General features: G+C 36.9%; 6 protein-coding genes and 6 long non-coding RNA genes across 13 annotated transcripts; 11 read left to right on the forward strand and 1 right to left on the reverse strand.

The window, feature by feature from the left end:
• Nucleotides 1-1,878: 1,878 nt before the first annotated feature.
• On the forward strand, nt 1,879-4,364 carry odam (odontogenic, ameloblast associated). Of its 2 annotated transcripts, none has more exons than XM_012849846.3 (10): nt 1,879-1,965; nt 2,067-2,132; nt 2,223-2,258; nt 2,352-2,399; nt 2,497-2,742; nt 2,821-2,877; nt 2,972-3,091; nt 3,897-3,929; nt 4,018-4,101; nt 4,198-4,364. In XM_012849846.3, exons 2-10 carry the CDS (start codon nt 2,073-2,075, stop codon nt 4,231-4,233), a joined length of 720 nt encoding a protein of 239 aa, XP_012705300.3. In that variant the 5' UTR covers nt 1,879-1,965; nt 2,067-2,072; the 3' UTR covers nt 4,234-4,364. The 2 variants fall into 2 exon arrangements, with proteins under 2 accessions (XP_012705300.3, XP_012705301.3); XM_012849847.3 differs by having other exon boundaries at nt 3,900-3,929.
• Nucleotides 4,365-25,377: 21,013 nt separating this feature from the next.
• On the forward strand, nt 25,378-26,346 carry LOC118563143. Its single transcript, XR_004931042.1, has 5 exons — nt 25,378-25,468; nt 25,597-25,670; nt 25,820-25,876; nt 25,991-26,093; nt 26,252-26,346. It is a non-coding gene; the product is annotated as an uncharacterized LOC118563143 (long non-coding RNA).
• Nucleotides 26,347-28,937: 2,591 nt separating this feature from the next.
• On the reverse strand, nt 28,938-29,856 carry LOC118563144. Its single transcript, XR_004931043.1, has 5 exons — nt 29,766-29,856; nt 29,564-29,637; nt 29,358-29,414; nt 29,141-29,243; nt 28,938-29,011 (listed from the first exon to the last, which is right to left on the reverse strand). It is a non-coding gene; the product is annotated as an uncharacterized LOC118563144 (long non-coding RNA).
• A 1,405-nt stretch (nt 29,857-31,261) lies between these two features.
• On the forward strand, nt 31,262-32,204 carry LOC118563145. Its single transcript, XR_004931044.1, has 5 exons — nt 31,262-31,352; nt 31,481-31,554; nt 31,704-31,760; nt 31,875-31,977; nt 32,107-32,204. It is a non-coding gene; the product is annotated as an uncharacterized LOC118563145 (long non-coding RNA).
• Nucleotides 32,205-39,090: 6,886 nt separating this feature from the next.
• Nucleotides 39,091-39,810, forward strand: LOC118563146. Its single transcript, XR_004931045.1, has 4 exons — nt 39,091-39,167; nt 39,317-39,373; nt 39,488-39,590; nt 39,720-39,810. It is a non-coding gene; the product is annotated as an uncharacterized LOC118563146 (long non-coding RNA).
• A 5,907-nt stretch (nt 39,811-45,717) lies between these two features.
• LOC118563147 lies at nt 45,718-46,636 on the forward strand. Its single transcript, XR_004931046.1, has 5 exons — nt 45,718-45,808; nt 45,920-45,993; nt 46,143-46,199; nt 46,314-46,416; nt 46,546-46,636. It is a non-coding gene; the product is annotated as an uncharacterized LOC118563147 (long non-coding RNA).
• Nucleotides 46,637-50,973: 4,337 nt separating this feature from the next.
• Nucleotides 50,974-51,989, forward strand: LOC118563148. The gene is made up of 5 exons (XR_004931047.1): nt 50,974-51,149; nt 51,278-51,351; nt 51,502-51,558; nt 51,673-51,775; nt 51,920-51,989. It is a non-coding gene; the product is annotated as an uncharacterized LOC118563148 (long non-coding RNA).
• Nucleotides 51,990-67,813: 15,824 nt separating this feature from the next.
• On the forward strand, nt 67,814-70,126 carry LOC105936773 (nuclear receptor coactivator 6). The gene is made up of 7 exons (XM_012877748.3): nt 67,814-67,969; nt 68,085-68,423; nt 68,526-68,582; nt 69,065-69,214; nt 69,309-69,344; nt 69,453-69,491; nt 69,634-70,126. Exons 1-7 carry the CDS (start codon nt 67,916-67,918, stop codon nt 69,940-69,942), a joined length of 984 nt encoding a protein of 327 aa, XP_012733202.2. The 5' UTR covers nt 67,814-67,915; the 3' UTR covers nt 69,943-70,126.
• A 1,991-nt stretch (nt 70,127-72,117) lies between these two features.
• scpp7 (secretory calcium-binding phosphoprotein 7) lies at nt 72,118-74,216 on the forward strand. Its single transcript, XM_012877750.3, has 9 exons — nt 72,118-72,216; nt 72,321-72,385; nt 72,667-72,711; nt 72,844-72,891; nt 72,987-73,028; nt 73,207-73,263; nt 73,345-73,488; nt 73,742-73,825; nt 73,962-74,216. The coding sequence occupies exons 2-8, from the start codon at nt 72,332-72,334 to the stop codon at nt 73,778-73,780; spliced, it is 429 nt and encodes a 142-aa protein (XP_012733204.2). The 5' UTR covers nt 72,118-72,216; nt 72,321-72,331; the 3' UTR covers nt 73,781-73,825; nt 73,962-74,216.
• A 1,099-nt stretch (nt 74,217-75,315) lies between these two features.
• Nucleotides 75,316-77,234, forward strand: scpp5 (secretory calcium-binding phosphoprotein 5). Its single transcript, XM_036137030.1, has 11 exons — nt 75,316-75,446; nt 75,534-75,594; nt 75,693-75,746; nt 75,888-75,950; nt 76,044-76,094; nt 76,173-76,241; nt 76,346-76,375; nt 76,458-76,505; nt 76,615-76,665; nt 76,747-76,830; nt 76,919-77,234. Exons 2-11 carry the CDS (start codon nt 75,541-75,543, stop codon nt 76,937-76,939), a joined length of 525 nt encoding a protein of 174 aa, XP_035992923.1. The 5' UTR covers nt 75,316-75,446; nt 75,534-75,540; the 3' UTR covers nt 76,940-77,234.
• Nucleotides 77,235-82,205: 4,971 nt separating this feature from the next.
• enam (enamelin) lies at nt 82,206-84,572 on the forward strand. Its single transcript, XM_021324169.2, has 8 exons — nt 82,206-82,316; nt 82,462-82,526; nt 82,644-82,670; nt 82,842-82,904; nt 83,017-83,055; nt 83,254-83,277; nt 83,391-83,456; nt 83,812-84,572. Exons 2-8 carry the CDS (start codon nt 82,473-82,475, stop codon nt 84,181-84,183), a joined length of 645 nt encoding a protein of 214 aa, XP_021179844.2. The 5' UTR covers nt 82,206-82,316; nt 82,462-82,472; the 3' UTR covers nt 84,184-84,572.
• A 3,429-nt stretch (nt 84,573-88,001) lies between these two features.
• On the forward strand, nt 88,002-94,277 carry cnga1a (cyclic nucleotide gated channel subunit alpha 1a). Its single transcript, XM_021324162.2, has 9 exons — nt 88,002-88,346; nt 89,851-89,961; nt 90,107-90,163; nt 90,260-90,334; nt 90,423-90,578; nt 90,670-90,774; nt 90,973-91,079; nt 91,853-92,463; nt 92,559-94,277. Exons 2-9 carry the CDS (start codon nt 89,870-89,872, stop codon nt 93,513-93,515), a joined length of 2,160 nt encoding a protein of 719 aa, XP_021179837.2. The 5' UTR covers nt 88,002-88,346; nt 89,851-89,869; the 3' UTR covers nt 93,516-94,277.
• The last annotated feature ends 14,730 nt before the right edge of the window (nt 94,278-109,007 follow it).

Consider the following 109,007-nt stretch of genomic DNA (forward strand, 5'->3'; position numbering starts at 1 on the left):
TTAAGGACTGCGCGAGTGATAGAGTGATGTTTGGATCACAGGACATGATAGTATTATAAATGGAACAGAACCCTTGGCCACCCCATGGCTATAAATGCATCAAGTTATGTGACCTTTATTTCTTTAAAATTGATGCAACTCAGATACTCACTCGGCAGATGATGCTACACATCATATTTTTGTTTATCAACACCTCTGAATTTACAACAGATGGTACAAGAAAGATGGATCTCCTTAAAAAGGCCCTATAAACACTATGTTATGTACCCCCGGCACTTTGTATTCTGATTGTGTGTTGATTAATGTTCTTGATGACCTGTGAACAGACCGTTGCTCTGTATTTCTTTTAACTTTCAATTAACGTTTTGCAGAAAAAAAGATAGCAGTTTCTGAAACAGCCTTAACAAGATGGTTAGGTAAACTATTGTCTACACTTCCTGAATGAATATTATGGAAACATTATGCAAACTTTAGCTAGATATGTCATCAAAATGTATAGAATTGCAGAACCTGTCTTTAAATGTTGCATTCCACTCTGTAAATACGGGGAATGAACACAGACTAAATAGAACGCAGCCCTGCTATGGCCATTGCAGCTTCTGTAGCTTCAGCCTACTCAACAGGTAGAACACGCAACACTGTAATCTTTTTTTTTTTTTTATGTATGGGGTTGTCGGCACAAGTCAATGACATAGAATGGCTGCATCCATAGCATCCACTGTAGCAATGGTAGAAAATGTAACACACACGTTTTTCTGAGAACACATTGAAATTTTCAGTGAAACTATCAAATGAAATATTATCTACCTTTCCTGTATAAAGATTTTGAAAATATTATGAATACCTCTCACTAGTAATGCCATCAAAATGCATATAAATGCATTTGCTTTCCACATAAAGTACGGGGAACTGCAGCTATTTCTTTTTTTTTTTTTCGCTGGGAGAAACTTGATAGTCACGTGACCTGGCTGCAAGCCAATGTAAATAAACTAGGCCAAATAAAATGTAGGAATGAAACGTATTGAGGAGCCAAATTGTGACAATACTACGTTTCCCACCGTGGACCAACATGGCCAACACGTTTTGCAGTGAGACTGGGTTGCCTCAGAACAGAGATAAAAAGGGGGAATGAGGGGGAAAATTAACAGTGAATACAGACCAAAGCATTGCCGTTACACTTTATATAGACCTCAACTGAATGATTTCAATTTGAAAAGGAGGAAATGAAAAGCATGCCATATCCCCTTTAAATGCCAAGATAGAAACTCCTTGTGACGCTACAAAAAGGAAGCAGATAGAGTGGATGGATGGATGGATGGATGGATAGAGTAGGTGCAGGCATGTTGAAGGATAGAAACCAAATCTGAAGACAGGGACCACTGCACCAGCGCCAACCTTGATTCTTTAGACACCAAGATCCGTCTACATGACAAGAAATACGCCTGACAAATGTTTGATCGTGAGCTCTCTGCTCCATTGTTTTTCTTCTTTTTCTCATTACGTACGCAAATTTGTGTGGCTCCTTGTGCGCTTAACTACATGCTACAAGTGTTAACACGTGCACCTAATCTTAAATAGAGTCTTGAGTAACTTTGGCATCTCTGTCGAAGCCGTGGAAAAGGTGTCAACGAGGTGGAAAAAAAAAACGAGACAGTGTGGAGATTCTCTCATCTCTGCAGGTGGGGAAGTGCACACATTTAGAGATTATGAATCTCTGGAGAGTTACGAACAACTCCACGCAGGGCTTGTCATGGTGCGCAGAGACATGACATACACCTAATGACAGACTTAGCAGTCCTGTGTTGTAAGAGTCTGAGTCTGTTGTCATGAGAAATGTCTGTCATTCTGACCACATATTGTCTGGATGAGCTGCTGGCGGACTGTTACAACTCGCTGGCAGAGAATTTAAAAGGCATCTGGACGCGACCGAGGAGACAGACGCTGAGAGAAGAAAGAAGAGCAACGGTAAGCTGAGTTCCTTCGCGCTCAGATTTTAAAGAAGTTCGAGAAGACTGCAGGTATTGTATGAACCTTTAACCAAACGCGCATGTCTCGGCTCACTGCAGGACACGATGAAGCTGCAAAGTACTCTTCTGGTAATCTGCCTACTCAGGTCAAGCCTTGCACTACCAGTGAGTTGTAGTCAGATCCAGCATCGTTATGCATTAACAAAGTATGTTATTTTTAATGGTTGATTCAATTCTGTGAATATTTTCCTGAAGGTACAGATTGGGCTTATCGCAAGCAACAGCAATGAGGTAAATCACATACAAAGATTTTCTTTCTGCATTTCTTGCTATGCAATAAAAAAATAAATGAATCAAACAAATTTAACCGTTTTTGTTATTAAGATCTTGAGACTGAATGGATTGACTCTCGCAGCTCTTGGACAAACACAGGTGCACAAAAAAAAAACGGCTACGGTGGAAAAAGATTTGTGCTTTTTCTGCGTCTGAAACACTGAATTGACTCCTGTGTGCCTTTCGTCTTCTCCAGGGCTCCATACTGCCCCAGTATGTGCTGCAGCAGCAGACGCCCGACGTCTTGTTCACCCCACAGCTGTTGAATTTGAACCCTCAGCTGGCGGGTCCTTTCGGTCCCCAGGGCCCACAACTGTTGCTTCCCAACCAGGGCAACCAGCTAACACCCATGCTTGTGGCTAATGGCCAGCAAGAGCAGCTTGGACCGGCGCAAGACCCGAACAACCCCAACGTCCCTCAGCAGGCCCAGAACCCTGTCCAGGTACCCGCCCAGACAATCACAGGATCCTGCAAATGGATTTGTTTCACCCCTGCAACTTCTGCAATATTTCTCTTGCAGATGTATCCGCAGTTTCAGTATCCCTCGTTCGGATTCCCTCAGCTTCACAGACAACAGGTTTTTATTTAAATACTCCGACCCAATTGTATGCATTGTATTGTTTAGAATTTCATTATTAATAAAAGTTTTTTTTTTTTTTTTTTTTTTAAAGGGCTACCCTTACTTTGTACCACGGTATGGCTATGCCCAGCAGAGGAACCCGGCGGTTCTGCCCAACAACGGACAGCAGAACCTGGAAAGAACCACACAGAGACCACAACTCCCCCTGCAGGTATTTATTTTAGTTTCAAAAAAATACTTTTCAATGTTCATCGGTTCAAACGCAGGTTTTTGATCATTACTAAGTGCATTTATTTATGAAGCACCTTTCACAGTTAAATAATCAAAAAGTGCTTTACAGCAAGGAACAAAGAACGAGGTATGCAACCCCAGAAACACAGCCTGAGAATTTTCTTGGGAGAGAATGATTCAGTCTTCAGTGCAGGTGAAACCACACCAATGGACCGGCGAAATCAGTTTAAAAAGTAAAAAAAAACAAAAATCGGTTTACTGTGTGGAATCTTTTAAATTAAAGGTTTGAACAACAAACTGATGACTCAACGCCAAGGCTTAATGATAATAACATAGCTGAGCGAGTTGAGCCAGAACAGCGTGGATGTGATGTGTTGCAATGATGTCTTGCAGCCAAAGCAACCAGACAGTTGATCTGTTTGCATAGTAGGGCACTGCTGACTCTGTTGACCTCTCGCTGATGATTCTTGCGATGCAGGACTTATGTCCCAGTGCTTTCTTTTGCTTAGTTATGAGGTAATAGTCGTTTTCAGCAATATTTTCAGCAGCTTAGGCTTGAAACTGAATTTTTTTTAAATGTTCTGAATTTATATTATTAAAACGTTGCTGTATCTTTTCTTGATTGGCTCAAGTCTGTGAGGATGTCTGTGCTTTTTAAACAAACTGAAAGAGCAGAGTCAAAAGTTTTAAATATCTATCTATCTATCTATCTATCTATCTATCTATCTATCTATCTATCTATCGATCAATCCTCTGATCTAACCGTAACACACTTTCTATTTCAGCAGGGCTCTAAGCCACAGCTACAGACAGAAAAGGTGGGATATTACTTTTGTTTTTGTTCCCAATTTAAACATTAAATCTTGAACTATTTCGTTTAGTAACTTTCTCTGTGCATTTTGCCAGACATGGCAAGCAGGGACTCAGAGAGAGTCCACCACGGTTCCCCCTGATCCCCGTGGTGATGCAACTGGTCCCGGGACTGATGAGGTAGTCCTTCCATACATGTAAACGATGTGTTTGGCATCCATTGAGAATTTCTCGCCATGCTTAAGTTAACTTTTGTTTTCCTTTTCTTAACCCCAGGGTAATGGCAGCTTTCCCTTCCTGTTTGAGCCGTAGATGTTACATGGAACGAAGTAACATCATTGCTGTGGTGAAAAAAAACGCCTGAGGAAGTGTTTGCTACAACCTTACTGGAACTTATTTTTTGCTTTGACTACATTTTCAATAAATAATTTTGTCAAATGAAATAGTTTTCAATTGAGAGTGAGTTTTCTTGTCCCATGCAAGCTTGATTTTGCATCTCTCTTAAATCTGAAATTTAAAACATTTCCAATCATACTGCCAACCCAGTCCTGGGTCAAATAAAGACACACATTATTGGTTGATTTACAACAAATGAAAAAATACTTGGGTTACAGATTTCAGCCAGCACACTGGATTAAGGTTTTAACCTAAATTACAGGATAAATTAACTGATGTTAAATAACAACACCATTAGTGAGTTAATGAATTAAATAGAGGGCTGCAATTATTTGTTATTATTTTTAGTTAAATCCTTTATTAAAAAGGATTAAATGTCCCCACAAGTTTGGCCAACTTTGGCCTTAAAGGCTGCTGATATGCATGTTTTTAGACGTTATCCTGGCTAAGCACACCTGAACCAATGAATGGGTCATTACTACGCTTGTGCAGAACTTGGTGCAATACTGAGGGTTTTCAGCCATCACTTCGAATGTGACATTTTACCAATAACCATGGCAATAAAGTATTCCTTACTCCACCCATCATCCCTTACCCTAAACCTCGGGTTGTAGACTAGACCAGGGGTTCCAAAAGTGGGGGTCGCAAGACACCACATGTGGGTTGTGAGATAAGATGTTATAGAATATCCTAGTTTTAATATAGTAAACGTATACCTTCAATGGTGGAAAATTAAATGTATTTATCAATATGTAATACCACACATTTCTTTGTTTAAGAGCATGCAACAGTATTTCAGCATGAAGCACGTATTTATTTAGATATTTAATAATATGCTATACCACGTCTGTCTTTGTTAAATAGCATGAAATAAAGTATGTCAGTATGAAATCACCTATTTGATATGCCATATGGCTGTCTGTTAAATACCATAAATTTATGAAATACATTGTTTCAACAAAATATTTCAGCATGAAAACATATTTGTTTTGTGTAACAGCGTCCTGTATCATAACCACATCTCTGCGGTTTGTAACAAACCAAACCATGTGAAAATCGGGTAAAAATTCTGGGAGTTATAAGGTAGGAAGGTAAGGTAGGTTTATTTGTATAGCACTTTTCAGTAACAAGACATTCAAAGTGCTATACATAAACCAAACTGGGTGAAAATCAGGTAAAAATTCAGGGAGATATGTTTTTTTTAGCTGGGCAAACAGCTTCCTTGGTGCAAATAATTGCACTGGGGGACCCATCCAAGATGGCGGCTGCAGTAAAACGGCAGTGCCAGTCCATGGAGTGTCTACCTATAAACTGCCTATGTCTAGAACTGAGGATCTGAAACTGCTGTCTCTGGGTCTGCAGACACATAACCCAGGTTTATCATCACTTATTTTACTTTTATACTTTAGAGTCCAAATTTGCAACTTCACTTAAAAAAAACAAGCCTAAAAAATGTGACTCACACATTTTAAAAGAGATTTTAGAAAAAAAAAAGAAAAAGCCCAAAGTCGCTTATAATAAGCAGACTTGGGAACAGTAAAGAAGAGATGTTAGGTAAACTGATAGGATTTCCCCTTTGTCCAATCAACTCCTTGTAACTGGGTAAAGCAGGAGTAAAATGACTGACAAAAAACTTGCAAAGGACACTGAGAGATGTAGTTAGTTCAGAAAATGTGTTTGTTTTGCAGTGGATATCAGTTTTTCAAAAGATAATGAACAAGGTAAGCAAGTTTTTACATTATGATTTCCAAACACAAGCAATTACTTTGGTCTTCTTTTGCTGCTGGGGTGGGGGGGGTGGGGGGGTAAATAATGGGTAGATTGTGGTAAAAAGTGGGAAACATATCTTGGAGCCATGGAGTCCGACTGAAAAAGGAAAAGAAAAACATCATTGACAATAATAAGAATTTCAACAAAAAGCTAAGAATTGTTATCTCTCATTTTGCACAAACTGTAAACCTGGTAACGAGTCAGATTACACCTTGTCTGTAACACTACACTAGAGACGGCTACTCAAAGTTGGTTGCAAAAATAAAAGACCTCAGCCTCGACTTTGACTTTTGTCCCAAAGACTTCAAACTGGACTTGGACTTGAGTCTCAGACCAAAGCATCGGCTGGATCTCAATCTCACACTGAAGACAGTTCAAGACACTTTTCTGAGGGGTCGCTGAAGTATGAGGCAAAACTAATAAATGAAAGATTGTCTACATTCCCTGAACGAAGATTGTGAAAATATTATGCCAATTTCTCTCTATAAACACCATCAAAAGGCCTACAAATGCAAATACGTTCTTTCAAATGTTGAGGGGCTTTTGTTTCTGTTTTTTTTGGATGGGGAATGTTGAAACAGGTCAGTGATGTAGAACGCAGAAACGGCTGAAAATTTTACATTCTTCCGTTTCTCTAAGGACACTGAAATCTTTGGTGAAACTAATAAATGAACGATTGTTTACATTCCCTGCATGGAAATTACAAAAATATGCATACTTCTCTCTTGAAATGTTGTCAAAACATCTTCCTCAGCCTGCGCCTAGTGACCCCCACCTTAACGAAGATCAGCAACAACGAGGCTGCAGGTCCAGACATAGTATCAGGTCCGAGGCTAAAATCATGTGCTGACGGCTTCTTGATCCCCAAACCAAATTTTTATTAGTGAACCAGCTTTTATCCAGTCCTCCTGATAATGGCATCAAAATGTAGATAGAGAATTTATTTGGTATAAACCAAATAAACTCTGTTGTCACACAAAAAGTTTGGAAAACTACATTCAAAATGGTGTGCTTGTCTTACAGACACATGCCAAAAGACGACTGCTTGAGTCTAGAGAATCCCATGTAGTTCGATGTGAATCAGCTATCAGGTCTTCTCTTTAGGAAAATGGTCTAGCTGTGCGCTTGAACTTGGAGTCTACAAACTAGATAAAAAAGAAGTTCAGGATTTCTAATATTTAAATCTCCGCAAATATAATCCGTTTTGTTTTTACCACAGAGGCTAAGGGCTACTCCAGGCACTTATGCCGATGAAGTGCCTGTTTTTTGTTGTTGCTCACAATAACTTACCTCATCAAGTAGATTAAATTGAAAAAAAAAGCATATGCCCAAATGGAGCACGACAAAGAAATAGTTGTGAAAGCTAATCCATCACTGAGGAGTGGTATGATTGAGTCATTCATTGCCAAACTGGAGATGTTTGCAAACTGCACTCGTGAAGAAATCATCAGGTTGTCAATGTTTGGTCACTTATTAGAGGCAGAAACCACAGCTGGGAAGGACTGCACGGACATTTTGCTCTAATTAAAAGCCCTTCTGTGAAATGATATGCTAATGAGCAAATTCTGAGTGCCTGGATTTGTTTATTTATAGTTTATTTATAGTTTATTTTCCTTTTCCAAACATGTATATCGTCCTTTGACAATTAAACCTAGTACATAGATGCAGTAAGGCAGATGGATTTAGTATTAGAAATCAGAGGACTCAGTGGTTGGGAAACAGCCAACACCCAACAAAGTTTGGATTTATGCATACCTCCTGCTGTTTTTGACAAATGCGGAGCGGTTCATAAGTCTCAAGTCTTTTAACCCAAGCTAGAGTTTAGTCTAACAACTGAAATAAAAAAAATATTTTATTAACACTTTAGGTTTAATCTTTTTACATCTTATTTGGCAGGCAAAAACAGTACCAAATTTAGCTTTTTGCTATTTTGACAAAAAATAATTTCAAATGTAATATTTACCCTATTAGAAATATGAATAGGCACTAATGCTGTAAGACAAATAATAGAAAAGTTTAAAATCCGTTTGTCATGAAGCTCAGAGACAGGAAGACCCATAATTCAACCAGACAAAGAGGTTTCAGATAAAGCAGGATTTAATTATTAGTTATCGGCAAAACAGTGGTCAAAATCATAATCCAAAAATGATACAAAAATGGCAGTCCAAAAACTCATACCAGGAGAAGGCAAACTTAAATGATCCAGAGGTAGATATAACAGGCAAAAGGAAAAATGTGGAACTTAAACTCACCAGAGGCTTGACATGGAAAGACACTATAGACATGACAAGAACTGACGATGAACTGGCAGGGAAGTGGCAGAGGAGGGAGGCTTAAAAAGGCAGGAGAACAAAGGAGAGAGAGTGAGCCAATTAACCAGAAACAGGTGGATGTAATCAGAAGGGGGAAAGAGGCTGCAGGAGGAACCAAGCTGACAGAAAACACGTGGAAAGGAACAGACACTAAACCAACCCTAGAACATAAATAACCACGAAGAACGAACCTAAGATAGAAGATAAACTAAGACTACACAGAGCACCGAAGGGAGATCAGAACTAAATACAAAGACCGGGTAAATTAAAACAGTACAGAAGCTGAAGAATCTAAAACCAGACAGAACAGAAACAAAACCTGAGGTGGAAGACAAGACTAGCAGATCAAATGATAAACATAAACCAAAACAAAACCCAAATCATGACACCGTTATTCTTGAATTCCTGAATGAATCAAAAAGCTTTTTTTGTCTTTGTATTGACTCAAATCAAACTTAACTCTGTTATCATGTTGTCATTTACTTCTTTTTGATTGCACGAAATATTATCTAGGCGTTCTTCTTTTCACTCTCAGCTGGAAAATCTTGAATAATACTGACAAACCATTTTCTAAAGCCACATCTGAATCCTTTGTTTCCACTTCTAAATAGTCAAGGTTTCTAATAATCAAGCACATCCTTCCACTGTAATACCTGCACAAGAAACTATTTATTACATGAGATAAAAACCTTTACCAAGACTCAAGTCTCAAAATATAAGTCCAAGTCAAGTCTCAAGCCTTTGGGACAAAAGTCAAGGTCTGAAGTCTTTTATTTTGATGAGGTGCAACCTTGAGTTGCCATCTCTGATGTAGTGTTACTGGCAAAGTGTGGAAACAGCACTTTGTTCATCTTTTTTTTTTCTTTTGTCTTTTTTATTTGTGTACCAGAAAAAATATATTGCACCCGTCTTGCTGTTCTGTTGCTAAGTAAAACGTAATAAGCAAAAAAACATGCCATGACATTGTAGTGTGAACACATTTCAGCTTGGTTGACAAGTGGTTTTCAGAGAATTGTGGTCAGACTCATTATCAGGTGGGCAGTTTGGCCAAAAAAAGTTAATTTCTATCTATCTATCTATCTATCTATCTATCTATCTATCTATCTATCTATCTATCTATCTATCTATCTATCTATCTATCTATCTATCTATCTATCTATCTATCTATCTATCTATCTATCTATCTATCTATCTATCTATCTATCTATCTATCTATCTATCTATCTGTCTGTCTGTCTGTCTATCTATCTACAGCACCTATATATTTTTATACAGCACCTTTCTAGTCATTCTGCCCACTTATAGCGCTTTACACTATTGCAACATTAACCTAGTTGCACACACCTTTATGTATATCAGTTGGGGATAAATGCCTTGCCTAGGGGAAGATTGACAAATAACAGGGGGAAGCTGGAATCAAACCCACCAACGTCCGACTGCACGATGAATACTCTAACCGCTTAGCCACAGTCACCAAACGGAATGGCACTACAACATCTTTCCACAACAACAGAGAGCCTGAATTAACTATTATACTCCAATTTTGCACTGTTTGTTGTGATTTCAACTTTTAACTTTTTGTTCTCTCTGTCTTTTTTCTCTTCATAGTAGGTACACCTGGTCTGGCGTTCTGTTAGCTGTGACGTCATCCACGGGGGCAGATCATCTACCATTACCCTCTAACATGGAAAGGATTCCTGGATCAATGTGTGCTTCTGTGCTTTTTTATGTCTCTGCTCTGTCTTCTCTAACCCCCAGTGGGTCGAGGCAGATGACCGTTCACACTGAGCCTGGTTCTGCTGGAGGTTTCTTCCTGTAAAAGTTGAATTTTTCTCTCCACTGTTGCTGCATCTATGCTTGCTATGAGGGATTGCTGCAAAGCCAGCAACAATGCAGACGACTGTCCACTGTGGCTCTACGCTTCTTCAGGAGGAGTGAATGCTGCTTGTCAAGACTTGCAATCTGCTGGGTCTCCTTAGATAGGAAACTTTTTGACCAATCTGTCTGGATGATTTGACTGAATTTGACTTTGTAAAGTGCCTTGAGATGACGTGTGTTGTGAATTGTCACTAAATAAATAAAACTTATCTTAATTCAAATGTAATTGAATTAAGATAAGTTTAGCTTACTGTGACCTTCACTAATAAAAACCATGGCAGCTGAATGAAAATGTAAGATGAAAGTGGGCCATGGGTTTATATACAACTCTGGCTTTCCTTTCACGGTCACAAACAGGCAAATTAGACGTAAACTGTTCATAATTTAAATTTTAGCATCTAACTGAATTCCCAATGGAAATGTATCCAGAGAAGGTAAAGACAGAAAAGAAACATTACATTTGCATTGCTAAAGTTTATTTTGCAGATACTATACAACAGCAAGTTCAATCATGTTTTACAAAACACCAAACAGATTTTTGTAAAAAGATTTTCAATATTTAAAATTGAAAAAGAAAACACAATTGTTTCTCAGCAACACATGACAAAACGGCTGATGGTCAAGGCTCCATTTTATGTAGCAGCAGCTGCTGTTGTAGCTGCAGTTGTGGTCGTTGTAGTTGTTGTTGTTTGGGCAGCGAGAAGCTGGAGGATGAGGGCCAGCAGGTTACTGAGGTTAGTTGTTGAGACCTTTAAGAAAATTAAAGATATGATTATAAATTATTCAGAACATACATGAAATATATAATGATTGTTGTTTATCTGGGGTTCAATTACAGAGAAGAGAAATGAGTCTCACCTCATTGGAGCCTGAATCAGAGTCAGAGCGGACAAATCTCTGGTGCTCCATCTGTGGGGAACAAACAAGTTCCCAAGTAATTAATTAGTTTACTTTGACATAATTTTTTATTTTAAACCAAATTACCTCCTGCTATTCCAACATCACTGATTTTAACTTTTTTCTATCTGCTAATACACATACATTTCTGCAGTGTAGTTCACCAAAACTTTTCAGTGGCCTTTTCCCCCCTGAATCTTTTATTTTTAATTTTTTTTAAATACAGTTTAGCCCAAATTTTTTTTTTTTCACTATTGTTCCTATGATTGTTTTCATTTAACCAAGAAGTTTGTTTCTGATAGAAAATTACACAGAAACCTCCCAAGAGAAAATGAGAAATCTTTTGAAAATAAATTATGTTTTTGTTGACATTAAAAAAAGGCAAACATTTATACACTTTGTAATGGAAAACTATTAAATTGCATTAAATAAAACTACTTTTGTAATTGCCAGCTTTATTCCACTGGTATTTTGTTACATGATGGGCTTCAAGTCTATGAGGTTGGAAAGCATCTTGACCATCACTCTACTCCTTTACTCCCTCCACAGATTCTCTATCAGATTGAAGTTTTTTCTACGGCCATCGCAAAAAAAAAAAGGTATTTCCATTGGTATAATATAAAAATGGTCATAAGGGTTAATAATTTGGGTTCAGCTTTATACGTAATAGGTGCTTGCCATTAGAATCGTCACACTTTTTAATTTACAACAGATTTTCCAAAGCAGTGAAAAGCACATCAAACAAAAAATCATGACATAAAACATGAAATATCAGAGTTATACAGTCTTCATTGCAGAGTAAATATACATCTTTTGTTTCATTTTCTTTTAATTTTTTTTTTTCGAATTCTTCGTACCATCCCCAAAAAAGTGCTCATAATATTGTTAGACTTACTGGTTTGGCCACAATGAGGCTCAGGAGGCATCCAAGAATAAGTGCTACCTTCAGCATGGTTGCGTTGGTCTCAGCTGCAGGAACATGAATACAGTCTTTGTCAAGTAAACACATTGGTTCAAGTAAATATTAAAAAAGTAATAGAGCATTAATGTATACAATCACCGTAGAGTCTTTTCTGCTGCGATTGACTGTCTCACAGTTGGAGAAGAAGATTGCTGTGATGAGCTGAATTTCTGGGTCTTCTTGTATACAGTATTTGGATCAGAGCTGTTGGGAAACTGTGCCTATTCAAAGGATTATATTTGGTTGCAATGTCTAATCCGAGTTTAGATACAGAAACCACACCTTGACAGCTCTTAGGTGTAACACTAGTTGCATGTTATTCTATAAAATCCGTAATAAAAGCCATCAAATCACAGATTGAGTCATTCATGATCCCTCAGTATTCAGACAACTCTGTAAACTAAATTCAGGCCTTTTGATTACAAATTAGGAGATTTTTAATACAAGCAACACCCAGATGAGTTTGCATTCATGTGTGTTCACTCGTGTCTTGCGCAGTTTGCAGACAATAACTCTTCACTGACTGGTTTTAGAGCTATAATACAGTATGATCAAAAGAGCCTTGTGTTTGTGCTAAGAACCAGTAGAGCACTTGGGCAACAATGTCTGAAGTAATATGTTTTCCTGAGCCTCTATCCAATTCACTAACACGTCTTCTGAAATATTTAATCTGACCTGTTCTAATATCTCATTTAGTTGGAAATGTACAGTGTCTTAAATGTGATACTATGTATTTTGTCTTGTCTTAAATTATTTTTTTTTCATTGCAGCCTTGTAAGTAGCCTTGTTAGTATAAATAACATGCTTACAAGTTTCAGGAGGACCCACCCGGCAGATGAAGGAGGTTGAGCTGTTTTTAATGTTAGATTGAGATCCAGTCGATGCCGTTTCAGAGCAGACCTCTGGATGTACTCTGTGGGTGCTTTTGGCAGTTGCCACTTTATGATTGATTAAATTAATATAAAATAAAATAATATTCTCTTAACTTGAAGTTATCGGCACCTCTGTTGTTAATACTTCGTGGTCCCTCTAAGAAGATATTTAGCTCACTTCTATATTATATTTTTATTTAAAATCTCCCAGTGATTCAAAGACATCATAATGCCACACATTGTAACAGGTTCCTGGGGTTTTTGGAAGAGAGCCAGGCCCACAGCATCACAGATCCTTCACCGCCCTAAACAGTGTGTATGGGGTGGTCATTGTTTGGTTGGATGTCAAACCCACAAGGAGTGTCTGCAGCTCAAAAGTTTCACCTGCATCTGATCTGACCCAAACACAGTTTTTTTTTTAATGTTAGTGGAACTGTACTTTTAGAACCCTCAATAGGTGGTTTTGTTAATTCCACAAATATTGACATTATTTGAGGAAGAAGTTGAAGGATGAATGCATGGAGTTTATAGTTGACACCAATTCATATGCATCTGTAATGATTAATCCTGGTGCACCCGATATTCAGCCAGACACAGAGTTACATTTTTTAAAAGGTTTATTGTGAGGATGAGTCGTAGCAGGTGAGGCAGGCAAAAAGAACCAGACCTGACAGATGAATCATGTCTGAAGGTGCTGGCAGGCAGGGATGAGCAGGGAACCAGAAGATGCAGGTAGTGACAGACCAGAACAGGCGATGTGGACCGGGGGAACCACCAGAACGGGCAGAGCAAGCGGCTCAGACTCAATGAGAAACAGGCAGAACTGCAACATGTAGACACAGGCAACGCCCAGCAGATAAGGGAAGAAAAGAACAGGTAGAGTCAAAACACATCACACAAGAAAAATTGAGACGTTCTGGCAGTGAGTGGATGATTGAGGCAGGTATATGTAGGCAAGTATATTTTGCAACTGTTTTTTTATCTGTCTTTATTTCTTTTTTTTATTTTTTTATTTTTTTTTGCTTTTATTTATTTATTTTTGCAAGGTCTCCCTAAAAAGAGATTATTAATCTCAATGGTGACTTTCCTTGTTAAATAAATGTTTAACAATTATTAAAAAATCTCTCCACTTTGAATCATATACTCTCATGTAACTAATTTGTGGAACAAGTCCAAGTCAAGTTTGAAGTCTTTGGGACAAAGGCCAAAGTTGAGTCTGAGGTCTTTTATTTTTGGGAACCTTTAGGTGCAACTTTGAGAAGCCGTCTCTAGTGTAGTGTTACAGACAAGGCGTAGTCTGACTCGTTACCAGGTTTACAGTTTGGGCAAAATGAGAGACAACAATTGTGAGATTTTTGTTGAAATTCTCATTGTTGTCAATCAGTGTATTTTTCTTTTTCAGTATGACTCCATGGCTCCAAGACATCTTTCCAGCAGAAGACAGGAGAAGCTCATATTAAGAGTAGTTTAGCTTCCTGTGACCTTCAACAATAAAAACCATGACAGCTGAATCAAAATGTGAGGTGAAAGTGGGCCATGGGTTTATATACACCCCTTTCTCCCATTCACAGTCACAAACAGGTATATTTGAACCAATTTGTTTGAAATGTTATCATCTAAATGGGTTTTTAATTAAAATGTATCCAGAGGATGTAAGGAGAGAACAAAAGCGGCTTGTTTGCATTGCTAAAGTTTATTAAGCAGATACTACGCATGACAGCAAGATTCATTGTGATTAGGAAAAACAAAATAGATTTTTGTAAATTCTCAGCAACACATGACAAAACGGCTGATGGTCAAGGCTCCATTTTATGTAGCAGCAGCTGCTGTTGTAGCTGCAGTTGTGGTCGTTGTAGTTGTTGTTGTTTGGGCAGCGATAAGCTGGAGGAGGAGGGCCAGCAGGTTACTGAGGTTAGTTGTTGAGACCTTTAAGAAAGTCAAAGATATAGTTAAGAATTGATCAGAATTATACAGGAAATATATATTTACTGTGGTTTATATGGTTCTCAATCACAGAGAACAGAAATGATTCTCACCTCATTGGAGCCTGAATTAGAGTTAGAGCTAGAGCGAACAAATCGCTGGTGCTCCATCTGTGGAGAACAAACGAGTTCCCAAGTAATTATTTAGTTCCCTTTTATTTCAGGATCACTAATTGAAACTTTTTTTGAAATTCCTAATACACCTACAGTCCTCCAGTGTAGTTCAACAAAACACTTGCACAAGTTTTTCAGTGGCCTTTTTTTAAACACAATCTTATTGTCAGCAAATATAGTTCACCCCAAATAATTGTTTTTGCTATCATTACTGTTGCTATTATTGTTCTTTGTTTCGAAAACAAAGAAAAGTTGTTTTTTAAGGAAAATTACACAGCAATCTCCGTAAGGAAAACGTAAATGTAAAAAATGGAAACAGAAAAATGGCATGTAAGAAATTATTTATACCCTTCTTTATGGAAAAATATTCACTATCATTACAGAAAACTCTTTTTGTAAAAGAAGTTGGACGTAAGGTTAAAAGATTTAAGGCTTATTTTTGTAACACTAGCTTGGAAAATCTGATGTTAATTTAAAAATGTATGTAAATTTAAGCACGTGCAACACAGGAAATATCTGAGTTATACAGTCTTCACTGCAAAGTAAACACATGCAAAATTATTATTTAATATTCAAATTTGTCATACCATCCCTACGTTTTTCACACTATCGTTAAACATAATTTCTTATATAATCGTTCGACTTACTGGTTTGGCCACAATGAGGCTCAGGAGGCATCCAAGAATAAGTGCTACCTTCAGCATGGTTGCGTTGGTCTCAGCTGCAGGAACATGAATACAGTCTTTGTCAAGTAAACACATTGGTTCAAGTAAATATTAAAAAAGTAATAGAGCATAAATGTATATAATCACCGTAGAGTCTTTTCTGCTGCGATTGACTGTCTCACAGTTGGAGAAGAAGATTGTTGTGATGAGCTGAATTTCTGGGTCCTCTTATATACAGTATTTGGATCAGAGCTGTTGGGAAACTGTGCTTATTCAAAGATTACATTTGGTTGCAATGTCTAATCTGAGTTTAGATGCAGAAACCACACCTTGACAGCTCTTAGGTGTAACACTGTGGTCGGATGTTATTCAGCCAAAAATCTGTTATCAATGCCATTATATCACATATTGAGTCATTCATGATCCCTCAGTATTCAGACAACTCTGTAAGCTAAATTCAGGGCTTTTGATTACAAATTAGGAGACGTTTAAGACAGGCAACACCCAGATGAGTTTGCATTCATGTGTGTTCACTTGTGTCTTGCGCAGTTTGCAGACAATAACTCTTCACTGACTGGTTTTAGAGCTATAATACAGTGTGATCAAAAGAACCTTGTGTTTGTGCTGAGAACCAGTAGAGCACTTGGGCAACAATGTCTGAAGTAATATGTTTTTCTAAGCCTCTATCCAATTCACTAACACGTCTTCTGAAATATTTAATCTGACCTGTTCTAATATCTCATTTAGTTGTAAATGTACAGCGTCTTAAACGTGATGCTATGTATTTTTTTAATGTATTTTTATATATTTACATATATTCTTACATTTTGTATTTTGTTTTGTATTTAATTTTCCTCATTACAACCTTGTAAGCCTTAGTAGAAGTAACATGCTTCCATATTTCAGGAGGACCCACCCTGCAGATGAAGGATTGAGATCCATGTTCAGAGCAGCCCTTCTTGGGATACACTGAGGTTACATGTGGCAGTTGTCACTTTATGATTGGTTAAATTGATATGAAATAATGGATCATTATCTTAATTTGTTGTTATTGGTACTTGTGTTGTCAATACTTTGTACGGCCCCTTGAAGGAGATCTTCAGCTCAGTTCTACACTTAAAAAAAAAAAAATCTAAAGTGAGATTTTTTTTAAATCTCCTAGTGATTCAAGGACTTCATAATGCCATGCATTATGACAGGTTTCTGATGCTTTTGGAAGAAAACTAGGCCCACAGCATCACGGATCCTTCACCACGCTAAACAGTGTATGGGGTGGTCATTGTTTGGTCAAATGTCAAACCCACCTGGAGTGTCTGCAGCTCAAAAGCTTCACCTGCATCTCATCCGCCACTGTACGTTTAGCACCCCAAAAAGTGAGAAACAGTGACATTACAGGAAGAAAAAGTTAAAGGATAAATACATTAGAGAAGTTTGTCCTATAGCCTTCATACGTTGTTGAAGTCACATGTTTAGAGTGCAGCAGTGATTCAGTGGGATTCTGTTTACATTCTAAACTTAATTTGTGTGTCACCCGTGTTCCTGACCCCACTGGTTCATAGGTCTGCTAAGACCTTTGATTTAAAACAGGAAAATTATATTAGTTATTTTGTGAAAATACAGATTGACAAATCCTAAAGGAAAAACCATTATTTTTTCATTCTAAAGTTTGTTTCTCTCACCTGCACCTAGTACTTTAATTGATACACTGTGTTATTCAATAAATGTATATCCACTGAATGTTTTATTGCTGTAAAACAAGAGCAAAATAAATAAATTACATTCAACATAAACGTCTTGACTTTGAATATCAAATTCCTATGTAAACCTTGGCCAAGGAACCCAAAGCACAGTAAAAAAGACATAAGACATAAGTAAAAAAAAAAACATTATCGCATCTAAAATGGCTGAAAACATAAAGATGAATAAAACTATGACAGTTAAATAAAAATGGGACAACTGCCTTGGTATAAATTACTGTGCGGAAAGAGTAACATGCTGAGAGACTCGGGTATCAGGCAAGTGCTGCTTTTTTCCTAAAATATGCAGACAGACATTAAATGATTCATCTGATTGCGTACTGGACTTGGACTGAAATGTGCAACTTTAACAGCACAGGAAAGCATGAATATATTGGGAAATTTAGTTTAGAACTGGATTTGTTCTGGCAGTCAGGTGCTTGGGTATTCTATTACTTTTTCCACAATCACAGTAAGATGGCGGCTCAGATGGCTTCAGCGTGCTGAACTCACTGACTCTTTTTGTTGATCGTTTTTGTTTTTCTTATCACCACTCCAAGCCCAAATCCCCTATAGAAAAGCTGATTGAACTGAGGTTAAACTCCAACGCTTACAGATCGTACCAACCGCCAAAACCAGACTTTATTCCGCTGCAACGGACAACAGAAGCCCCTCGGCTCTTGCCTCTGAGGCCTACATGCTGAAGAGAGTGCAAAGATAAAACACGGCATGGCAGTCACAGCGCTCACCGCAGCTTGTTGATGGCTAATCGGCACAGACAAGCTCTGCCCCGTCTCCTCCTGGCCAACTTAAGGTCACTTACATACAAACTGGACAAGATCCGGCTGAGGATCACCACACGTTAGATTGAGATATGTTTAGGGATCTATACGGAGACGTGACTGGATGAAAATTCTCAGAATAACATGTTACTTTGAATATTGTTGGGCAAGTGCTCTGCTAATCCCCAGAAATAAAGCATGATGCTCTTTTGTGTCTCTAGAACCAGATAATGTCTGGAAACAAGTGCAAGACAATAAAAACACGAGTGGACACGCATCAATGTACACTCCTCTGGGTGTTGTCTGCTGATTTGGAAACAAAAGGCCTTGTTTTAGCTCACGGATTTGTCTCAAAATCATGAATGAATCATGAATGAATACACCTGCTGCAACAATGTAACGGCTTTAATATGGATTTTATTAAACAAAGTTGGATTATATTGTGTCTAAGAGCTGTATGGGTGCAGTTTCAGTATAAAATCCCAGATTAGACAATGTAACCAAATGTAATCTTTGAATAAGCACAGTTTCCCAACAGCTCTGATCCAAATACTGTATATAAGAAGACTCCAAAATTCAGCTCATCACAACAATCTCCTTGTCCATCTTTGAGACAGTCAACCGAAGCAGAAAAGACTCAACGGTGATTATATACATTTATGCTCTATTACTTTTTCAACCAAATGTTTTCTTTTGTGTTTTACTTTGAACAGAATTGTTTACTTGACAAAGACTGTATTCATGTTCCTGCAGCTGAGACCAACGCAACCATGCTGAAGGTAGCACTTATTCTTGGATGCCTCCTGAGCCTCATTGTGGCCAAACCAGTAAGTCTAGCAATTATATAAAAAATGTTTAAAGTAGAAATGGTATAAAAAACAGAAATAGAAACATAATTCCTGTTTTGTGTCATGATTTTAGTTTCATATCTTTTTGCTGATGCTTTTCACTAATTGTCACCAAAATCTAAATACTTAAAACTGAGTTTTTTTTTCCAAGCACCTAATATAAAGCTATGCCCTAAATTATGTAAACCTCTGACAAATCTGATCTACAATAATGTTTACATTTTACCAATGGAAGTAACCTTTATATTTTGGAGTGATAATAGACTGAACTTCAATCTGATAGAAAATTTGTGGAGGGAGCTAAAGATAAAAATACCAGTATAAAGAAGTAAAAAGCTGGGCAGCAATTATAAGAAGAGTTGCGTTTAATGCAACTGAAAAATGTTTTATTAAGAACTGTATAACTATGTTTTTACATTCCATTTTTTGTTAAAATTTAAGCAAAGACAAAATTTCTGAAACAATATCTTTGGTTAAATGAAAATAAATCTATTTTGGCTGAACTGTATTTACTGACAATAAGTTTGTGTTTAAAAAAAGCCCACTGAAAAGCTTCTGCAAGTGTTTTGTTGAACTACACTGCAGGAATGTATGTTTATTAAAATGTACAAAAAATTGATCATGAAATTGCAGGAGGTAATTTGGTCTACAATAAAAATGACATCAAAGTAAACTAATTAATTACTTGGGAACTTGTTTGTTCCCCACAGATGGAGCACCAGAGATTTGTCCGCTCTGACTCTGATTCAGGCTCCAATGAGGTGAGACTCATTTCTCTTCTCTGTAATTGAACCCCAGAAACATTATATATTTCCTATATAATTCTGAATAATTTATAATCATATCTATTTCCTGTATAATTCTGATAAATTCTTAACTATATCTTTGATTTTCTTAAAGGTCTCAACAACTAACCTCAGTAACCTGCTGGCCCTCATCCTCCAGCTTATCGCTGCCCAAACAACAACAACTACAACGACCACAACTGCAGCTACAACAGCAGCTGCTGCTACATAAAATGGAGCCTTGAACATCAGCCGTTTTGTCATGTGTTGCTGAGAAACAATTGTGTTTTCCTTTTCAATCTTAAATATTGAATTTTTTTTACGAAAATCTATTTTGTTTTTCGTAAACCATGACCAAACATGCTGTCGTGTAATATCTGCATAATAAACTTTAGCAATGGAAATATGATGTGTCTTTTCTCTTCTTACGTCCTCTGGATACATTTCCATTGGGAAGTCAATCAGATGATACAATTTCAAACACAGTATCATGAACAGTTTATGTCTAATTTGCCTGTTTGTGACTCAAATGAAGGCAAGAGGTGGATATAAACCCACAGGGCATATTTAGCTGTCATGGTTTTTATTAGTGAAGGTCACAGGAAGGTAAAATAGTCTTAATGCGTGTTTCTCAAGCATGTTAAGTTGCCATTGAGTCAGACTGAAAAAACAACAACACCCTGATTGTCTATTTGACAACATTAAGAAGTTCAACATCTGAAAAAATGTCCAGAAGAGCTGCTTCTCATTGTGACATCTGATAACAAGTCAGACCACAAGAAAGCTACTTGTAAGCCAAGCTGCAGTATGTTTTTTCTGTTAATTAGGTTTCATTGTTATTAATAGGCAAAACAGCAAAGTAGGTGCAATAATGCTTTTACCAGTATTAGAAAAACCAACAGTATGAAAGGAATCTGGTTCCAACACTGCCAATAACACAACACATATTATCAGTACTTAAACTATTCATTTAAAACAGGAGAAGGTACGCATAAACACAAACAGCGCTGGATCTTAAGATAAGATAAGATAACATAAGATAAGTTATACTTTATTGATCTCACAGTGGAGAAATTCACTTGTCACATCGGCTCAATAATTAAGAGAAGGTGCCCAAAGGAAGAAAAGGTGCATTAGGTATATACAGTGCGTTCACATATATACAGCGGATTGAGAGAGAAAAAAATGAAATAAAGCAGAGATTTAAAATGCCTTATGTACATGTAGGTGACTTATATACATATGGATTTGTGCATTAAAGTGGTACCAGGTAAAGAACAACAGTGAGGCTGTTTAAGTCTATTATTTAGCAGGATTATTGCACAGGTTATTGCACAGGGTATTAAATAGTAATTGCACAGTAGTTAATGCACAAGTTATTGTAGTTATAGTGCAGCATTGTAAAGTCTGATGGCAGCAGGGATGAATGACCTGTGGTAGCGCTCCTTTTCACAGACAGGGTGTCTAAGTCTGTCACTAAAGGAGCTGCTCCTTTAGTGACAGACAGATGTTTGTCCACTCCAGCGTCCTCCAGCTTCTCCCTCAGCAGCATGGGTCTGATGGTGTTGAAAGCGCTGGAGAAGTCAAAAAGCATGACTCTCACAGCGCTCCCGGTGGTCTCCAGGTGGGTGAGCGCCCGCTGCAGCAGGTAGATAGATCTTGCCTGTGTCCTAACCACTAAGCCCTGACTTCCAATGCAAAAGGCATCTGTTTTCATTCATCTGTGTACTAGGTTTTATGGTCATACAACACAGATAATGCAAATGTTTTAAACAGGAACAAAACAAATCCAGGCGTTTAAAATTTGCTCAAGCAAACATAAGTCAGTTAATTCACATACAAGCTTTAAATGAGAGCAAAACTGTCCGTGTAATCCAGTCCAGGTGTGGTTTCTGCCTCTAATCAGATGACTTACAGACGATTTCTTCACGTGTGCAATTTCCAAACATCTTCAGTCTGTTCGTCAGGGCAATGGCGACCAGAGTACCACAGGGATAGCAGAAACAAGTAGCGCATGTGTTTGATGAAAAATCTATGTACAGTAGATCCAAGCGGTTCATCTTGAAAAATAAAATCTTGTGATTTTCAAAAACAAAAGTGTTGTTGCAGGTCAGTGTCCTTTAATGAATAATGTTATATCGCTGTCATTTGAAAACTGTGTTTAACGGATGAACGTTAATTCTCCTAATTAGAATTATATCAGCCCAGCTATAAAGCACGTCAAACAATGTAACAAAGTAAAAACGGGTAAGCTGATGCCTGAAAAGAGCAACCCATATTAATATACATCCTCATGCAACATCATGAATCAGTAAATATATACTGATGTTAAACGTAGCTTAATGTACATGTAAAAATGAATGAAGTACAATGTCTGTCATGAAGCTAATTTACAAAACAAGTTTACCAACCATGCATAGTCAAAAAAGAAAAATAGAGGATGATGCCTCAGGTGACTGATCGTGTTAAACGGCAGGAGTGGTCACAGGAATTATTTGAAAAAAATATGTTTCTTTAATTTAACTCAAAAATGTATATTTACAAAAATGAAAAGCTCAACATTTAATACAGAACTCATAAATAAACGTGAAAGAAACAAAACTCCAGCAACGAAATTCCACTTAACAAACCAACTCCCTGCACTAGCAAAACATAACTGATCTAACAAAGAGATGAGAAACAAGGGTTCATAATGACCTTTAAAACAATATAGGAGTAACTAAACACAATAAAACATATTATTAGAAAAACTATACAGTACAATTCAGACTGTTGAAAGAATAAACTACAAGAACAAAAAATCAAAAATGATAAACTTGGTATACAAAGAATGGCTGAAAAAGTAAATGCATGAGTGATACGACAGTTAGTTCATGGAGAATTAAAGCTGTATTCTCACAGAACAATCAGTCATCACCCAAAAAGGGGAGAACGTTGATTACGTGTCCATAGGTGGAAACCGACAGGTATAAACGTGGCAACAAATCAAGGTGAAGAATGAAAATACTGTTTAATAAGGTCCAGTTACTCTAATGTTCAACCTCAATCAACTAAAGCATTAATTGGCTATAATTAACATATGCAATTAATGATGGGATGGTGAGTAAATGAAATAACTGATATGCTCATTCATCCTTTTGTCATATAAACATATATAACTAAACCAAATGTGTGTGCATTCAAGTAAAACAACTGCACTTAAACCAATCAGCAAAGTTGCTACAGAAAACGATCCGTGCATTTTGTTACTTCAAGGCTGGACTTCAGTTATCCTCTACTTCCTGGAAGCCCAGAAGAACGGTAAAAAAGCCTTCCACTTATTCAAAATGGCTTAGCCAAATAGTGACAGTTCTATTGAAAATTAGTTTTCAACTTTCCCGCCATTGTCTACTTGTTAAAGACAGAACAGAATCTGATTTCCTTTTTTTATATAAAGCCCTCAATGATCAAGATCCATCCTATATTATGGATCTGATTCTGCCATGTTTCACACAGAGCACTTTGATTTCAGACTCCAGGTCTACTGGTGGTTCCTAGAAAATCAAAAGTAGAATGGGAGGTGAAAACATAGCTTTTACAAATCCGAATGTTCCTTAAAAAAATTCTGAAAAGACAGAAACTGATAAGAGAGGAAACTGCTTGCAACACTGGAAGAGCTCCAGTTTTTCTGTGACTAGTACTCGCTGTGTTCTTCATGTCAAATCAGTATGTCTGGTCTAAAAAGTAAGGTTGCTAAATTGCATTTCCAATGCATTTCCTTTTCAAAGAAATCATCCATGCCTGGTTGAAAACAGCCCAAAACATCTTTCCACTAAAATTCTGTTAAGTCAAATTTTTTTGCATTACAAAATACTGTGATCTGTGCACAAACTCAATGTATTTGTATCTAGTGTGTACAATACAGAGGTTAAAACCACTGTATTGAAAGAAGTGCATATAATAATACAGAGCATATAACAGTAATTACTAGAAAAAAATAGAATCTGTTACTTTTAGAGTTTAATGTTCGCTTCCTGCACGCATGGGATGAATCCAGTACGACTGGGGTTAAGTAGTTTAGTTACTAGTCGTTTCAGTACAAGTTTAGTTGTTATCTTTATACTAAAATGTGCTATAAAAATAAATCTGCCTTGCCTTATATGGTTCTGCATTCTTTTAGATGTACATAACAGGTGTCACACCTTCTATAAAGCATTTTTACAAATTCCCTGTACTGGGGAATTTGTTATTTTTAAGGTTTTTAATTTTCATGATAATTCCATGTCAATTTTTTTAAAGAATGATTGTACTTCACTTCTGTGGGGCTCAGTTTCAGAATCATAACATGATTTCTTGCAGTATTTTACAAATACTTCACCTATTTCTTTGGGTTGTACCATAACTTGCATTCCTTTGCGGTGCTTTGTTTATGAACTTTGCCTTTGTGTTTGGCCGTTTCTGAGTCAGGACACCAATAAACAAGTTATAACAAATACAACTAATCTCTGACTGTTGTTTAACTTACCCAATATGTTAAATCATATATAAATTTTTGTTAGATCTAAAATTCCTTGATCCTGTTCTTTATATTCTGTTGTTCTTTCAGTCTTGTCCTTTTCAGTTTAGCACTAAATGTACTAAATGTACATTTTGAAGATGTCCAGTCAGAGAAATGTTCTTGAAGCAAAGCCCCAGAATGTCAGTATGTCTAACTATTCTCTTTGATATACTATATATCTAAATAACTTAGTAGTTGTATCAGCAGTTGCACAAATTTGACTATCAAATCAAATAAATTTCATCTGATTTGAATAAATCATGTCAATTTTTATTGTCACACAACAAAACATGTGGTACAAAGAAAAGAAAGGATTGTAATTAATCTGAATAGAAGGTGTGGCAGGATAAAACCCTCCGTTGGCCTTGGACATGTTAGGAGATTTACACAGTGATACTAAAATATTAACATAACGTAATAGGATGAAAGGTTCAGTTATTTCTGAAATTATTCACAAAATTTGACACAATCATCACTAAAAATCAATGGACTTTAAGCACTGATGTTTATTTCACAGAAAAGGTGACTGAATTCTTGATCTTGATATTAAACAAATAAATCAAGTTAAATCAACACTTGACAGTAATCTTCTCCCTTAAACCAAATCTTTATTCTAAAAGAAACTCAGCAGCTTGCAGAGAGGAAGCTCTCTCTATCCAGGGAGTGAACTATTTAATCACATAACTTAGCGATGTTGAAAATGAGTTGCTGTGTCACTTGTGGTGCACCAACAATAAGCTGTAACTGGTGTAATGAGGTGTTCTTTCAACATATTTTTCTCAATATAATTTAGTTAGATAAGTGTTGATTATCTTATAGATATTGCAGATATTTGTCCACAGTTTAATAACTTAAAGTCTCTAAATCTCAGCCACACCTTGGAACAAGTAGATGAAAAATGTAATCACAGTTTAGCAACCCTTCTGCGTCTGTAAGGGTATAAAAGAGAACTTCAACATCCACAGAGCATCACTACAGCCTCTTCACTCGTCTCTCAGAAAACCTACTGAAGGTGTGAGGACTTGACTTATTTAGTTAAAGCTTTGATATTTTCTGTAGTGGATTTCTTTAATGATCCATTCCAATAACTTGGACCACTGTGTTGTTCAGAAAGTAATTTTTAATATTTTGCTCCCACAGGTAAAATCTCTGTAACCATGCTGAAGGTAGCACTTGTTCTTGGATGCCTCCTGAGCCTCATTGTGGCTGAACCTGTAAGTAGAGCGTTGTCATGTTTAAGTTGATACAATTAAACATTTTAGAGATATAAATCAGGTCTAAATTTATAAAGTTAGATAAAATGTAGAAAGTATTACTATTACTGTGGAAAAGTATAACTCAGGTAATGTGAAACCTTGCACAGATGGAGCACCAGCGCTTTGCCCGCTCTGATTCTAACTCTAATTCTAACTCAGCTGAGGTGAGTGTCCTCTCTGCCAAACCTTTAAATCCCACCTGAGCATCAGTTCCTGCATCAATAGTGAGAAGGTGCTCTGCTGTGTTTGATGATAATCTTTTTAAAATGTCCTTAAAGTCAACCACCACGACTACGACCACAGCAGCAGGAGCAACGGCTGCACCGTCACTGGCCCAGATCCTTGCCCTTATTCAACAACTGCTCGCTGGTTTGTGATCAAGTGAGTGAAAATATGTTAAAGAAGATTTTCACACAGTTACTCTACACAATCATTTATACTTGACTTGGTCTGATATTTGATATTTGCTGTAGAATGCTTTAGATGAGGTTACTTAGTTTTAAAGACAATGTATGACTGTTTATTTCATCTCATTTCAGATTCCCAGCCTGCTGTTTTAACCAGAATGCTTTCATTCACTCACCAATTGGAGACATGTTATCCTGACCCTCTGTCAACTTAAAAATGAAATAAAACTTTCAAATGCAAACTGTTCACTGGATTGTTTTTCTTTTTTTTCACAAAAACTGTAAAGTCATATTGTTTTATTATATTTTGTATTCCATTTGCAACACATTGATCCTCAATGTAAAAGCATCAGTAAAAAAAAACTGTTTACTGCTAAAAGAAGAGAGTATGTAGGGGATTGTAATAAGTTCACCTTATTTCAGTTTATTCATAAACAAAATATATACAATTATCTGTATCTAACAATTTGAGTTTCTGATCATTCTGTGTGACCAAGGCTGCTCTAAAACTGAGAGGAATGTGATCTTACCAAAATGTTCTGCTCCTCGGTCTCCATCTCACTTAGTTTATTCATTCAAAGAAAACATTTAAAATGCAATGAAATTCTGAGCTCATTTTCTTTTCCTCGGGCCAAATGAGCAGCTCCTAAACAAGCAGGTTGTTGTTGGTGTGTGTGTGTGTGTGTGTGTGTATGTGTGTGTGTGTGTGTGTGTGTGTGACCTTCTGGCTGTAAGTGCAGTGCAATCCCTTGAAATGTCTCAACTTCTTTAAAAACATACAGCCGTTTAAAAAATGAAATGATCCTTATGTGGACACAATTATTATATTAAATATATTAACATTGTTTTTATCCTTAACCAAAAAGACAACATAAAAGAAGACAAGTACGTTGATTCTGACACGGGTCATTTTTGACCCAATTAGGGAGGAGTGTAGGGTAGGGCCGGATGATAACTCAATAACAATATATATGGATCGATAGACGTGTGGTGCGGTAGATATAAAAAGGGTCAATAAAAAGTTCAATAAAGGACCTTTTTCTGTCCTTTTGCATTCTAGCCTATCATGAAGGTTAATTCCACAGTCGCTACATCCTCCCAACCAATCACAAATGCAGACCCAGGAACGCTTCGTCACCAAGCTCCGCCCCCTTGAAAAGAGTTCAGAGATCATGCGTTGTTTTCTTCTTATGTGTGTTTTTACTTAAAAATAGTTAATTAAGCAACAGCATAAAATGGGCAGGGCGGCACTAACAATATATATTTTGAATTTTTTGATCATTCTCAATATTGATCAATATGATTTCTGTTTTATGAATATGTTTTTTTCCGTATCGACCACCCCTAGTGTAGGTTCCTGTCATGCATCTAAGAGTTAAGCAGCTATTAGTCGTACCTTTCATCAAGCCTATATTTCTGTATTAAGAAAATTCCAATGGTATGATGTAACCTTCTAATCTTAAATGTAATGTTTTATTTAGCTGTAATCATAATTAACAGAAAAAATGGCTTCAAAAGATCAGCATGTGTGTGAACAAGATATGTAACATGTTCAATGTAAATATAGGGCTGATTGTTAGACTTTGAATTAAACTGAGAGAATTCAGGGTAAATAAATGATTTAAAAAACCCAAGTTCTGTTGTGGAAAATATATGATCTCACTAAACGTGTAAAAAGAATACTCTTTTAGGAACTTGTCATTCATATATTTAGTTAAAGCTTATTTTTAGCATCTAAATGTATTTCTGTCATTAAGCAACAGCATAAATATTTAATTTAGAAGCAGGATGTCTTGGGTTGTATGTGAACATAATCCTCGCTCTCTGGTTCTCTTTCCTGGTGGGTGATTTCTGCTTATGCGTGGATTTATGAGGAAGTGGTCTTTTCAGTCTTAAGCCTGCAGAATGACTGTGACGGAAAACCAAGACTATTTGTTCCACGGTTTAAGGAATGTGAATACATAACTGAAAAAACTGAGATGAGTAAGAGAGTCCGGTCAGCTCTGGGTAGGAAGACCAGACTGATGGAGATGTCTGTGCCTGATGCTGCACTTCACAAGGCTTTTAAAATTGTTTGTAGCTTTTTTTTGATTTGTGATGCAACAAAATGATGGCTTCCCTACACCCTGAGCTAAAACTCTGAGAGATATCATTGATGTCCTTTAGAAACATCATAATGATTCATTTGTATTGTTTCACTTTAATAGTGAAATTAGTTGGCTTTTTTTTTTCTCTTTTTTTTACTTGTGAATAAACCTGCTTATTCTGTTATGCTGGGATGTTTGCGTTGTCATTATGCTCATGATTTTTTCGCTTATGAGCTACTTTTAAATATATCAGCAAGAAAGAATAAATATTGCACGTCAACCACTGTACTTTTGTAGTGTATTTGTTCATTTGTTTATTTTTGCTGTAACATTATTTCTGTGTTTTAATGTTGCCATTTAAAAAAATTATAAATTTTCTAATGATTGCTATATATGAGCAGGGTTTAAAAACACTCACCATGTATAATGTGACCAGTGTTTGTTTTATCTGTGATTAGATTTACCATTGTTAGATACAGATAATTGTATATATTTTGTTTATGAATAAACTGAAATAAGGTGAACTTATTACAATCCCCTACATACTCTCTTCTTTTAGCAGTAAACAGTTTTTTTTACTGATGCTTTTACATTGAGGATCAATGTGTTGCAAATGGAATACAAAATATAATAAAAAAATATGACTTTACAGTTTTTGTGAAAAAAAAAAAAAAAAAAAACAATCCAGTGAACAGTTTGCATTTGAAAGTTTTATTTAATTTTTAAGTTGACAGAGGGTCAGGATAATAAGTCTCCAATTGGTGAGTGAATGAAAGCATTCTGGTTAAAACAGCAGGCTGGGAATCTGAAATGAGATGAAATAAACAGTCATACATTGTCTTTAAAACTAAGTAACCTCATCTAAAGCATACTATATCAAATATCAGAATATCAGTAATTATGTGAAAATCTTCTTTAACATATTTTCACTCACTTGATCACAAACCAGCGAGCAGTTGTTGAATAAGGGCAAGGATCTGGGCCAGTGACGGTGCAGCCGTTGCTCCTGCTGCTGTGGTCGTAGTCGTGGTGGTTGACTTTAAGGACATTTTAAAAAGATTATCATCAAACACAGCAGAGCACCTTCTCACTATTGATGCAGGAACTGATGCTCAGGTGGGATTTAAAGGTTTGGCAGAGGGGACACTCACCTCAGCTGAGTTAGAATTAGAGTTAGAATCAGAGCGGGCAAAGCGCTGGTGCTCCATCTGTGCAAGGTTTCACATTACCTGAGTTATACTTTTCCACAGTAATAGTAATAATTTCTACGTTTTATCTAACTTTATCAATTTAGACCTTATTTACATCTTTAAAATGTTTAATCTTATCAACTTAAACATGACAGTGTTCTACTTACAGGTTCAGCCACAATGAGGCTCAGGAGGCATCCAAGAACAAGTGCTACCTTCAGCATGGTTACAGAGATTTTACCTGTGGGAGCAGAATATTAAAATTTACTTTCTGAACAACACAGTGGTCCAAGTTATTGGAATGGATCATTAAAGAAATCCACTACAGAAAATATCAAAGCTATAACTAAATAAGTCAAGTCCTCACACCTTCAGTAGGTTTTCTGAGAGACGAGTGAAGAGGCTGTAGTGATGCTCTGTGGATGTTGAAGTTCTCTTTTATACCCTTACAGACGCAGAAGTGTTGCTAAACTTTGTTCCAAGGTGTGGCTGAGATTTAGAGACTTTAAGTTATTAAACTGTGGACAAATATCTGCAATATCTATAAGATAATCAACACTTATCTAACTAAATTATATTGAGAAAAATATGTTGAAAGAACACCTCATTACACCAGTTACAGCTTATTGTTGGTGCACCACAAGTGACACAGCAACTTATTTTCAACATCGCTAAGTTATGTGATTAAATAGTTCACTCCCTGGATAGAGAGAGCTTCCTCTCTGCAAGCTGCTGAGTTTCTTTTAGAATAAAGATTTGGTTTAAGGTTACTTTCAAGTGTTGATTTAACTTGATTTATTTGTTTAATATCAAGATCAAGAATTCAGTCACCTTTTCTGTGAAATAAACATACATCAGTGCTTAATATGATTTTTGTGTCAGATTTTCTGAATCATTTCAGAACTAACTGAACCTTTCACCCTATTACATTATGTTAATATTTTAGTATCACTGTGTAAAGATCTTAAGATGTCCATGGCCAACAGAGGGTTTTATCCTGCCACACCTTCTATTCAGATTAAGTACAATATTTTCTTTGCAACAGTTTCCTGTAGATTATATGATCGTTTTAGAAGGTTATTAGTAAACAGCACAACTCTGTTCTTAGGATCCATTTGCTAATGCATTGCATATGATTTCACATATATTTTTTAAAAAACAGGAGACTTTGGATCCTGGAACACAGGTTTGCCGTCCTGTCCTGTTTCTGAACCAATGAGACGGAGCAGAAATGAAACTATAAAAGATAAAATCCTTATACTTTTTTAAAATGTTGTACTTAGTAGATGCTGAGTTAAAAACCAGGAAATGTCTTTTTGAAAAAAATAATCAATAAAAAATGCATTTATTATATCAGACAATGTTGACATGTTGTGACATAAAAAAAACCCATCTGAATCTAAGTTTCTGCTCACGCTGTGTGACAAAGGCTGCTCTAAAACTGAGAGGAATGTGATTATTGTCTCATCTCTACCCTTTGAGATCTTACCAAAATGTTCCGCTCCTCGGTCTCCATCTCGCATTTTCTTGAAAAGCCACTCTATGGTGTAATCTTTATTCTCATAAAACCTTGACAGCTTGCAGAGAGGAAGCTCTCTCTATAGAGATTGAACTATTTAATCACATAACCTAGCGATGTTGAAAATGAGTTGCTGTGTCACTTGTGGTGCACCAACAATAAGCTGTAACTGGTGTAATGAGGTGTTCTTTCAACATATTTTTCTCAATATAATTTAGTTAGATATGTGTTGATAATCTTATAGATATTACAAACATTTGTCCACAGTTTAATAACTTAAAGTCTCTAAATCTCAGCCACACCTTGGAACAAGTAGATGAAAAATGTAATCACAGTTTAGCAACACTTCTGCGTCTGTAAGGGTATAAAAGAGAACTTCAACATCCACAGAGCATCACTACAGCCTCTTCACTCGTCTCTCAGAAAACCTACTGAAGGTGTGAGGACTTGACTTATTTAGTTATAGCTTTAATATTTTCTGTAGTGGATTTCTTTAATGATCCATTCCAATAACTTGGACCACTGTGTTGTTCAGAAAGTAATTTTTAATATTCTGCTCCCACAGGTAAAATCTCTGTAACCATGCTGAAGGTAGCACTTGTTCTTGGATGCCTCCTGAGCCTCATTGTGGCTGAACCTGTAAGTAAAACGTTGTCATGTTTAAATTGATAAGATTAAACATTTTAAAGATGTAAATAAGGTCTAAATTGATAAAGTTAGATAAAACGTAGAAATTATTACTATTTCTGTGTGAAAGTATAACTCAGGTAATGTGAAACCTTGCACAGATGGAGCACCAGCGCTTTGCCCGCTCTGATTCTAACTCTAATTCTAACTCAGCTGAGGTGAGTGTCCCCTCTGCCAAACCTTTAAATCCCACCTGAGCATCAGTTCCTGCATCAATAGTGAGAAGGTGCTCTGCTGTGTTTGATGATAATCTTTTTAAAATGTCCTTAAAGACAACCACCACGACTACGACCACAGCAGCAGGAGCAACGGCTGCACCGTCACTGGCCCAGATCCTTGCCCTTATTCAACAACTGCTCGCTGGTTTATGATCAAGTGAGTGAAAATATGTTAAAGAAGATTTTCACATAATTACTGATATTCTGATATGTGATATAGTATGCTTTAGATGAGGTTATTTAGTTTTAAAGACAATGTATGACTGTTTATTTCATCTCATTTCAGATTCCCAGCCTGCTGTTTTAACCAGAATGCTTTCATTCACTCACCAATTGGAGACATATTATCCTGACCCTCTGTCAACTTAAAAATGAAATAAAACTTTCAAATGCAAACTCTTCACTTGATTGTATTTTTCACAAAGATTGTAATTATATTGTCTTATTATATTTTGTACTCCATTTGCAACCATTTATAAGAGCATCAGTAAAAAAAGGTTTACTGCTAAAAGAAGGGAATATGTAAGGAATAGTAATAAGTTCACCTTATTTCATTTTATTCATACAAAATAAAATATATGATCATCTGTATCTAACAAAGATAAATCTAATCACAGATAAAACAAACATGTGTCACATAATACTTAATTGGCCTTTACTGCTATGGATAAATATATAGCAGTCTTTTGAACCCTGCTTATTTAAAGCAATCTTTAGAAAACTGATTTCATTTTTTTTAAATGGCAACATTTAATCACATAAATAATGTTATGGCAAAATAAATACATACAAAAAATAAAAAAGGAAAACTGATAGATGAATGCAAATTAGAAGCTTTGAAGAATATATCTGTACACTACATAAGTACAGTGGATGAAGTGCAATGTTTATTCTTTCTTGCTGATATATTCAAAAGTAGCTCATAACCGAAAAAATCAGGAGCAAAATGACAACACAAACATCCTAGCATAACAGAATAAGCATGTTTATTCACAAGCAAAAAAGAGAGAAAAACAATTCAAATGAATCATTATGATGTTTCTGAAGGACATCAATAATATCTCTCAGAGTTTTAGCTCAGGGTGTAGGGAAGCCATAATTTTATTGCATCACAAATAGAAAAAAATGGCTAAAAACAATTTTAAAAGCCTTATGAAGTGCAGCATCAGGCACAGACATCTCCATCAGTCTGGTCTTCCTACCCAGAGCTGACCGGACTCTCTTACTCATCTCAGTCTTCAGGGTACTTCCTCATAAACCCACGCATAAGCAGAAATCATCCATCAGTAAAGAGAACCAGAGAGCGAAGAATTTACTTGCATAAAGTACAAGACATCCTGCCTCTAAATTAAACATTTATGCCCTTACTGGTGAAGATTCTTAGTCATCCAGTCATTTATGATCAATCCAAAATAAAAATAATTAAAAAAAAAACAATTGGACTCAAAATGTTTGGATTAGTGGCAGGTTAGTGAAGAAGTGCTTCAGCAGTTAGAAGTGAAAAAAGGGAGTGTTAAAAAAGCTGAACGTAGCTGGAGAAAGACTAGACTCCAGCTTCACTATGACATCTATAAAGAGAGACTTTACAGATATAACTTACAACTAAAAATGCAAAGATATGTTATTTGGAGATCATCAACAAAAGCATTAATAATACTTGCGCCCTATTTGCCACGGTCGACAGGTTAACAAACCCTGGTGCGGCTGTGGCGTCTGAACTCCACACCACCAGGGTCTGCAACAAATTTGTAAACTTCTTTACAGGGAAAATCCAAATGATTAGAGGATCAGTCTGAACATCAATATCAAGTTCAGAACCAAAGTTGTCTCCAACTAGAACCGACCTTGGCAAAATGCCCAAATTCTGCAAAATAAACTACAAAAGCTTAAACAAAATCATTCACCAGCTAAGTTCCACCTCCTGCTCCCTTGATGTTTTACCCAAAGCTTTCTTTAAGAAAGTTTTGCCTTTTATAGCTTCTGATTTGACTCAGATAATAAACACATCCCTTCTGTCAGGTGTATTCTTTCAGTCCCTAAAAACAGCAATTATAAAACCACTGCTGAAAAAGAACAATTTGGACAAACAATTTCTGCAGAACTACAGGCGCATCTCAAACCTCCCTTTAATCAGTATTATTGAAAAAGCTGTGTTTCAACAATTGAACACTTTCTTAACGACAAGTCGCTTTGATGTTTTCCAGTCAGGTTTCCATGCTCACCACAGTACAAAGACCGCCCTTGCCAAGGTGTTCAATGACATCCGTATAAAAACAGACTGTGGAAGAACCACAGTGCTGGTACTATTGGATCTGAGTGCAGCATTCAACATAGTTGATCACTCCATTCTGTTAGAGTGCCTGGAAAATTGGGTCGGCCTTTCTGGTACAGCACTCAAATGGTTTAAATCCTACTTAAAGGGCAGGGACTGTTTTTTTGTCAGTAGGTAACTTTACATCAGAGGTGACAAAAATCACATGTGGGGTTCCCCAAGGGTCCATCCTGGGTCCCCTCCTATTCAATATCTACATGCTCCCTCTAGCTCAGATCATAAAAAAACATCAGCTACCATAACTATGCATACGACACACAGCTCTACATCACCATGTCACCAGGTCACTATGAACCCATTTAAGCACTGAGTAAATGCTTAGAAGAAATCAATGCATGGATGTGCCAAAATTTTCTTCAATTGAATAAAAACAAAACTAAAGTAATAATTTTTGGACCAATAGACGAGCGATCAAAAGTTAGTGCTCAGCTTCAGCTTCTTCAGCTAGTAACCACTGATCAAGCCCGAAATCTGGGTGTAGTGATGGACTCAGACCTGAACCTCCAAAATTATCTAAACACCATTACAAGGTTGGCTTTCTATCACCTCCAGAACATTTCCAGGATTAAAGGACTAATGTCTTTGCAGGATCTGAAAAAACTCATCCATGTGTTTATTTTTTGTTTACTCGATTACTGCAACAGTGTCTTCATATGTCTGCAAAAAAGTCGATCCAGAAAAAATAAGAAACTAGACCACATCATTCCAGTTCTAAAGTCCTCACACCTGCTCCCTGTATCTCAGAGAATAGACTTTAAAATACGTCTGTTAGTCTATAAATCCCTGAATGGCTTAGCACCTAAATACATCACAGACTTGTTATCAGTGTATCAACCATCCAGACAACTCAGATCTTCTGACTCAAATCTACTCTGCATACCCAGAACCAGAACCAAACATGGAGAAGCAGCATTTAATTCGTAAGCTCGACAGGAACAAACTTGTGGAAGACTGTAAAAGTGCTGTAACCCTGAGTTCCTTTACATCAAGGTTAATAACGTATTTGTTTACAGTTGCCTTTAAATGTTATTGCTAAAATTTGAGTCCAAATTGTCTTATACTGTATCTGAGCTGCTGCTACTATTCCAGTGCAATGTGTTTGCCTCTGTAATGGTTTTCTTTCCTGTTTGTTTTGTTCATGTACAGCATTTTGAATCGTTTTGTTACTGAAAAGTACTTTATAAATAAACTTGCCTTGCCTAAACATCAAATGACAGGGCCACTCGTATCATCTATAGGATATCATGAAGTTTGTGGCTCGAGTTGCTTTGCCAATGCAATGGGCTTTATTTGTGAGAAGAAGAAATTTACACAAAGTTGCTCAAAATATGCTACGCTCCCTGATGTGTCCAAACAAGGTGGAAAAGCAGACGCACACAGCACAACTAAAAATAGATTTGAAAAGGAAAATCTCTGGGCTGAGAGGGAGATACTGCCACAGGTTGCTTGGTTGCCCGGCACAGTAAGAAATCATGATTCAATTGAGCGTTGAATAAACCTTTTGTGTTTTGTTTCTGTTTTACCCTTTTATTATATAAAAAATTATCTCAGCAGACTATCAAGTTAAATGATTCTACGATTTCCAGCTCTGACAACCAAGACCTGATGAGTCGTTGCTTGCTTCTCATTAGAGGGCTTCAATTGTCCAGGCTGATCAGGCACTAAGTTCTCACTATTCTTTGGAATCAGTTGCAAAATCCTTAATAAGATAAGATAAGAGATAAGATAGGGCTTTATTGATCTCACAGTGGAGAAATTTACTTGTCACACATTGGCTTAACAAAAAGAAAGGTGCCCAAGGGAAGAAAGGTGCATAAGGTATAATATTGTAACTGCTAACTTTAAAATATAACAAGTGCAAGGTTGTTCTCCTTTTATTGTTTATTTCCTCTTCCATCCCATTCCTTCTAAAGCCCATCCTGTAAGCAAAGAACTGGTTAAACATGTCCTGAACTTTTTGGATGTGAAACTGTTCAAAGAGTAAAATACTCTCTGTCATGGGCGGCTCAGAGACAGGAGGACCCAGAATTCGACCAGACAAATAGGTTTGAGATAAAGCAGGATTTAATGATTAGATATGGGCAAAACAGTGGTCAAAATCATAATCCAAAAATGATACAAAAATGGCTGTCCAAAAACTCATACCGGGAGAAGGCAAACTTAAATGATCCAGAGGTAGATATATCAGGCAAAAGGAAAACGTGGAACTTAAACTCACCGGAGGCTTGACATGGAAAGACACTATAGACATGACAAGAATTGACGATGAACTGGCAGGGAAGTGGCAGAGGAGACAGACTTAAAAAGGCAGGAGAACAAAGGGAGAGAGAGTGAGCCAATTAACCAGAAACAGGTGGATGTAATCAGAGGGGGGAAAGAGGCTGCAGGAGGAAACAAGCTGACAGAAAACACGTGGAAAGGAACAGACACTAAACCAACCCTAGAACATAAATAACCATGAAGAACAAACCTAAGATAGAAGATAAAACTAAGACTACACAGAGCACCAGTGTTGTAGTCAAGTCACTATGCCTCGAGTCCGAGTCCAGGTTCGAGTCTCCAGTGTTCAAGTCCGAGTCAAGTCCAAGTCATAAAAAAAAAAATCTGAGTCGAGTCCGAGTCAAGTCTGAGTCGAGTCACTATTCATCCAAGTTCGTTGTAGGAACATGCCGTGACATGTGATGAAGCAGTAACATTCTATTGCACTAATAATGGCGTTCCGCGAGCGAGCTATTTTTAGAACGTGACGTCATATCACGTACAGGTAGGGCAAATATGCGTTTTCCTCCACTCTTTCGCTGTAGTTACCCTTGGTTTTACTCGGTAAAACGACTGCTTTTTCCAAGTCTAAGACGTCTGCTAACCATGATTTTTAAACATTGTTTAAAAACAATGTTTTTAAACAATGTTTAAAAACCATACCAAAACCGGCGAACCCCGCCGGCCGCCCGCCACCGCAGAGGCTGTCACGCATTTTCCTCGCCCGTCCACCGGGCGATTCCCACAAACGCGTTCGGCAGTGTTCCCCCATGACTCACAACAAATCTGGTGAAGATCGGTCGATGCAGCGAGGAGATACAGCCGTTGGATAATGATAATGCATTTGGCCACCGGACCGGACTAAATTGTTCGGCGGGCCGGAAAATTTATACCGATTCCTGGACGGTGACTACAAACAGAAAAAAAAACGGCCGATGACGCCATGAACGCCAAGCAGGAGAAAAAAATCGACTTACCTTTCTATCAACTCGGCCCGTTTTCCAGTCTTTCTAAGACCTCGACACTCAATCCATCGTTTGAGCTGAACGTTGGTATGTTGTTCCACAGTTCTACCAGTAAAATGGGCGCCTGGACATTCTTTTGTGAAAGTTTAACAGCTGTAAAGTCGGTCATATTGTTGTATCTGTTGCATGTGTAACGGCTGGTTGCTACGTGCGCTCTCATACTGTTTGCCTTACCTTAGCGGCAAGGGGCGTTGCTCATGAGATGGTGACGTCGCATGTGCGGTACGACATTTAGATATTAAAATCATACACCAAATAATATTCTAATGACATATTAAAATTATAGGCTAATGATATAAAAAAAAAAGTTGAGTCTTTTTCTCAATTTCCGAGTCAGAATGATCTGAATGTAGGAGTCCGAGTCCAAGTTCGAGTCAGCAGTGCTCAAGTCCAAGTCAAGTCACGAGTCTCTAAATTTAGCTAATGACTCGAACTCGAGTTCGAGTCTCGGACTCGAGTACTACAACACTGCAGAGCACCAAAGGGAAATCAGAACTAATACAAAGACAGTACATAAGCTGAAGAATCCAAAACCAGACAGAACAGAAACAAAACCTGAGGTGGAAGACAGGAACAGCTGATCAAATAATGAACATAAACCAAAACAAAACCCAGATTATGACACTCTCACATGAAATCCAGACACTTCTGGGCAGGGCAAAGCCCCAGGTTTTTCAGGATCTTAACAAAGTCTCTGGTTTTGAAAAGATATGTGAAATCATATGCAAAGCATTGGTGAATGCATCCAGAGGGCATGGTTGTTTGTTATTTACTATTGTGTAATAACCTCCTAATGTAATCAAAGGATCTACAAAGAACTATTGCAAAGAAAAGGTTTTGACCGAATAATATTCTTTTTGCTATAACCATCTTAGAAGTATTACATAGATATATTAAAAACATTGATTGAGATAAAGGGCTCCGTTAATTCTAAAAAAAAAATCAGAAATTTTGACTAAGACAAATTCTACAACTTAAAAGTAACAACATTAAAGCAATGTTTTTCTTCCACAACACAGGAGAGTGAATCTTAATTTCAAAACAAAAGCAGTAAAATTACATTTTCTACATAAATTAAAGAGTCTGACAAAATATTTTCTTGAAAAGCCACTCTATGGTGTAATCTTTATTCTCATAAAACCTTGACAGCTTGCAGAGAGGAAGCTCTCTCTATAGAGAGTGAACTATTTAATCACATAACTTAGCCATGTTGAAAATGAGTTGCTGTGTCACTTGTGGTGCACCAACAATAAGCTGTAACTGGTGTAATGAGGTGTTCTTTCAACATATTTTTCTCAATATAATTTAGTTACATAAGTGTTGATAATCTTATAGATATTGCAGATATTTGTCCACAGTTTAATAACTTAAAGTCTCTAAATCTCAGCCACACCTTAGAACAAGTAGATGAAAAATGTAATCACAGTTTAGCAACACTTCTGCGTCTGTAAGGGTATAAAAGAGAACTTCAACATCCACAGAGCATCACTACAGCCTCTTCACTCGTCTCTCAGAAAACCTACTGAAGGTGTGAGGACTTGACTTATTTAGTTATAGCTTTTATATTTTCTGTAGTGGATTTCTTTAATGATCCATTCCAATAACTTGGACCACTGTGTTGTTCAGAAAGTAATTTGTAATATTTTGCTCCCACAGGTTAAAATCTCTGGAACCATGCTGAAGGTAGCACTTGTTCTTGGATGCCTCCTGAGCCTCATTGTGGCTGAACCTGTAAGTAAAACATTGTCATGTTTAAGTTGATAAGATTAAAAATTTTAAAGATGTAAATAAGGTCTAAATTGATAAAGTTAGATAAAACGTAGAAAGTATTACTATTACTGTGGAAAAGTATAACTCAGGTAATGTGAAACCTTGCACAGATGGAGCACCAGCGCTTTGCCCGCTCTGATTCTAACTCTAATTCTAACTCAGCTGAGGTGAGTGTCCCCTCTGCCAAACCTTTAAATCCCACCTGAGCATCAGTTCCTGCATCAATAGTGAGAAGGTGCTCTGCTGTGTTTGATGATAATCTTTTTATAATGTCCTTAAAGTCAACCACCACAACTACGACCACAGCAGCAGGAGCAACGGCTGCACCGTCACTGGCCCAGATCCTTGCCCTTATTCAACAACTGCTCGCTGGTTTATGATCAAGTGAGTGAAAATATGTTAAAGAAGATTTTCACATAGTTACTGATATTCTGATATTTGATATAGTATGCTTTAGATGAGGTTACTTAGTTTTAAAGACAATGTATGACTGTTTATTTCATCTCATTTCAGATTCCCAGCCTGCTGTTTTAACCAGAATGCTTTCATTCACTCACCAATTGGAGACATATTATCCTGACCCTCTGTCAACTTAAAAATGAAATAAAACTTTTCAATGCAAACTTTTCACTTGATTGTATTTTTCACAAAGATTGTAATTATATTGTCTTATTATATTTTGTACTCCATTTGCAACCATTTGTAAGAGCATCAGTAAAAAAAGGTTTACCGCTAAAAGAAGGGAATATGTAAGGAATAGTAATAAGTTCACCTTATTTCAGTTTATTCATACAAAATAAAATATATGATCATCTGTATCTAAAAAAGATAAATCTAATCACAGATAAAACAAACATGTGTCATTTAATACTTAATGAGCCTTTACTGCTATGAATGAATATATAACAGTCTTTTTGAACCCTGCTCATTTAAAGCAATCTTTAGAAAACTGATTTCATTTTTTTTAAATGACAACATTTAATCACATAAATAATGTTATGGCAAAATAAATAAATACAAAAAATAAAAAAGGAAAACTGATAGGTGAATGCAAATTAGAAGCTTTGAAGAATATATCTGTACACTACAAAAGTACAGTGGATGACGTGCAATGTTTATTCTTTCTTGCTGATATATTCAAAAGTAGCTCATAACCGAAAAAATCAGGAACATAATGACAACACAAACATCCTAGCATAACAGAATAAGCATGTTTATTCACAAGCAAAAAAGAGAGAAAAACAATTCAAATGAACCATTATGATGTTTCTGAAGGACATCAATAATATCTCTCACAGTTTTAGCTCAGGGTGTAGGGAAGTCATCATTTCATTGCATCACAAATAGAAAAAAATAGCTACAAACAATTTTATAAGCCTTATGAAGTGCAGCATCAGGCACAGACATCTCCATCAGTCTGGTCTTCCTACCCAGAGCTGACCAGACTCTCTTACTCATCTCAGTCTTCAGGGTACTTCCTCATAAACCCACGCATAAGCAGAAATCATCCATCAGTAAAGAGAACCAGAGAGCGAATAATTTACTTGCGTACAGTACAAGACATCCTGCCTCTAAATTAAATATTTATGCCCTTACAGGTGAGGATTCTCAGTCATCCTGTCATTTATGATCAATCCAAAAAAAGGTTAAAAAACAAAACAACTGGATTCAAAATGTTTGAATTGGAGATAGGTTAGTGGAGAAGTGCTCCAGCAGTTAGAAGTGAAAAAAAAGGAGTATTGAAAAGCTGAACGTAGCTGGAGAAAGACTAGACTGCAGGTTCACTATGACATCTATAAAGAGAGACTTTACAGATATAACTTACAACTGAAAATGCAAGGGAAAGTTACTTTGAGATCATCAACAAAAGCATTAATAATACTTGTGCCTTCTCAGAATCAGAATCAGAATCAAGTTTAATGCCAAGTAGGTTTGCACGTACAAGGAATTTGACTTGGCGTTGATGGTGCAGACAAAACAAAATAAAATAGAATATATATATATATATATATATATATATATATATATATATATATATATATATATATATATATATATATATATATATATATATATTTCAGATTCCCAGCCTGCTGTTTTAACCAGAATGCTTTCATTCACTCACCAATTGGAGACATATTATCCTGACCCTCTGTCAACTTAAAAATGAAATAAAACTTTCAAATGCAAACTCTTCACTTGATTGTATTTTTCACAAAGATTGTAATTATATTGTCTTATTATATTTTGTACTCCATTTGCAACCATTTATAAGAGCATCAGTAAAAAAAGGTTTACTGCTAAAAGAAGGGAGTATGTAAGGAATAGTAATAAGTTCACCTTATTTCAGTTTATTAATACAAAATAAAATATATGATCATCTGTATCTAACAAAGATAAATCTAATCACAGATAAAACAAACATGTGTCACATAATACTTAATTAGCCTTTACTGCTATGGATAAATATATAACAGTCTTTTGAACCCTGCTCATTTAAAGCAATCTTTAGAAAACTGATAAAAATTTTAAATGGCAACATTAAATCACATAAATAATGTTACGGTAAAATAAATAAATACAAAAAATAAAAAAGGAAAACTGAAAGGTGAATGCAAATTAGAAGCTTTGAAGAATATATCTGTACACTACAAAAGTACGGTGGATGACGTGCAATGTTTATTCTTTCTTTCTGATATATTCAAAAGTAGCTCATAACCGAAAAAATCAGGAGCATATTGACAACACAAACATCCTAGCATAACAGAATAAGCAGGTTTATTCACAAGCAAAAAAGAGAGAAAAAAATCCAACTAATGTCACTATTAAAGTGAAACATTACAAATTAACCATTATGATGTTTCTGAAGGACATCAATAATATCTCTCAGAGTTTTAGCTCAGGGTGTAGGGAAGCCATAATTTTATTGCATCACGAATAGAAAAAATGGCTACAAACAATTTTAAAAGCCTTATGAAGTGCAGCATCAGGCACAGACATCTCCATCAGTCTGGTCTTCCTACCCAGAGCTGACCGGACTCTCTTACTCGTCTCAGTCTTCAGGGTACTTCCTCATAAACCCACGCATAAGCAGAAATCATCCATCAGTAAAGAGAACCAGAGAGCGAGGAATTTACTTGCATAAAATACAAGACATCCTGCCTCTAAATTAAACATTTATGCCCTTACTGGTGAAGATTCTTAGTCATCCAGTCATTTATGATCAATCCAAAATAAAAATAATTTAAAAAAAAAAACAATTGGACTCAAAATGTTTGGATTAGTGGCAGGTTAGTGAAGAAGTGCTTCAGCAGTTAGAAGTGAAAAAAGGGAGTGTTAAAAAAGCTGAACGTAGCTGGAGAAAGACTAGACTCCAGCTTCACTATGACATCTATAAAGAGAGACTTTACAGATATAACTTACAACTAAAAATGCAAAGATATGTTATTTGGAGATCATCAACAAAAGCATTAATAATACTTGCGCCCTATTTGCCACGGTCGACAGGTTAACAAACCCTGGTGCGGCTGTGGCGTCTGAACTCCACACCACCAGGGTCTGCAACAAATTTGTAAACTTCTTTACAGGGAAAATCCAAATGATTAGAGGATCAGTCTGAACATCAATATCAAGTTCAGAACCAAAGTTGTCTCCAACTAGAACCGACCTTGGCAAAATGCCCAAATTCTGCAAAATAAACTACAAAAGCTTAAACAAAATCATTCACCAGCTAAGTTCCACCTCCTGCTCCCTTGATGTTTTACCCAAAGCTTTCTTTAAGAAAGTTTTGCCTGTTATAGCTTCTGATTTGACTCAGATAATAAACACATCCCTTCTGTCAGGTGTATTCTTTCAGTCCCTAAAAACAGCAATTATAAAACCTCTGCTGAAAAAGAACAATTTGGACAAACAATTTCTGCAGAACTACAGGCGCATCTCAAACCTCCCTTTAATCAGTATTATTGAAAAAGCTGTGTTTCAACAATTGAACACTTTCTTAACGACAAGCCGCTTTAATGTTTTCCAGTCAGGTTTCCGTGCTCACCACAGTACAAAGACCGCCCTTGCCAAGGTGTTCAATGACATCCATATAAAAACAGACTGTAGAAGAACCACCGTGCTGGTATTATTGGATCTGAGTGCAGCATTCAACATAGTTGATCACTCCATTCTGTTAGAGTGCCTGGAAAATTGGGTCGGCCTTTCTGGTACAGCACTCAAAAGGTTTAAATCCTACTTAAAGGACAGGGACTGTTTTTTTGTCAGTAGGTAACTTTACATCAGAGGTGACAAAAATCACATGTGGGGTTCCCCAAGGGTCCATCCTGGGTCCCCTCCTATTCAATATCTACATGCTCCCTCTAGCTCCTTCAGATCATAAAAAACATCAGCTACCATAACTATGCATACGACACACAGCTCTACATCACCATGTCACCAGGTGACTATGAACCCATTTAAGTACTGAGTAAATGCTTAGAAGAAATCAATGCATGGATGTGCCAAAATTTTCTTCAATTGAATAAAAACAAAACTAAAGTAATAATTTTTGGACCAATAGAGGAGAGATCAGAAGTTAGTGCTCAGCTTCAGCTTCTTCAGCTAGTAACCACTGATCAAGCCCGAAATCTGGGAGTAGTGGTGGACTCAGACCTGACCCTCCAAAATTATCTAAACACCATTACAAGGTTGGCTTTCTATCACCTCCAGAACATTTCCAGGATTAAAGGTCTAATGTCTCTGCAGGATCTGGAAAAACTCATCCATGTGTTTATTTTTATTTTACTCAATTACTGCAACAGTGTCTTCATAGGTCTGCCAAAAAAGTCGATCCAGAAAGAATAAGAAACTAGACCACATCATTCCAGTTCTATAGTCCTCACACCTGCTCCCTGTATCTCAGAGAATAGACTTTAAAATATGTTTGTTAGTCTATAAATCCCTGAATGGCTTAGCACCTAAATACATCACAGACTTGTTATCAGTGTATCAACCATCCAGACAACTCAGGTCTTCTGGCTCAAATCTACTCTGCATACCCAGAACCAGAACCAAACATGGAGAAGCAGCATTTAGTTCTTAAGCTCGACTCATCAGGAACAAACTCGTAGAAGACTGTAAAAGTACTGTAACCCTGAGTTCCTTTACATCAAGGTTAATAACATATTTGTTTATGGTTGCCTTTAAATGTTGATATTAACATTTTAATCCAAATTGTCTTATACTGTATCTGAGCTGCTGCTACTATTCCAGTGCAATGTGTTTGCCTCTGTGATGTTTTTCTTTCCTGTTTGTTTTGTTCATGTACAGCATTTTGAATTGTTTTGTTACTGAAAAGTGCTTTATAAATAAACTTGCCTTGCCTAAACATCAAATGACAGGGCCACTCGTATCATCTTATAAGATAAGATAAGAGATAAAATAGGGCTTTATTGATCTCACAGTGGAGAAATTTACTTGTCACACATCGGCTTGATAAACAAAAAGAAAGGTGCCCAAGGGAGAAAAGGTGCATAAGGTATAATATTGTAACTGCTAACTTTAAAATATAACAAGTGCAAGGTTGTTCTCCTTTTATTGTTTATTTCCTCTTCCATCCCATTCCTTCTAAAACCCATCCTGCAAGCAAAGAACTGGTAAAACATGTCCTGAACTTTTTTGATGTGAAACTGCTCAAAGAGTAAAATACTCTCACATGAAATCCAGACACTTCTGGGCAGGGCAAAGCTCCAGGTTTTTGATGATCTTAATAAAGTCTCTGGTTTTGAAAAGATATGTGAAATCATATGCAAAGCATTGGTGAATGCATCCAGAGGGCATGGTTGTTTGTTATTTACCATTGTGTAATAACCTCCTAATGTAATCAAAGGATCTACAAAGAGCTATTGCAAAGAAAAGGTTTTGACCGAATAATATTCTTTTTGCTATAACCATCTTAGAAGTATTACATAGATATATTAAAACGTTGATCTAATATAATGATATAGAGGGCCCAGTTAATTCTAAAATAAATCAGAAATTTTGACTAAGACAAATTCTACCACTTAAAATTAACAGAATTAAAGCAATAATGTTTTGTTTTTCCTCAACACAGGAGAGTGAATCTTAATTTCAAAATAAAAGCAGTAAAATTACGTTTTCTACATAAAAAAAGAGTCTGACAAAATATTTTCTTGAAAAGCCACTCTATGGTGTAATCTTTATTCTCATAAAACCTTGACAGCTTGCACAGAAGAAGCTCTCTCCATCCAGGGAGTGTACTACACAATGGCATAACTTAACAATGTTGAAAATGAGCTGCTGTGTCACTTGTGGTGCACCAACAATAAGCTGTAACTGGTGTAATGAGGTGTTCTTTCATCAGGTTTTTCTCAATATAATTTAGTCACATTGGTTGGAAATCTTATAGGTATTACAGACATTTATCCACAGTTTAATAACTTAAAGTCTCTAAATCTCAGCCACACCTTATAACAAGTAGATGAGAAATGTAATCACAGTTTAGCAACACTTCTGCGTCTGTAAGGGTATAAAAGAGAACTTCAACATCCACAGAGCATCACTACAGCCTCTTCACTCGTCTCTCAGAAAACCTACTGAAGGTGTGAAGACTTGACTTATTTAGTTATAGCTTTGATATTTTAATGATCCATTCCAATAACTTGGACCACTGTGTTGTTCAGAAAGTAATTTTTAATATTCTGCTCCCACAGGTAAAATCTCTGTAACCATGCTGAAGGTAGCACTTGTTCTTGGATGCCTCCTGAGCCTCATTGTGGCTGAACCTGTAAGTAGAGCGTTGTCATGTTTAAATTGATAAGATTAAACATTTTAAAGATGTAAATAAGGTCTAAATTGATAAAGTTAGATAAAACGTAGAAAGTATTACTATTACTGTGGAAAAGTATAACTCAGGTAATGTGAAACCTTGCACAGATGGAGCACCAGCGCTTTGCCCGCTCTGATTCTAACTCTAATTCTAACTCAGCTGAGGTGAGTGTCCCCTCTGCCAAACCTTTAAATCCCACCTGAGCATCAGTTCCTGCATCAATAGTGAGAAGGTGCTCTGCTGTGTTTGATGATAATCTTTTTAAAATGTCCTTAAAGTCAACCACCACGACTACGACCACAGCAGCAGGAGCAACGGCTGCACCGTCACTGGCCCAGATCCTTGCCCTTATTCAACAACTGCTCGCTGGTTTATGATCAAGTGAGTGAAAATATTTTAAAGCAAATTTTCACATAATTACTGATATTCTGATATGTGATATAGTATGCTTTAGATGAGGTTACTTAGTTTTAAAGACAATGTATGACTGTTTATTTCATCTCATTTCAGATTCCCAGCCTGCTGTTTTAACCAGAATGCTTTCATTCACTCACCAATTGGAGACATATTATCCTGACCCTCTGTCAACTTAAAAATGAAATAAAACTTTTCAAAGCAAACTCTTCACTTGATTGTACTTTTCACAAAGATTACAATTATGTTGTCTGATTTTATTTTGTACTCCATTTGCAACCATTTGTAAGAGCATCAGTAAAAAAAGGTTTACTGTTAAAAGAAGGGAATATGTAAGGAATAGTAATAAGTTCACCTTATTTCAGTTTATTCATACAAAATAAAATATATGATCATCTGTATCTAACAAAGATAAATCTAATCACAGATAAAACAAACATGTGTCATTTAATACTTAATGAACCTTTACTGCTATGAATGAATAAGTACAGTCTTTTTGAACCCTGCTCATTTAAAGCAATCTTTAAAAAACTGATTTCATTTTTTTTAAATGGCAACATTTAATCACATAAATAATGTTATGGCAAAATAAATAAATACAAAAAACAAAAAAGGAAAACTGATAGATGAATGCAAATTAAAAGCTTTGAAGAATATATCTGTACACTACAAAAGTACGGTGGATGACGTGCAATGTTTTTTTTTTTCTTGCTGATATATTCAAAAGTAGCTCATAACCGAAAAAAATCAGGAATATAATGACAACACAAACATCCTAGCATAACAGAATAAGCAGGTTTATTCACAAGCAAAAAAGAGAGAAAAACAATTCAAATGAATCATTATGATGTTTCTGAAGGACATCAATAATATCTCTCAGGGTTTTGGCTCAGGGTGTAGGGAAGCCATCATTTTGTTGCATCACGAATAGAAAAAAATAGCTACAAACTATTTTATAAGCCTTATGAAGTGCAGCATCAGGCACAGACATCTCCATCAGTTTGGTCTTCCTACCCAGAGCTGACCGGACTCTCTTATTCATCTCAGTCTTCAGGGTACTTCCTCATAAACCCACGCATAAGCAGAAATCATCCATCAGTAAAGAGAACCAGAGAGCGATGAATTTACTTGCATAAAGTACAAGACATCCTGCCTCTAAATTAAACATGTATGCCCTGACAGGTGAAGATTCTCAGTCATCCTGTCATTTATGATCAATCCAAAAAAAAGGTTAAAAAACAAAACAACTGGATTAAAAATGTTTGAATTAGAGATAGGTTAGTGGAGAAGTGCTCCAGCAGTTAGAAGTGAAAAAAAGGGAGTATTAAAAAGCTGAACACAGGTGGAGAAAGACTAGACTCCAGGTTCACTATGACATCTATAAAGAGAGACTTTACAGACATAATTTACAACTGAAAATGCAAAAGAATGTTATTTTGAGATCATCAACAAAAGCATTAATAATACTTGCGCCGTATCAGAATCAGAATCAAGTTTAATGCCAAGTAGGTTTGCACTTACAAGGAATTTGACTTGGTGTTGATGGTGCTGACAAAACAAAACAAAATAAAATTATATATATATATATATATATATATATATATATATATATATATATATATATATATATATATATATATATATATACAGAAGCTTTATACACACAGTAGACTGTGTGTTAATGTAACACAGAAGCTTGTAAGTCCTGAATGGGGGAGAGAGGCAGTGTCCAGTTTCACGGGCAGCTCTTGGCCTTGTTGATAAGGCTGGTAGCAGATGGGAAAAAACTGTTCTTGTGCCGTGAGGTTGTGGTCCTGATGGACCGCAGCCTCCTGCCAGAGGGAAGTGACTGAAATAGTCTGTGACTGGGGTGCGAGGGATCAGCCACAATCTTTCCAACACGCCTCAGAGTCCTGGAGGCGTACAGGTCCTGGAGAGATGGAAGATTGCAGCCAATCACCTTCTCTGCAGACCGGATGACACGCTACAGTCTCATCCATTTGATACGCTCCAATCTCATCCATTCTCATATCATCTCATCCATTATTTGCCACGATCGACAGGTTAACAAACCCTGCTGTGGCTTCTGAACTCCACTCCACCAGGGACTGCAGCAATTTTTGCAAACTTCTTTACAGGGATAATCCAAATGATTAGAGGATCATTCTGAATATCCACATCAAGTTCAGAACCAAAGCTGTCTCCAACTACAACTACTATAACTATGCAGACGACACACAGCTTTACATCACCATGTCACCAGGTGACTATGAACCAGTTCAAGCACTGAGTAAATGCCTAGAAGAAATCAATGCATGGATGTGCCAAAATTTTATTCAATTGAATAAAAACAAAACTGAAGTAATTATTTTTGGACCAACAGAGAAGAGATCAGAAGTTAGTGTTCAGCTTCAGCTGGTTTGGCTAGTAACCACTGATCAAGCCCGAAACCTGGGTGTAGTGATGGACTCTGACCCGAACCTCCAAAATTATCTAAACAGCATTACAAGGTTGGCTTTCTATCACCTCCAGAACATTTCCAGGATTAAAGGTCTAATGTCTTTGCAGGATCTGGAAAAACTCATCCATTTGTTTATTTTTATTTTACTCAATTACTGCAACAGTGTCTTCATAGGTCTGCCAAAAAAGTCGATCCAGAAAGAATAAGAAACTAGACCACATCATTCAAGTTCTAAAGTCCTCACACTGGCTCCCTGTATCTCAGAGAATAGACTTTAAAATACGTTTGTTAGTCTATAAATCCCTGAATGGCTTAGCACCTAAATACATTACAGACTTGTTATCAGTGTATCAACCATCCAGACCTCTCAGGTCTTCTGGCTCAAATCTGCTCCGCATACCCAGAACCAGAACCAAACATGGAGAAGCAGCATTTAGCTCTTATGCTCGACAGGAACAAACTTGTAGAAGACTGTAAAAGTGCTGTAACCCTGAGTTCCTTTACATCAAGGTTAAACACCAATTTGTTTAGAGTTGCCTTTAAATGTTAATGTTAAATTTGAGTCCAAATTGTCTTATACTGTATCTGAGCTGCTGCTACTTTTCCAATGCAATGTGTTTGCCTCTGTAATGTTTTTCTTTCCTGTTAGTTTTGTTCATGTCCAGCACTTTGAATCGTTTTGTTACTGAAAAGTGCTTTATAAATAAACTTGCCTTGCCTAAACATCAAATCACAGGGCCACTCGTATCATCTATAGGATATCATGACATTTGTGGCTCTAGTAGCTTTGCCAATGCAATGGGCTTTATTTGTGAGAAGGAGACTTTTACACAAAGTTGCCCAAAATATGCTACGCTCCCTAATGTGTCCAAACAAGGTGGAAAAGCAGAAGCACACAGCACAACTAAAAATAGATTTGAAAAGGAAAATCTCTTGGCTGAGAGGGAGCTACTGCCACAAGTTGCTTGGTTGCCCGGCACAGTAAGGAATCATGATCCAATTGAGCGTTGAATAAACCTTTTGTGTTTTGTTTCTGTTTTACCCTTTTATTATATAAAAAAATATCTCAGCAGACTATCAAGTTAACTGATTCTACAATTCCAGCTCTGACAACCAAGACCTGATGAGTCGTTGCTTGCTTCTCATCAGAGGGCTTCAATTGTCCAGGCTGATCAGGCACTAAGTTCTCACTATTCTTTGGAATCAGTTGCAAAATCCTTAATAAGATAAGATAAGAGATAAGATAGGGCTTTATTGATCTCACAGTGGAGAAATTTACTTGTCACACATCGGCTTAATAAACAAAAAGAAAGGTGCCCAAGGGAGGAAAGGTGCATAAGGTATAATATTGTAACTGCTAACTTTAAAATATAACAAGTGCAAGGTTGTTCTCCTTTTATTGTTTATTTCCTCTTCCATCCCATTCCTTCTAAAACCCATCCTGCAAGCAAAGAACTGGTAAAACATGTCCTGATTTTTTTTATGTGAAACTGCTCAAAGAGTAAAATACTCTCACATGAAATCCAGACACTACTGGGCAGGGCAAAGCCCCGGGTTTTTGATGATCTTAATAAAGTCTCTGGTTTTGAAAAGATATGTGAAATCATATGCAAAGCATTGGTGAATGCATCCAGAGGGCATGGTTGTTTGTTATTTAACATTGTGTAATAACCTCCTAATGTAATCAAAGGATCTACAAAGAGCTATTGCAAAGAAAAGGTTTTGACCGAATAATATTCCTTTTGCTATAACCATCTTAGAAGTATTTCATAGATATATTAAAAACGTTGATCTAATATAATGATATAAAGGGCCCCGTTAATTCTAATATAAATCAGAAATTTTACTAAGACACATTCTACCACAGAGGAAGGTCTCTCTATCCAGGGAGTGAACTATTTAATCACATAACTTAGCCATGTTGAAAATGAGCTGCTGTGTCACTTGTGGTGCACCAACAATAAGCTGTAGCTGGTGTAATGAGGTGTTCTTTCAACATATTTTTCTCAATATAATTTAGTTACATAAGTGTTGATAATCTTATAGATATTACAGACATTTATCCACAGTTTAATAACTTAAAGTCTCTAAATCTCAGCCACACCTTGGAACAAGTAGATGAAAAATGTAATCACAGTTTAGCAACACTTCTGCGTCTGTAAGGGTATAAAAGAGAACTTCAACATCCACAGAGCATCACTACAGCCTCTTCACTCGTCTCTCAGAAAACCTACTGAAGGTGTGAGGACTTGACTTATTTAGTTATAGCTTTGATATTTTCTGTAGTGGATTTCTTTAATGATCCATTCCAATAACTTGGACCACTGTGTTGTTCAGAAAGTAATTTTTAATATTCTGCTCCCACAGGTAAAATCTCTGTAACCATGCTGAAGGTAGCACTTGTTCTTGGATGCCTCCTGAGCCTCATTGTGGCTGAACCTGTAAGTAGAACATTGTCATGTTTAAATTGATAAAATTAAAATTTTAAAGATGTAAATCAGGTTTAAATTAATACAGTTAGATAAAATGTAGAAAGCATTACTATTTCTGTGTGAAAAAGTATAACTCAGGTAATGTGAAACCTTGCACAGATGGAGCACCAGCGCTTTGCCCGCTCTGATTCTAACTCTAATTCTAACTCAGCTGAGGTGAGTGTCCCCTCTGCCAAACCTTTAAATCCCACCTGAGCATCAGTTCCTGCATCAATAGTGAGAAGGTGCTCTGCTGTGTTTGATGATAATCTTTTTAAAATGTCCTTAAAGTCAACCACCACGACTACGACCACAGCAGCAGGAGCAACGGCTGCACCGTCACTGGCCCAGATCCTTGCCCTTATTCAACAACTGCTCGCTGGTTTGTGATCAAGTGAGTGAAAATATGTTAAAGAAGATTTTGACATAATTACTGATCATTGATATTTTGATTTAGACAGATTTCTGACATCTGATTTAATTTGCTTTAGATAATGTTAAGTTTCATAGAGTGTGTATTAATATCATCTCATTTCAGATTCCCAGCCTGCTGTTTTAACCAGAATGCTTTGACTCACCAATTGGAGACATGTTATCCTGACCCTCTGTCACTTTACAAAATAAAGCTTTTTAATGCAAACTCTTTACTGCATTGTGTTCTTCACTAAAACTCTATGGTCATATTGTCTTTTATTATATTTTGTACTCCATCTGCAAGACATTACCCATATATATAAAATTATATGATCATCTGGATCATCACAAAGATGAATCTAATTACAGATGACAAGAAACATATGTCACATTATACTTGTAATGGAATAAATGAATAGATAAGCACATTTTTCTTTTACATGGTGGTATCAATGTTTAGGAAATATTTTCTTTAAAGGGCAAAACACATGAATAATGTAACCGAATAAACAAACAAAACAAACAACGAAACTCGATAAATAAAAAAGTAGAATAAATCTGTTTGAATATACTTCAAAATAAAGTGGGAGATGTGTAATGTTGATTACCGTATTTTTCGAACCATAAGGCACACTGCATTAAATATTCTTCCCATGTGTGTAATATCACTCCACACTGCAAAAAGGGAACTAAAAGAAAGTAAAATTTTCTTGAAAGGAGTGCATTGTTCCTGGATTTGAGCTGGTAAATAAGACTATTTGTCAACGGAATAACATTTTTTGCACTTAAAATATGAACAAATTATGTCTGTCCTCTTATTTCAAGTGCAGGATATCTAATCATCTTATTTTGGGGGTGAAAATACTTATTCCATTTTCAAAATATTTAGCTTACCCTGAGTCAAATTATGAAATTACTGCATGAAACAACCCTGCTACCGAGCAGAGTTGTTAGGGTTAACTCTTAGTATTTCCTACTTTTTAGTTGAGATCTGCACAAGGGCGTGTCAGAAAAGGTGTGTCCTTTTCTGGAGGAGCCTGTATGCTGCGGCACAAATACACCACAGAGATCTCCGTCGGGAGAGGCTGATCTGACCACAATTAAATGTCTTATCATTTCTGGATTAATATATTTTCAAGCATTGCCATTTTTTGCCGCTGTCAATGATTTATCTCAATATTCTCAGCCACACATTGCTTTTCTAACACAAGGGGACGCTCTCAGTTCTGAACAATTTCTTTGTGCTGCATTTCATTTTCATACCAACAGCAGCTTTTTAATAATTGAGCCAGCTGTATGTCGCACTGTCAGGATTGTTACTGTTGCACTCAGTTATAGATGAGTTTAAAGGTGTTTTATAGTCAGAGACCCACACGACTAATAAAAGAACTACACAGAATGAAAGCAATACCTTATTCGGTATGAAATTGAGACTGCCGGCTCAAATTTTCCATTCGTATATTTTAGTTTCCATCCATACATCATGATGGGTAAAGCCAAATTTTGGCAAAAGAATGAACATATCAGTTATTTCAATAACTCCCACCATGCCATTATTAATTGAAAATGTTGATTATAGCCAATTAATGCTGCAGTTCATTAAGGTTAAACATAAGAATAACTAATAACTGAACCTTACCTGATTAAACTGTATACTCATACTTGATTTTGATGTGCTGCCACCTCCTTTTAGATAGAAACCATGGTGGTCTGTTCTTTTAAAGATGTGTTTTTTTGTTCCATTAATTTTTAATCAAGTGTAACACGCTTAAGTAACACCTTCAATTGACTGCAAAGAACTGGGGGGTGCCATGATTAATGGTAGTGAACCCGATATTCAGCTGGACGCAGAGTTATGTTTTTAAAAAGTTTATTGAAATGATGAGTAGTGGATGATGAAGCAGACAAGCAGGACCAGACTTGACCAGATGATTGAAGGGCTGATGGTGTAGGCAGGCAGGGATGAGAAGGGAACCAGAAGATGCAGGTAGCGACAGACCAGAACAAGCAAGGTGGACCGGGGAATCACCAGAACGGGCAGAGCGAGCGGCTGGAACTCACGGGGGGAAACAGGCAGAACTGCAGCATGTAGACACAGGCGACTTTCTTCAGTGAAGTGAACAAAAGAGTCCAGCTGGCTGAGCACAAAGGAACTGGTAGAGTCAAAGCACATGACATGAAAAGAGTTCTGGCAGTCCGTGGATGACTGAGGCAGGTATATGTGGACAGGTGAACAGGTGAGCCGAGTTGACAGTAATTAGCAGCAACAGGTGGAGCTGATCTAGAGCAGAGTGGTGGCTGGAGGGAGACTGAGCTGATTGGATAATGGCTTAGAGGTGAAGGCTGATTAAGAACCGTCCAGAAAAGTTCAAAGCAAAACAAACAAAAAGCTAAATCATGACAAGGGGAAAAACAAAACAACTTGAAAAATAACAAAAGGCTGCGATAGTTAAATATTTCAACTAGTGCTGTCCAACGATTAAAATTTTTAATCGTGATTCATCGCATAATTTCAATAGTTAACTCGAGATTAATCGCAATTATCCATCCATCCATCCATTTTCTAAACCGCTTATTCCCTCATGGGGTCACGGGGGTTGCTGGTGCCTATCTCCAGTGTTCACTGGGCGAGAGGCGGGGTACACCCTGGACAGGTCGCCAGTCTGTCGCAGGGCAACTAATCGCAATTAATCACATATTTTATCTTTATATTTCTGAAAGTGTAAAGAGCTTTTTTGGGCATTTTAATATGCAATTTTGCAATAAATGACACCAGTAAAAAACATGCTTGTACAAAAAATATAATTTTTTATTTTATTTTCAAGCACTTTTCAGAATTGGAATGAAAACATCCTGGTGCCATAAAATGTGTAAACAAATATGTAAATAAAGAAATATTTCATGCCTAAACAAAATAGACATACGCATTTACATATATAGTAATACTAATTTTACATTTTCATAAAATCACAAGTTTTATTCATTTTTTTCACTTTGTCACACATCTAATCCTGAGCTTTCACACCAACAACAATAATTTTATCATATATTTTTGCATGCTGTTTAGATCCGTATTCATACAGTGTAAAGCCAGGAAAAGGTTTTAAATTTCCAGGTCATTCCAGAGTCTTCCTCTTTGCTTGCAACTGGGGCAGGAGCTTATTACCCTTGGAAGAAAACTGTTTAGCACAGCTTCGTGTGCTGACACTGTAACTCCAGGGTACTTCATTTGGCAATGTGATTCAGCTTTAGTTTGTCAAATGCAAAAAAAGTGTTTGTTTCACTTTCAGAAACAATAACGCGTTAAAACTGACAGCCCTAATTTCAACCTGAATTTTTTTTGAGAATAATAGAATGTAAAAATTATGTTTACGGGTGATTAAAATGTAGGAAGAGATGACAAACCTGGACATGAAGAACATATTATAGATGAAAGAAGTATGATATTCATCTTGCCATCAGGATGAAAGCTACTTTTAAGATATTCTGTCAAATGTAATTTCACAAATGTGTAGTGAATAGTGAACTTTTGGCTAAAAGGTAGATATGGGACTTTTTTTAGCAGATTTTTGATAATATTCAAACTTTTTCTTTTGTACTTTTTATTAAAAACTGTGACGTTTTAAATGCTCCAAAGAAATATTTTGACCACTGAGGTTAAAAAAAGCAGCACTCATTTATGGAGTTACATAGCTCCATCTCAACAAAGCATTTTTATTGTTTTAAATGTTTTATTAGGTTAAAAATAAAGTAAGGTACACAATATTATTGGTATTTTTTGTTTGTCTTAACTCTTTTAGAAGATTAATACATTTTCTTTACACCCTAGACTAGTCACAGATTTATTTATTTGATCAGTAGTGGCCAAACCTTTTTTGATGTACCAATGTGTTCCTGTTTAATTATTGCTTATTTCCTTACATGTCCACCTACACACTTGAAAGGTTGGGCAGACAGTTTGCTAATCATTGCAGTTACCTAACTGTGTAACATTCTTGGGAGCTTAAATCCACCCATCTGTCAGTGTATAAAACGCTTGATAGGCCAGCACACCATTAGAACCGACTTGCCTTGCTCAGGGACAGATCGTGAAGAGAAACTTGTAATTGCGACTTTTCTTTTTTATTATTTATTCTGTTTTCTTTGTGATGTTGGGTTAGTTTTACTCATTGTAATCCAAAAATTATTGGTTTTTTTTTCTCAGGTGATCACTGAAAAAATGCTGAAGGTAGTATTTGTGTTGGGATGCCTCCTGTGTCTCACTCTGGCTTATTCAGTAAGTGCAATATTTATAAGGGCTGAACCAACATTTCTCTATCCATCTAACAGCCACATACAAGACTTAAATCTACAATTATTTGTTTAGGAGGACGACTCTGCATCTAACCGAGTGGAGCGCTCACCTTTAGGCCAGCGCTCTCACAGGGTAATCTTGTTATAGTTTTACTGGAGTGGATAAGAAAACTGTTACCTGTTTTCTGAGCCTAAATAAACCTGATTCTGATTTGTTTTCCAGGGTCGCGGTCATTCCCACGGCAAAGATTGCCGTCCTTGGATGAATGAAACTTTCCTTCAGAAGCTTCTCGAGATTCTGTTGAAGACTGCTGCGAATACCACTACCACAGCCGCCACCACTACCACAGCCGCTACAACTACAGTGGCAGCAGCTACATAGAAGTTGAGAAGAAAGCAGGAAGATGTTAAAAGCTTTTAAAAGAAGATCAGCAACTGTTGACAGCTGTCAGCATGTAAAATTAAATCTCTTTTCTCTCTCTACTGTTTCCCTAATAAAGTACTGGTGAAAAGCATATGGTCTCAAATGTGTTTGTTGGTTCTGTGAATGTAAAGTGGGTAAGATGACTTTTTCATGCTTGCTGTGCATATTTTTTATTATTAAAACACTCAAGGACAAATACAAAACTTGCACAAGTCCCTGGAATATTTGAAGAACTCTGCAAAGGAAACTTTTAAATAAATAAAACCATTCAGAAATAACTCTGGGTTTTTAATTATCACGTGATAAATTTTAATGCTAGGATTTTGCAAAAAAAAAATACAACACTGAAAAATCCTCAAACAAACAGCATGTAGAAGCCGTGATATTCACAGCATGCTCCTAAACGGTGCATTAGGACCACACATCTAACAGAAATGCACTGAGAGGGATTATTGTCCTTCTTCATTTAATATAATTAGACTGAATGAAACGAGTGCAAACAAATTTATTACTCAATAAAGCCACTAGCCAGGGCAGTTATTAGCCCATAATGAAAGCACAGCTTTTTCCTGCATGAGGATAAAAGGACAGACTGTGCACCTCTGCAGGTATGCTCACACCTTGTTTGCCTGCTTAACATGGATTTGTGGTGCATCTATGAGTTAAAACCATAATCAACACTGGAAGCAGATGAGGTCCTACTTGAGCATCGGGAGATGTAGCAGATACTGATCGGTTTGTGCATATTCACATTATTCTTGTTTTATCAAAACTCGCGCACACACAAGCAAAGTAGTGCTTGTCCTCCTGTATCATGTTTTTCTTTTTCTTTTTTTTTCTTTTTTTTTATTATGTTTTTCCATTTGTAACAGGGATGAGTTGTTCAACCTTCCAGCTAAAAATTGTAAGAGTGTTGACCTATTGGTTAGATACCTGGGTGTTCGTTTCAAAATACCTATTTCTTTTAAAATTCAGTCTAAACTACTGAGAAGTATTGTTTCATTTTATTTGCTCCTTTTCATTTATTTTATGTTGGGTGAATACCTTTAAAGGGGATATATCATGCAAAATTCCCTTTTTTAGCCATGAAATATGTATCGGTGTGTATGTTTGAGTCTCTAAAACAATTACGTCACAGTGTTTGCTGCAGAGGTGCTAAACAAGGTGATAGTCCACTCCACCCTGTTCAGCTGTTTTTGTAGTATGTTGGGGAAGGTGTAATGAATTGTGTGGGTTAATAAACCCAACAACCAAACTGTTTGACTTGACCACTTGTAGCTTCAGCGTCCTTGAGTTGTACTAAAAATTTGTGGCTAAAAACAATGGCGGATTTGCAAAGTTGGTAAACTGGTCTGTGACCTGGAGGGAGTCCCTTTTTTTGTGTTTAAAGAGACAGCACCAAAACAAGTTGCTCTCAGACACACGTCAGAACAAAGTTAAAAGGTGGAGCTGTGGGGCAATAACGAAGAATTCAGACTAAAGCATTAAAGTTAGACTTTATAGAGACCATGACTGAATGATTTAAACTTGAAAAGGGATGCATTAAAAAGCCTGATATGTCCCCTTTAATGTTTTTCTCAACTTTACAAAACACCTTTTTATGCTAAGTCTATACCAAGAACCTGTCTTTAACGAAATATAAAAAAGCACATAAAAAAGTGAGTAAAACCTTAAAATGGTAATTGTAAACTCTCATTGTAAGCTCTTTATTGTGTTTGATTGTCATTTACTACATCACTCAGAAAGTCCCTCTAATTTCAAACAGGGGACCATTTTTATCTTTGTGATGGGGTTGATAAAAATGTAAGGCTGCATGGTTAGATCTGTGATGGACAATTCACCTGTGCAGGGTGCTTGTCATTGGTTGACCCCAAGCATCTTAAAGGACTGGTGGCAGACATTTACAGTATGACACAAAATGGAATAAAACAGGGTATTCTAACATGACACATTCTAACATGACAAATTCACTGCTTGATATACTTTTCCAAATGTAGATTTTGACAGTGTCCTGTAACAATGTACTTCACCAATCATGTTTTAGTAGCAGCTCCTAATAAGTGCCACAATAAATGCTTTCTTACTTAGAAAATAATATACTAAATATAATATACTAATATATTACTAATATACTAAATGCTAAAGGTGGTATATGAATGTATTTTCAATTAAGCAGAACAATACTTATTGATGTAGATAACCTACTAACTCCTTTTTTGGAATCGCAATGACTCAGACTGTTGCAAGTTATTACTGCACACCATGTGATGATTCAGATATGACACAATAAAAGAAAATATGGCATGGCATTATCGAGATCAAAACTTCAACCAACATCATGTAGCTGACTGATGTTCAAAACTTTACCTAAGCTGATTAAAAGTTTACATTTATCAAATGCTTTCTTGTATTCTCGGAGGTTTAAAGAAAAAGCATCATGACCAAGAATTATGAGTTATAAAACCCAGTTGTTGATTTGAAAAAAAAAAATTAGGGAAAGAGAACAATGGAAAGTCATTTTAAGGTCCCTTTGGAAATATTGGTTTCTCATTTTGCAACTTCCTGCTGGAAAGATACTCAGCTTCTAGCTCTAACAGAGTTTCCTTCCTGCAGTTTATGTGGAAGGCTCTTGCTTTAGTTTGTTGTATATCTTTGCGGTTTCTCATTTTGGATCACTCCAGAACTGAACTGGACGCATAAAGAAAAAAAAAATGAAGAAAGTAATTGAGTCAGGGTTAAATGACAAAGAAAGGATTCCTGGATCAATGTGTGTTTCTGTGCCTTCTGTTTTTTTTGCTTTGTCTTCTCTAAACCCCCGGTCTGTGGAGGCAGATGACCGTTCACACTGGTTCTGGTTCTGTTGGAGGTTTTCCTTCCCGTTAAATGGAGAGTTTTCCTCTCCACTGTCACTTCATGCATAACTTAGCTGGAGCACTGTCATCCCACTGTAGTCATGTTGCCCAAGAGGTCAGTCCAGCAGTGGACAGTCAAGGTAACTTTAAAAGTTTAATAAACTCTGAAAGTTAAATGGTAGAGGTGTGGTACCTGTTTCCTTTATGACCAAAAAAAAAAAAAAAAATCTGTAAAGTGTGACATATGTTTGCATTTAGCACATCATCCCCGAAATAAAGTTGGTGCAAGACAGTACATAGACAGACAATAGATAAATAAATTGAGTCCACTTGTTTAATCCATCCCAGAATAAATGCAGCTGTTTTGTAACGGCTTTTCTACGGAAGAGGATTAGGGCCACTCAAAAAAAAAAAAAAAAGAAGTCTACTCAATTCTGACTTTTTTCTCAGAATTCTGAGATTAAAGTCAGAATTCTGACTTTAATCTCAGAATTCTGAGAAAAAAGTCAGAATTCTGACTTTAATCTCAGAATTCTGAGAAAAAAGTCAGAATTCTGAGAAAAAAGTCAGAATTGAGTAGACTTCTTTTTTTTTTTTTTGAGTGGCCCTAATCCTCTTCCGTACTTTTCAGAGAACATCAGTGAACAAAACCATTCCTGTGGTAAATCTTGGTGATGGTAGCATGATGCTGTCTCCAGCAGGGACAGGGAAGCTGGTCATTTTCATTTGTATAATATTTAAAAAAAACATCTAAGAGTTTCTTCCACTGTGCCATCATGCTCTGTTTTGATCAAATAAAATCATAACATAATACATAAAAGTAACTGACTACAGCGTGATGGCATGTTTTTTTTTTTTTTTTTTTTTTTTTTTTTTTTTACCGGGTTTAAATACTTTTGCCAGGTGTTACAGTTAAAAAGGTCAGTGGGAACATCACAGATAAATCCTGCTACATGAAACAACAGCACCATCTCCTGTTTGGTCTGTACCTGCAGTCAGCAGGATGAGTTGCAAGACATGCTGAATAATCCTCACAGCAACTTCTTCATTGGATTGACGTAACATAGCTGTGCATGTCTGTGGACAAATAATATTTATAAACTCTTCATCTTCATCTAACCCTACCCTCTGAATCTTCTTCTCTCACACCAACTACCTTCATGTTCTCTTTCACTCCATCGACAAAGCTTCTCCTTGGTCTTTCTCTAGGAACAAGGTGGGGACAGTATGTTCACCTTCCTCCTCTGCATCATATAAAGCAGCTGGCTACCTTTTCCTGTCATGGTCCCAATATTCAAAGTCCCTAGACTCTTGCCCTTCCTCATCTTTCTCTGCCTAAAGACACGTCTTCCTCCCCTTCCTCCTCTTCTTCTTCACTGACCAACAGTAGCCCAACTTCCACTGATACCCTGTCTGCAGTCACCAGCAACAGTGGCGCTATGTTACTTTTAACAAGGCTAATGGATCGCTAAAAGTAACACGTGCTGTATTTCCAGTGAGAAGAACACGCTGTGTCCACAGTCAGTGAACGCTGTTGTCGAATCCTTTATTTTGCCTGCAGGTATGTGTCAGATTAATGTTTCACATTGTTGTTAGTATTATATAGTTTAGAAAATGTGGCAATGCTGAAAAAGGCAAGTTGTTAGAAACCGTTATTGTTATAAAATGCATTTAACTGTTTTTTTAAATGTAAAAGGGATTATGGGTAATCCTCAGAGCAACAGCTTTACTGCATTAAGAGAGAAAACAGTAAAAGTACATTTTTTTGATCCGTCTTGTTTGGATGGATGGTGTGGGGGGGGGGGGGGGGGCGGGACTGAAACTTTTTTCATTCTTGGGAACTGCTTGGTTTAATTCAAATAGGCGCAGAACTGAACCTGAACATAGACATTCAGTGTATTTTTCTATTATTAATAAGCCGTTGAATTATATCTGAGAAACAACTAAAAAACAACACATTTTTACGGTTCTCAAATCAACTGAGGCAAAGGTCTAAGTTTAAATCCAATGTTGCTTTAAACACCGAGAGCACACACAGATGGCAGCCTTATGGCTATGGTACATCAATACGATATAGTAAGAAGCAAAAAAAGTAAACAGCTCATTTGAAGATGAATGGTATATTGACTGAATTTGTGCTTTTCTAGTCACAAAGGCCATTAAAGGCCCTTTACACTGGATCACATTTATTCATACATCTATACATGAATCAGCAGGCCTACTGGGGTAAATTGTCATTCTCAGAGGCACAATGGCATGTGGCAGGAAGAAGCTGGAATTGAACTCTCAACTTTCCAATTGAAAGTCAACTACTCTACCGACCGAGCCAGAGTTTTGCCAAAGTTTAAAACCCTTATTTTGTTTTTAGAAAATAGTATAAAACAATTTAATAACTATCTTAACTATCTTATTTACTGCAGATGATAAAGCTGTACAGATAGTTTAAAAACTCTGACTTTACTTTTCTTCAGGGAACACAGCAATGATAGATCATTATTGCGTCAGGGTAATAAGAGCCTGTCAGAGTAAAGAAAATTCCCAGAAGACATTTGCAACAAGGTGTAATATTTCTTACCTGCAATAGAGGAAATATACTAAGTCCTCCATGCACAAACAAGATAATTATAATGTTTCGAAAGGATGGAGCAGGTATTGTTTAAAGGGAGCTCCGAGTAATAAATCCAACTGTTTCGCAAGTCAAGAATGTTAATAAAGAAATGATGATGGCTTCTGACTTTAAGAGAACAAACTAAGAATTCTTCCATAAGAATAAGATTCCTGTCATATGAACATTAAATAGTCTGAACCGAAACTAAGTTAATTTGAAAGTGCTTATTTGTCTGCTCGTGTCCATCTATTCCGATCAATAACAGGATGTGGACGTTTAATCTTATAAACCACAGCCTAATCATCATGCCGAAACTGCGTTCACACCTTTGTTGGTTTTGTCTGAGGGCTGACCGCGTCAAATCGGAGATGAGGTAACGCCTGTGAACCGGCCGAGCAATGTCGACACACCAGAGCTGTTTAAAAGCTATTTGAGTTTCTTAAGGCCAACATCTGCAGGCTGAGTAGATGAGCTTGATCTTTTATTCACCGTTAAGCCCATTATTCTTGTGCCCGACTCTGATACGGAGACAACATGAAGTCCAAGATGATGTGTTTTCTGATGATTTTTCTTTGCATCAGTGCCCATGCAACTGTAAGTAAAAGCTGCTTTGTATACTTGAAATTGTGCCGACTTCTGTTCAAGGTTAAAGTAAAACTTCTCTCTCTGCGGATTTTGCAGACGTGCCATGGCAGCCGCAGTTCGAGCAGCGAATCGGACAGCAATGAGGTACCTAACAATAATGCAAAAAAAAGAGGGAAAGGTTTTATTTTAATATTTTTTTCTGCATTAATTTATATTGTTTGAGTCTCTTTATCTTTCATTTTATTCCTCAGAGGAACTTGGACAAGTTGCCTTCGCTTATCTGCGCTCTGTTTCCGACCCTGTGTTCAAAAACGACTACTACAACTACAGCGACCACAACAACTAGAACAACGAGGGCGGCCACAACAGCAGCACCCAGTACCCCCCGTGGAGACAATGGATAAACTACAGCCACCTAAATGGATCCAACAAGACAAATACTCAGTAAGAGGGAAACTGTCTGTTACACTGTTTTGATAATGATATTGATGATAGTATTTTACTTTGGTGATGGCCAATGGCAAAACTTGATTTGAATGGCTTATATATAAAAAAAATGAATGTATTAGTTTGGACTAGTCCGCTTTTGTTACTTCTTGTGTATCCATTCCGAATATTTAAAAATATGTTTTCTTGATTGCACTCACTTTGACCATCGCAGTTTTTATTTTGCTCTTTCAATGTAAACTCTAGTTGTTCTATAATGTAAAAGATTCTGAGATAATGGAGATAAAAGATGTAAAGCTGAGACAGGAGCGTATTCAAGCGAACAGTAATGGGCCACCTATGCTGGGGACGGGGTCCCACCAATGAGGAGACTCTGACGACACACCTGTGTAACATCCATTCAGTGCGCTCACACATAAACAACCCTGGATGATGACAGCCTAAGTAAAGGGATGAGTGTAAGCTGCTAAATACCAGACTCTGCCAAGTCTTTCGTACTGCGCTGTTGAATTACCCTCTTGACGGATACTTTGATTCACTGCTCTGCACTGCTGATTCTTACGTTTTTGACTGAAATACAATCATGTTTGACTTTTTTCCTAATCAGTTACTTTGTGTGTTCTATATAATTTGATGTGCCTAAACACCGTATTATCAAAAGTCCTTGTTTTGAATGTACTTCATCTCTTTTTTTTCAGTTGTGTTAATTTTTTTTTTTTTTTTACTAAACTCATATTTTTAAATATGTCTGTGCACTGGCTGCTCTTTTGTGTGTGCTGTAAATGAAAATTGATAGTCAAAAAATCAAGTTAAATAAAAAAGATGTTTGCAAAGGTTCAGGATTTGTGCTGAGTCATAATAATAATAATAATAATAATAATAATAATAATAATAATAATAATAATAATAATAATAATAATAATGAGTCACACGAGTCATAGTATAATATGAGTCATGTAAGTCATATTAATAATTTAGTCATCATTTTAATAATATAATTTACCAGTGTACATTTCTAGTGATAAATAGGATGAAGATGTCATTTCCTGTAACAGTTGTTTAGATTTCTCGATAACTTCATTACATACATTGATTTTTTCCTGCCATACTACTTCTGATATGGTCACTAAATGCGCAGTTGTTTGTGATCATATTAGACATAAAACTCTGACAAATGTCAGGTATGATGCTCATGCAATGTCAGATATGAAAACCCAAATCGGCAAATAAATGTCAACTTTGCTTTACCTCTGAGCTATTGGGTTCATACCATAATGATGAGGTGGGATTAAAAAAAAATCTTTAGGGTACAATAAGAATCCTGATTTGATTGTTTTTTTATAAATAAACATCTCAAATATTACACATTATGTTTTAAAGAAGCTGTAAATAATCTGGAATGTACATGTCCATGTTTGTCTTGATCATATATAGGGGTTATTCTGCTGGTCAAATTCTAAAACTGCTTTTGCTCTGGTATATCTTGGCGCAAATATTTTCATATAAAAAAATTATGAAACATGAAAAAATAGGCCATTTTTTAAAAGATCAGTAGTGTTTTCTGTTTAAGATGGCAGCACAAGTGCTCAACCAAAAAAGGAAGTTGCCTGTTAGTTGGACCCTGAGCGGTTCATTCTTTCTGATGGGCATGTCTAGTCAGTGAGGCTTTAGTGCCCCACAGCACTGGCTCCCTGTTAATTATAAAATCCACTTAATAATTTAGTTTTAATATTTCAGGCACTCCATGGCCTAGCCCCTAACTACTGTGGACTCCTGTCTTCTTCCTGGCCTATTAAAATGTGACCAGGTGGCGCTGGGGTTTCCCCAGACTCATTTTAAGACCTGTGGAGATCCAGCTTTTCAGGTGGTGGCTCCAAGGCTCTGGAAATCCCTTCCACTCTCTTTGTGCTCCACAGTATCTATTGATAAAAAAACAACACACACACACACACACCTCAAGACGTACTTACAGTTTTGAGGCAGGCTTTTACTTAGTTGTTTTTATAATTTATTTTGTTCTTGTGAAGCACTTTGTGATTTTTACTATTGAAAGGTGCTATACAAATATAAATTACTTTGTGCAATACCTAAGTGAAATATGATCAGTGACGAATGACAATGAATTGAGAACCTGATTCAGGATTCTTAATTGATGGTAAACTAAAAGGCAGTTTCCCATTTTAAAGGAAGTTGGACAAATTCTAAACATACACAATTTCTATGCTTTGATTTATTTATTTGCTTTAGGACAACTTCCTATTTTGTGTGTGTTGCCATATGGGGTTCCTAGTTCACAGTGTTGTATTAGGTCAGCAACATATCTTACTTTGCCACTTAATAACTGTCTTTGTTTATTTATTTATTTCTATCTATTTATTTATTTATAACAATGAACTTGTGACCAACGGAAAAACTGGGATTAAAACGGATTACTCTGAGTACCCTAAGTGCTCAAATAATTATGATTAATGTAGAGTGTCTGCTTTGTGTAACTTGATATTAGGTAATGTTACTGGATCGTTGTTCTGAAATTTCCATATAACTTATGTCAATTTTGTTGCAGTGGAGCATATATGACATGGATGCAGTAATCCAAAGGTTTCATTTGATTTGATTTATTTATTCGAAAGGGGATAGTGCTATTTAATAAAACACATGACACAGCAATTCATGAGCTAACAAAGCCAGAATTAGCCAAAGGCTGTTTTTCATCTGTAGTCCCCTGGCCATGATGTTAAAAAAAGCAATAAAACATAGGAATATAAGTACAACATTGACACACAGTTATTAAAGGCCATGAGATTGAACTAGACAGATCCTGACACAAGGACAACAAAACACGGCGGCTAAGAGAATAAAAACATACAATACACCACAATACAGTACAAATATACAAATACAGCACAATCAATTTAGTTTTAGTGTTGACAGAGGTATATATATATATATATACAAGCCATTTTTTTAAATGTTTAGGGAATGCCGTATAAATTGATATTTCTCTGATTTCATCTGGTAATGAGTTCCATTCCTGGCACCTCTCACAGACCAGGCCGACTGACTAAAGGTGCTCTTCGTCAGAGGAATAACACAGTCTCCTCCTACAGAGCCTCTAGTCCCACGCTCACTGTTGTCTCTCTGACTGATGACCTCTGACGGAAAGATTATCAGTTACTTGGTAAATCTAGCATCAATCAAGTTTCCATACCCCTTCCATATTTAAGTTTCAAGTGGTCTTTTAATCTTAGCATGTTTCTTTCTGGGAGGTGATATTAATGTTGTTGGGGTTAAGCCACCGAAGTTCTGTTATAATTTGAAGAGAATTGGCAGAGGGACCTAAAGATTGGTGTGAAGGCAAGGAGGCCATCCAACCTCAAAAACTTGGAGCTCATCACCAAAGATGATCAAGTCAAGTTTATTTGTATAGCACATTTCAGCAACAACGCGGTTCAAACTGCTTTACATTATGAAAACATAAAAAAAAACATCAAACATACTGGTTGTGAGACCAGTAACAAGCCTTAAATTGTAAAAAGTAAAAACAGCAATACACATCAAATATGTTGGTCAATGTTCCTGTTATTATAGGTTGAAAGCAACTCTAAACAGGTGCGTTTTGAGTCTTGATTTAAAGGAACTCAGTGTTTCGGCTGTTTTACAGTTTTCTGGAAGTTTGTTCCAGATAAGTGGATGTTTGGTTCTGGTTCTGGTTATGCAGAGTAGACCAGAACCAGAAGATCTAAGCGGTCTGGAGGGTTGACACAGCAGCAACAGGTCTTTGATGTATTTTGGTGCTAAGCCGTTCAGTGATTTATAAACTAACAGAAGTATTTTAAAGTCTATTCATTGAGCTGCATGGAGCCAGTATGAGGACTTTAGAACTGGGGTTCTCTATCTTCCTGGTTTTAGTGAGAACGGGAGCGGCAGCGTTCTGGATCAGCTGCGGTTGTCTGATTGATTTTTTTTTGGGCAGACCTGTGAAGACACTGCTGCAATATATCGTCCTACACCGTTAACATGCATGGTAAATATGCAGAATAATGTGATGGTCTGTAAGGTGGTTCTAATGTCAAACACTGCACCTTTTGTATTTTCACAAATACAATGAAGGTTTGATAAATCCGAAACTGTACTTTTAGAGAATCACAGGTTTGTAACTGGACAGCGTTTCAAGTCATCTAATATAGAACATTTATCATGTCCATATTGAAAGAAATATACATGTCAGATTTGAACCGTTTGTAATTAAATAATGTGCAAATATAATTTAGCTTTCCTTCCTGTTCACCTAAAGGACATGAAGTCAAATCCCTATGGAGTTTTATGTTTACCTCCAAGTGCTTTTGTATGTCCATGCAATCAACGTCTTGTTTCATCCCAGTGCACTTTATGGGCACCGCAAAATCCATACACTACACATTCAGTTTATAGTTGGATTTGGATGAGTCAGCTGTAGTTAATACGGTTGAGGCAACTTTAGGAAAGTTTGCTTTTCTCATGCTTTTTTGCACATTCCACACATATGGGTTAAGGATAATTACAGCAGTCTGACGGTGACATCAGCCGCACCCACAGGTGTCCTGAGTAAAAGGAAGCGACACTGTCTGAACTGTTCAGTGGTTGTTTATTCATTTCTATAGACGTTACAACATCGTAATTGAAGGGAAAGTTGCAATTCAGTTCATTCAGGAGAATTTGTGTGGTTTCCGTCTCCCCGCTTCATTCACGGGAGATAATTAGGAGGATTTTGTGCTTTTCTATCTGTGCTGTGATTGGTCCTTTCACCTTGTGACCGATGCATAAGTTCCCAGTCCTGTCCTTTTGCTTTCAGTCAATTTATTCGGCTCCACGGACACATCACTCGGACACGTTCACTGACTGATAAAAGGAGATTTCCCTTTGTTCTTAAAAATGATCGTCATATTTCTGCTTTCATGTGCCACTATGATCGTAACTGCAGTGCCGGTAAGTGGATCCGCGTTATTTTCACATTTCTAAATAATATATATATTTAAAAAAAAAAAGGCTGTTATTTATTGCTTAGTTAAAAATTCTACATCTAATTCATTTTTTTTAACAGGTTAGTCCAAATGCCCATCCTCTGCAGCAGTCACAAAAAGTGGTCAGTCATACAGATCAGCCTGCTGATGCCACAATCAAGACATTTGAGGCCCAGATGGGCCCCCTTCCTCCCAGTTTGGAGCAAACGCAGCCTGGAAATCCTCAGATGCAGCAGCAGCAGCAGCAGCAACAGCAGCAACAGCAGCAGCAGCAGCCGGATCAACAGGCCAACCCTCAGCAGTCATTACAGCAGCAACTGTTGTTTCCACAAGGGGGCAGTCCAATGATGATCCCACTTCCGCAGAGTGTTGGTGGATTTCTACCCCCTAACCAGCTGACTTATGCACAGCAGCCCCTGGTAGGAAATCAGATTAAAGATTTGTAATTTTCTGCCTTATAATTTAAAACAGTAAATCCTGAAGGTACCCATTTGGTGTTGTTTTCATTCTCTTCTAACTAGATTTTCCCATCTTATGGATTCATGCCTATATTTCCCTCACCCTACAGCAATCAGCTGGTAAGATATTATTAGCAAACCTGCATGTCGTGCCTTCAGCAAGATCGCACACACACACACACACACACACACACACACACACACCATAAAGCATTGCATGTGCTTACTATAGATCACTTCTTCAGGAAAAAAAAAAAAATCCCAACACTACTTACTTTAACTTGAAAGATTCCCCCTATGGGGTCTTGAACAATTTTCAACAGTATAATGAACGTTTTTTTCCTCTTTCATGTGCTCTCAAAGGAACCCAGAGACCACCTCCAGCTCTTATACTGGAGACAGCGTTGTGCAAATAGAGACATCTGACTTTAGACATAATTACTGGTTGATTTATGGTGCTGAGATAGCAACTGACATTTTAATGCCTCAAGTGCTGATTATTTAACCTCTTGATAGAACGGTTAAACGTTTTCTGTGTCTTGAGTCAATACACAAGTTATGAAGATAAATTAAATCTCGCATGCACTTTCTCTCCCACAAAGTTCTCCCCTTATGGATTCCCGAAGGTTTCTGAGTCTCCCCTCCCTCAAACTCCAACAAATCAGCTCACGAATGGCCCTGTGCTGCCAGCAGATAATGCTGCAGGGGCAGCCGCGCCCGCCGGAGCTGCAGCCCAACAAATACAGCAGCAGGTTCCTGGATTTGACTTGATTGATGAAATATATTGAATTTGTCCCAATCTAAAGGTCGCGTTACATGATCAGACTCTCTGGCTCTCTTTCACAGAACCCCCCGATCGTGTACATGCTCCAGCAACCCATGGTAGATATGAATTGTTTTTTTAATGCTATGAAAACAGCTTTTTTTACAAAGCTTTTTTTTTTTTGCCAGATAATGTTTCATTTGACATGAGCTGTCATTACTTTCTAGAATCCCTCACTCGGAGGTCTTAGCTCGGAGGAACTCGAGGTAAGCCAGCCAAGATTTTTATCTGCCTCGCAATGCGAGCACACGCTGATGCAGTGAACTCGATGATCCCGACTCAAGTGGTGGTGAAATGATTTCCCTTTCCATGTGTCTTAAATTATCTATGCAATCCTTTCTGTTTCAGACTGCAGCTAAAATGAGCCAGCTGGGCATGTACGTGCCCACCATGCTTGGAAACCTTCCTGCCGGAGCGGGAGCTGTCCAGGCACAGAGCCAGGCTGCTGGGCTCGCAAACCCGGACCAGAGGGCCGCAGGGCAAACTGTGGGGACCTCAGCCACTGGAGCCCAACCATTGCAAAGCCTGCCTTGTGCCGCATCCCAGCCCAATGCTAACAGCTCGCCTGCGGGTCTGAAGGGCGCAGTGCCGCAAGCTCCCACCGTCCAAGCGTCGGCTCAACACAAACTACTACCCACACAGAGAAACCTTGCTTAAAACGGCCAGCAACTACTAAACCTACTTATGATATATCAAAATATCAACTTACTATTGCTGCTAAATCATAGGCTAGCATTTTGTCAATAGGGTGTCTTTAGAGTATTAACGACCATCATGTTTTTTTTGCCTTTAGTGTAGTTTTGAAATAAACAGTGTCAAATAAAGAAAACAATCAAAGACAGTGATTCTTTTTTTTTTTCAACACTGTGTGCTGTTATTTCATCAGTCTGGTTTCATTTGGTTTTACCTCACATCTTGTTGCCTGAGTTCTCTTGGGTGCACACCGATAAAATACCCACATCTTGCAAAATTTACAAGAAGTCTCAAATCAAAGAATAAAAAAGTGCTTTCTTTTATGTGGAGTGTTTTATTTGCTCTTGTAGCTGTAGGTTTTTTCTCCAGTGATAGCTTGAAAGAAAAAAAAAATCTTCATAACTCCTTCCCTCAGTCAGTCGCAAGCTGGTAATATAGTTTGGATCTGATGCTTAGCAAAAGGGTGACCGCTGGATTTTAGAGTCATTTCTGTATAAAACTGATTTTGGCTTGTAGAAGTAAAGCCTTGAAGCTTCTCTAGGTAACTAGTTCTGTAAACAATTATCTGCCGTATTCACAATTTTTCATGCTACTCACAAACTGAAAATGCTTTATTGCAACATATCTATGAAGCAAAAGACAGATATATGCTTTAGAATTTTTTTTCAGAACACATCTGTGTAATGTATTTTTGTATTCAATAGCCTTGAGCAGGCCAGTGTCACGCTACAGAGGGGGCAGGGAGTTGTAATGTGGGCCCTTATAGCTTTTTGGCTTTTGATTTGTTAACAATTCACATTCCAAATCCGGGGTCTCATTTATAAAGCTTGCGTGAGCTCAAAATGGGGCCTGAAATGTGCATACATCACTTTCCATGCTACAAAGTTGGGATCTGTAAAAAAAAAAAAAATAATTGGAGACAGGGGACATTGGCGACACAGATGGTGTAGTGGAGAATCAGAACAAAACTGCATCATGATTTCCTTCAAACTTCAGTTTCACTCTATATCAGACATTAATCATAGATCGACTTTATCATGTGAAGGTAGCTGACTGATGGACAACACATCAAGGAGTACCAAGAAGGTCCCAGGTTCCAATCCTGGAGAGGGCCCTTTGTGCATGGAGCTATTTCCCCCATGGATGTGGGGTTTCTCTCTAGTTAAGATAACATAAGACCTTCCCTTATTGTCCCACAATGGGGAAATTTGGGTATGGCAGTGGCAAAGACACAGAGTTACACACAGATCATGGTAGTGAAAAAAAAAAGGTAATCTAAAGTTAGTTGTAAAGCAGCAGAAGATGAGCTTTATCAAAAAGGCCAAAAATAAAAGTAATCAATAAATAAATTCCAGAGTAAATATTGCACAATTATTGATAATATAGCATACTCAGGTAAAACTGTCATGATTTAGGGTTTTGTTTGCTTTACTTTGAGCTTTTCCTATCAACTTATCACCTCTCAGCTACTATCCAAAAAGGCAAAGAACTTAAGAGGACCGCAACTGGGGGGCGGTCCATTCTTAACACCACTATGACAGGTGGTGGTCCACTCCTGACCACTCCAGCTTGTCCTATAGGATGATGGGTGGATGTGTCTAGGAGCACTGGAGAAATTAAAGAACATGATCCTCACGGTGCTCCCAGGATTCTCCAGATGGTCCAGAACTCAGTGTAGTTGATGGCACCATGAGCCCGGCTGCCAGGCTGGTAGGCAAACTGCAGTGGATCCAGTGAAGACCTCACCAGGAGGCGAAACTGGTGGAGGATCAGCCTCTCAAGGGTCTCGACTTACTACAAATATTTAGAATTTCTAAAGAATAGAAATTGGAGCATCATACTTTAATATTGTTAAAAAAGTAAATTTTAACAAAACACAAAATAAAAAAAGGGTTGTTTTTTTTAAGGGAAAATATTTCTATATTAGAGTCATATTCTCACACAGGCCCTGGGTTTATCGGGTTCTTGCACTTCTGCACCTCATAAATCACTCAGCTGAAGGATCATGTGTCATAAAAGTGTATTTCAAGCCAAAAATGTGTTATGCAGGGGTTTCTCCCAGAGACCGAGCTGCCAATGATGTGATCATAAAATTAAAACTCTGGCTTATCACCAATGCCTGTCAAAAGTTTGCAAGTTCTTTGTTTTGTCTGCAAATAAATAGGAGCAGAACTCCCTCTGCTCATCACAGCCTTCTTCAAGAATACTTCTGTACTCACGAGTGGACGGACAGGAAAGGTAAATATCTTTACATGGATTACAATTTTTTTTGTATAATCGTTATATTTTTATACTTTTAGCAGCCTTGTGTTGAATAATTAACATAATATTTGTTTTCACAGCCTAATTCAAAATGAAGCTCCTTCTACTTGCAGCCTGCATCATTGGGATGGCTTTCAGTGCTCCTGTAAGGAAAACACAATTATTTTCTCCCTAAGATTTCTATTATATTGTTGAACTAGGCCTTTTGCAGAACAGGCAACCAATAGACCAATTAAGAAGAATTGAGCTTCAGAGTAGTGATTCTCACTTTTAATATGGTGGTCTAGCGTTTAAATAACTTTTTATCAGAATTTTTGCAAAATTATTTTTCACAAGATGTTTTGGCGGCACAATTTTAGATTTTATTGTTGATATACATTGCATTACACCTGTATAATTACATGTATGACTTTTCCAATGAAACAGCCTCAGAAGTACATGGAGTTTGACATCCACCATGCTCCTCCTCAGGTAGAACCAAACAAACAGAAAACCCCCAAAACAACAACAAACTTTTTTACAGCAACTGAGAAAATGCTTTCTTCTTCCCTTCCAACTGGTCCAGTATTGTGAAAGTTAATACTGTCGACCTGTTCTTTACAGGCAGCCCAAGCGATCCCTGCTGGAGCCCCAGTGGGGTCCCTGGAAGTTGTAAGTGCAACCTGTGATTATTCCATCCTTTCAGCACACATTTATATCCAACAATTATGCTTTTACGTGATAATTGTGGCTGTTCTCACTTTCAGCTGCTCCCAGTTAACGACCAGAGGCAGGTTGTTGGAGGACCGGTGAGTGACACTTCAAAGCTGGGTACTTTCAAAGCCAGACAGCCTGATGTGTAGTTTACAGTAGGAGTTGTGGAAGGAAATTTATCTTGAACTACCGTCTAAATAAACGTTCTGCTATCCTCGGATTAATGTGGTTTACCGGCACACATTGATCCCTGAATTATGTTTTCACTGGAAGGTCCAAGGGTTCATCAAGCAGGAGATCCCCCGGGCGAATGGCAAAGATGACGAGATCGTAAGGGAATTTAAGCAGCTTTTTGACTGAAAACTGCTGTGGAAAGTTTGTTGTTCTAATTTTCTTTCTCATCTGCTTCAGTACTACCCCTTTGGGTTCAACCTGCCAGATCCAGCTGCAGCTGCCCCAGCTGCAGCTGCACCTGCTGCCCCAGCTGCAGCTGCCCCTGTAGCTCCAGCAGCTCCAGCTGCCCCTGTTGAGCACGTTGTTATCGTTGCTGAACCCGTAAGAACCATTTTAGATTTCTGTATGGAACGACATGTTAAAAGGACACATGAAGGGTTTTAATAGATTTAGATAACAGCAGCCGAAGAGATTCAGTTTAAAGAGTTGAAGAGGCGAGTGGGTTCATTCAAATAAATGATTCTTGCTTGAAAAAATGATCCCATGTGTTTCTGCTGAGCTATTTAGAAACATTTGCTCATCAGGGAACGGTCCTCATGCCTCATTGGCTTACGACAAGCCTCTGTAATTCCAGGTTGCCAAACCCAGTGATGATGACGAGGAAGACGACTAAAAAGGTCTGAGTCAGCAACAGTTGTGCTCGGGTGTGCAGAAAGAGGTACTGCACGGCGCACACAACGGCTCACACACGTTAACGAAAAGGAAAAGACAGTTTATATAACGAACTGTTGATGAAACAATCGTGGTATTTTTAAACTGTTTTCACAGCTCACTCGAGTTTGTTTTGCTTTAAGGTGAGGAGACCAGCAACCAGCCCAGATAAATGATAACCAGCCAATGGTGCTGCATCTTGAAGCTCATGATGAATTTGGTGCAAACTCCAGTCCAGACGGTGCTACCTTCTTTTCCACAACAAAATGAAAAATGTGATGCAACACTTGCAATGAAATTAGTGGCATGCTGTGAAATATGCTTTATTTTCCAATATCTTTGCATGTGACTTTCTCATTGGTAAGCTCAGATAATACATTAAATGAATGCATTAATCAGTTGTCTTGTGTTGTTTTTTTCTTCTTCCATGAATGACTATATATAAAGTCTACAAGAAAAAAGGGTTATTAAATAAACTCAGCATTTTTATGTTTCCATCATTCTTACTCAGAAATTGTATCTCTAATCCACCGTTAATTTATGCACCTCATCTTATGCAGGGAAAATAATATTAAAGGATAGTATAAAAATCTTACATATAATATCATACAATTTCTCCATTTGCTAGCTGTTAGCTGCGCTGAAGCTGGCATCGGCCTCATTGCTACCTATCGGTGCTAAACTAAAAAGCTATTTCACACATAATTCATGCATCTAAACTGCATTTCACACGCAGTCCAAATGTTTTAAATCTAAAACATTTGGACTCATTAAATTGTAACTCTTCTCCTCCTTTTACATTGAACAGAGATTCTTTAATACACAACTTGAGATTCATGAAACATTCATTCTCATTTTGAAAACACACACACACAGACACACACACATACACACACACACACACACACACACAAACACACACACAGACACACACACATACACACATGCGCGCACATAACCATTGAAAAATCCTTTGTAAATACCAGATTAGGGTGATTAATTATTCTTTTTTGTAAATATTACAAAAATTTCCTCTTGTCTCATTGTGGTGAACCAGATACTCAGTATAATAACGGACACAGATTCATGCAACCCTTTTCACAGTTTTGTGTGAACAGTTCCTTTCAGGAACAGTTGAAAAATTTAGTATCAATAACGCTTCGACGTGTAAACTGTAGGCCCTTCAGACACAGATGCAAATTTCTTGATTAGTAAGTTCACCCCCTGACCCACATCTTTGCAAGATGTTACTTGCAGTGATTTTGAAGCACATTAAAGGACCCTTTCGATAAAACTATCAGATCTAACAACCCACGCGCCTGGCATGATGACTAAAAGCAGTTTGAGCTGAGCGAAGGTCCTCGGCCCCAGACTGTGTAATTAAACTGACTCTGCTATTACTCAGATAGTGGATTTGACCACTGGTCATTTAGTTAAGCTGGGGACCAGACACCTGCACTGTACTCCCTCATTGGGTGACTTCTTTCCCTTCGACTGTAATTAGCTGTTTGGCGAGGGGGCACCCTATAAAAGTCAGAGCAGCTCTGTCTGAGCTACGATACAGTTGGCATCCTTTGAGTTCATCGGTTCATCTTCTCTCTCTCTGGTGTTTGTTTTTATCGCCGTGGGTAAGTACACGCATAACCGGCTAACAGACGGCAACCGTCCCGTGTGACTTTTTACAGATCTTATAACAGTGAAAGTTATGTTTCCAGGACGAAAATGAAAGTGGCCATTCTATGCTTGTGTTTGGCTGGCACTGCCTGTGCTCTGCCCGTAAGTGCAAGATTTGACCTCAAACAGCAAGAACCTTAAACTTCCACACAAACTGCCCTGCTTTCTTTTCTCACGCTGTTTCTTGTTTCTGCATTTAGTTTCAGTACTTGCCGCATTACACAGCGTCTAGAGTGCGGGCACCGGGCTCACAGGTAATCATGTGCACTTTCTTTTGGATCTCTTCCTCTTTAGGACTTTCCAATCTTTTAGATAAAAATTTAATAAGATTGCTCTTGCAAGCTGAACTTTTACTGATACCTTTTTTTTTTTTTTTTTTTTTTACTTTCATGCAGTTGAAACTACCTTTCCCAGCTGGTTTCCCACAATCTGGAGTTTTCGCTCATAGTGTGGAAATTGTATGTCCTAATTTCTTCCACATTACGTTTCAATTTACCTTTGAATGTGTTTTTCCTTACACTGCACTTGTACACTCTTTCTGTTTGGCTAAGGTATCTCCATACAGATTTGGTGTTGGTGCAGCTGGAACAAACCAAGTACAGGTAAGAGTTTTTGCACATGCCTAAAGATATGATCATCCATGACAACTGTTTTTATTTCCACCGATGTTCTTTCAATAGACTCTCCCTCCATATGGTTTCATCAAGTACTCCATTCCTCAGCCACCTGGCCGACAGAGCGTTGAAGTTGTATGTGTTGATTTGCTTCTTCTCATAGTATGTTTCCCAAATAATCTGGCAATTGGAATTAGACATATACACATTTATGTGGTCTTGCTGTTTTATGTTTGCAGTTCTTGCCTTATGACTTCACTCAGAACAAGGTAAAAGTTTTGGGACAATTTAATGCAAACCTAACGGTGTGTATAGTATAGCCCTGTAAAAGCAGGTTTACTTTTATTTCAGGTTATCCAGAACACTCCTCAAATGACAAATGATCCTTTTGGGCAAGATGTAAGATGTTTTTTGATTTATTTATTTTTTATCAGATTTTCCAAATAACTCTCCAAACACATTATAAATGTGAATTTTATTTACAGTTTTATTTCTTTTCTCCCCTCAGTTTGCCACATTCGGAACTTTTCCCCAGGCCGTTCCCCAGCAACCTGTGAATGTGAGATTAGAAAATTAATAATATATATTATGTAATATCTTTCCTTATTTTCCTTCACACGTATCTCTTTTGCTCTTTTAGATGCCAACCTTTGATGCCAATGCACATCCCTCCCAGAATCCCCTACAGCCACTGCAGCAGGACCAACCTGTGCAAACAAGCCAAGTAACCAAACTATGAATTACTTTAATAATTAAACATATTTGCAAATTATATATGTAATGATTAATATGCTATTTCCTTGGGTTTGCAGGCACCTGCAAAGACCGTGTGAACAAGTGGACAAGTTTCTACTCCTCAACATTGAATGCTGATCTTTGGTTATAAAGTAGAAAAGTCATCTTAAAGTACAGTTTTAGAACATTAGCGAACTACCTTATGATGGTTAACCCATGTCGATGCCTGGAAACCTTTCTTTTTACCTTTAAATGTGGAATAACAATAGCTGTCTAATAATTATTAAGTCATTTGGTCTTACACTCAGTGTGTTGTGCTTTCGCAGTAACGGCATTATTTCCTTTTCTTTTCCCATTGTTGTTTGTTTTAAAAATAAAAATATTTTAAGCAAATCCCTAGAATTACTGCTCTTTGTTTAAATAGTTTTGTTAAGCTCATCCTCATTCACATCTGTGTTTTGGTCTTAACACTTTAATAAAGAGGTAGTTAAAAACTAAACTGTGTTGAATCCAAAGCTTAGAAAAATGATGCACCCTCCTTGAACTTTTCCAAATGTGGTCCCATTTCAGCCAAAGATTTCTGTGTACTTTGTTGGGATTCATAAAGAACTAAGTTAAAATGTGTGGCATGCATCTGCAGTAAGCCACCCTGAGGCATTCACTGCTCCAGTTATTTTGGGGGTATGTGTCTACTAGGTTTGCACATTGAGAGAACAAAGTCCTAATAAAGTGCAATTTATGTGCATACTTAGTCCGAGCTATTGTGATACAGAGAAATGCTTTGACCTAAACCATTCCAATGTGTCAACAGCTTTATTTTTAAAGTTGTTCATCTGCAGGAAGGTAAACCTCTACTCCCAAGTCTTTTACAGACACAATTTCTTTTAAATACTTTGGCCTAAATTTTTCTCATTCTCTTTAATTCTGATGAACTCGCCTCTCCCTACTGGAGAAAAACATCCCCACATCAGCGTGATGTTAAAAAGGTTCAGGTTGTTACCAAATCTTACTACTGTGTAATATCTCAACCTTCCTTTTGAGCTACTCCACAATTCTATCTATTGACTGGGATGATCACTCTCCAGCTGATGTTTCCCAACAAACCTCTGAGGCCGTCCGGGAACAGCTGTGTTTAAACTGAGATCAAGTTACACACAGGTGGACAAGCAGAGATACTTATTTGGTCACTTGTGAAACTAGTTGGAATTTATTTAGGGGTTTAGAAAACAAATGCAGGCCACACTTTACAGATTTACATTTGTAATTAAAAATGTAAAAAAAACATATTTCACTTTCACTTTATTTCACATTTATATGATACTATATTGGGCTGTCACATAACATCTCAGTAAAATACATTGAAGTTTGTTGCTGTGCCATTAGAAAAGGATGTAGAAAAGATCAAGGGTATAAATACTTTTGCATGGTGCAGTAGGTTAAGACATAATACCCACTGAAGCATGGCACATTTTCAATTTTAGGAAGGTAAAAGCAACGCTGATCAACTTTTCTTTTCTGAAGCTGAACAAAAGTTATGATCTTCACTAGAAAGTTTTGTAAGAAGCTGTTTAGATGAAAAAAACATAAAACTATTAAACCTATGATTTATGAGAATACAGTAAACAAGAGAGATTTATCATGTCCAAGACAACCTGCTCTTACAAGTCTAGAACTTTTCTAAACACTGCAATAGAGAAGCACAATACTTGGCCTCGTGTGTGCTGCAAAATATTACACTCGACATAAACTAATTTAATAGTTTGGCAAATTTCCCCACAGTGAAATTTTATGTTGTGAAAAACTAAGGGAAACGACAGTAAGGGAAAAATCCATCAGAAAACTGCTCCCCTGAGGACGAAAGCCTGTCTCAACATGGTTTTACAGCTTTCCTCTTCAAAGACACCAACAAAAAGAGACAGGCGCCATCCACTCACCTAACTCTGTCTCTTCTTTACATGTTTTCTATCCAGGGAGACCATAAACGTCTATCAGCTGTGTGAGAAGACGTGTTAAAAACGGATTTGAAGTGCTTTATTTACCCAGACTGCTAACCTTACCTTTTTAGGACTCTGTTAATCTACTTTTACATTTTTTTTGTACTGTGGCAACGGGAAATATTGTTCAGATATGTTACCAGTAGGCCTACACAAAGCAATAAAAAAAGAAACATTTGAGAACTTAATTTTAACACACTTCACCTTATTTATATACTCACCGGTGCTTCCAAAAATATAACATGTTAACTTATTCTGACAATTTGACGCCCCTCATCTACTGTACACAGGGTCACATTCTAAAAGAGTGATGTGTAAAAAAAATAAAATAATAACTTCTCCTTTCTCATAATTCAATTTAAATAGTGTCATGTGGTGTTTAGAGTCGATATAAAAATGCTAAAAGACATGCTTAGAGCACTAAAAATTAACATATTGTTGTGAGGATCATCTTTTTTCAGCTGGAGACCAGGTCTTCAGACCACTGGGCCACATTTCGCAGCTATCAACATAAAAAATGGCATTCTGAAAGCATGCATTAATAAAGACAAATAATGATAATTAGATAGTGTTGCCCATGTGACGAGCAGAGCACGGTTTAATTAGGATGGTGAATAGAAAGTATTCCTGTTGGAGCAGAAATAATAACTTCTCCACCTCATTAACCTTACAAAACTAATCTCTGTGTGGCATCAGAAAAATAGAAAGGCTTTGAAGAATTAATGAAGTGATTGTTATCTATCAGAGGAACACATTATCTCGGTAGATTTCAGTCAGGAATGTCTGGATTGAAGTTTGACATATTACACGGTAAGTCTTACAGTATCTGATGTTAAACAACAACAAAAGAAATAACGCTGCTGGCCTGCAATGAAAAGCAGGTCTGACCACATAGGATTTTATTTGGGTTTGTATTAACAAACATGAAAATACACATAAATTATCACAGAATGCTGAAAAACTCAGGAAAACTATGGACAGGGGATTCTATATAATTGCTACAAAAGGAAAATAAACCTTTCTTTTGCCTTTTGCTGACTTTTTGGGATTTGTTTTAGGAGTCATGCCTTGCTTTCACTAAAGAGAGTGAGACATGGTTTTAAGTTTGGACCTAAGTAGACCTGGCTAGAGACTACTTTTGGCTCAAGACCCATCTTTTTAAACTAGCTATCTCTATGTGACTAATGTCTTGCCACTATTTTAACTCTCTTTGTAGTTTTTATTTCTCTAAAGATTCATGTATTCAGATACTCTCTTTTCTGACTTGTGATTTATGTCTCTGATTTTGCATGGTGACCTTGGGTGTCCTGAAGGGTGCGTATACATAAAATGTATTGTTATTATGATTATTATTAACAATAACAGAGAGTGGAACTTACTGGTTTGTAGGTGAAGTTTAGAGGCAGGTAGAAGTAGGCAAAGACCAAGGATGTAGGTTTGTGTGGTGAAAGGAGTTCCGATGAGGGGTAAATGGTGGAGCGTCATGGGGGCACAGGTTATACCGAAGGTTATGACCAAAACAGGAGCCTTGAGGTTGCCAGGTTTGAGGTTTGGAGTTTGTGAGGTTATGAGATGAGAAGGTTTGAGCCTTGCAGCCTCCAGGAAGCGTCCGAGAGGAGATCCATGGTGTAACTCGGGAGGTAACCTTGGAGCTAGGCAGAGAGATAAGGGTTGGCTTGAGCTAGAAAATACAAGAAGATCATTTAAGACAAAACCCAAAAGGGCATGAGGTAGCACATAGATGGACACTCAGGCATGGACTCCTCATTCTGCTTACATTCCAGCTGATCAGCTTGATTCTGGTCAGATGTGGGAATAGATCAGATATGTTTGCAAGGGCTGAAGCGATGGTAATATCAAGACAGATATATTTTATGAGAAATTAACACTGTGCGGATGATGATTCAGGGGAGAGAGTTACTCGAGTTTGCAGAACTAGAATAGTTGACACATCTGAGGGCAACTTCAAATTCCTGATTCATACGTTCTGCTCGACCATTTCATTTGGGGTGAAAACCAAAAGTGACATCTAAAGCTGAGCGGACTTGGTCCTAGACATGGGGTCATGGTCTGATAGGATTTGTTGGATAATACCATGGTTACATATTTTATAAGAGGTGAGGCAGTTTACCAGGATTTGCGTAACTTTCAGGGGAATGAGGTCGCAGGATTCAAAGAAACTGCTGCTGACAGTTAAGATAGGGGGCGTACTATTTAGATACAGGAAGTCCAGTAGTCAAGAAGGAATTGAGACCAGGATCGTTTGGGTATGAACAGACTTGAAGGATGCCAGAGGAATATCCATTATATATTTTCATGTTAATAGTTTATCTGTTTTTATTAGTTTTATTATTATGATGTTTTATTAATTGGTCATAGTTTTACTGTATTTGTGCTTGCTAGAGCTGGTGAGGGTATTTCTGTATTTTATTGGCTTTTAATCAGTGTACAGCTGTGGTCAACGGTGTTGTTTTTAAAGTGCTATTTAAATAAAGTTATATTGTATTGTGTGATTTTTGGGAACAAGCAGGACAGGCGAGGATGTAAGCTCGCCTGTCCTGTGTGTTGCGTTCCTTTTCTCTCAGAGGTCGGAACTAACGAGTCACAGTTTACGTAATAGCTTTTTGCGTTGCACTTTCCTTCTTGTCAGACAGTAGGAAAAACATTGCTGCTCACACTGTTGTTAAAACAACAGAAGATAATAACACTCTTCTAGGCGGTATTTTGTGCAAATAACCACAGCTGAAACGTCTCGCCTGATGAACACCCAAAGGTAGTACCTGTACAGCTGACCAAATGTTACATAAATAATAGAAAGCTGCTACAAACAGTCACAGTATGAAGTTTTACTCAATGTAAAACAGCGACCATCATAAATGCCAAAGTCAGGAATCACCCTTTCGCACCAACTTTCCGACTCGTAACATCGACTTTAGGGGCCGTTACAGTTCAAATTTCCAACCCGGAGGTCGAGACTTGCTACTTTAACCCTGGTTGAAACATCATATTCTATCATTTGATCTTTTATTTGATATTTTTATTGACTTTTACATTCCAAGTCCTGTTCTCTGTCTTGTAAAGCACTTTAAGTTATGACAGCGGATGAGATGTGCATTGCAATTAAAGTTGAGATCCATTGGTATGTATAAGTCCCTTTACATTGGCTCTGTTGTCTATACGGCATCCCCCTCGTTCTTCTGTTTCCATATTTGGTTTTAGGGCAATAAAGAAGAGAGTGTTTGCTAAGCAGATCTGTGCAGTGTGTAATTAACCGTAAAAAGGGCCTCAACCGCACATACCATTTTTTTTGTTTTGTTTTGACATGTAAGAAGCAATCTTCAAACACATAGTGGTGCATGTTTTAGTGGATGTGATTGGCTATTAGAGGATATAAAGGGCATCCATGGGAGCTGTGAAGTAGACTTCATTCCATTTCTAAGGAGGAACGGGTTAAGCTTTTTGCAAATTAAGGAGAATAAAGGTGAGATAGATTTTTGTCAGATAAACTATTGTTGTTCCATAGTTATGCAGTTCTGTACTGTGAATGATCAATCAAGATTTATTCCTTAATTTAAAGTAAATAAAAGAAGTAATGTTATGTTTATTTTTTCTTATTTTTTCTTCAGGAGACATCAAAATGAAGCAGATTTTAATCTCAATGTGCCTTCTGGTCTCCACCTTTGCTGCTCCTGTGAGTCTTGCCTAATGTTGTTTTCCTCGCGCTGCGTGACAGATGCTTATTTAAACTCTTAAAGAGCGCTGTTCTTGCAGACTGATTAATGTTTGTTTTCCTCCCTGCCTTAAACAGTTGGCACCAGGCAGTGACAGCAGTGAGGTAAGAGGATTTCTTTTTTCCTTTTCGGTCCAGTTTTAGATCCGGCTGCCATAGCTTGTCATATCATATTTATTTTACATTGTCAGCTGAAGAGCATGATGGGTGTCTGAGAGGAGGGAATAACTGGCTTTGTTGTAGTTGATCTCTAGGGATGTTTTTTTTTTTTAGCAGGTTGCATTACATGCTAATGAGGCCCTGAGGTTGATGGAAATGTACAGGCTGTACCAGCAGCAGGTAGGGTGTGTGTGTGTGTTTCATTGACCTTCCATTCAAATAAATATCAGCGGTCTGCTCATTTGTTCAGACAATGTGGCATTAAACAAACATGATTTTTTATTTCTCCTAGGGACGTGGAAACCCCTTCCTTCCAGCTGCTGATGCCCCTGTAAGATTATACATGTTTAAACTTTGCATAAACTTTTGTGTGACAATATATATATATATATATATATATATATATATATATATATATATATATATATATATATATATATATATATATATATATATATATATGTGTGTGTGTGTGTGTGTGATATATCTATTTATATATTTAATTTATCTATTTATTTTCTTTGTAAAGGCTAATTCAGCTGGTGCGCCTGCGGTAAGTAAGAAGGCAGTATTGTGGCATTAATTTGTCATGACTTTCAGTGTCATTTAAGAATGAACCCCCCCCCCCCCCCCCACCTCCCCCTGCCCCATGTCCATCTATTTCAGGTGGTTGCTCTGCAAGCCCAGCTTGCTCCTGTTCCTGCAGAGGATGCGTCTGATGAGGAGGCCGAGGTTAGGAAGCCACTTTAGTTTTAAACTAAAAATATATTTTGTTAATAAGCAAGATTCGACAATACTTGTGTTCAGCATTTGGCTGAATTCATTTTCTTGTTTTGTTTTATATGTTTGTCAGTTAGCACTTTCTCCTTTGATGGGAGACAAATGATGATTATGACATGTGATAGAAAACCTGTCTTTCTTAACTTGACTTAATTACACTGTTAATGAAGTTTTATTGGGTATTATCATTATAAAAAATATCAACATCTCATGCCCATTACAAAAGTTTTGGAAATTCCAGCTTGTTTTGCCCAGTAAATCTGGCCCATATTTACATATTCCTTTTTTTTTCTTCCTCTTCTGTCAGGATGGGAACCCCGCTCCCAGAATTGCAGTTCCCGGTGCTCCTGCTGCTCCTCTAAACTCTGATGAAGAGGAAGAGGCTGAGGAGGTGGAGGCAGCTGAGGTCGAGCCGACTATGGTGGACGTTGCACCTGCAGACCCCACAGTAGCCCCAGCAGCAGACCCCGCAGCAGCTGCTGAGCCTGAACTGGTCGCCATCCCTCAAGACGTTGCACCAGTTGATGGTGTTGTGGTTGCCGTGCCCCCTGTAGACGTTGTTCCTGTCGACGCCGCCGCTGAGGTGGCTGTTGACGTAGCTGGCCCTGTTGCTACTGATATTCCTGCTCTTGATGCTGCTGCAGCCGCAGCGGCTGCTGAGGTTGTTGCTACACTGTAATTATCAACCTCTCCCAGTCTGTGAAGGTGTATTCTGTGTTTACGGAAAATTAGAGCTTGAAACACACAAAGCTTACTTAGTTGTGGCTTTCTTGAATGAACATGGGAAGAAGCCATTAAAAAAAAATGAGGAAAGATCCGTAATACATAAAAAGTAAAAGCCGCATGTTGTTTGTCCACAGTTAAACCATTATCCAGATGTGGATTTTTATTTTTGTTTTGCTCTTTTCCCTTTTAAAATTTCTTGACTAAAATGTTTTAATTGGCTGGCAGTTTCCACTGTTTCTACTGTGTGAGTGCATGTGACAAAAGGTCAGATATGTATTATGTTATAATTTCTGCCGTCCGCATTTTACTGTTAAAAATTAAATCCAATCTCTTTGAACTTAAGCTGCTATGTAACTTTTTTGTATGAGACATTTTGTCTTGTTATCTTGGCAGACCAATTCAAATTTTTGCCTGGCAATTGGGAATCTGAGTTAATAAAGATCACTCCTCGGTAGGGCTGGACGATAACTCATACATAATATATATCGATCGATAGACGTACATCGATGATAGAAAAAAGCTTCAATAAAAAGTTCAAATAGAAAAGTTTTCCTTCGTTTTGCATTCTAGTTAATATTACAGTCATTACATCCTCCCAACCTATCAAAAACACAGACCCAGGCACCAAGCCCCGCCCCCTTCAAAGGGTTCAGAGAGCACGCGTTATTTTTTCTTCTTTTTAAAAACGTGCAATTTTGGTAAAAATTTCGTTGAATAAAGGGTTGAGTTTGAATTCAGTGTTTGTGTGTTCTGCATCTTAAAATAGGTTGCTAAGCAACAGCATAAAATGGCCAGGGCTGAACTTAAAATATGTTTTGAATTTGTTGATAATTATCGATTTCGATCAATATGATTTGTATTTTATAGATATGTTTTTTATCTATATCGTCCAGCCCTACTCCTCGGCCCGTCAAAGCTTCATTGTTGTGCAACTTTTAATATTTGTATGCTCCCCCACCACTTACAAAGCAAACGCTGATAAAACACAACTTCATATTTCCTTGTCAGTGCATGAACATGGTTCTGAACAGTTATTAAGTACAAGAACATGTCGATAAATTTGAATATCATTGAAAAGTTAATTGGTTTCATTCAATTTCAAAAGAGAAACTCATATTTTACAGTTTCGTTACACTTAAAGTAATATCTTTCAAGCATTTGTTTCAGTCAGTTTTGGTGCGAAAGGCTTACAGCAAATGCAAAGCCAGCAAGTTACACAGTGCAGCTTTAAACAAAGACTTGGCTGGGAAAGCACAACATTACAAAGTACAAGTCTGACAACGTTAGAATTCACATACAAAGTAAAATGAATAAGAAACAATGTAATACTGGCTATGAGGTCCATCAGTGACCCTCAGGTAATTATTTGGTCTTTCTGGAAGAGTTTTAAGCTCTTTCATGACTTCTTTAAAGAATTGAGTCATCTAAAGATCTTTTCACGATCAATTTACAAATTAACAAAACACAGTTCTACCAGAAAAAGAAACAAAAAACTCTGGGAACTTTAAAGAGAAGTCAACTTGAGGAGAGTCTAAATGTATTAACAAATTTGTCAAATAAGATGTCAAATGCAATACTAAGTTTTTTTTATTGGCCAGTACATAAATAACATCACTATAACAATATTTTCCTGATTTAAGATTCAAAACCTGCCCTATTTTAATCTACAATTTTGTTTTAAAATTTCCTCAATATACAGTTTAAATCAAAAGGACATCATCCAATCAAATGCCTAAAAGTAAATTTTCTCCATGTTTAGAACCACAGTTTAAGCCAGACAGCGAAACCTACTTCAGGAGAAAGGCATTTTGAAGCTAATCAGTTGCTTGAGATGAAGATGCACTTTAGTTGTGCAGATATCCTTCTCAAGGTTAATAAAAGGAAAAATAAAACAAGGCTTGAATTTGAGCTCTGGGATGGCTCTTTTAAAATCTTAGGAAAACAGGACTTTTATCCACCTGCAGAAACCCACTTTGCTCTATTTGAAAGGTGACGTCTAAACAGCTCGAAAGCTTCATCACACAAACTAGATATATATCGCTCTGTAAGTAATAGAACTATATGAACAAGGAGTTTAAATTGTTACATTTATTCACTGAAATAAACTGACCTTTGGGTGATATTGTAAGTGCTATTATAAGTGCACCAATAACATTAGTAAAGAATGGAAGGGTCAACATTTCCTCAAACTTATTGCAAAAAAGTCCCTGATTCCCTGATTTTGGTCTTTGGTGCAATAATAGATATCTGGACTTAGCTAGACTAAATTTGGCAAATAGAAAAGCATATAAGTAATCTTAGTGTTGTTATGGACTCCTAAAGTCCTAAATTATAACATACACATGTTGCCTTTCACTAAAGTGCCATGCTATGTTAAAAATATATTGCCTGAATGAAGAATTTATTGTCAGCACAGGGCACTGGGAAACTGGTCTATAAATCAATAGTCAATAAATTAGAATATAATTAAAAGTTAATTTATTTCAGCATCTCAGTAACTAAAACACATTGTGTAGGTTAATTACATACATGCTTTCTTGTTTGGTAACTATGATTTTCCACTTACAGTTAAAGAAAGCATGACATGCAATGTTTTAGAAGAGTAGAATATCACGCCAGACCAACAAAGAAATAATTTCGATATAGAGATGTGAGTCCAATAAGAAGGGTGTTTACTATCTACTTCATTGTTGTTATTTTCAAAAGACGCTTTTAATCAGACCAATATGCCTCATCATAAACATATTCAAATACATCGAACATGACCATTTATATATATTCATTCTGTGAGCAGGCGCAGCCTCTCCAAAATGCTGCTGCAACCACAGTTTTAAATAAAACCATCAAAATATGTCATAGCACACCAATGCTTGAATTACTGCCCTTGTTTGTAAAAGGAGCGATATTTGATTTTGTTGATAGTCTATAGCCCAATCCATTTCAGAGTTTCTGGTCGGGTGAGCCCACAAATCACCTTGTTGCCTCTGTATTCCCAGAATGAGAGCTAATCTGGGAGAGGCTGAATTTCGTTTTTATGCTTTTCAGCTCTTGAACAAACTGTGAGAAACCTTGAGATTAGTTGAAAATGTTTGAATCAGGATTAATAACATTACTTTTACTGTTTTCTCCTGAAAATTAAAGATATTTTTCTCCAGTTAAATGTAACGTGTCTTAGCTTTTATGTGTGCTAAATTTGTCTTGTTTTATTTCCGTCTTTTCATGTGATGCTTTAATGTTTTCGAAGTAATCGTGTTTACATTGTTCTATTTAAAACACTGTAGATTACTTTGTGACCTGCTTTGTCATTGCCTCAGTGTGAAAAACTGTTAAGCCAAAAAAATACAGTCTAAAAAATCACCTCAGATCTGAATAAAAAAAAAACATATGTGCTGCAAAGCTGCAAGGTTCTGATGTGCCAACAGGGAGAGCCACTGTACCATAGGATTTCCACTGTTTACTCCCAGCACTCAGTACTAACAGGGGTTCATCTTCAATTTCACTCATGATTCTTAAGCATTAAAAGGGGGCAGAGCTATGTGATCTGAAATCTGGTATTAATCTAATAGGATAAGGAGAGGATATGGCTGAGAATGCTGACCAAGCAGGAGGTGTGTGTGTGTGTGTGTGTGTGTGTGTGTGTGTGTGTGTGTGTGTGTGTGTGTGTGTGTGTGTGTGTGTGTGTGTGTGTGTGTGTGTGTGTATGAGCTCACTAGAAGGCTAAATCCTTTACCGTTCTTCAATTGGTCAGGAAAATTGAGGAGTTCTGCAGATCATAAAAGTGAAAACCTGACTGCTGACATATTTTTGGTGTTGTCTATCATCAATATGCGATATACATCTCCGCTAAACTTGATTAACAAATCAAAGCAAGACTAAAACTCTGCCTTAGTCCTTTCTCAGCCAACTCTAATCCCCAAATCCCTGTGAGGGTCATTCAGACTCAATGACAGCCTTTTAGACTCATTGCTCAGAGGCGTACATTTTTAGTTATGTTTTGATACTAATAACAGCAACATTTACATGATTTATTTTTATTTCACTGGCTAGCTTTAAAGTTAAAAGGAAGCTACAAAAGGACTACGAATAATGGATTAAATAAATTAAGGACTTGGAAAGGTAAGCTCTGTTACATTGGATCCCATATTTACTGCATGCTAAGTTATTGTGAATTTTATTAATATAAATAGTTTTAGTACCAGTTGTGATTCTGAACTGCAGTAATACAATAATAATCATTTGTCTTTTCTGCTTCTTTTGACATGAATTATTGTGGCCAACTAAAAAAAAAAACTACAGGAGTCAGACAAGGTTTTCCTGAATTATTAAAGATGGCTACACACAGGATCACAACCAATATATATATATATCCATAAACACTGGTAGACAGTATTAAGATGCTGTCAAAATAATGCAAAAATAATACATGCAAATACCCTTTTCTGTTTTGGGTATTATTTGTGAGAATAGATGTAATCTTTTCATTTGAAGTTTGCAAAGGCAACCCATTTTGCAATGTTTAATAATTTTGTCTTTAAAAATGCAACAGAAAAACAGGATATGGACAGGTATGTGACCAATATTTGTCTGTGACTTTAACTACTTTCTGAAAAACATGAAAAACGGCCAGCTGATGCATCTAGAAAATCAGTATGCGTTCTTCTGGTAAACAGATTGTCATATCACATGAAAGGGTGATGACAGGGCCATGTAAAAAATTATCAAAGTAGTGCAACCCTGTAATGTTTATTCAGACCCCTGCTCCGTGTTTTCATTGTTAGATGATATTTCACCCACTGTTCCTTTTAAGTGCACTGCTTTGCAAAGCATTCATGCCCCCTGAGGATTTTTAAACTTTTATGTTACGACTACAAAACGTAAAGTATTTTATCAGGATTTAACAAGCCGAAAAAACTTTTTCAAAAAATAATAATTTTTTAAATAATTCTTTCAATACAGACAGGGCACGTCATATGTGATATAGATTTATATGTTATATAGACTTATTACACATAGAGTGAAATATTGCAAGCTTTTCACATAACAAAAACCCACATTTCTTTATGCCGTGAAGCACATCAAGGTTAAAGGTTGGAATGCTTTTACAAGCCCTTGTATTTTTTTTATAATAAATTTTTTTTTTATTATTATTATTATTTTTTTTATAAATTATGAATAATGTTAAGTTCATGCGCTGTGAGAAGCATTAAGCAAGCACCAAGACTAGTGCATTGTTTACTCAATAGGGACACAGGGATTGTAATCCATCTGCAGAGATCTGCCCTTTTTCACACTTACCTTTTTGTGGTGCCTTCCTTAAGATTTTGCTGGTAGTAAAATTAATTAGTACTTTCATATGTCACTGGATTCAAAGAAAGCCATTGACTATTATACTCAATGCATGTGATAATCCTCCATTTTGGATCCTTTCATTTTGATTACATAACCCACATTTACGGGGTAACATAACATTTGCACCCTGCTTCAGTTTTATACCATCTACAATAACTGTGTGCATTTACGGGACTTTTTCAAGCTTTTGTTACTAAAACCTTTAAATTAGTCAGTGTTGTTATATTAAGCTGTCATTAATGAAGGTCTTTCTTTTGTTTGGACATTGCAGGCCAGATTTCACGTTTGCCATGACCATGACTATGACTACATCTAATACAATGCCGCCTCACACAGCACACAAACTTACCTCAGACAGTGAAGAGCAAAGCGAGGACGACCTGTAAGTCCAACTTCAAATACTTTATCACACCGCAATTCAAAGGCTAGCCTGTATTCAGTCAAACACACAATTTATAGTACAAAAAATGAAACAAAAGAAGAGATCTGGGCACTTTAATTAACTTTACATGCTCTGCTTGTTTCAGAGTCTCGCCTCAGTCAAATCGTCTGGCCAACATGAATAACAGCAACAACAATGAAGAGTAAGTACAGCCCTGAAAGATATGCGAGACCCTCACTTGTCTTTGATGAACCATGTGGGCTCGTTTAGCTTGTTAAATGTCCTATTTTTCATGCAGAGAAGAAAAAGGAGAAAAAAAGAAAAAAAAGAAAAAGGAGAAAAAGGAGAAGAAAGAGAACAAGGAGAAGAAAGAGTAATTGTTTTACATTGGAACTTCTTGATAAATGCTACAAATGTTTAAGAGTCCTTCAATTCTCTTTGTTCGTTTGTAAATCTTACAGAAAAAAGAAAAAGGAGAAGGAAGCAAAAGAAGCAAAAGAAAAGGAACAAGAAAAAGAGAAGGAGCAAGAAAAAGAGAAGGAGAAAGAAAAAGAGAAAGAAAAGGAAAAAGAGAAAGAGAAAGAAAAGGAAAAAGCAAAAGAAAAGGACAAAGACAAGTAGGTTCACAATTTGGATGAATTTCCAAAACAAAAAAATGCTATATCCATTCAAACAGATGATTTGTTCTTTCATTTTATTTGTTCACAGGCCCAAGGAAATATTCGTCATTAATCCTGCAGGGAATTTGTATTACAACTGGCTTTTCATCATCACAGTACCAGTCATGTATAACTGGACCATGATTATTGCCAGGTGAATTAGCTAATTAGCTAATTAAATGTGCATTTCCCTTGCTTGTCAAATGTTGGTCTAGTGGCATTGCGTAATTGCATAATTGACCTAGTTATCACAAGGCTGTGTCTCATGTTCTTAGGTTTAACACTGAAGAATGTCACAATATGTGCTCTCTTCATAGTGAAGGTGATACAAAAAACACTTATTTCCCAACAGGGCATGCTTTGAGGAGCTGCAACATGACTACATACTCTACTGGGTTGTCTTGGACTACAGCTCCGATCTTATTTACCTGGCGGATATGTTTTTCAGAACCAGAACAGGTGAAAATGAACTTTGTCTTGGCGAGCCTTCTTTGAGTCCCCTATTCCCCCTCAGCAGACATGAGAGGCTAAGTTGATGTATTGATGCAAGAAACTAAACCTGGACACGGTTGGGGCTTTGAAGTAGTCTGCTGGGACTTCAACTTTTCCCACTGATAAAACAATTAGCATGTTATGTAATCAGGCAACTCTAAACTGTCTTTAGTTGTGAATGTGCAGAGCTTGTTTCTTTCTAGCCTCTTTAACAAAACAGTTGCCATAAAGTTTCATGGACAAGCACCTGTCTAGACTGCCTTGCATGATTCATAAAACACCAAGGCAGCTGAATTTGTCCTTGTTAGTTTGCACAAGTGGATCCACCATCACAGAATCATAATAGTAGTGGATTGGATCCCAGGACGACCACTATTGTTAGACGATCATTATTAGGCTCTGAGTGCCTTGCTTGGTGGCTCAGGGGTACAATAGCTGTAGGTTAACATCAACTCCTTCGTTGTCTTGGTCTTTTAAAAAAACACACACAGATGGGGAGAAGCCACCCAATTCCCGACTTGAAGTATTTTATGTAAGAAGCTTCTATCTTGGCTCTTCTCTTTCACAACTAGTCAACCTTTCCAGAATGCATCACGAGTCTGACCTCTTGACTTCTAGAAACAAGCTTATGTTGCCAGGGAAGCGAACAAAATTGTAATTGTTACAGACAGAATAAAGGCATATGAAGGAATACTGTAATCTAGTTGTTGTCTTTATATATTGCATTTCCTTCCTTGCAGGGTACCTTGAACAAGGCCTGCTGGTGAAAGACGAGAAGTTGCTTCGAGAAAACTATGTCAAAAGCTTCCAGTTTCGTCTCGATTTTGTCTCGATGCTGCCTACAGATGTCTTTTATTTTGTCCTTGGCCTCGACTACCCAGAGATCCGCATTAACAAGCTGCTGAGAATTGGCAGAATGATGGAGTTCTTCACGAGGACTGAAACTAAAACCAACTATCCAAACATCTTCCGCATAGGGAACCTAATTATGTACATCCTCATTATCATCCACTGGAACGCCTGCCTCTACTTTTCATTCTCCAAGTCGATTGGTTTTGGTGCTGATGACTGGGTCTACCCAGCTCTTGATGATCCAGAGGAGCCTGCGTTTGGGGAGCCTATGAGAAAATATGCTTTCAGTCTCTATTGGTCGACACTGACGCTGACTACCATCGGTGAAACTCCACCACCAGCTCTTGACTCAGAGTTTCTCTTCCATGTGATGGACTTCTTAGTTGGAGTCTTGATCTTTGCCACTATTGTGGGAAACATTGCTACTATGATTTCCAATATGAATGCTGCCCAAGCCCAGTTTCAGTCCCGCATTGACAACATTAAGCAGTACATGCAGGTGAATACGGTTTTTAAGACCGAATGAAAGCCACATTTACACAATATTCTGATTGTAGATTATTTATGTACTTGTTTTTTTTTTTTCGCTCATAGGTTCGAAAAGTCAGTAAAGAACTTGAGCTACGAGTTATCAAGTGGTTTGACTACTTGTGGAATAACGGCAAGGCTCAGGATGAGAGAGAGGTCCTGAGGTATCTCCCCGACAAGCTGAGAGCAGAAATAGGCATCCAAGTACACATGGACACCCTGAAGAAAGTTCGGATTTTCGCAGACTGCGAGGCAGGCCTGCTGATCCAGCTTGTGCTCAAACTTCGTCCGCAGGTTTTCAGCCCCGGAGACTACATTTGCAAAAAGGGAGACATTGGTCGTGAGATGTATATTATAAAAGATGGCAAACTAGCAGTTGTTGCCGATGACGGTGTCACACAGTTTGTAGTGTTGGGAAGTGGTAGCTATTTTGGGGAAATCAGTATCCTTAATATTAAAGGCAGTAAAGCGGGCAACAGGCGGACAGCCAACATTAGAAGCGTTGGCTACTCTGACCTCTTCTGCCTTTCCAAAGACGACCTGATGGAGTCACTGACCGAGTATCCTGATGCCAAAGCCATGCTAGAGGAGAAAGGCCGGCAGATTCTTATGAAAGACGGTCTCATCGATTTGGACCCAGCCAACATTAAGCCTGAGGTTAAGGAGCTAGAGGAGAAGGTCAGCAAACTTTACAGCACAATGGAGCTGATGCAGATAAAGCTTAAAAAGGTTTTGGGAAATTATAAGAGTGCTGGCAAAGCCCTTCGACAACGCATTGCAGATCTAGAACGCCTGAGTGGTGAAGAGGTAGAAGAAGAAGGCGAGGAGGATGAGCAAGAGAAAAAAGATGCTAAAGAGGAAACACCAGATGAAAAGGTGGAGGGAGATAAAGAAGAAAAAACTGAGGAAGAGAAGGATGAAGTGACTCAGATGGATGAAGGAAAAGGTGGAGAGGGTGAAGAAGAAGCAACTGATGAAACTGAAGTGAAGGATGAAGATGCAGAAGAGGAAAAGACAAAATAAACCTTTGGTGTCTGTAAAACTATTTTGAAAGAATCGATGTCACAAATAAATATTTAGTCCTTTCTTAACTTCCTACCCAACTCAGTGGGTGATCAGGGAAGACAAATGCTAAGCTATGAACTCAAACTATCTATTATTGTACTATATTATATTTTGTTCAACTGTTCAGATTGTTGTTATTTATTTTATATACAAAGGATCATATATACACAATCTGGAAAATCAACCTGCTATTTGCAACACAGCAGCATTAACTAATATTCTTATAAGTTCTGCAAATTGTAGGGCCTGTAGCATATGAATCATGCATCAAATGCTGCAGGGAAAGAAACTCCTACCTGTAGTTGATGAGAGAGAAGCTGTATTTTAATGAGACAGAAGGTCTGCATTTGCATTTTGTCATTTGACAGATCCTTTTATCCAAAGCACTTTATCATTTAGGAAACACCACTTAAGTTCAGTGCTGAGAGACACTTTTACATACAGAAAAAGTGTTGAAAAAGTCAGTAAAACCACGGAAATCCTAATGAACTGAAGTTTAGGTATTTTGTGTCTTTTGAATAAATATTCCTTCAACTTATTTCCGCTCAAATGGAAATTTGTTAGTTTTTCTCACCACCACAAAACCACAAATGGTAGCAATCTGTGAAAGAATGTGTTGTGCGGGGATATATGGCAGTCCCAGTTTATTTGAGGAACACAGTGTATGACTGGTTTGTCAGAAAATGTGTCAGTTACTATTGAAATAAACATCCATGACTTGACTTTCAGAAGGACACTGGGCGTGGGCAGCAGAACCGAAGGAACCACTACTGAATAATAAAATCAATGAGGTTATTTACTGAGGGAAGAGTGGAGAATGGCATAGGATTCAGTGGATCTTAAATCAAGGCAATGTGGAACAGTTGTAACGGAGAGAAAAACAAGTAAGACTGAGGAACTGGGATTGATAAACACAGATAATAGAAAGGGAGCAGACCTAAGCACAAAACGATCTACAAATCAAGGGGGGGGGGGGGGGGGTAATCCTGATCTGAGAGAATAGTTTCAAATACACAGAGAACAGACATAAAGAAATAACTAAGAAACTAAACACATTAAAACGAACAAATATGAGCTCTAATGACAATATTGAATCAGAGAGAATTAACTAAATGTAGCAAGACCAAAACTAACTAAAATCTAAACTCTCAAGGATCATGACATAAAATTATTAATTTCCCTGGCCAATGTACCTTAATGTAAAATTATTTTTCACTCAAGTGACAAGTGAATTTCTCCACTGTGAGATCAGTAAAGTCTTATCTTATCTTATCTTATCTTATCTTATCTTATCTTATCTTATCTTATCTTATCTTATCAACCACCTAATATGAAATGAGGCAGGTAGTTCTCAAAACAATGCTAAAGGAGTTAATTGTGTTTTTATTTACCTTTAAATAAAACAAATTAATCTAACATTATCAGTAAAAGGTAATGTTGGCATTACAGCCTACAGACCCTTATTATAATTATTGACCAACTTTTTGCATGTTTTCACCAGTATTTTGAAGATCATTTGTCTTTGGTGATGAGCCACAGGTGTTTGAGGTTGGATGGCCTTCCCATCACTTTAACCTTTTACTCCCTCCACAGTTTCTCCATCTGATTCAAGTCGGTAACTCAGGTGAGTTGCTCAAAACCATTATAAAACATTATTTCAAGTTAGAACATGTTTTTAAAATTGAAAGATTCATTTAAAGCTAAAACTGCCAGGGGAATTGGTCATTTTTGCCTTAACTGTAATAGGTCATCAATGAATAATTAAAGCTTTTAAAAAAAATCTGTTTTTACATTTGCACCAGGGATTTTAGCAGATTATTTCCAGTGAAAACATAACTACATTTTTTTCTCAGAATTGTTTTTCCCACTCATTACCCGTCGACCTGTTCATGATTTATAAATGTATCTCACGTATGCATATTAACACATACCCTGCGAAACCACTCTACATATGCTGCTTCAGAGAACTTGCGAGAACATGTCTCATGCAAAAAAATAGTCCACTGCTCTCTGATGCATGTGTAAATAGGAATCTGTTGACAAAACCTGCATCTAATTATCTGATCATTCTCCGACACTCATGCGAGAACTGCTGTGAACATGGCATGCACAGCCATGTTTGTACTGATAGACCATAACCAGAGAGTGTGACTAATGCCTCACAACACTACCATTAACAAAACAAGGATTTAAGTTAAAATATTCAGCACCAGTCGTACGGCTGATTATTTTTTCAGCTTAAAGTGCTCATGTTTTAAAGTGAAAATGGAAAGAACAATGCCCTATTCACCCAGTGGGCATCATATCAACATTTAATCTTTTCTTAAATATAACAATGACAAATGTGCACTTACAGGGACAGTTTCCTACTTAAAAAACAAGAATTACTGCTCCAAATAAACAAAAAAATATTCTTACTTTAGACAATAAGACAGGCCAGGATATGTTTAACGTTATTTCCTCTTCTATTACTTAACACAATCAGTGAATCAGCCAAAGATATTGTAGTAACTCAATGCATTTAAGCATTATGAATGAAGCTGGGTGAAGTTAAGCTGAACATTTGAATTTAAGTGACTTTGAATGTATGAAAATTCACTGCATTCACATTTCAAAATGGCTGGTCTGAATATTTAAGAAACAGCTGATTCACAGTGAATTTTCGTACATTGCTAGATAGTGGTCTGAAAAATGGGTACAACCCCATCCCAGCAAAGTGTACCTAATAAAGCAGCCCGTAAATGTACATCCCTGTAAATGTCACTTCCTTTTTTGTTTTTTATTTACACTAAATTATGCTGACTCACTGAGTGTATTAATGCAAATACAGACATATATTTGACACATTATGTATGTTCATGCAGACATATCCATACATAACTATTTCTATAAAACAGAAAATCTCATAAATGTTCTGCACAATACAAAATTTCAAAATTTTTATTCAACAGGTGTCATCTCTTTCTGTGACAATCGTTTAACGCTATAGGAAGAAATAAATAATGATAGCAGACACTTATTTTCACCTTTAAATATCCATATAAGCATAAAAAGGACACGATTAATGCTTTGTGTTGGTCTATCACCAATAAAGAGTACATGACACACACACACACAGAGCTACACACTCAACAAACATTAAGACAGCGTGGCAATGTAGGTCCTTCCATCCCACAAAAATTACCTCTATTTCATTAATCGTAAATAAGGCTTTGATAAACTAAAAACAACCATTTAGTTTAGACTGGAATACAATACTGATTAAGGCAGAGTTGTTATCAGTGAGTCCACAATCGTCAAAGTGACTCGCAGAGGCTTTGATGTAATTATTGAGGAGGCACTCACAACAAGATCACTGTTATGCTCTAGAGCTGGTGGAAATTCAGCAGTTCGTGAACAGCATATCAGCAAAAACTCCTTCTCTGTGAAAAAGAAAAGCGTCTGAACATTAGAGGTGATGATGTCTGCAAAGTAAACACTATTCTTCTCATTTATTCAGCTCACATCACATTATAAAGAAACTTAACAGGTCTCACTGCGACTTTAACATTCCTGAGTCTAGAAGGTCAGAGTTACAATAACACTGGAAAACCAAAGAAATGCTGCGAATGCAAGCTTTGTGACAGAAAAGGTGTATCTATTAATGCATTTTTTTTAGAAAATGATAAAAAAAGCAACAGCTCTGACTTCTAAATGGTAACTCATGCTGGTTGGTCAAAGGCATATGTACCTTCAAATATTATTTAATTAAAAATTCAGATCTGAGGTTTTCTCTTGACATCCTCAAAATTCATAAAGGTTATGAATATTTATAAAGCCTTGGTTTGTGTAAGAAATGTGATGTCTCCATAAACCAGAATGTATTTTATGTATTTCAATTAACTAAATAACGAATTGTTATTAAGTGTTACCTTTGCTTAAATTATAATTTAACTATTTAGTATTTTTATTTGTCACAGGGTTAGGTTTTTTTATGTCATCATGTCCTGGAAATTCAAAAGAGAAGCAAACCTTAAAGCAAACCTTGAAAACCTCAACCCATCAAGCTTTTTTGTTAAGTTTCTTAACTTCATGAGTAATTGAACCTTTAGTATATGGGGCTATTTTTTTATATTTTTGATGTTTTGAAGTCTTTGTTTTACATTCTCAATCACCAGCAATACTGAATTACCTGGATTTCGTTGGACCAGCTCTAGTTTTTTTCTTCTTCTGCCTTTTCATTGTTTTAATAACTAAATGAAGAAATGACAACCAAGAAGCTGGCAGAAGACATGGATGAGAAGAAAAAGTCCTTGAACTTCATGTCAGAGGAATTAAGTAAAGTCGTAAAACAACAGATGTACCTACTGGATTTAATTGATGAAGTGAAACAACTGAATGCAGTGATAAAGAAAAATATAAGATTGAAGAGTTGGAAAGAAAAATGGAAGACTTGGAGCGATATACAAGACTGAATGACTTGGTAAATTCTGGCCTTGAGACAAGCCACCGCTCCAATGCACGGATCACTGCTGGTGACAAGCAAGGAGAAGATGCACCAAGAGGTGAGCTGAATTCACTTCAGCAGCAGATAACCCAGTTTTTCACCAGTAAAAAAATTGCTTTGCACAGTAAAAACATAACCGCCTGTCACCTCTTACTCCAGACGCTTAACAATAAGCCGAATATCATTATTCGTCTTGTGAGCAGGAGACATAAAATTGAGGTGTTAAAGCAAGCAAAAAAAAAAACCTGAAGGGTACAGGAGTATATTGTGAATGAACACCTTGCAAAGGGAAATGCAGAAATCGCACGATAAGCAAGAATCTTTAAAAAGGATAAAAAAATTCAGGACACCTGGACAAGAAATTGTAAAGTAATGATAAGACTGAGTTGTACCCCGGGGGTGGCCAAAGTCGTAGCCATCAGAGATTTAACAGAATTGGATAGATTTACATGAACTGATGAATATGGTTGAGAAGAGATGAAGTGCTTGGATGTCATTTCTATTGAGTGTTCTTATGCTTGAATGCATTGAATTACTACAATATCTTTTGCTTTACAGAAATTTGAACAATATGGTATAAGAGGTGTTGCTCAACATTGGTTAAAAAGTTACTTATACAATAGGTTTCAATATGTGAAAATAGATAATACTGAATCGCAATTGAGAAATGTAACCTGTGGGCTTCCACAAGGTTCAGTACTAGGGCCTAAAATATTTAGACGTTACCTAAATTATAATTGTACAGTGTCTAATACATTAACATTTACTATGTTTGCAGATGATACTAATTTATTTTGCTCTGGGTAATTGCTCCACTTGATAAAAATTGCAGAACAAAAATGTATTTTGTTCAAAAATTGGTTTGATTTAAATAAGTTATCATTCAATGAAAAAAATAACTAAATTCATGGTTTGGTGGTAATGGGGTTAACTGTGATATAAGACTAAGTTTAAATGGTGTTGAAATTAAAAGAGTTAATGAGACAACATTTTTAGGAGTTATCATAGATTACAAACTTTGTTAGAAACCTCACATTGAATATATCAAACAAAAGTTATCTAAATCAATTGCTGTGTTTTATAAGGTGAAAGGGTTGTTAAATAGGAAATGTTTCCATATTTTGTGCATTTGTATTACCATACCTGTCATACAGTGCTGAAATATGGGGAATTACATCTAAAAGTAATATTGATCCAACAGTATAACTTCAGAAAAGAGGCAGGAAAATAATAAATAATGCTGGATATCGAGAACCAACTGATGAATTTATTTGTAAAATCCTTTACTTTCAAATTTTCGAATATTGTATATTCACAAATTTTGAGCGTGCCTTTTTGAGTACTACATAAATGTCTTCCTATTTGTTCAGTTTGGTTCTGCCATTCACCCCACCTGCATCCTCTGGTCTTTTGCCCATTACTGCCTGCCTACCTCATCTGCCACTATTCAAATTCTGCAATAAACTTTATAATAGCGAAGCTCTGTGTCCAGCTGAATATCGGGTTCTACAGCGGCATTTATAACATTTGAATGTAATATAATTAAGCATTACATGTTCATTAAATAATTGTGATATTGATCTATTTTCTCTTTTAGTAGGCAAGGCACATTTATTTGTATAGCACATTTCAGTACAAAGACAATACAAAGTGCTTTACATGATTAAATATAGGAAAATAATACAGAATAAAAGCAAGTTGGAATAAAATGTAGAAAGACTGAAACAAAATAAAACATGGGAAAATGGAAACTAAAAGCAAACATTAAAAACAGTTGGACTACAAACTTGAACTAATGATGTTTCAGTAAAACGGTTTAACTAGAACAGTCAAAGGCAATCCTAAAGAAATGTGTTTTTAATCTTGATTTAAATGAACTCAGACTTTCTGCACTTTTACAATTTTCTGGAAGTTTGTTCCAGATAAGTGGGGCATAGGAACTAAATGCTGCTTCTCCGTGTTTGGTTCGTCTTCTAGGTATGCAGAGAAGGCTGGAGCCAGAGGACCTTAGTGGTCTGGAAAGTTGATACACTGATAACAAGTCTGTGATGTATTTAGGTGCTAAGCCATTCAGGGATTTATAGACTAACAGAAGTATTTTAAAGTCTATTCTCTGAGATGCAAGGAGCCAGTGTAAGGACTTTAGAACTGGGGTGATGAGCTCTACTTTCTTGGTCTTAGTGAGGATGCAGGCAGCAGCGTTCTGGATCAGCTGCAGCTGTCTGACCCACTTTTTAGGCAGACCTGTGAAAACACCATTGCAGTAATCAATTGTACTAAAAATAAACACATGAAATAGGTTTTCAGACCCCGCAGAGATATTAGTCCTTTAATCCTGTAAATGTTCTTTAGGTGATAGAAGGCCAACTTTGTAATTGTGCTTAGATGTTTTCGGAGGTTCAGGTCTGAGTCCATTCCCACACCCAGATTCTAGGCCTGATCAGTGGTTGCTAGATGAAGCGACTGAAGCTGTGTGCTAACTTTTGATCTCTCCTGTATTGGTCCAAAAATTATTACTTCTGTTTTGTTTTTATTCAATTGAAGAATATTTTTCGCACATCCATGCATTGATTTCTTCTAAGCATTTACGCAGTGTTTGAATGGGAAATAATAATAATATTGTTGGTCAATCCTTTTTTTATGGCATAGGTGTTAATAAGCCATTTGCTTCAGCCTATTCCTTTTTCAGATACTTGGTTTACTTATGTATCTGAAATAAACCATTCATTCATTCAAAAACCCTGGCTTTGGCTGCAACCTTGAATTGTTAAAAATATCCCAGACTCATCTGATGTCATGTGTTTCTGACCCTGTAGTTTCAAAAAATAGTGACAGTTTCAAATTTATGTAGAAGAAAATAGACTTGCACTTTTTTAACCCTAAATCAAAATTGAGTTTCATGAACGAAATAGAGAATGATAAAAGGCCCACAACCCATTTAATACTGCACTTGTATATGCCATTTGAGGGGTTGAAAAAGGGCAGGGAATATCAAATAGGAATTTTCTTTAATAGCAGACAAACACACTGAGAGAAACTTAGTTCCTGAAGTAAAGTCTGGTTTTAATACAGAAAAAACTTTCAAAGACTTTCAAACAACATACTTTCAAATTGAAATCAGCTTATATCACTTCTTCAAATGAGTTCTTGGCCCTGTGGTAAGTACATACTATCCAAATACCTTTTCTAAATGCTATGCTTGCGTTTCGCTCAGTTCAGTCAGGGTGGACTTTCACAGAAGCACATACCACATTTACAGTGGAGACAGAAAATGCAGCCATTTCCATTAAAGTTGATTAGATGTGTAATTTGAAGTTGCACAAAAGTGGAATGCTGATTGACACATCCTTGAGTCTGCAAAGAACTTTTTAAACTTACTCTATGAAAAAACGTTTTTTTACTCTCGGTTGAGGACTAGAATATTCAGTTTTGATGAAAAGTAGTGGGAATTTAAAGTAGATGGGGAAAGTGTTAAACAAGTACAATGCTACATGAATTTTACAAAATAAAATGTAACACTAGAAATCCACTCCTCATGACCCCTTTAAAATCAATAGCGTTTGGACTGACTGTATTACTGCAGCACTTCTAGGAAATATCGGCTTTAAAGGAAGTAAGCTTTAAATGTGAAACCAAAAAAAAAAAAAAAAAAAACATTGTGCAAAAGTGCACGTTTTCTATGGTCAGCATGGAGCCAATTGTGTGCTCAAATACATTCTATGCAGTTTTCTTAGAATTAGGGTTCAAGTTATTGTGCAGTACGAATATGTCCCCTGCCAACATCCCATTGATTTTTGTCTGGCAGTCTGTTGTTTGTCAATAGTCTCTCTCAAATAGCCCACACAAATTCCAGTTTAAACAGTTTCAAAATGAAGCCAACACATGATGTTCCTCCATTAAAAACATTGTTTTTATTGTAGTTAATAGAATAATTAGGAAATAATTGAAGTCCAGTCTTCTTGAATTAGCAAATAAATTGCTTGCCCTGGTCACATTTTTAGTTAATCAAAGCAAATAGCCCTGGGCGCTGACCCGAGTTGTGGCAGAGCATTAAAACAGCCCTGAAGAGGGCTGACAACAGGAATGTCACTGAAGTGTCAAAGCTAGTGCTCTGATAGTCTCACAGGAAATGTGCTCAGAGAGATATGCAAAAGGGACATTACAAGGTGGTACTTTGAATTAGCTTATAGGAATCATATCTTTTCCACACAGTGCACATAAGCAAAGCGGTGGTGAGGCTAAGATCCCACATGGCCTCATTTGGCCTCGAGCTTCAAAAGGATTACTTTGGATTCAAAAGGTTAACTTTGTTTGTATTTAATTTAAGGAAAGTGTGAATTTTATTCTAAACTTACCAATTTCACAAATCATCCATTTTTTTTGGGTCCTGATTTTGTGGTCCAAGCTAGACGATAAATGAAAATGTTTGATTGTTGGATGAATTAACCCACACAACTGATTTTAGGGAGTTTAGGGATCTCCAACTTAACAAAATTGTTTAGAACAACATTTTTAAAGTCAATATGTGGATGTAATTTAAACTGTAACCTGTTGAATTGACACAACCGTTTCTGAAAACAACCTCAGTCATTCTTACTAAAAAGTGGTCTTGAATGTTATCATTTGGCTATTGCTTGGTACTTTACTGTTTCACTACATTTTTCTCTCTGTTCCCTCCCTTATTCTTCTCTTCACATTTTCAGAGTTCAGTGTCTTCAGTCTTTGCTTGTTTGTGGCGAGCTGCTCGTTTGACCTATCATGTCATTATCTCGCCAACCAAAGCACATTCCCTTATTGAAATACCAGCCAAACATTTTATCAGAAACACTAAAATACTCATATACCTTAAACATACAGAATTTAGATCTCAGATTATTACACAGACGTTATTGACTACAAAATATTAAATAACTTATTTTTAAGATGGCTGTGACAAACCAGTAATACAACCATGTAGGTAAATGTTTTTAATTGGTACGCTATTTATCACATGTGTGATGAGGGATGTTTTTTTTTTTTGTACTAATTGTTTGTATATTCTCTCTTTATAGGGCAGTGTAATGCGATATGAAATGTACGTCTATTATTTTAACAAAGCTTTAGCTGCAAGAACAGTCCATTATATGCCATCTGTGATTATGCTGTGGCTAACAGTATGACACAGAAGGTCACTAAGTTTAATAAATAAACAAAAGGCCATGCATAATTTTGTTAAAGAGGAACTTTATTGATAGTGCTGAGAAACGTCCTTTAAATAGCACATTGTAGAGTATGTTAAGTGGGCTGCTATGAAAGCAGCAATTGTCCGGCAACAATTTAATTAGTACTTGACAAAATGAAGCTACTGATTAATGATCTCCATTGTCCAGCCTATTAGTTTATATAAATGGCTATGTCTTGGTAGGCTTATAGATGTTCCATGCTATTCTACATTTGGATGATAGATTGAAGAGTGCTTTGCGGAAGGGTTTCAAAGTCTGGAAAAATGTTTTATGGAACAGAATATAAATATGCTTCATTGCCCCACAGTGGGGAAATTCAAGTGTACCAGCAGCAAAGTGGGACACAAATGAAATCTTGCAGATACACACAGGATATCGTATCCATAGAACTTTGTGTGTATTGGGGCTTAGATATGGGCAGGATCCTGGTGAAGGAGAAAAAGACTAAGGTAAGAATGATAATTCAAGGTGAGCAAATACCAGATGAAGCTACTAATTAATGACCTCCATTTGACACCGTACTGAAGGCCCAGGATGCAGCATTCAGATCAGGAGACACACTGGCCTATGGCAGGGGCAGAAGTGAGATGAAAAAAGCTATCCAACAACTCAAAACCTTGGTTCATAACCTCCTTTCTCTTTTTAAAGCGACTGCTCTTGATGAGTGCTACATAGAGCAGTTGCTTAATAGACTCACTTGCTTCAATCCATTGTGTCATCATGAACACGCCTCTTTCTTCATGTTTCCCATCAGGGAATTTCCAGTGGGGTCATCCGTGACTTAAGGTAAACCACCCTGACATAAATTGGGCCGATTCTCGAATTGAATCCCGGAGCAATCACAGTCAAACCTCTTGCCTCTAGTCTGCAGAATCTCCCGACAAAACAGATTCTGTTTCTCTTGGTTTGACCAATGTTCCTCTTGAATTCCATGATCTTCAGAAAGTATTTAATAAATTTAGTAACTCTTACAGTCCTGAGGCCACTGTCCTTACGGCTGTGCCATTGACTACTATTTTCACTTAGTTAGACTTCTGTAACACTGAGCAAGTGATGACTTTAAGATACATATTTGGCATTTTAAATATTTGGTCATGCCTTTTGGCCTCACCATTGCTCTTGCTGTATTTTAAGCCTCTCTTTAACGACGTGTTAGGGAACTTTATTAACATCTTCATCTTTGCATATCTGGACATCATCCTCATCTTCTCTAAAGACCATAAAGAACACAAGCAGCATGTCAGAATGGTTCTCTAGAGGTTCTTAGAGAACTGTCTCTTTATTAAGGCTGAAAAGTGCGAGTTTCACGTGGAATCAGTCACCATCCCAGCTTTTGTTTTTAAGGGTGGACAGATGAAGACAGACCCACTTAAAATAAAAGCAGCCCAGGAATGGCCTACACCTACCACCACATAACAGGTCCAGTACCTTTATAGACCGTTCATTTGGAACTTCAATTCGATGGCTATGCTTATTTCACTCATCTGCAGTCCATTTGGTTCCCAAAGCTGAAGAAGCTTTCACTGAACTAAAAGAAAAGTTCTTCACAATCCCTATCCTGCTTTATCCAGATTCAAAGCCAAATTTATTTTATGGATTGATACTTCTGACATAGTAAGGGTTCTCCATCTGAAAAAGTGTGCTATTGAATGGATGAAGATTAAGTCTTCAGGAGGGGGAAAAGATGGTTGAGGACCAACCTGTCGACAATCTTCATCTGGTGCTGTTCTAAAAGCCCGTAACTGCTAAGGTCCTGCAGATGCATGGAGCCTATGCCACCTGGACCTGCAGGCGTTTGCACCTTGATCTTGTGCAGCTCGTTTCTCACCTGAGGTTTTGGACAAGATGGTGGGCTGTCGAATGGAGTCCTCCGAAATGGAGGGAGTGGGTGGCGTCTGAGAGCTGAGAGGTATGAGCCTCCGGCTAATAAAGCCGACAGTTATCATAGATAAGGGGGATTTCAGCAGGAGAGACAGACCTCAAAGAAGAGTGAGTGCCTAAACAAATCTGGTGAAAAACCTGTTGAGCTCATCCCCTCACCTAAACCGGGGAGTTTGGTTTGGGACCTGCAATTGTTTTCAGGCTCTTCCAAACCCACTAATGTTATTCTGTGACTGCTGCTCCTCTATATTCTTCCTGTAGATGTTTTTAACATCCCCGCTCTTCCTTCTCCACCGGCTCAGCTCCTCTCAGTTTGTGGGTAGTATTAAGTCACTCAGCGGGAGGCAGCACAGAAACACTACTAGGTGCTAACAGCTGATCTCTTGTGTAAACAATGAAAGTGTGGCCACACATGCGGTCTCTCAAGCCGGGGTGGAAAAAAACAAAAAGACACAACACATCAAAAATAGATTTACAAAAGGAAAAACTACACTACAAACCTTCACCGCTGATCTAACTTCCTTGTTTCTTAGTCTTCATTGTGCTGTTTGTTCACTGGTTTTCTATTACAAACCTCTGTGGCCACAAACATGGCAACTGTATTTATTATGAGATTAAATTACATACTGGTGATCTGTGCTTTATTTAGGGATACAAAGTATCTTCTATCTAAAAGAAGTAAAAGTCAATTTTAGTTTGTAGTTATAAGATTAAAATATGAAAAAGTCTGAGGGGTGTGTAAATAAAAATAAATTGTTACAGTTTTTGTCAAGTTAAAGATAGTACTGCTAAGGGTTAAACAGAACGTAAAGGCTAAATGGCAAAAAAAAAGAGATCTATGTCTCATAAATCAGACCCAAATAGACCTGCAATTTGCATTTCTTTTCTGCATTTTTAACCCATCCCCAAGCAATAGAGGCTGTCAAGGGAAAGTATAGACTAAATATTCATAATGGTGACTTTTTCATTTTGTATTCATCTTTCACACATCACCAAAATAACAGACCTGTCACAAACAGTATAAAGCAAACACCCCAGACTCGATTTGAGATTTAGGGAAATGATAAACATGATCATAACTTTAACATATTCCAAGATTAGAACTTCTGAGTTGTAAGCATTTGATGTGAGCTAATTGTTTCATTTGATTTAGGCCTTTTAAATACCACAGCATTTCTCATTCCAACTTTCTGACATAATTCAGCGATTTGTTTCAGTTTCTAATTTAGAGGGTTTGTAGATTAGGTTTCTGTAACACAGCCCTTCTTCTGTTCTATTTACTCTAAGAATATGAAACACTCTCTGTATCCATAATTCAAAAATGTGACTTTAACACAGAAGCAAAACTTATAGTGCCTAATGTAATGTGTAGTTTGAATAGAACAAAAGTTTTTGCAGCTTTCTGTTCTTTCTTGTCTCTCTGTGAACCCCAATGTGGACTCCACACAACCTTATCTGTTAGGACTTGTGCTGCATGTACATCTGAGTAGATGACAGGTAATTTCCACAAACGTATGCTGCCTCTGCAGCACTGTGTTTTGCACAACAGAGAAATGTTCTAGTTCATAATAACCACATGCAATATAATTCTTTATTAGTTGCAGTCCCTGATAAAGTTGAATCTATGCGGAAGTTGGCAAAACAGGGAAACTGAAGATTTCTTGCCGTGTTGAGTCAAAGGATAAAATAAATATGGGCTACAGTTGCTACACTGAGCAAAAATCTTAGAATTTAATAAATACAAGTAATCTGCAAAAATCTGCATGCTTTTAATTTTTTTTTAATCAGTGTCTTTAAAAATAAATGTTGCCACTAAAACAACCTAAAAACAATTATTTAGAATAAGAATCAACTTTGAATCATGCTTTTCTCTGATTGTATTTACATTGTATTCTAGAATGGCATATCAAAATATTTACATCCTTCTTAATTAACTGAATCACTTCACAACAACCAAAGCCTTCTGACAATGGCAGTATGGCTGTTGCATGTTTTCATCCACATTTTGATGGGATGAAGGTCCCCCTTAATATCCCTAATATTAAGCCCCCTCAATTAATTTATTAGATTTAAGTTGAACATCTGACTGGGGCCCTTCAAAATGTCAAAATTACTTTCAGTCAAAAGAAATACATCGGCTACATTAACTTATTGCTTTTAATTTTAATCTACCATGGATATGAAGAGTTTTAGGCTTAACCTGAAGAAGTTGCATGTCATACACCTTTATATTTTAAAATATAATGAAATAGTCTGGAGTCTTAACAAGTGGGATGATACAGATGCTCAAAAAATGTGGCCCAAGAATAGAGCCTTGACCCCATACAAACACAGACCCCACATGTGAAAAGTGTTTGCATTATGAATGAAAGAAAGAAATGGCACAATATGCATTATTTAATGACTTTGCATTTTTTGTTAGATTTGGTCTTCAAACTGCTCTGTGTGATTGGAAATAAGTCATCCTAATGGTGTTTGCAGTCAGTTCCACATTCAATAAACAGTAATACACATATCATGTGCAATAAATATGAAAGTAAGAAGGATAGTGTTTAGTGATTATAATTAAAATTAGGTGGGGGAGAAACAATGAGTTTTTCTGATACTTGCTCACATAGACACAGGTGTTATCAAGGAAAAAAAAAATTCTGCAGATGGCAACTGAGCTATTTAAGAGATTATAAAAAATAATGCACAACTAAACCAGAAGGTGATAATGCAACTCGCAGGATGGCATCCTGTGAAAATGTCCAAAAGAAAAAGAAGAAGTGGAGAAGAAACGAGCTCAGATGAGCCAGGGTGTATTAGGAGAGGGGGTAGTTGAACAGAAGGAAACTAACACAAAGAAGCATAGAAAATGTGCTACCCAGAGAAAATCAAAATAAAAAATTTGATAATGTTTGAATTAAACTTTTACTTAATGGAGCTATAGATAAGATATTTACTGCAAAATTAACCAAAATCATTCTCATTTGTCACCTGGTATGGAAATAACATTCCCTGTAAACAATCATCTTTATCACGTTTCTCTCCTTTCATACTTAGAGGTACTGTCAGGAACTACTTCAGTGGAGAGTGTAACCCATATAGACATCAAATACGTAGACGCATCGTTGAGCGGGTTCTGCCTGTGCTGGGGATGCGTCAGAGCGTCCGCCATGTTGAATGTGGCAAATCTGGAGTTAGACTCAGTCACTTAAACAGTATCAGTGGGACTTCAATCTCAGAATATACTTTAAATTCATAATATTTTTTATTTTTGTAATACTACAAGTTTATTTTTGTATTCCTCTTGGCTTCATTCTCCTGACTTTATTCTGGTAAAGAATAAAATAATTATAAGAATCTATGCTGGCCCTATTACTCCAGGATTAAGATAGTTCTGCAAACTGTGACTATTCTGGAAATGTTCCCCCTTAATTGTCATAATATGACTTTTTTCCCATAATATTACCACTTTTGTCTTTTTTTTTTTACTGTATTCTCTTATGACTATTTTTTTTCTCATACTAGTAATTTTATCTCTTTAATACTCCCCAAAAAAGTCTGTTGCTAATCTGTGTCTATACCAGATCTTTAAAAGTTCACACGGTTTTATGAAATAATGAAGACCACAATGTTTAGATTTAACCAATTGATTTTTATATTCATAACACATACACATATATATATATTTCTCTCTCTCTTTCTCTGTCCCTCTCTCTCATATATATATATATATATATATATATATATATATATATATATATATATATATATATACATATTTATTTATAATCTGGACATATACTTATATATAAACACACACCTATTTATTTAGAATACTTCAAAATCTATATATGCACATCGATCAAAACATGG

The sequence above is a fragment of the Fundulus heteroclitus genome, chromosome 5, assembly GCF_011125445.2.
Source record: "Fundulus heteroclitus isolate FHET01 chromosome 5, MU-UCD_Fhet_4.1, whole genome shotgun sequence".
Lineage (NCBI taxonomy): Eukaryota > Metazoa > Chordata > Actinopteri > Cyprinodontiformes > Fundulidae > Fundulus > Fundulus heteroclitus.

What these genes read in the sequence shown, in the direction of transcription:
- odam (XM_012849846.3), top strand. Translation starts at nt 2,073, where the DNA reads ATGAAGCTGCAAAGTACTCTTCTGGTAATCTGCCTACTCAGGTCAAGC. An exon ending in TCGCAAGCAACAGCAATGAG is followed by an intron (nt 2,259 to 2,351) that starts GTAAATCACATA and finishes TTTGTTATTAAG; the next exon opens with ATCTTGAGACTGAATGGATT. An exon ending in CACAGCTACAGACAGAAAAG is followed by an intron (nt 3,930 to 4,017) that starts GTGGGATATTAC and finishes GCATTTTGCCAG; the next exon opens with ACATGGCAAGCAGGGACTCA.
- LOC105936773 (XM_012877748.3), top strand. Translation starts at nt 67,916, where the DNA reads ATGATCGTCATATTTCTGCTTTCATGTGCCACTATGATCGTAACTGCA. An exon ending in CACCCTACAGCAATCAGCTG is followed by an intron (nt 68,583 to 69,064) that starts GTAAGATATTAT and finishes TCTCCCACAAAG; the next exon opens with TTCTCCCCTTATGGATTCCC. An exon ending in CCCAACAAATACAGCAGCAG is followed by an intron (nt 69,215 to 69,308) that starts GTTCCTGGATTT and finishes TCTCTTTCACAG; the next exon opens with AACCCCCCGATCGTGTACAT.
- scpp7 (XM_012877750.3), top strand. Translation starts at nt 72,332, where the DNA reads ATGAAGCTCCTTCTACTTGCAGCCTGCATCATTGGGATGGCTTTCAGT. An exon ending in CAGTGGGGTCCCTGGAAGTT is followed by an intron (nt 72,892 to 72,986) that starts GTAAGTGCAACC and finishes TCTCACTTTCAG; the next exon opens with CTGCTCCCAGTTAACGACCA. An exon ending in TTGTTATCGTTGCTGAACCC is followed by an intron (nt 73,489 to 73,741) that starts GTAAGAACCATT and finishes CTGTAATTCCAG; the next exon opens with GTTGCCAAACCCAGTGATGA.
- scpp5 (XM_036137030.1), top strand. Translation starts at nt 75,541, where the DNA reads ATGAAAGTGGCCATTCTATGCTTGTGTTTGGCTGGCACTGCCTGTGCT. An exon ending in TCGCTCATAGTGTGGAAATT is followed by an intron (nt 75,951 to 76,043) that starts GTATGTCCTAAT and finishes TGTTTGGCTAAG; the next exon opens with GTATCTCCATACAGATTTGG. An exon ending in GCCGACAGAGCGTTGAAGTT is followed by an intron (nt 76,242 to 76,345) that starts GTATGTGTTGAT and finishes TTATGTTTGCAG; the next exon opens with TTCTTGCCTTATGACTTCAC.
- enam (XM_021324169.2), top strand. Translation starts at nt 82,473, where the DNA reads ATGAAGCAGATTTTAATCTCAATGTGCCTTCTGGTCTCCACCTTTGCT. An exon ending in TCTCCACCTTTGCTGCTCCT is followed by an intron (nt 82,527 to 82,643) that starts GTGAGTCTTGCC and finishes TGCCTTAAACAG; the next exon opens with TTGGCACCAGGCAGTGACAG. An exon ending in ACAGGCTGTACCAGCAGCAG is followed by an intron (nt 82,905 to 83,016) that starts GTAGGGTGTGTG and finishes TATTTCTCCTAG; the next exon opens with GGACGTGGAAACCCCTTCCT.
- cnga1a (XM_021324162.2), top strand. Translation starts at nt 89,870, where the DNA reads ATGACCATGACTATGACTACATCTAATACAATGCCGCCTCACACAGCA. An exon ending in TGGACCATGATTATTGCCAG is followed by an intron (nt 90,775 to 90,972) that starts GTGAATTAGCTA and finishes ATTTCCCAACAG; the next exon opens with GGCATGCTTTGAGGAGCTGC. An exon ending in GTTTTTCAGAACCAGAACAG is followed by an intron (nt 91,080 to 91,852) that starts GTGAAAATGAAC and finishes CCTTCCTTGCAG; the next exon opens with GGTACCTTGAACAAGGCCTG.